At 41.6% G+C, this 144,179-nt stretch overlaps 1 protein-coding gene across 3 annotated transcripts; it reads left to right on the forward strand.

Moving 5' to 3' along the window:
* Positions 1–19,521: 19,521 nt before the first annotated feature.
* DGKQ (diacylglycerol kinase theta) lies at positions 19,522–120,980 on the forward strand. Of its 3 annotated transcripts, XR_012635499.1 has the most exons (24): positions 19,522–19,733; positions 42,455–42,534; positions 55,047–55,146; positions 59,987–60,072; positions 60,430–60,555; positions 61,983–62,136; positions 66,696–66,764; positions 77,555–77,655; positions 79,125–79,348; positions 80,174–80,264; positions 85,469–85,523; positions 86,665–86,726; positions 86,985–87,135; positions 87,956–87,994; positions 89,633–89,748; positions 96,567–96,718; positions 98,096–98,244; positions 98,779–98,960; positions 100,431–100,531; positions 105,588–105,734; positions 107,319–107,430; positions 112,393–112,545; positions 113,192–113,404; positions 113,712–113,804. XR_012635499.1 is itself a non-coding variant. In XM_074931689.1 (23 exons), exons 1-23 carry the CDS (start codon positions 19,532–19,534, stop codon positions 113,808–113,810), a joined length of 2,751 nt encoding a protein of 916 aa, XP_074787790.1. In that variant the 5' UTR covers positions 19,522–19,531; the 3' UTR covers positions 113,811–120,980. The 3 variants fall into 3 exon arrangements, 1 of the variants encoding a protein (XP_074787790.1); XM_074931689.1 differs by lacking the exon at positions 113,192–113,404 and having other exon boundaries at positions 113,712–120,980; XR_012635500.1 differs by lacking the exons at positions 113,192–113,404; positions 113,712–113,804 and having other exon boundaries at positions 107,082–107,430; positions 112,393–112,421.
* The last annotated feature ends 23,199 nt before the right edge of the window (positions 120,981–144,179 follow it).

Below are 144,179 nucleotides of genomic sequence, written 5' to 3' on the forward strand. Positions count from 1 at the left end.
TTATGTCAGACAATCAAAGTGCTTTTAGAACTCAAGAAGAGTATTCAGCTACGAACAAAACGTTATTTTATCATGCACATTCGTAGTCATACTACCTTACCAGGGTTTTATACGGAAGGTAACGCCAGAGCGGATGCTCTTGTTTCTGCTATGGCCCTGAGTACTGTTCCTAACATGAAGCAACAAGCTGTACTATTGCATCAATTTTTTCATCAAAGTTTCTGAGCTTTACCACACCAGTTTAGCTTGTCCCATACTGAAACTCACTCTAATGTAGCTGCTTGCCCTGATTATCAAGGAACTCACACTCCAGTGTATTTTAGTACTAATCCCAGAGGTATGCAGGCCTTACAGATCTGGCAAACTGATGTTACTCATATGTGTTAGTTTGAAAACAAACTAGTGGGAGACACCAAGTCAGAATAACAATTTAATAGGGAAATATAAAGAGGGGGGTGGGGGGTAGGGAGTGGAAATATATATATATATATATATATATATAGGCAGATAACACTGGGTTAAACCGACAGAGTCAGGATACAACCTGACACCCTGTTAATCAGGGTGGTGGTAGCAGTCTGGTAGAAGCGGTGATCCTGTAGAAAGAAGGTCTGCTCTTCCTCAGAAAAGTCCAGTGGTGGCTAAGTAGCCCCTGTCCTCGGGAAATCGAGTGGAAAAGAGAGCATCTCTGGTATTCTGAATCTCAGGTTATATCCAGGATGGAATGCTTGGTTCCTCCCTCTGGGTGGAGCATCTCACAATGGGATAATGAGTCATGAGGCCAAATGTTGATTAAGATCATTAACAGAAGATGGTCCAGAGGGAGTTATCTCCGAGTTATGCTGCATGGCATTGATGGGCCATTAACAGAAAGATAGTCTGGGGGGAGGAGGCAAGGAAACACTGCCCCACCTGATTTCAACAGCTCATGAGGATGGTAATAGAATACACTGAAACCCAGGACACTCATATAAATAAGTTTGGTTGTCAGAAATATGTTCATGTTCCTATTGATACTTATTCTCATGCTTTGGTAACAACAGCACATAATGGAAAAGCAAGAAAAGATGTGATTTGACATTTGCAGAAGGCTTTTACTATGCCTGGGGTACCACACCAAATTAAAACAGACAATGGCCCAGCATATGTTTCAAAGAAAGATCAAACATTTTTTAATCTGTGGGGTATTACTCATGTTACAGGTATTCCTCATTCCCCAACAGGACAAGCAGTTGTTGAGCGTGCACATGGTACGTTGAAGCAACAGCTGCAAAAACAAAAAGGGGGAATGATTGGGGAACTACCACAGACATCTTTAGACAAAGCAGTTTATGTTCTTAACTTTCTTCATTATGGGGATACTTCTTCTTTGCCACTGCTTTTTTAACACTTTTCTTCTCTTTTTTCAAAACAGAATTTGCAAAAGGGCATCAAAGTACATGTTAAAGATTTAGTTACTGGCCAGTGTAGTGGACTGTGTGAGTTATTAACCTGGGGAAGAGGTTATGCTTGTGTTTCCACAGGTCACGGTCCCTGGTGGTTACCAGCAGGGTGTGTGCGACCATACCTGAGGCATGAGAGGCAGCTTTTGTTGGACACTCAGGAGCTGGCTGTGGGTGCTGTGGATGCCGCTGTGCCGACAGCTTGCGGTCTTTTTAACTGATCATTTAAGCAGAATGTCTGGGTAACGCTTGCTACTGCAATAGGAAAAAATAGACTCTCTCTGTTCTTAATCACACTATGGTTGCCAACTCTTTTAATAGAAAATGCTAACAGTAATTGCCACTCCTTAATGGTAGTTATTAATAAGGGTGAAATACTATAAGAATGTGCATATTCAACTTACTTTGTTTAGCAATTTCAAGAATTAAGAACTCAAGAGTTTAACCTTATTAGAAACTCCCTTGGTTTTCCCTCTTGAGTGGTGGCCAGTCTCTGGGTGGAACCCAACAGGAGAATGAAATCAGATGTTTCTTTGCAAAGAAAATTGCCAGTTATTTTGGCCTGTTGATTTAGAGGCTGGACCTGCTTACAGCGATGTTGGAAGCCTCACCTACGGATGGACGCATCGCGTAGGATTTCCAACTTACAAGGAAAGGTACTCTAAATCCTTGCTGCAACCAGGTTTCCCCAGCAACTGCAGATCATTCTGAATCGATCCATAAGAGCATACAACAGTTAGAAGATGGTGTTAAGCGTTTAACAGAAGAAGATGGCTTAGATTGGCTGACAAGGATGTTTAAAGGTTGAGGGCTGTCTGGATGGTTGATATCTCTGGTCAAAACTGTAGGGGTAGTTTTCCTGATCATAATAACTGTGCTTTTAATGTTGCCATGTCTCATCAGTCTCCTGCAAAGGGCCCTGCAGAAGACTGCCAATGCAATATTCTTAGCACAAATACAAAAAGGGGGAATTGTTGGGGGAGGCAGCGGGCCTGCCGAATGCCTGACAGAGAGAAAACAGTTTGACCTTGACCAGCTTGTTGTGTACCCCTGAGCAGCTGGAAAAGTCCTGGAGGAGTGCTGTGTCAGCCTGAGAAAGGAACTGGAGATAAGGAGAAAGAAGAAAAATGCTGTGTTTGTCAGATACCCGAACAGTGGGGGATTTTAAGAAAAGTAGCCAATAAAGTAGTAGACAAACAGCCATGTAACCAATAAGAATGATGTTGTAACTAATTTGCTAAGTTAAGCAAGGCGGGTACGATAGGTTTGAATGATCTGTAAATGTTAAACCATACTATCCTGCTGTCTAAAGTATTGTAAAAATAGAATATGGTACCCTGTGTGGGTTTTGAAATAATTTGCAGTTACTATAACCTATATTACAATGAATGTTTGAATATATATGGATAAAATATAAAGTATGCCATTTGGTTGGAAAAATGTAACTACTTCTTGGAAACCCCATCACCTAGAGGTGATAGGTAAACCGCTTCTCAGAAACCTCATCACCTAGAGCTGATAGGTAAACCACTTCTCGGAAACCCCATCACCTAGAGCTGACAGGTAAACTGCTTCTCAGAAACCCCATCACCTAGAGATAACATGTAACTGCTGCTTGAAGAAAAGCCTGCCAAAAGATGTGATCATGAGACTTTCAAAGGATCCAGTGGAGAAAGAGCAGGACAATCATCTGACAAGAGAGGATTGGTTATGACGGTGGTACAGGAGTATAAAAGACGCTGCTTTTTAGAACTCAGTGTGTGTCTTGTGGAGCGGAGACCAGCACACCCAGCGCTGCTTTGTCTATTGTTTCTCACCCTAAATCAATTGAACACAATAAAAAATATATTTATATTTAAAACTGGCTCATTTGATTATAACAATTTGGTGACCTCGACGTGATCTCGGTGTGCTTTCCTGGATTGTGGCTTCTCGAGGGGCGCCCCACAGATTGTGGCTCGAGAGTAGCAATCTGGGTCAGTTTCCAGAGATCAACGGACAAAAGAGAAGCAATAGCCAAAGGAATTGGAGCTCCAAAGGAAAGACTGCAGTATTAAATACCCATAATTCTGGAGCACACAGACCCGAACAAGGACGACAGAGTTGTGAGTATAAGCGATACCATTCAGTTGGGTCAGACTCAGTTGCTTGTGTGTGAGAGTGTGGTTGAGACGGAACCTCATTCTGGAAATGAAAGTAGTTTCGGAGCCAGGATTTGAGTTCCAAATCGAGTGTGGAGGTCTTCTAACCGCGGTTCCAAACTCCCACAAGGGATTTGGCCGGTGAAGGAACGAAGTGGATCCTATAGGACTCGTGGATGGGAGCACGGGTTCTAGGGGTACGTGGGTGGGTAGAGGGTTCAGCCCCCCACAAGACACTCTTACTGGTAACCAAGGGCAAGAGGAATTGCCATAGAAAATTCCCAAGGGACACGTAGGTGGGTAAGAGATTCAACTCCCTGGATCCAACCCCCTACAAGGGTTGTAGGAGTTGCCACAGTTAAACTTCCAGATGGGTCAAAAGGAATCAAAAATCTGGGACCAGAAAAAAAGGAGTAAATTACCAGATATATCACCAGATAGTCCACTAGGCTATCTATCTATAATGATTAGAAATTGGAATGAAAGAGGTCCTAGAAGAGGAAAAAGTAAATTAAAATTAGTCCAGTATTGCATGGTTAAATGGCCGAAGGAACCTTTGAAACCACATGTCTTCTGGCCTACTTTTGGATCTTTTGAAGACTGGATTTGCCAGGCTTTAAATACATATGTTAATTCAAAGAGCCCTCTTAGTCAAGAGGAAAGCGATTATGCTAAATTGTGGATCAGGACTTCATGTCCTTATCCAGCTTCAGTTCTTACACTAAAAAAGGAGGAAAAATACAAAGAAAAAAAAAAAGGATGAGAACGGGGAGGGGATAGGGAAAGATGATGAATGGGAACCACTAGATAACTTGCCGCCTCCATACTTTAATTATCCAACTCCGACAGCCCCAGCGGCTTTAACAGCCCCGGTGGCTCCCCTCCCGCCTCCAGCTGCATGTACAAGAAGTAAAACTGCCGTAACTGAGGGAGCTTCTTTATATCCCTTACGGGAGGTACCCCTTGGAGGTAATCAAGGAGACATCAGATTTGTGGCAGTCGTGTTAAACACCTCCAATGTACGAGGTTTTAAAAAAGAGATGGGGACTCTATTAGATGATCCTCTTGGAGTAGCTGAAAGGTTAGATCAATTTTTAGGTCCCAATACTTACACTTGGGAAGAAGTACAGTCCATTTTAAGCATTTTATTTACTGCTGAAGAAAGAGGTATGATCAGGCAGGCTGGAATGAGAATTTGGGAGAGACAAAATCAGGCAGGACCCCCAGGGGATCACAAATGGCCAAACGTGGACCCCCACTGGGATCACCAACAACCCCAGGGGAGACAAAATATGAGAGGTCTAAGAACGCTAATTATTCAAGGGATAAGGGAAGTGGTTCCCCGAGGACACAACATTAATAAAGAATTTAATGAACAACAGGGAAAAGATGAACCTCCAACGGAATGGTTGGAAAGGTTAAGAAAAAGCTTACAGATGTATCCTGGCATTGATCCGAATACAGTAGCGGGAACAGCACTTCTCAGAACACAATTTGTGGCAAAATCTTGAGGTGATATAAGAAAGAAATCAGAAAAATTAGAAAATTGGCAAGAAAGGGGATTGGAAGAATTACTTGGAGAAGCTCAAAAAGTTTATGTTAGGAGAGATGAAGAAAAACAGAAAACAAAGGTGAAGATCTTTGTAGCGGCCGTAAGGGAAAGCCAGAGAAATGAAACTCCTTCTGGAGAAAAGAAGGAGAAGAAATTAGAGCGGCCAACCCGAGAAAGACCTTACCAAGAAAGGCCTGCTGTCCCTATTTGTTACTACTGCAATAAGAAGGGACATATCAAAAGGGATTGCCAAAACCGGAGGCAAGATGAGAGAATGTTTCAAGAATAGGGGTGTCAGGGGCTATATCTCCTGGGGACTTCAACATCGACAGAGCCCTTGATAAAACTATTAATTGGTCTCCACAAAGAAGAAGTTTTATTTTTAGTTGATACGGGGGGTGAAAAATCAACCATTTAGAAACTACCAAAAGGAATAGAAAAAGGGAAAAGTTATATGTCAGTAATAGGAGCGAAAGGGGAATGCTTTCAGGTGCCTATTTTAAAGGATGTAGAAATAGAAGCAGAAGAAAAAATCTGTCTTAATGATTTACTTCTGCTCCTTGAAGCAGAATATAACCTATTGGGAAGAGATTTAATTCTAAAACTTAACTTAACCATCTGGAGCCAGGGGAATAAATTGCAAATCAAAATATATAATCTAACACAAGAAGACAAAGAAGCTATTAATCCCTTGGTGTGGTATAAAGAGGGGGAATCAGGAAAAATAGAAATGGCTCCTATAAGTATCCAAATAATGGACCCATGTCGTCCGATTAGAATAAAACAATATCCTATACCAATGGAGGGTCGAAAGGGATTAAAGCCAGTAGTTGATAGGCTTTTGGAGAAGGGAATCTTGGAGCCATGTATGTCACCTCACAACACACCCATCCTCCCTGTAAAGAAACAGGACGGATCATATAGAATGGTACAAGATTTGAGAGCTGTAAATCAGCGAATGATCATTAAGTTCCCTGTGGTGGCAAATCCTTATACTTTATTAAGCCATATCTCCCCTAAGTATACTTGGTATAGTGTAATAGATTTAAAGGACGCCTTCTGGGCTTGTCCTCTGGAAGAAGGGTCTAGAGATTACTTTGCCTTTGAATGGGAAGACCCTGAAACAAGATGGAAACAACAATTAAGGTGGACTGTATTCCCACAAGGATTTACGGAGTCACCAAATCTATTTGGACAGACTCTAGAGAAAATATTACAAGAGTTTGTGCTTCCTAAAAGGGTGAAATTACTACAATATGTGGATGATTTATTAGTAGCTGCAGAAACTGAAAAGGAAGCCAAAAAAGCCACCATTAAATTGCTCAATTTCCTAGGAGGGAAAGGATTGAAAGTGTCCTGATCGAAATTACAGTTTGTACAACAAGAAGTGAAATATTTAGGACATTGGCTAAGTCAAGGGAAAAAGAAGTTAGATCCTGACAGAGTGTCTGGAATTTTATCCTTAAGACCTCCATGAACAAAGAAAGAGATTTGGCAAGTATTAGGACTGTTGGGGTACTGTAGTCCATGGATTGAAAGCTACAGTGAAAAGGTGAAATTTTTATATGAGAAATTAACAAATAATCAACTTAAGTGGCTTATAAAAGACGATCAGAAATTTGAGGAGATAAAGGGAGCGTTAATACAAGCACCTGCATTAAGTTTACCAGATATGGAAAAACCTTTTTTCTTTTTGTGAATATATCGAATCAGACAGCATATGGAGTTCTTACTCAGGAGTGGGCAGGAGTTAAGAAACCTGTAGGATATTATTCTAAGTTACCTGATCCAGTAAGCAGAGGATGTCCTGCTTGCCTCCAAGCTTTGGTTGCCACAGCTTTATTAATAGAAGAGGTAAGGAAAATTACCTTTGGTGCTCCTTTAAAGGTATATACTCCACATAATGTCAGAAGTGTTTTACAACAAAAAGCAGAAAAATGGTTAACAGATAGCTGAATTTTAAAGTATGAAAAAATACTAATTGACTCCCCTGATTTAGAATTAAGGGTGACCTCTGCTCAAAGTCCAGCCCAATTTTTATTTGGAGAACCATCAGAGTTATTACAACATAATTGTTTAGAAGTAATTGAGACCCAAACAAAAATCAGACCGGACTTAAGTGATATTGAATTAGAAAAAGGAGAAATACTATTTATCGACAGCTCCTCCCGAATAATAGAAGGGAAAAGAAAATGAGGATATGCAATAATTAATAAAAACTTAGAGCTTATAGAATCGGGACTTCTAGGTCCATCATGGTCAGCTCAGGCTTGTGAGCTGTATGCCTTATACAGAGCCTTGGAATTATTAAAACGAAAAAGCAGGACTGTGTTCACGGATTCCAAATATGCATATGGGGTAGTCCACACTTTCGGAAAAATTTGGGAAGAAAGGGGTTTAATTAACACCCAGGGAAAAGGTCTTATACACCAAGAACTTGTAGTAAAAGTTTTAAAGGCATTGAGACAACCAAAAGAAATAGCAGTAGTACATGTGAGGGGACATCAAAAAGGATTAGATTATCGAACTAGGGGAAATAATTTGGCAGATAAGGAGGACCAGAAGGCAAGGCTCAAGTCATCAAAATCAATGCAATACAAAGGAGAACATTAGTGAAGGGGAACAGGAGGAAGGAGAAAATAAGTTCACTCCTGAAGAAAAACCAAAGTTAGAGAAAATAGGGGCTAAATCGGAACAGGGAAAATGGATACTGACCGATGGACGAGAAATGTTACCAAAAGCTTATGCCAGGCAAATAATAGAACGCTTACATACACAAACACATTGGGGCACAAAAGCATTAAGTGATTATTTTCTTAAACAATTTGGTTGTATTGGAATTTTCGAAGTAACAGAGCAAATTACACAAGGCTGCTTAACTTGTCAAAAGATAAATAAGAAGGTGTTTCGACAAGTAGCAATGGGAGGAAGAAAAATGGCTTATAGGCCTTTCAAGAGGGTACAAATTGATTTTACCAAATTACCTAAAGTGGAAAGAATAAGATATTTATTGGTAATAGTGGATCATTTGACGCAATGGGTAGAAGCCTATCCTGTAGCACAAGCCACAGCCCACACAGTAGTGAAAACCTTATTAGAACACTTGATTCCCAGATATGGAATAGTCCAATATATTGATTCTGATCAAGGCACACACTTTACTTCTAAGATAATAAAATTATTGAGTCAATCATTAGGTATTCGGTGGGAATACCATACTCCATGGCATCCACAGAGTTCAGGAAAAGTAGAAAGGATGAATCAAACAATAAAACAACAGTTAGCCAAACTAATGGTAGAGACGCAGATGCCTTGGATGAAATGCTTACCTTTGGCACTTTTAAATATGAGAACAAAACCATATAGTGAGACTGGGCTATCCCCATATGAAATGCTATATGGTATACCTTATTTTCAGGGAATGCCCCTGGAAAATAATGTCATTGAAGATTATAATATTCAGAAATATATAATTGCCATTGGGAAAAGATAAAAAGAATTAAGATAAATTGGGATAATAGCTCAAACCCCACCTCTAGGATTCCCAATTTATCAAATACAATCAGGTGACTGGGTATTAATTAAAAGTTGGAAAGAAGATAGCTTATCCCCTCGATGGGAGGGACCATTTCTTGTTCTTCTAACTACAGAGACTGCGGTACGGACAGCTGAAAGGGGCTGGACGCACGCCGCTCAGGTTAAAGGACCAGTGAAGCAGCCTTCAATGGAATGGACTGTGGTATCTAAACCAGGAAGTCTCCAAATGACTCCAAGGAAAAACCAGAAGATGACTGAATGAACCACTCTAGAAGGTAAGTAAGAAATAGTCTATACCAGTGGCTCCAGATAGCCCCTGGGGATACTTTACGAAAAGTATATTTTGCACCTTGGAGGAGAGAAAGAATACCTTACCAAACTGGGGGGGCGGGTTTATGTAAGTTAACAGGAACTCTGCAGGTCCACCCTTTCTGTTGTGAAACAGAAACTGATATACCTGAACTGCCCACAACAGAAGATCTATTGGAAATTTGATGCATAAAACATCCTACCTCTGGACACTCATGTTGGGTTACTTGTCAATGTTCAAATTGTAATAGAAAATGGTCTTGTATTTCATTTAAAAGGCAACTTTATTGTATGCAATGCCGAGATAATATAATAGTTAGTAGAGAACGACTTGCTCGAATAGAGATCTGTACTTTATTTTGTGGATGGGAGTTGCTAATACCTACAACCTGGGAAGTATATGAGACAGAGTGTCATAAAGTCTTGAGACAGTGTGCCACAAAATTTGCCTGGAAGCGGGCACAACAACAAAATAGGTGGAAATATCAACAAATTTAGACTTTGAAATTTGATTGGCAATTATAAATCTAGAATAAAACTCAAAATAGACTGTGTGTCTTCAGGTAATTAGGTTTATGACTGAAAAGAATAGCTCCTGAAGAATACCACTGCTGTCAAGAAGAATTCATACCTCATTGCTCCAAGCAAAGGAGTAGGCAAAGGGGACAGAGGGGTGTAACGGTGGAGATAAAATCTGGATAAAATACATCCACTAGTAAGCCTACAACTGAAGACAATGCACAGAAATATGAGTGGTATTCTAGTGTTGTTATACCTAATCTATATTGAAAGTGTAACAAATGATTGGATACACCAACCTTTTGAATGGATTTTAGCCCATTATGAGGATTCAACAATAATTAGAAAAGTGATTACCTCCAGAGCTCCCATGTTCAATGTCACCAATTGTGACATATTGAGCCCTACTTTGGGGTCTCATTGTAACTTTGAACATCAATGTTGCTGGGGAGCAACTAACCTAAAGGCCACTTATTGGTGTCCAAGTTCGAATCCAGGAAGAAGTTATTGCAATTCACCAGGTTATTTTTATTGTGCCTATTGGGATTGTGAAACTATAGCTACTGCTTGGGATGTATTAGAGAAGGACAAAAATCTAAAAGTCAGGTGGAGCCCTGAACATTGTAAAGCTTCAACCTATGACCATTCCAGGGGTGTACTCAACGCTGGAAATTGTAAAAATTTAACCCTGACAATACAGAAACCTGAAGAACCAGGATGGGTCGTAGGAAGAACTTGGGGCATAATGCTGAGGGCACCTGGAACTGATAGGGGAGGATTAATCCTGATCCAAAAAAGATCTGTCCTACTGACATCTGAACCGAAACCCGTGGTCCCGAATAAAGTAATAACAAATGAAATTAGCCAGAATAAGACAGTAGTAGATAAAATTGGAACTAACATCATGAATGCCCAGGAAAATCTTACTGTTCTGAGATGCACAAGAAATACCCAGGAGAATATTACTGCTTTGAGACGCATAGAATCTAACCCCTTATGGCGACTGGTACAAACTGCGTACCAAGCCCTTAACAGTACCAATCCTAACGTTACTCTTGGATGTTGGTTGCGTTATGATGTAAGACCACCTTTATATGAAGGGATAGGACTTAAGGTTACATACTGCCTAAGTAATGAAGCTAGCCCAGAGCAATGTAAATAGAATAAAAAGAAAATCGGGCTTACTATGCAACAAGTTAGAGGGCAAGGGACATGCATAGGAAAAGTGCCTAGAAACCAAAAGAATTTGTGTGGAAGTAAGATACGACGAATAAACAAAGCTGGTAATAAATGGGCTATACCGAAAAAAGGGGGATGGTGGATTTGTTCAGAGACAGGACTAACTCCCTGTTTGTCCCTAACTATGTTTAATGAAATCAAAGAATTTTGTATACAAATAGCAGTCATGCCTTGGATTTTATATCATCCAAAAGAGTCGGTCTTTGAATATTGGAATAATAATAACCTCAGGATAAGGAAAAGAGAACCACTCACTGCCCTGACAATTGCGACCCTCATAGGTCTAGGAACTGCAGGGGCAGCAACTGGAATTACTTCTCTAGTACAACAACAAAAAGGGTTATCATCCTTAAGGGCTGCAGTTGGTGAAGATTTAGAACGAATTGAAAAATCAATATCACTCATTAGAAAAGTCCCTTACTTCCCTTTTGGAGGTCCTTTTACAGAGTAGAAGGGGGTTGGACTTATTATTTTTACAGCAAGGAGGGCTCTGTGTAGCTCTAGGGGAAGAGTGCTGCTTTTATGCAGACCACTCTGGGGTGGTTCGGGAATCCATGACCAAGCTGCGTGAGGGCATTATACAAAGAAAGAAGGAAAGGGAAGCTCAACAAAACTGGTTTGAATCACGGTTTAATCAATCCCCTCGGTTGACCACCCTAATAACAACCTTAATTGGACCCCTGATTATTCTGTTATTAATTCTCACTTTTGGACCTTGTATCTTGAACAAATTAATTAACCTTGTTAAGAACAGGATTGAAACTGTCCAACTCATGATATTAAGGCAACAATATACTGACTTAACCCAACAAGAAGAACACCGATTAGAGACTGAATTAGAAGAGGCCAACTTTTTAGGGGCTGCTAGGGAAGCTACTTTTAAGCTTAACCAGCAAATTAATGTATAAAAAGAAAAAGGGGGGACTGTAATTAACTGTTGTAACTAATTTGCTAAGTTAAGCAAGGTGGGTACGATAGGTTTGAATGATCTGTAAATGTTAAACCATACTATCCTGCTGTCTAAAGTATTGTAAAAATAGAATATGGTACCCTGTGTGGGTTTTGAAATAATTTGCAGTTACTATAACCTATATTACAATGAATGTTTGAATATATATGGATAAAATATAAAGTATGCCATTTGGTTGGAAAAATGTAACTACTTCTTGGAAACCCCATCACCTAGAGCTGATAGGTAAACCGCTTCTTGGAAACCTCATCACCTAGAGCTGACAGGTAAACCGCTTCTTGGAAACCCCATCACCTAGAGATAACATGTAACTGCTGCTTGAAGAAAAGCCTGCCAAAAGATGTGATCATGAGACTTTCAAAGGATCCAATGGAGAAAGAGCAGGACAATCATCTGACAAGAGAGGATTGGTTAAGACGGTGGTACAGGAGTATAAAAGACGCTGCTTTTTAGAACTCGGTGTGTGTCTTGGTGGAGCGGAGACTCCCGGCACACCCAGCGCTGCTTTGTCTATTGTTTCTCACCCTAAATCAATTGAACCTAATTAAAAATATATTTATATTTAAAACAGGCTCGTTTGATTATAACATATGGATAAAAGAATAAAGTATATAAGAGATGGGGGAACAATAAAGATGGCTATTCTGCTGCAAAAAAGTTGTCGTGTCCGTCTCTACCACGACAGTAAAGCTTGCTCGATTTACAGAATGCACCTCTACGAAGCCAGGAAACCTGTGAAATGAGGATTTTCCTGTATTGCCAGCCCTAGAGTTGTATTACTTGAGTTTAATGAGGTTATAGCATACCAAGTACTGCAGAATATTTATCCGAGTATAAAACTAATGAAATTATCTTTTCAGAGGCATTACATTTTGACCCTTTTTACTAACCTTGTCAAAACACAGAAAATGGATGCTTTTAGAATTTTGCCAGTTTTCATCTGTGTGCCACTTCTTTATTAGAAGTATATCTAAGAAGTGTTAATTTGTTGCTGTTTGTTTCACCTTTCAGTTACCAGTCCGTAGAGCAATAATTCCTGCATGAACAAAAACCTCCTCATATTTACTGCAGCTTGGAGGTTTATGCAGATCTTTTGAAACAGTCCACTGAGACATGATCTCATCATTTTATATATACTTTTATATATATACAAAGACTGGAAAAGCTGTCAAGCATTATTTAACAAAGGCAATCCTTTGATCTCTGTCAGCTCTAGATTTTACAATTAAAGCATAAAGCTATAAATTACTTTTTCACCTATTCATGGCTATCTGTAGTCTGTGCTAGAGTATGTGGGAATGTTGTTTCTGAATTAAAGGCTTGCTGGAATTCCACAAAATTTTCTAAACAGGAAGTGCTCCAGGATATCTATCCATGAGAATATAGGATTTTTTACTGTTAACCAAGATACTGAAGGTCAGATTGGACAGGGATCTGAGCAGCCTGATCTAGTTAAAGATGTCCCTGCTCATTGCAGGATGAGTTGGACTAGATGACCTTTAAATGTCCCTTCCAACCCAAACTGTTCTGTTTTTTCCTCATACTGTGCTTTGACTGTGGATGACATTAGGTTATCTGAAAAGACTTCCAAAGCAGATCTGCATATAAAGTTGACTATTAACTACAGTTTCTGGAGGATGACCCCCCTCAGATAGCCTGATGCAGACAACCCAGTACAGCTTTACAAAAGTAAGCTGCCAGCCAAGAACACACTGCTGCCTAAAATGGGTGATAAATCTGTCTCAGCAGAGCTGTCAGAGACAAACAGTACTTGCCTGACTTAAGTACGTTCCAGCTTCACATCACTAGGACTGTGACTATAACTGTGACACTGACCAGTAGCAGCCCTTTTGCATGCTTTGCTATGATCCAGCCACCTCATCTTTCTTTAGTCTGGCTGGTTTTCTGGTTTGACACTTCTAAAGCAGGTAGCTGCATTTATTCTTTTTAGCTGCACAGGTTCCTGCCATTTTGAGAGTGCAGACAGTTACACTTGTTGCATGTAGCTCTATCCTCTTTGACTCACGCAAACCGTTGTTTCTTCTTCAAAAAGACTTTATCACTTTTTTATAAAGATCAGTATATGCCCTTAAAAGAACACCCTGACAGCTAACCACCCAACCTCAAAAAAGGTACAAAATAAAAAAGATGTCTGAAATCGCTTCCAAAAGCTGGAAATGCTTCCAGCTATCATAATTCTTCTGGTTTTGGATGAGTATTCTGAGTGCAGAGATATAGGCAGTAGAAACCTTGCAGTTAAGATGACCAGCTCTGTGTCAGGAACTGATATCAAATCCCTCTAGTGGACTGTCACATTTATGAATGTGACAGCTCTGGTAATAATTCTTTACCTCAGTGGTTCTCAGTCTGTGGTCTGCGGACCTCTAGGGGGTGTGATGTTGTCACAGGGTGTCTGCGAAGGCTTAAAGCAGGGGTGCAGAACGTCCAGCCCGGAAACATTGGTCTGGCCTACAGCAAGCACTGCACCTCCTTTTCCCCCAGCCCCCCGCTCCATGCTTCTCTCATACTCAAGCACCAACCCCCCCCCGCCCCCCCCCTGCCCTGACACACAGGGATATTTGGTGCTAGAATGGTTGGTGGGACCCATTTTAACTAGGTGTTTTATCTCTTACAGACATTTTCTTAACCCAATGACCCTCTTTAGGGCCACAAAGGGGCTGAAATCTGTTCCTACAAGTGGTGGCCCTGGACCTGTAAACAAAAAACAGTTCCTGACGCAACTGGTGAGTAACCGACCAGAGAAGGTGCCCTGTTGGATCTCCTCTTTGTGAACAGAGAAGGACTGGTGGATGATGTGGAGGCTGGAGGCCAACTAGGGCACAGCGATCATGAAATAATAGAGTTCTCTATTCTTAGAGAGGTCAGGAGGGGGCTAAGCAGGACTGACATCCTGGACTTCAGAAGGGCTGAGTTTGTCTTGTTTAGGCACCTGCTTGAAAGGATCCCCTGGGAGACTATCTGAAGGGTACAGGGGCCCAGGAAGGCTGGGTGCTCTTTAAGAAGGAAGTGTTAATGGCTCAGGAGCAGGCGGTCCCCAGGTGCTGTAAGAGAAGCCGACGCCAGAGAAGACCACCCTGGCTGAACAGGGAGCTTTGGCTGCAACTCAGGGGGAGAAGGAGAGTTTACAGCCTTTGGAAGAAGGGGCTAGAGACTCACAGTGATTACAGAGAGGCTGTGAGGCTATGCAGGGTAGAAATCAGAAGGGCTAAAGCCCAACTGGAAATTATTTGGCCTCTGCAATCAAGGATAACAAGAAAAGTTTCTATGTCAGTAGCAAAAGAAAGTCCAGGGAGAGTCTCCATCCCCTGCTAGATGCAGGAGGAAATGTGGGAACAAGTGATGAGGAGAAGGCTGAGGTGCTTAATGCCTTCTTTGCCTCAGTCTTTAATAACAAGATTAGTTGTACTGATGAAATCCAGCCTCCACAGCCAGAATACAAAGACTGGGAGAACGACCCCCCTGCAATCCAGGAGACAGTCAGTGACCTGCTGCATCATATAGACACACACAAGTCCATGGGACCAGATGGGATACACCCAAGGGTGCTGAAGGAGCTGGCTGGGGTGCTCGCCAGGCCACTTTCTATCATTTACCAGCAGTCCTGGCTGACAGGGGAGGTCCCAACTGTTTGGAAATTGGCCCGTGTGACGCCCATCTATAAGAGGTGTCGGAAGGATGATCCGGGAAATTACAGGCCTGTCAGCTTGACTTTGGTACCTGGGAAGCTGATGGAGCAGCTCATCCTAAATACCATCACACAACACATGAGGGACAACCATATGCTCAGGCCCAGTCAGCATGGGTTTGTGAAAGGCAGGTCCTGCTTGACAAACCTGGTCTCCTTCTATGACAGAGCGACCTGGTTATTGGATGAGGGAAAGGCTGTGGATGTTGTCTACCTTGACTTTAGCAAGGCTTTTGACACCATTTCCCACATCATTCTCCTGGCAAAAATGGCTGTTCGAAGTTTGGACAATCAAACGCTTCGCTGGGTAAAAACCTGTCAGGATGGCCGGGCCCAGAGAGTTGTGGTGAACGGAGTTAAATCCAGCTGGTGGCCAGTCATGAGTGGTGTCCCCCAGGGCTGGGTTTTGGGGCCACTCCTGTTTAACCCCTTTATTGATGATCCGGACGAGGGGATCGAGTGCACCCTCATTCAGTTTGCAGATGATCCCAAGTTGGGTGGGAGTGTTGATCTGCTCGAGGGTAGGGAGGCTCTGCAGAGAGACCTGGACAGGCTGGAGCCATGGGCTGAGCCCAACTGGGGGAGTTTCACTGAGGGCAAATGCCGGGGGCTGCCCTTGGGCCACAACAACCCCCAGCAGCGCTACAGGCTTGGGGAGGAGTGGCTGGAGAGCTGCCAGTCAGAGAGGGACTGGGGGTGTTGATTGACAGCCGGCTGAACAGGAGCCAGCAGTGTGCCCAGGGGGCCAAGAAGGCCAATGGCATCCTGGCTTGTGTCAGCAATAGCGTGGCCAGCAGGGGCAGGGAAGGGATCTCACCCCTGTACTGGCACTGGTGAGGCCGCACCTCGATGACTGGGTTCAGTTTTGGGCCCCTCACTCCAAAAAGGACATTGAATGACTCGAGTGTGTCCAGAGAAGGGCAACGAAGCTGGTGCAGGGTCTGGAGCACAGGTCGTACGAGGAGCGGCTGAGGGAACTGGGGGTGTTTAGTCTGGAGAAGAGGAGGCTGAGGGGAGACCTCATTGCCCTCTACAGCTCCCTGAAAGGAAGCTGCAAAGAGCTGGGCTTGAGCCTCTTTAGCCTAGTAGAAAGTGACAGGACAAGACGGAATGGCCTCAAATTGCACCAGGCAAAGTTCAGGCTAGATATTAGGAAGCATTTTTTTACAGAACGGGTTGTTAGGTGTTGGAATGGGCTGCCCAGGCAGGTGGTGGAGTCCACATCCCTGGAGGTGTTCAAGAGTAGGCTCGATTTAGAGCTTAAGGATATGCTGTAGGTGGGAACTGTGCTAGGTGAACGGTTGGACTAGATGATCTCCAGGATCCTTTCCAACCTAGATGATTCTATGATTCTACGATGATTCTATGAAAAATGTATGGGGACTGAACACAAACAAACAAGGGGGGAGGTGAGAAGAATTATAAAAACTTTTAATCCAATTTTAATGTAAAAATGACATCAATTTAGAATTAGCATGTTAAAATACCATAAAATGGGCCATTTGAACACAAAGAGTATTGATGCTATTATTTTAAATTAATACGGAATCATTGCAATAGATATTATAATAGAAATGTGTGCATTAACAGATTGACTTATTTCCCCTCCTCTCCAAATTTGAAGACCCTTCATGAAAAAATTGACATAAATATTTGATGCAGTCCAGTACTTTAAATCTTGAATTAAGTCTTGGTGGTCCATGGCCCCAAAAGGTATTTAAAGGGGGTTGGTGGTGAAGGAAAGATTGAGAACCCCTGCTGTACCTCACTCTTTTCCACTGTCTAGGACTCCATCCCTGCTACACACGTGAAATGCAAAGGATGGCTAGTCTTCAACTGCTGCCATATCCCATAGCTCCTGGCAGAGTTGGTGGCAGATTGGCTGAAGACAATCATCAAATGATTAAGGTTGTTTTGACTGGTTAGACTGGTCGCTCAGTGATAAGAAGGGAAGTTAAAGCACAAGTATAGGTCACACATGCCTATGTGTTACAGCATATAAATATGTATCTGGGGAATCAGATATTAAAAAATAGACAAAATCTCACATGTTAATTTATACCTTAACAATAAAATTTATCATTCCATAGGTAACTTCTAGCAAGGAAACCCTGTGACTACCCTGCACTGGCAGATGATGTAGTAATGTATCTGAATTACTTGTTAATTGAATGAATTTTCATATTTCTATAAAAGGAGGTACTGATTACTTCCTTAGGCTTTTGAAACAGTGCCAAATTTTGATGTCCTTATAAGGCAGTTCAGTATATTTCCTTGATCTTAGGAAAGATCTTTTCACCTGAGCTTCAGCTTTCCACCTCTCTGGCCTCTGTCTCTTGAGAGGCGAAGGACTATTAGGTCCATACAAAAGAAAGACAGTCTAAGAGGACAGTCTATATTGAAAAGAAAGGCAGGACAGGTCAATGGAACAGGTGAGGCAAGATGCTTTGTAGACAAGTTTTTGAAGAAAAGCGAGAGATCTGGATAGCTCAGTGAGAATGTCCATGACAACATGGACTAAGCACACAGGGAAAGAGCTTCCTCTCCTGAAGAAGGATGAATGTCCCAGACAAATCCAGCAAACAGCACTGAACTCTGTCTACAAAACCACTGTCACTTCTGTCATGCTATAGTCAATCTCAGCTTGTTGCAAAGCACTGAAATAGACTACATGGTAGTTGAGGCAAGCAGACAGCATGGCAAACAGTCCTTTTTTTCTTAGTGTCAGTTTCCTTTTTTCCATGTTCAACAGGAATTTAAACGTACCTGTAGTTCCTCTGAATTCGGGTGTCCTCTGTGCATGTCTGCACTTTCGCCTGGTGCACATGAAGATAAAACACAAGGAACTATGTCAGCTTGTACCAGCTGAAAACATAGCCAGATCTCTAAGACAATTTGTGTGTGTGTTGAGGTCCATTCACATCTGAAATGGCTGAGTGTAACATTTTGAGTGATAGGATCATGGGATAAATCAGAGTCAGGGATGAAAATATACACTACTCTTTTCTTGTCTCTTATGACTTAGGAAAAGTACCTGAACATTGTTTCAGACAGCTCAGTGGAGATTCTCAATACAAAGCTGAGATCTAGGACCCAACCAGACAAGTGGAAATGTTGACAGCATACATCTCTAAACACAAAATCCAAAGGCATAGCCTCCTTTCTTGTCCCAGCCTATTCCAGCCACAATACTATGCCTAATATAATATCAGTTAAAGAAACAGAGGCATTTCAGAGGGAGAGGAGGAGACCAGCAGCATGGAAACAGGCCAGTGTGTAAATGTTTTCAAAATTAGCAATAGGGAGGTGAAGTGAACATAAAGGAAAAAAAAAAAAAAAGTGTTATATAGGAGAGACTGCTAGGCAGAACCCTTATCTTTTCTCACAAAGGCAGAGATGTTAAGAGTTGAAGCAAAATCTATGGCAATTCTTCTCCCAGTGCATCATTCTCGACATGGAGCTTTGTGTGCTCCAAAATAGTGCAAGGCTAGAGTAGCGAAACTATCCGGTTTAGCGGCATGGCAAGAAACTGGAGGTCTTTTCAAGCTTCACTGTTTTAAGTTGCAAACATCCACCGTCCGTTTGTGATGAGACCTTCTGACAAGCTGGTCTTTCTTCCCTGCCTCCACGTTTCTTCCGCGGCTTTGCCGTGGATTGCAGCGCACAGGCAGCCGTGGCGGGACGCTGAAGTGCGACCATCTCTCAAACGCACGTCTGCCGCCTACACCGCTCAGAGATCCTGCTCTCTTCTCAACACCCGCGCCCCTACTTCTGCAGCGCCCACCTGAACCTACGCGCCCCGTGGCATCTCGCACCCGGCAGGAGCGGGGACGCCTCGGGACAAGCTGAGGCCCGCCCAGAATCGCCTGCGAAGGGGCGGAATGCGGCGGCCCTAAGGGCGGGCCGCGGCCGTGAGGGCACCCGCCGGCCGGCCCCGGCGTCCCCTCAGCGCGGGCGGCGCGGGGCCGCGGCGCGGCCGGCAGGCGGCAGCGCGGCGCCGCCCGGCGAGGCCCTGACGGGGCACCGCCCCCCCCGCCCCAACCCCGCCGCCGCCGCCGCCGCCTCGGGCGGAAGCGAGGGCGAGCGGCCGCCGGTGCCGCGCCGCGAGGAGCGGGCATGGCGGACGGGACGCGCTCGCTGCGCGGCGGCAGCCCGGCCTCCAGCCCGGTGCTGGGCGGGCGCGGCCGCGCCGCCGCGGTGGCGGTGGCGGGGAGCAGCCCGCCGGGCCACGGCTTCCGCAGGGTGACCCTCACCAAGCCCACCTTCTGCCACTACTGCACCGACTTCATCTGGGGGCTGGCCGGCTACCAGTGCGAGGGTAAGCGGGGCGGGGGCGGCCGGGCCTGCGGGACCTGCTGGGAACCACCGCCGCGTCCTGGGCCAGGTGGGCGGGGGAAGGACAAACAAACATTTCTGGAAATAGTACTGATAGAAATGATCTAAACATTGTCATAGTAATAAATTCCAATTATAGAGGTAACACATTCTACTGAAAAAATCTAAGAATGGTAATAATAAAGATTACAGTAATAATAGCAAAGTCTAACAATAAAGTCTAACGACAACAATAATGCTAAAAATCCTAATAATAAATGCTTAGAAAAGTCTAAAAACAATAATCCTAACAATTCTACTATTAATTATAATAATAACTTCTAACAACATTAATGCTAAAAATCGAGCACTAATAACAGTAATAAATGTAATAATTCCAACAGCAATAATTCGAATAAAAATCCTAATAATAACGTCTATCAATAATAATAATAGTAATTATTCTGGTAATAATAATAAAAATTCTAACTATAATAGTAAAGAATCGCAGGTGCGGCAGTGCCCAGTCCCGTGTGGTGACACGGGTGTTTGCCGTGGTCCAGCGCTGCTCCTCTCCACGCTGGGACGGACCCTCTGCGAGCCACCAGCCACCCTGGCGGGTGCCCACCGGGCTGGTCGGTGGCTCTCAGCACAGCCATCGCGGGGGTGCCCTTATGCTTGGTGGTGTGGAGGAGCTGCAACCTGCCTGGAGTTTGGACCTTTTAAACCTGGGCTGGTGCCAGGGATGGAAAGAGGGAGTCCGTAGGTCTGCTTACCAGCAAGCTGAGGTTTCTGGAGGCAATGAAGTTATGGCTTGTTCTGATGCAGCAAAATCAAGCAGTGTTGTAGGGACATGGGGGGTTCTCAGTGCGCTGCTTTAAAAAAAGAAACCACCCCAAAAACCAACACCTTGATGTCTTCTTGAGCTTGTGCAGCCCAGGCAGCTTGGGTTGCATCTCCAGAGCAGTCGGGTTGTACAAGAGAGCCTCACTGTTCAGGTGGTATTGAACAAGGCCGTGGGTGTCAAGCCAGTACCCTGCAGTGCTTGAAATAGCTCCTGCCTTTTGTCACCGCTGTGGGTGAAGAGGGTGTGGGATTAAGTTGGGTGAAAGTCATGTTCCTGTGTGGTGCTGGAACAGTTTTGTATTTACTTAAAACTTTGCTGAGAGATGTGTCATTCTGTCTGCATAGCAGAAAGTCACTGCCTGCCTTAACTGCAGAAAACCTGAGTGAAAATTTCTTATGTTGTGAAGTGCGCAAAGCTAGTCTTTAATGGTTTTTTGTTTTATCACTGACTTAAATAAGGGCATATTATTGGAGTCCCTAAAGTGGGCATTTAGGTGCCAGGTTTTTTTACTGGAAGAGCTGAGTGACTTTGGTATGTTAACAGGTAAGAAAATGTGAAAGGCTTTTGTCCAGGATGTCTCACTTTTTTTTTTTTTTTTTCTATTCACATACTGTATACCTAAAGGTGGTGCATAGCTGTAACTGGAATTTAGGGTCTTTTCCTAGTTTGAAAACTGCACTGAAAGTTTGTGGTGTGGAATTGTTTTTTCTCTTTGGTTTTTCAGGCTGAATTCTATGTAAGGGATCGTTAGCACCACTATCTAATGACTGTGTGCTACCTAATGAGGCGCTTGCAAGCTGTACTGTTATCTCTCTTAAACCTGCGTCTGAAACCTCCACCCCAAACAACTCGTGTGTGAGGGGTATTGAGAGAGGTAAAGATACTCTTGGTCTTTAGTAGCTGTAATATTCCCTGGTCAGAGTGTGGAGGAAAATCTTGGTCATGTCACCTGGCACATCAGTGTCTCCTCCTTTGGGTGACAAACCGATTTTTTTGTTGTTGTTCACTTGTTTTCAACCAGCTATGCTCAGTGTCATGTTTGTCTTTTCCAACGACTTAACTGCTAAACAACAAATTTCAAAAATACCTGATGGGTCATTTGCTGACGGTGGCTGCTTTTGACAGCCATGTGTACACCCTTGTACCCTGTTGAATAGCTTGACAACTCATTCTTTCAGTTATTTAATGAATGTTAATATGATTTCTTGAATGATATTTTAAGTCAATTCCATTTAATAATTACCTCCTTGGCACATTTGCTTTAATTAGTGGAGTTTGATCATTGTTCTTTAGGAAGTAGTAAAATGGTGACCTCTAGGAGTGCCAGGCTGATTAAAAATAAAAAATTAACCCATCAGCTTTTAGCGAAGAAAATGTTTGCAGTAAACTGGGAAGACTTGGTAGATAATCGCTATCTACTTTTTCTTTTCCCCAGAGAGAGGCTTGCTGTTGTAATTGCAGCTGAGCGTATGTCGTCATTTGGACTCCTTTTGATAAACCACCTACAGGCTTCAAAATGAAGCTGTCAAGTGGCAGTTTTCTAGGTGAATTTACAATGGTTGCTGTTTCAAATCTGTGAGCTCAAGTGTTCAGCCTCCTGATGGTGTTTGTGCTGACATTCCCTTAAGTTGGTCTTGAACAAAAGAGAAAGTTTCCAAACCTTGAAGGTAACTGAGTATGCTGATGGTAAGACTCCCATCAGTTAATGAAAGCAGGGAACAACAACAACAAAAAAGCTCCTGCCTATCAGCCTATCATTATTTTGAGTACTTCTGTGGCCTAAGTGACCTGGATTTGAGTTTTAATTCTGATCACACCTTTGACACTTGTAAAATGGCATCTTCTGTATGTGAATGATCAGGTCTATGGAGGTTTTCAGTAAATTTTTCAACTGCTCAGCAGACTGGCACATGCCCATGTGGCTTACATGGCTGTGTCATAAAAATACAAGAAAGTATAATGAATTCTTAACACATTTATGGCAGTGCTTAACGCATCTATGCCAAGATAAGTGGTCCTTCCCTTTACTTCTTGTGGACTCTGAAAAACACATAGAGATGCTCGGATACTCTCCATACAAGGCACAAAAGTATCCTGGATCTAATCTCTCTGTTTTAAAGTAAGATTCTGCTTCCCTTTCCAGTTGAGGCCAGTATTGCCATTGCCAGCACTGTAAAGGACAGGAGGTACTCCTGGGGAGAATGGCAGCTCTCTTGCTAGACTGGCAAGGTATTTTTGTAAGTGAAAGTTTACAAGGAAGGCAGTAGTCTTCCTATGTGGATTTGGTGTCCAGTTGGGTCTGAAGTTGTCACTGTATTAGGATTTTGTGCACATATTTATTGTAATCTCAGTCACCCAGGCTTGCAGCTCAGCTGTGCTTTCTTTTTTTTTTTTTTGTTTTCCCCTGCAAATTTGTTTTCCATAAACCCTTTGTAAATGACTCTTTATTTTTTCTTACAACTTTACTCTTTGTAGCTGTCACTTCCTTTGATAAGTGTGTGTGTGTGTGTGTGTGTGTGAAAGAATAAATGATGTTTGGATTGTAACATGAACAATTGCTCTCTTATATTGCTATTGCTTTCCAAAGCCTGGTTATTTCAGTTTTGTGTGGGTTTAAATTTCTTCAGGCCTGGCATGGAAGAGGCAGTATAAGTGGCTGGGTGTCTGTGCATGTGTGTCTGCATCTTAAAAATGAAAAGTATTAAACGTATGAAGTCTGTATAAGAAATAACAAGAGTTGAGTTCTCATTGGTGGTGTGTGGAGGAACTGTTTCATACACTAAAAAAATAGCTAGCAGCTATTTTGATTTGGAGTTTGGATTCATTTTAGCCACCAATAAATACATCTCTTTTTACAGTGCTTGTTCTTTTTCCATAAAAGACTTATAAAAGGTAGGAAGAATTGTGAATCTGTAGATAATTGGGGACTACAAATATTTCCAGAGCTATAAATCTTTCTAATGTGAACTCGGTTTGGTTTATTTTAGCCAAAGGTAAAATGTAGGGAATTTAGGTAATAAGCAAGTTGGTTATCAAATTTAGCAGAATTGTTTAGCCAATTTTAGGTTCTGTATTTATATATCTACCTGTTTCTCTTCTTCATTAGAGCATTTATTGGAAGCTACTGTCAGGACCTTTTGGTATGTTTTGTGTCTGTTTCTGTTAAGGAAATGTCATTTGAGCAGTTAGGGTATTTGTGGTATGAAGGCACTAAGTCAAATAATCCTTTGGGTAATAGAATCCTTGTTTTCTGTTTTGGTTTTTTTTGGAGGGTTTTGGGTTTTCAGGCTTTCCATTCTAAGCAGAACCTATAAACTTATTCCAAGATGCAGAAATCCTTGTTTCTCCTAATCAGGTTTAGATGTTGGCTGACAACACTGCAGTTTTTCCAGAATAAAATGTAAATGGGTTAATTGGAGTTATGTTTATGCCATGAATCTCTGGCTTAGCAAGACAGCCATAAAGCTGCTGTAATTCATGCAGGCATGTCCCAAACATGGGCAAGCCATGTTGTGCTTCATTGGTGTAGGAGATGTTCAGCTAGCATCTCTGCAGCAGTCTGGGAATGCATATTCTGGACATGTTCTGAATGGAGTCTACTCCATTTAAGGGGTGTTCTAAATAGTTGAAGTCAGATAGGAAAGGTGTGTTTCACTTTAAAGCTGGGAATTACACCAACAGGGAGCTTGTGTCTGTAGGATTATGGAAATAGTAGCAGGGAATGAGGAGGAGTACCCTTGAACTCGCATTCTTTCTAGTTCTGGTTTTGGGACAGGCAGCTGGAACATCCTTGGCCCTGCTGATTTTGTTCAACTCAGTTTTGAAGGAAGTGAATGATGTATGAGATTCCCCAGAAAGTCCTAATGCTTGCAGTCCAAAAGGAAAACAAGTTCTTCCTTCTGACAAGCTTGGCTTGCTTTTAGTGCTTTTTGAATTAAAAATAAAAGCTGCAAGAAGGTAAAACCACAGTAAAATCATGCTTCTATCCCGCAATCAGCTTGAATACTTGCTGGCTTTACTCTTGAGTGGGTTCCTTGACAGTGGTGGGGCCTTCCCATGCAACAATCAGGTGTTTGATGTCACGATGCAATGTGAGTTTGTGGTTGAGATGTTGTGGAGTGGATGTGACTTTGCTGCATTTAAAACTTAGATTGGGCCATGTGACTCTGCATCCATCTTGGGACACGAAGACTGACAAAAAAGAAAAAAACACACCGAAAGACACACACTGAAAGAAATCCTGACACAGAAATTTAGCTGGGTTCTGGTCAAGCTGAAACGTATGTTGCGAAAAATGTTTGGAGTGTTGACTGACACACTGGGAGATGCAATTTACTGGTCTGGATTTGAAGGGTAATCCATTCTGTACTGAATTGAATTTATGCTTTTCCCTGCCTGCCTCTGACATTGGAGGAAAATATCATTGTCACCATCACTGATGCAGAGGAAAGCGCAGGGAGCTTTGTGAGAATGCACACAGCTTTGTAGCTGGAAGCTATATTTTGTGTTCATGGTGTTATCCCAGATTTCAGTCCAGAAACTCAATTAGGTAGTAAATAACTTACCGCAGAAAGTGCTAAAGCCAGTAATCCAATATTAGGCTTTGCACAGCACTTTCATATATCGTCTGAGTTACTGCCTCAGTCTGACTCGGTGATAAATGACGAAAGCAATAAAAGTGCTCATCAATCCATCATGATGTGGAGTGGCTGCAGCTGGTACTCTGCAGGTTTCCTTTCTAGATGATCTTTGATGTAATATTGCTTAGGCCTAATATGTTCATGTGTTCCTTGGCTATCTTCTAGGCTAATACCCTCCTGTTCTTTTCATCTTGCACAAAATTTTCAGTCTTCCTGTAGAAAGTTTCCCACGGACTGTCGTTCTTCCAGTGCTGTGCTAAAAATCTAAAAAGCCTTTTATTCTTTCTTGCAGTTGTGTGGGAGGTAAATGCCTGACTAATTATTTCTTTCTGATAAACAAAGGACATTGAACTCAAAGGCTTTCCCCATAAAACATTTTCTAAGCACTGTACTGAGCCATTTAATGATATTTTCTTTAAAATTTGTCTAGCTTTTAAATCAGAAGTGACCTCAGTACTTCATGGGTGGACAAGCACTTGCCTGTTACTGTTTTCTGTGATGTTTGCATACAGTAGCTGTGTGTTTCCCTTTCCCCCTGGTTCAGGTTTGGTTTCTTTTTGGGAACCAGTACATTTTGGTAACACCTCCCCTTTCTCTAGACAGTGTGCATTCCTTCTTTATAGATGTAGAAGTTTCTATTAAAATGGGATGTAGTGCATCTTACTCAGCAGTGCACATCTTTGTGTGATTACTGTCCTTCAGTTTTAGTCATCAGCAATTTTTTTTAGTAGTGATGCTAATTTTATTTCAGTGTTTTTCCTGATAATGTTAGACAGTATCCTGGGGTTTTCCATGTGAAACAACCCCATTAAGCAATCACTTTGCATTGACAATTGCTTTGTAACAAGGGATGTGTTATGTACAACGGCCAGTTATTACCCAAGCGTAGATGCTGATCTTGAGGTGAGGTTTCCTGCTTATGGTGCCATGGGGGATGACATGCAAGTTTTTGTTTTCATTCTCCTCTTGGCAGTTTGTAAAGAATGTTTCTGTTGATCCCCCACTCTCCTGGGGTCCCTGGATGACCTTTGCTTTTTTGGTTATGTCACTGGTTTCTTTCAGAGTTGTTTCTAACACTGCATTTCGTGAGCTCAAACTGTCTTCTTCCTAGGCTACTTGCTGCACACTAGGTCCATCCTAACCTGTCTCAGGAAAATCCCTTTGGTGGAACTGCTTTTGCAACATTGGGTTACATCTCAATACTAGGAAATTACTGAAAACAGGTGACTAAGTTATATTCATGTGTTTAATTTGACTGTGAAGAAAGAGCAGGATGTATGTACAGCATACAGACCTTTCTAAAGGATAAAATAGTATGTGCTGATCACTTTCTGGTTGTGGTTTGTTTGGTTGGTTTTTGTTTTGAGCACCTTTCAGTTTTGAGAGAAGCCTGTTAGGAAAGGCTCCTCAACAGAAAGCAAAAACTAACATTTTTATATCATGATATGATAAGGTACTCAGTGGAAGTGTATTTCTTTTTTTCTAGATGTGCCACCACAGTATTCTTCCTTTTAAACTGTGTTGTTGCCTGCTTTTTTCTCACTTGTGGGAGTTTATTTGCTAGAGTACAGTCAACTCTCAATTTCACTTCCTGTTTTTATTTAAATAATTTTATTTGCTTGGCTCTGGAAGAATATGGGTGTGTGCATGTGTGTGTATAAATATTCATATGTATCTATTCGCTTACATACGTACACGTAAAGAACACATGTATTTGTATTTTTATATATGTTTGCTTTTTCCCTGTTTAAAATTGAATACAAGTGATTTATTCAGAATTATGTTTAGGATTATGAATGGAATCTGCTTATATCACTCACCTGCTTGGCTTCTTTTTAAACACCACTTGTATGATATAAGTGTCATGCCATTTGCTATGTAAAAATAACGTTAAGATCTAAAGCAACTAATAGTGAGAATAAAAATCACTGTATTTGACCACAATTTAACCTGTCCCTGGGGGTTTTACATACAGAAGACTGCTAGAGCCATTCTGAATACGTTGCTAAACAGATGTGCTTGGGAGAAACTGAATTGTTTCGATATCAGGTGTTAAAATACGAGCAGTGTGCTCTTCTGCAGGGTGGTATTAGGTTACAGTGGCTAGGAAATAGCGCTTCCAGTTTTAAGTGGAAGAATATGTAGGCAAAAAAAAAAATCTCTGTTCCTCATTGCATTTCTTTCTTCTCGGCAGAATGTGAAACATTTAAGTGTTTTGGTTTGTTATGATGTAATTCAGGAAATGAGTCTGTCCTTTTTCTGCAGTACTTTCTCTACAGCCTGTTGAGTTAAGAACTGGTACACCTTGTTAACCAGTGAGCGTAGGAGTACTCTGCTAACCAGTTCCTTAAGTGTTTCAAACAAAAATACTTCCTCAGTGCTGAAATCATTGCATGGTTGGGAGCTTCAAAAGAAGGCAGAAGAATACTAGGAAATTGCTAAGATTCCTCTGAGCATGGAGATGGCATGAGGGAAGGATCTGAACATAAAGTGAAAAGGCTAGTCCTGTTTGAAGCTGTGAATGCGCTCTTTCAGAATAAAAAATGCCTTTTGTGAGATGAAAGATTTTCATCAGAATCTAGTTAAGATGCCCTAGTAAGTGTAAATCATCACACATACAATTTTGCATGGGAAACTGATTAGGACTAGCAATCCTAGAATGTATCTGCTATAGAAAGAAGCCCTTAGACTTGAAACAAAGGTGTGGGCTGGGTAGCATGACCTAGGGAAAACTGCTTTTTCACATTAAACCTCTTCTCAAAACAATGTTGGTGTGGAGGACTGGAAAACCTGATTTCAAACTTCTTGGATATTCACAAATATTTAGATAATTTTAAACTCTCAAGACACTTTTGCAAGTTGTACAAATTTTGGGCGGCTGCAGATGCCCGTTGGGTATACTGGTGGTGTAGTACTACCCTGGGACTGTGCATGTCTGCTGTGAGCAGTGTGTCTGTGCTCACTGCTGAAGACTTGTCCTTGGTGGTAATCGCAGCCCTTCTAGAAAGTAATCACAACTCTTTTATCCTAGAAGGGGTTGGAACTTAAGGAAAATGGTGCTCGAAGTCATGTTTGATGGTCCAGCCCTTTGTCTAGATGCTGGGGAGACTTAACTCTGCAAATATGAGATGCTGAGTGAAAAACAAAGCCATGTGACTCAAAATCCGGAAGTGTGAGAGAAGTGAAGTGGTCTTAAAAACAAATGAAAAGATTCCTGTTTTGATTTCTGCATTATTGAGTTACATGCCTGTAGTTTCTCTTGTGGATAAGAGAAGTTACCTGGTGCCTCATATTCCCAACAGCAGCTGTGACTATCAGACATCCCCAGCCGAATCCTTTTTCAGAAATAGGCCAAAGTAGGAGGTAAAAATACCATAATGTTAAAAATACCCTTCAAAATAGTTAAGTATCATCGTGTTCATTCTGGTGTTGACCTCTCTTACTTTGTTCCTATTATGTTCTCTTTGCTTCAGAATAGCTCGTGTCTGGCAAGTGCCTTGAGATTTCTTGAAGCAATTTTATTTTTCGTTCAAGCACTTTTTCTTCAGGAGAAGCAAATAGATTATTTAAAAAATAAATCATCCTCCCTTTCCCCACGTCTGGAAACGTAATGGAGATATATTATACTTATTAGTACTTTTGCTTAGTGTAACTTTTTTCCTAAATACAGTCTCATGGGAAGCCTTAAGAACCTTTCAACGTATGTTGGTAATTCACATGTATAAATTAATATCTGATTATGTTTCATAATAAATTAAGAGCAAGTGCTGCAAGTGTTAAAAGAACTTGCCCTGTCAGCCTGATCAATTAAAAAACCTGCACTGAACACCAACAAACAAAAATAAACAAAACTTTGGAACAGTTTATAGATTCTCGGGGTAGATTTTGAGTTTTGTTGTTTTGTGAACAGAGCTGTGCACCTCAGAAGTTCTGGTGCACTCATAGGTGGTGTATATAACTTGACACTGCAGACTTCTGTTCTCCAGATAGATGTAAATGCTTGGCTTCTGTGTATTATATATGATCCTCCTCATGTGAAAGAGACTTCTTTAAATTCAAGGTAAGTATAGTTCCTAAGGTAAGTATAGTCCTGAGTGTCATCAGTCACTCAGTGGTGGAATTGAAATACTCTTTCTTAACAGGAATCTTTCTAAAATGCTTGAAATTCATAATAAAGAATGGTGATTTTTTTTTTTAAAGTAGCACATAGACTAGTTAGTACCTTCAGTTTGCTGGTCTTTCTGGAAATAGTGCCATATGAGTGTTTTATTTTCCTCTGATTCACCACTCTATGAATCATTTGCCTTTAGTTTCCTGACCATGTCAATATCCTCGTAGCAACCACGTTTTAAAAAATACTGAATGTACTCACCCTGCTGGCACAGGACCCTGTTTCTTTGCTTGCCCCCCCGCCCCCCTTCTTTCAGGCTCTATTTTTCACTCAAGTCCTATAGTTTTGAACACTTGTGTCTGTGGTGCAACTTGGAAATGAAGCCTTGTAGGAATGAGAGGTACAGGTTGCCATGGCAACCCGGGGGTTGGTGGCGTTTTTTTTCCTTTCACTTGTTTTGTTTTGTTGTGATAGGAAGTGTTGAGATGCCATACATAATGCTGAGACTACCCAAGTTAAAAGAGGAAGAACACTTATCTTGGGGTTACATATAGTCATAATTTGGCCTAAATTTTAATCGTAATCTGTTTCTTTTAAAATTGTAACTCTGCTGTGGAGATAATTAGGTAATACTGTAGATAATATTAGCAATGGCTTTTAGTACCCTCAGGATTTTTAATTTTTCTGTTCTATGTTCAGTTTTCAGAGGCAAGGTGGAAGCGAGTGCACCTCCTAGGGATTTTAGCCCTCCTGCTTACTGGTTGTATCAGCGAGTGAAAGACAGTGGTTTTATGTAAAATGCTGCCTGTCTCTCTTCCTTTGATCCACTCAAAGGCTTTAATGTGTTCTGGAGGGAATTCTTGCGTGTTCCACATCCCCACACCACCACCCTCCCACCCCCACTCCTCCCAAGAGCACTGAGCAGACTCATTGAGGCTCTGTGTGTACAGGGTGCCTGTGCAGTGTACATTGTGCGCACTTGGTGATACACCCCATAGGTGCGGGACTACATTACGGCTGCTCTGAATGGTGTAGTGTTGAGAATGTCTCTAAATCTTTGAGTATTGTGAGGGATTTCAGGTAACTGTGTTAACATCACAGTTTTCTGCCAAAATGCCATCATGGCTTATGAAGTTATACCATGCGTTAAACTCTGCTGTGATCTGTTCTGTTTATTTAAGTGTAACTCAAATTCTTTTTCAAAGCTGAAGGTGTGCTACTGTTACTTCCCTTTTATAAGTGGGGAGGCATTTTGGCTTGAATATGTCTAAAATTGCAGAAGTGTTAACAGGAGTGATTTTTGTAGGAGACATCTGTGTTGTCCACGTGGGTTTTCAGAAACTGTTGAAGTACGACATTAACACTGCGATGTGAAGTTATATGCACTGTACTAGGCAACCAGTGATAGTGATGCAGGAGGCCATTTATGTGAGGGCTGGAAACCTCCAAGGTTTATGTAGGTTGCCTAAGCGTTACAAAGTTTTAGCTATAAGGATGCTTGCATTAAATGACAAATTGTTTTAGTAACTTTTCCTTAAAATTGAAGGCTGGATCAGGCTGCCTTTTGTTTTTTGTTGTGTTATTCGGTTCCGAATACTGTAAGCTATAGCTCTGTGTTTTGACCAGTAGCTGTGAGTCAGCTGGAGAGTACTGATAAAACAATTGACAAAGTTTCTCTTTGTGAAGTGTCACTCTGAAAGCAGTGAATTGGAGAAGAGGCTGTTGCAGACAGCAGCTGCAGGGTGTTAAGTACCATGACATTAGCATTCATGACACTGGTGTGCCCGTCCTACAGTAGGTGGTTCTGTGGTCCAGCAGAGTTTTCCTCGTTACTCTTCTCTGCACCTGCTGTCCTGTTTTGCTTAGATGTGCTGCAAAGCTGGCACCTCTATATTCTAGCCACTAGTTTTTGTCTATGGTTTAGTTGATTGCATGGGCAATCTGCAGCAGAAGACAAACGAGGCTCCAGTTTAAGACAGTCAGACAAAAAAGACCAATATTTAAGTGGTCTTCAAGAGGCTTGTCTATAGTGGTATCTGGTACTTGGTTTTCTTCTTTACCCCTATGGCATCTTCCTGAAATTTTGAGTTTGGTTTCCCTTCAAGGGTGTTAGGAGCTATAGCTTTTCACTACAGGTGTGGTGAGAGCGGTGAGAGGTTTTTCTTTCAGACTTCGAGCTGTCTTGACCCTTTCTAGCTGTGTAAAGGCTGCAGTCTGGAAGACATGGCTTTTTGCCATGTGTTACATGGTTTGGCGGCTGGTTTGTATGGGCAACCTTCGTCCTTTAGCCTCTTCAAAAAAGCTACTGGAATGCTTAATGGTTTGCCCTCAGATAGACAGATTTCTGTGGTTCAGAGACATTTTCAGGATCCATTTTCAGCATCACTGAGTACCACTGTTAGCCCCCTAAGATGGGAAGCTTTTGATTTTCTGGAAGGAGAGTCACAGCTGTCCCAATGGTCTCTGGCTGTTGCATGGTGGGTGTGACTTCCCAGTAGTGTGTTACCATGCTGGAACCATGCAGTGGAAAGACAAATTTAGCTGACAGAGGGCAAAAAACTCTGTCCTGTCAGGCTCCCTGTGCAACTCCCAAGTTGTGAGTGTGATGCCTCTTCCACTGAAGGATCTTTTTTGGGGAACTGTCTGGAGATGAGTTGCTGAGTTCACTCCTGATGTTGTCCCCTTGTCTCCCTCTTGGAGATTTCTGATTTTTCATCAGTGAACCAGTGCCTTGTCCCAGGTCACTGTCTTGTCTTTGGCCTAATCCTTCAGAAAAGAGAAGGTGTTAGTGCTTTCTGAATCTGAATGCAAGTTTGGCACTAGCTATCTTCCACCTCTCTGAAGAAGAAAAAGCTCTTAATGTCAGGGATCTCTTCTGTGCTAAAATCACACACCTTTGAAATTCTGTGCCCACCTTCATTTCACAGGTGGGAAGTCTGAGCCAGCTGTCTTTCAAGAGGAAAGAAAGTAAAGTCTAAAGTAAAGGTAGAACTTGGCTTTCTCACAGAATTTAATAGAATAGAATCATAGAATGGTTGGGGTTGGAAGGGACCTTTAAAAGTTATCTATTTCAGCTCCTTTTCCTCACACACCCCCACACCCCCCCTGCATTGAGGGACATCTTCAGCTAGATCAGGTTGCTCAGAGCCCCATCCAGCCTGACCTTTAGTGTAACTACCACCTCTGTGGGCAACCTCTTCCAGTGTTTCACCACCCTCATTGTGAAAAATGTCTTCCTTGCATCTAGTCTGAATCTGTCCTCCTTTAGTTTAAAACTATTATCCCTGTCCTGTGGCAATAGGTCCTACTAAAAAGTTTGTCCCCATCTTCCTTATAAGTCCCCTTTGAAAGGCCGCAGTAAGGTCTCCACAGAGCCTTCTCTTCTCCAGGCTGAATAACCCCAGCTCCCTCACCCTTTCTTCATAGAAAGGGTGTTCCATCCCTCTGATCATTTTTGTGGCCTCTGGACCCGCTCCAACAGGTCCATGTCTTTGCTGTGCTGAGGACCCAAGAGCTGGACGCAGTACTCAGATGGGATCTCACCAGAGTAGAGTAGAGGGACAGAATCACCACCCTTGACTTGCTGGCCGTGCTTCTTTTGATTCAGCACAGGATAATGGTTAACTTTCTGGGCTGTGAGTGCACATTGCCGGCTCGTGTCCAATTTTTCAGCCACCGATACCTCTAAGCCCTTCTCTCAGGGTTGCTCTCAACCCCTTCATCCCCCAGCCTATATTGATACCAGGGGGTGTCCTTACCCATGTGCAGGACCTTGCACTTGGCCCTGTTGAACCTCTTGAATTCAGATGGGCCCACTTCCTGAGCTTGTCCAGTTCCCTCTGAATGGCATCCCGTCCCGTCCCTCTGAATGGTATCCCGTCCCTCAGGCATATCAACTGCCCCACTCAGCTTGGGTCTGTAAACTTGCTGAGGGTTGATCCCACTGTCTATGTCATTGACTAAGATATTATAAACAGTACTGGTCCCAGTACTGACCCCCAAGGGAGACCACTCATCGCTGATCTCCATCCAGATGTTGTGCTGTTGACCACTGCCCTGTGGATGCAATCATTCAGCCAATTCACTTCATTGAAGCCTGTATTCAGCCAGGCCATATCATCACTGGCCATACTGTACGTCATGGAAGGAAAGTGGACTGCAGCATGTTAAGTGGAGACGGTGGACCCCTCTTCTTTGTGTAAGTGCAGCTGGTAGGGTGTCTAGGTTTTCTGTTGGCTATAGTTATGACCTAGAAAAGCTGCTTGACCAAATGGAGACGCTGGTTTTGCTACTGTGTGGTGTAGCCTGCTTGTGCAGTTGTTATTTGCTACTTGGACTGTGAAGCCCTGATGGAACTGAGCACACAGGGTAGGTGCCTTTGTTTTCTCTCCAGCTGTAGGTGCTTTAGCTTCATGTGCATAGCAGGACTTAAGAGACCTGCTCCAGGTGAAGTCAGGGGATGAGAGGATGGGGATGGTGCTTTTCTGACGGGTAAAGTTCTGTTCATTTGTCAGTACTGGGCTTACTGTACCAGGAAAGATGGAGAAGCAAGGTAGAGTTTGTTGTCAGACTTCAGAATATTTATATTCTTACTGATGAGAGAATGAGAGGTCCTTAGGGTAGCCAAGGGGTTTTGTAAGGCTACCACCATTCAAGCAAACCAACTGTGACCAAATTAGTGCTTGTATGTTTGACAGATCAAGTATATCACTGAACTCATTTGACTGTTTCATTATTCAGTAGCTTGTCTCATTTTCACTTGAGTTGTTGCTATGTTATTTCCTAACAGCATATCTGAAATACAAATGAATAGGAATTCAGATGTGCTGCCCTGAAATTACAGAACTCAGACGTTGGAAAAACATTTCTTTTGGGTATCTGTATCTATAATAGAGCTTGCTCTCATGCGGACAGTTCTGGAAATAAGAAGAGTACAGCACAATCCACGTTGTGCAGGGGGAAACTCCATTTTCATCAGAAAGGGTGGATGCTGGTATCTCCATTTAAAACAGAGCCAGGTATGGCTGGTTAGTTGGCAAGACTGGAGAGTCCTGAAGAGAGAAAGGACATGGCAAGTACAAGTGATCTATAAGGATGCTCAGTGAACATTTAGAAAACCTTAGCAGGTTTCTGATTTATTCTGGATTTTCAGAGGAAAAATCTGAAAGATTTTCCCTGTTATCAATACAGGCTGGGGGATGAGAGAGAGCAGTCCTGCTGAGAAGGGCTTGGAGGTATTGTGGATGAAGAATTGGATATGAGCTGGCAATGCGCACTCGCAGCCCAGAAAGTCAATTGGTATCCTGGGCTGAATCAGAAGATCCACAGTGTGGTCTCACTGAACTGTAAGACAAGCAGAGGCCCAAAGTTTCTCACTGCAGTGAGGAGTATGTTCGTAATGCCTGACTTCTAAAAGGTTTCAGAATTTTTTCCATTCCTGTTTTGCTGTTGTGTGAATGCTCTGGGAAGACAAAAGCTTCTAGTAACAGCTTTCCTGGTGACATTTAGCATGCATTACACAACAGGCTTCTAAACTTAAACTAGGTTGTGTTTTTGTCTGAGAGAGCACACCGATATTGCATACAGGTCTTTGCATGTTTCTGCTGAATTGGGAAATAAGCTGGCAAGGTCCATGTACTGCAGCCAGCATTCCTTTCAGTGAATAGTCACAGTATTCAGGCTAGCCTGTGGTCACAGTCCTAAACAAAAAAGCTAAATGTGTCTGTGTTGGCAAGCTACTGCAATGGAAAAGGAGCTCAAAGCTGTGTAAAAAATATAAAAGTTAAGTCCCGTGAACTTCTAGTGAAAAGAGAGTGTTGATTTTAGGTTACTCATGAAAATAGCATCTCCACCATCAGCTTGAATGGTCCTGTATGCATAAGCAGTCTTATAACAGTGTGTTTTATATAATCATTTTAAACCATTGAGATTTGGAAAAAAAAAAAAAAAATTCTCCAATTTATGACTACTTAGCCTGTGGGCGTTTCCTCAAAGCTGTTGTCTTCTAATTGTCATATGGATCTCTTCACTGAATGCAAAGATGGTCCTGCTGAACAAACTAGCTTGATTGCTTGCAGGATAAAGGACTACTTCAGAAGTGACTGAAAAAGACCCTAAAAGGCAGAGCCACCATAAGATTAAGCCTTTATTTTGGCCTCTGTCATGTCAGGCACATGCTATGGAAGAACAGTAGGAGAGGGGGAAATAACCTACTTTGACCAAAATAAAACTTGGCCTCATTTGTCTTGGTCCTGATGTGCCCTTTTAGGTCTCACTGATTCATTGTTTGGAAAGTAGAGACTGTTACTGCTGTCTTGCGTAACAGCTTTGAAGCTTTTTTTACTCCCTGGCTTTGCTAGGTTTCTTGTTTGTTTTGCTCTGTCCATCTACAGGCAGTTGTTCTTCCTCCTGTCATAAGTATGCTGCAGTAACTATGCCTCCCGCACTGGGCATCCTTGCTGTTGTGTGCATGGGTGTACTTCTATGAAACGAATTTGAACACGCTAATTCCTCCATGTTCAGCTCTTTGTACGTGTCTTCCTTCCTCAAGTGCTTGTAACCAGCCTCTTTATAAACCAGTGCTATTGTTTTGTGACTCCAAGCCCTGGCAGAACCGAGGTGGAAGCTAAGACATCTCTGAGTGCTGGGAAACAAAATGGGCATTTTGGAAGCCTTTCCAGATCCTGGACCAGAGCAGTTTGGTTTGGTGATCCACAGAAGGCAGAGGGCCCTGCTGTGTTTCAGGGTAACCCTGGGGTAAGTGCCTGGACTGAACAAGTGTTTACATCCCCTTCTGTAGTCTTGTTTTTCTGAGCACCTTAGTGGAAGACGGGTATAACCAAGGATGCTGCTCATGGAAGGTGCCCTCCGAAACGGAAAGCTGGCATTCACAATGTGTGAAATGCTAAAATAAAACTACACTAACTGCAGGCCTGAGTTTGGGTGGAAGACAAAAGCGTTAGAAGGGAAGTAATGAACTTGAACAAGGGCACAGGTGGGTTCATGGCAGCAATGTCTTAGTAGGGCTTATGCTACTCAAGTCATTAACAGCTGAGGATTGCATAAGAATCTTTTAATCTACCATTTTATTGCCTGGGGTCAATGAATGTAAAGTGATGTGCATGAAATGAGGAAAAATGCTCTTAAATGTGCATGAAGTGAGGAAAAATGAGCCTTGAGTCAGCTTTTACAGATCAGGCAACAAATGAAGTTAGGGTTGTAATGGTGCATCTAGGGAAATATGTGCCCAGTGTGTAATTGTCAAAAAGACAGAATGAATGCTAGACATTATTAGGAAAGGAATGGGGAGGAGTGGCACAAAAGCCACCTCTGTGCCATGATATAAATTCATGCGCATGGACTGTCTGTGCAGTGGCTGAGCTGATGGTGAGTCCATAGGAGTTTCATGCAGCATTAGATTGTCAAGAAGGCATTTTCTTTTTTTTTTTTTTTTTAATCCACTTTGTAATTCTTTCATGTAGTCCATGTAAATTTATAGGGTTTTTTGTAGAGGATTGTAGAGAGTTTTCATTTATGTAATACTCCTACATATATCAGGCCATCAGTCCAGTAAGCTTTCCTAGATAGGGACTCCTTCCAAGTCTTACATTTAACAAGATTCCCCTGGGAATTACTGCTTTTCATTTAGTTTTATTTATATTCATATTAATGAGCTGAGTATGTTCTTTAATGCATTGCACTTAAATTTTTCCAGAAATGAAAAATTTATTGTGCACTCCTAGCGGGGAAAACAATTCTGAGTCACTAGGCCATTACTGGTTGAGCTAATGGTTTGGTCTAAAAACAAGAATAAGCCCTTTAGTCAACTATGTCATTCAATAATCTGTAACCTTTGTTAAAAGATTAGAAGAAACTTTGGCAGACAGTTGCTGGGAGTTAAAATTTGTACAGGTGAGCAAAATGGGAGTGAGTGAGTTACGGCACTCACTGATAACACCGAACAAAATCAGATTATTATTTGCCAAGTCATCCAGACAATATTGAGGAATTGTGGTGTTGTCACTCCACGTCAGGGTATGAAATCTTCCCAGTGCTGGCTGTGTGACAGGCAGTTGGCTGAAACATGGTGGTGTTTCTTGGGTGTTACTGAAGTTTGCTTTGGGTATGCCATGTGCCAGTGCTCTGCTTGGCCGCAGGAACTTGCCTCTGTCTTTGGGTGCAGGAGCTCTCTCTTTTTGAGAGTCCTCAGTGTGACCTCAGTGTGGCAACGAGAAGGGCTCCTGTGTTAGTATCAGACCATGTCCTGCAAAGCCCATGGGTTGTGGCACCCACCCTGCAGTGAAGACAACAGGACGGAATTGTTGGAAGAAGGAGGGTGTGTTACTGCTGCTTGTGGTACTTGTGCAAGTTAACTGAGATGTAAAAACCAGAGGCTGAGGGGCAGGGGTCAACTGGCAGGACAACAAATCCAGACAACAGAGAGTTGGAGGAGGAACCACCATTTACATTGCAGGTCCTTTTGTTATGCTCAAAATTAGTGCTCACTGAAATAAGAGAAGTTCTCTTGGATTAAGAACACCCATATGAATGGGAGCACAGTGAGTCTTTTAAACAGGTTATACTTCCAGGAGAGGATCAAATCCACTTCGGTCTTTGTGTTGACATCCTTGGTTCTCCTTGGAGAGCAATTTGGTAGCTCTACTTTTAAAAGTGTTTGCAAATGTAAAATTAGATTTATAAATACAGTTGTTAAAGTTAAAATAGAAAGTAAAGACTAACATGTTAAAATACAAATAAATTCATGTTTACTGAAAAAGAGTAAAACTGAATCATGGTTTCTTCTCAAAAAAGGAAACAAAAGTAATTTTCAACACCTTTTAGGATTTTGCTAAGGACTGTGTTGTCTTTTTTAAAGTGGAAGAAGATTTTTTTTGTTAAATTTGATATTTCATAAGCAATTCTCACCCAGCCATTGTTTGCATGGGACACTGATACATTGCTAGAGTCTGTACAGGGTATAGTCCACCTTTCTCTTCCTTCTACTTTTGGGTTCTGCTTTGAAGTCTGCCTTGTGGGCAGAGAGAAAAATGGTTATAGGGAAAGAAGTGTGGCGTATTGGAGGGTGTGAATACCCCTTGCTTTGCTAGCAAGTGCTATACAGCTCATGAGTTGTAGTAATACACAGCTTTTATCTCCTGCCTTCCTAGGGAGGGCAGGGGAGAGATGTCTTCTGTTACCTTTTAAGTGTATGTTTGGAGAGCTACTGGCTGTATGTTCTCTGGGTGTTGTCATACACACGCCTTGCCTTTTCCTTTATTAAATCACCAAGTCAGGCAAAATGTGATAAGGAAAGTGCCCCTGGGAAGGTTTATGAGCAGAACTGCTGTAAAGACATGTCTCGTGCTTGACGTGGACAGGGAGCAGTCCTGTGGTGCCTGATGGCCACCTGGCTTCTTGCTGTGCATCGGGAGTATCTGATTTTTCATATGAATGAAGTCACTGATTATTGAGTAGAGGAGGGCAGCAAGGGAAAGTTGTCAAATGTAGTTGCTGCTGTAGCCTGACTGTACAGTTAGGTGCCCAGAGAGACCACATGAAGTCCCCCAAACCTGCAAGTAAATGATCTTGTGGATTCTCTCAAGGTCTCTTGAAATTGTGTCCATTCATCTTCCCTCAGTGTTGTATAGCTTCATGCAGCTCAAGCATGGATATAGATGCCTTGTGTTCAAAGTTCAGTTTGAAAGTTGCAGGCACTGTTTTCTTCAAATATACCTGAAGTGTTTGTCTCTTCCTTCATCCATGCTGTTAGGTACTTTTGGTAGTGCTTAAAACGCTTAGCTGAAGGATGTACTGAGTGCTCCAGCCTCTCAAGCCTGTCTAAAACCATCAGTTTTGTATACAGTATCAGAAAGATGCAGTTGAAATTGCTTTGCTTTGACTTAGGCAATCCATAGATGTGTCTGCTCATAGCACATCACGGAGTTCCTATGTATGAAAAAAATTGCCTTCTTATAAATAAAGCGCCTGTCCTTATCCTTTGCCTTTAAATGCTTTTTCCTCAAAATTTTCCATTTCATCTCCTGAACCTTCATACAACGTCTTCTGGCTTCTCACCCCTTAAAAAAACACCAAACCCCTCCTGGCTGTCAGAACTTCAGACTTGTGTTGCCCCTCTGGAACTACTGATACAAATTTAGGATTCCCACTCCCTCTCCCTTCTCCCCTCCAAAATGTTGTTCATGCTTCAGTTTGGCTTGCTGCCATTTTGTTTTTCCTTTCTTTAGGGAATGTGGAAAACAAAAACAAAATGGTGACTTGTAAGAGTTAGCTCACCCCCTGAGGAATTTTGTGGGACAGGAAAAAGACACATAGCCAGAACGCATTCTCCCTGCTGAATTTGAGGCATCTGACAAGCAGAGGAGAGGGGTGTGTGAGTACCTCCTGAAAAATATGTGAAAATCTTTCATGGAGAATGTTACTATCTCTGTTTTGGACACTGCTGATCTCCTGCTATTTGTCTCCTGACATTCCTTAATTTGATTCTTTGCAAATACTTCAAAGTTTCCCTTGAAATTTTAGGAAATTCATTATTTTGCATGTTATCTTTTTCTGTATGCACTCAGTCAGAAAAAACCTTTATGCACCTTCCTATTTTACTCCATGTCTGAAACCTTCATTCACCTTTTGATTTTACTGCTTGTATGAAGTTGCTGGCTTGAATTCTTCTTTCGTATATTTTTCTGTGCTGTGAGATGTTTCCTCAGCTGAAGCATGAGGTACTGTCTTTATGCTTGTCACTGAAAAGAGAAAATTGAGTGGTATTGTGTAGTGACTTGAGTTGTCTGAATAAATGGAGAACATTGCTCAAGGTACTTGCGCGTGGAAGGAGCCTTACTTCTATCATCTGGTTTGGAGACACATTTTCTGAGTTCTCTGAGTTGTTTGTGTAGGTCTCGGTTAACTTGTGTATTGGGTTATTGTGTGTGCACTTAAAATAAAGCTAGTAACCACTTGGAGATACCAGTCTTGCAGACCTCAGTTGCCTGCTGCTTCTTGCAGATCATAAAATTTTTGAGAGCAATCTGCAGCACCTTACTCTTTTCTTTCTTTTGTAGTCTGCCTGCTTCTGAATGAGAGAAACAGGAAAAACAGTGCCATTTCACTGAATTGCATTAGTCACTGATGCTTTCTCCTTGACAAGCTCTCACCCCTTTACAAAGTCCTCGGCAGCTGCCTATTTATATTTGAAGCTTCATATTGTCACCTTTTTTGAGTTGACTCTGTGGGAACCTTTGTCACCATGCTTCTGACCACAGAGGTCAGTCCCCCTCACCTAGCCGGGTTCAGCTGAGCTTCGAGCACCACCTGTGAGACAGTGAAGAGGCTGCATGTCTGGGGCAAATGTCTTCCCACTGTGGCAGGGCATATGTGGTAAATTTCAGAATAGCTGGTAGCTTTTCGCCTGCAGCCTCTGCAGATCTGCTCTCGTAGCAATCAGTTGACCCTCCTAAAAGTTTCAGTAGAAATGGTGCAGAGACCTGAGGAGAGAGTTACTTCCATCTACATCCATGTTGTGGTAACATACATAAAATTTATAAGATTTCACCAGTTCTCTGTGTGGTTGTACCTGTTTTCTAGAGCAGGACATACATATTTAATCTGCCCTGATAATTACTTTTTTCTCTTTGGTCTCCTCTGTGCTGATGGGCTGTGTGCTCCTTCCACTATAGTAACCACCTCCAAATGTGCTGGGCATCTGCATTTTCAGTTGTGAGAATCTGCTTTATCATCCCTTCATTGACTTGTTCCCACCCCTTATCTGTCCCACTTAGTCAGGAACGCTATCAACTTTAAAGATGCACATAACACTTCATAGCACCCAGCAGAAGGTTTGGATCTGCCCTCTCTCCACATTCTTTCATCAGTGCAGTAATCACTCTGTGTTCAACCATGGGTGATGAGTAAGGTGTTCTTACGCAGTAGGGACTTGCTGCTTCTCTTTCTGACTTGCAGACAAATGAAAAACAAATGTTTGGCTACTGCTTATGTTAAGATGAGTACCTATGTGAAAAGGGTCATCCTTCTTTTTGTGCCAGCAAAAGGAAAGGTTATGTTGCATGGACTGGCAGTAGACTATGTAGAGAAGTGGACCCGAGCAGTGTTGTGAAATCAGAAATCTGTGAGCTAGAGAAAGGGTAGGAGAGGAAAATTGTTTGCTTTTGATGACACTAGCACATACAGTCAGTAATGACAGTGGGCTGCAGATGGGAAACTTGAAGCACATGGGAGTTTTTTCAGTTACTGGTGAACTTTAGGAAGTGGTGCAGCATGCTTCTTCAAAGGAGGGTATGTGCAAAAACCTTCTGTGTAAAGCTTCACACTTGAACTGGTAGAGAGTAATTCTGAGAGGAGGACTCTAAAGCCATAGCTGCATGACTTACTAGTTCCTAAATAATGTGAGGTGGTATGAATGAAATAAAGAATCCCTTGTTTTCTTTGCTTAGCTTAATGTCATGTAAATCCATGGTAAGCTGTGGAAAATATCACCTCTATGAGAAATTATTTTTTCAAATGCCGTCTTGCTTGAAAGCATGCTTTGTGAAACTTGTGTGAAATTCTAAACTTGTTGCTTCCACAGTAAAAGAAATAATTAGTTGCTCTTGTCTGTCAAAGCTGCATGCAACTGGTGATCTTTAATCTTTTTCATCTGTTATGCTCAGTGTGTAACAATATAATACTGAATTTTCTCCTGTCACATGCACTAGCTTGTAGAATAATTAAATTTCAAACATGTCCATCTGCTGTGGCTACATCAGAGAGCTAGTTTGGACTTTAGACTGTTTAAAATCTCTTTTGAAATATAAGAGGTAATTTTGGTGCTTATGGACAGAGAGCGTGGGAGGGCATGACTTGCTGCAGGCCTGTAATGCATTGGGATAAACTCTCCTTCCTTTTCCATTGCCACTATCTTAGTAACAAAACGAGCTGGAATTCACACACTGCAAGAATTCTGACAGTCGTGTATGTTCTCAAACCTAGGTGAGAGCAAATGTGATTAAAAAGATGTGTTCCTAATTGTATTTGACTACATAATATTTTTTTTTTTGTTTTTCAAAAAGTCCCTTTTTTGTAAAGACTTGTTCATGGTTCTTATTTTATTTCCACAGTTTGCAACTTCATGTCTCATGAAAAGTGCCTCAAGCATGTCAAGATACCATGCTCATGTATTGCTCCCAGCCTTGTAAGGGTGAGTAAGCACACTTTGCCTTGTCTCTTTCTTGAGATAATAGCACAACTGTATCACTAATGAACATGGTGTAGTACAGTGGTGGCTTGTTAATATCGTAATGCTTATATGAATAGTGTTAGTCATCACTGAAGCTTTTATAGCTGCTCAAAGGCAAAGTTACATTTCCTTTGAAAAGTCCCTGCTATGGGCAGCTGTGGATTATCTGTCTTTGAAGCATATTTATTTGCATTCTTCAAATATTACTAGATGTTCTTACATGTATGTCATTACCTGGAAGCCTCACAGTAATGGAGTGGGGTGACTGGTTCATATTGGTGCACTCAGAAAACCGTACCATGTGTCATACTAAAGAAGAACTCTGTACACCACCAATTTTTTTAAATTGCATGTTACTGGGAAAATGCTGAAGCTTCTCTGCCTAGTGAAAGGTCTGTTTGGCTTCTATTCATTGCTGCATCTTAAGGATTTGCGTGTTTACTGTGTCCAGAGAGTAGAGTCATTGTGTCAGAAGCATGACATTTCAAAGTAGAAAAATCAGAAGGTAGAACTTCAGTTGATGGTAATAATTCAAATTTATTTATTTTGATAATTAATAAAGTACTTGCTTTCAAATGCCCTGTAACTTTTTCTCCCACAAGACTTTATGCTTAAAAGGTTGCTTTTAAAGTTTGTGAAAGATGAATCAACTTCAAAGATTATAATAGGCTGCAACTAAGGTATTAAGAAGCTAAATTGAGGTGAAAACAAAATATATTATCCATTTGGGAAAGGAAGCCAGGAATGGGAAAAAAAGGGGAGAAGGAGATGAGAACTTACTAGAGAAGTAGTAAGCACTACAAAAGCCTTAAGGAGCCATATGTAAAACTCAAATGAGACATGGCTGTAAAATGAGAATCATGTGCATTACAGACCTTGCTGACTAAAATTCCCTTTAAGGGAATGCATTGTGTAGACCCAGGAACCCATGACAGGGAGCTGATTTCTGTCTTTGTATCCTAAAAAGCTTTACAAGTTCCTTTATGTTGTGGAAACCTATGTAGGCAGTAAGATGGGAAAGTTTAAAACAATATGTAACCTCAGTTACGGGAATTGGATAGAGAAAAGCTAACTACTCATTTTTCTTAAATTTGTTTTGTCTAGATTATAGTGCTGTTAGGCTTTGCTACATGCTTCCTCTTCCCCACATACTTTTAATCTTGAGTGACACTTAGGTGGCAAAAAGTTATCTGATACATAGAAATTTGCCAGTGAAATAGTGAGAAATAATGTGCTAAGTCTTAGAACCAATGGTAGAGGGACATGTAGAGAGTGAGAAATGCTGTTACTGAGAATTGCCATCATACTGTCAATTCAGTATGCTGGTGCTCAGTCATTGTAGCATGGGAAAAGTAATGATCAGTCAGATGATAGAGGTATCTTTGCAAGGGCCTCGCAGGGGATGGTACAAATCCAACTGGGAAACATTCATTTGATTCATAGTGTCAGAGCTGTAAACATTCGTGACTGCTTCTTTTGTGAATTTGCTTTGAATTTAAGTCATTGTTCAAAATAGTATTTGTTCCTTTGCTTTTGCATGGTAAAAATCCTGCATTTAAACTTAATAATGGTTCCACTTGCATCAGTCATGAATGTCAGTGTAGTCTTTTTGTTCTTTCCTCACTCTCTACCTGCCCCAACACATGAATTTTGTCTAGTTGTTTACTGTTTACACATAAAATCTAATTATCCTTCGTGTGCAGTAGAATTTGTTTTATCTGAGCATTGTTGTCAGCCTACAAAGCTGTTTGCAATTCGGTGTTGCAATATTTAGCTGGAAAGAATCTTCTGCTTTATCTGTATTGAGCTATAGTGATTATGTTTTGAAAATACTGGATTGTGCTACTCTTTATGGACAGTCTTGTCCTCCTTGATGTGGTCATCCAAGTTACACTAATCGTGGTCTGATGTGCAAGTGAAGTCTGTCATATGGGAGATGTTGTTTTGTGTGCAGACTCCAGCAAAGTAAATATTGAACTTGGCATTTGCTTAAAAACCAGAGCAAACCCCAGATTATAATAATTTGTAAAATGTGTGCAAAGTTTATTTTCTTAATCTCTCTTCTCACCTTTCACATTATTTATTTATTATTAAAAGATCTGACATAGGAGGGAACACTGGTGGGATTTTTTTTTCTGATGGTTCCTTCTAGTATATCAATATTCAGTGTATTACAGAAATGAGAAATTTTTTTTAATCTCCTGGATTTCATCCAGAGAAAATGACAATTCTTAAATCTCATCGGAATGTGGGTCATTTGATACCAAGTCAAACTATCAGAGAGTAATTTTTCAGCAGATGTTTCATGGAAACTTTTATTCCTGAGAGTAGGGTTTCCTTCCCAGGGTCAAGTAAAGGCCCACAGAGTCACAAGCATGCTATGGCTGCATCCAGCCTCAGATCATTCTTGATCAGTTCACTCTTAAAGGTGCCCTAAGCATTTTTTTGCACTATTGTTAATCATTATTGCCTGCATTTAGTGTTCCACACTGGATCCAGGTCATGACGTTTCAAAACAAAACATCATGGGTCAGTCCTCTGAAGAAGTTTATGTCTTTAGGATTTGCAGGGAATATGGTTTGTTTCACCAGTAAGGTCTCAGCAACTTTTCCAAATTCAAACCCTCTCTCCCCTACATTCACATCCATAAGTATTTGCCTACTCTGAGGTATGTGGTAAAAAAAAAAAAAAAAAAACCAAACCAAACAGCACCCCCACCAAAACTCAACCAAAAAGAAAAAAAACCCCACCACCCCCCGCCAAAAACACCGAACAAAACCCAATATAACAGTGAAAACAAAACCTCTGTGGGTGTGGAATGTGAAGTTGAAGTTCTGTTTTCTCTTGTTAGATTGTAATTGAGGATGTATTACAAGTTTTTTACCCCATAGATTTGCCATAGGAGTGTGTGTGTTCTCTGTATAACTGTTCTTTGAAAACTAAATAGAAACACAAGTATAGTAAAAGTGGGTTTAGTGAAGTTAGGCATTTGCTATGCTCCTTTTTCCTCATTGTATTGGTGTATTGCTGTAATGGTTTCTAAACGTTTCCAGTTCAAGAAGGGTTGATAGGCTGTTCTTGAAACTTTCTTATGTGCTTTTGTTCTGAAAGCCAGGTTGTCTAGAATGGAAAAAAGCTGGTTTGGGTCATCAGCTTCTCCTGAAGCTTTCTATGCTAAAAATAAAACTTGGCTTTGTAGTTCAGAACGTAACTGCTGCATTCATGGGTTGTGATAGTGAATGGGAAGGTTGTGGTGCTTACAGATGTCTATACGTAGGCAAGTGAGTGTTAACCTTGCTTGCTGACCTGAGTCTCTCCCTCTGACCGCTGGATTCATTAGTGGTGGTTGTTTGGGTCAGTTCCTCATGAACTGAAAGTAAAAGAGAAGGGAAAAAAAACTTAAGTTGGGGTTAAGTCTCCCCAACCTCCCTTCTAATAACCTGTTATGTACTGGACATTTCATATTTTGTATACACAACAGCAGCATCTCATTTTTTTTTTTCAGCTGAAGGACTTCTCTACTTGGACACAGCCTCTTTTTTGTTTACTTTCTCTTCCTACCTGTTCCCTTCCCAAGAAGCAATGGGAAGCTTCAACAAAGTACAAGAAAAATACTTCCAAGGTTTGGTTACTGCTTCACTTGCCTTGGAATAATAAATCACCCAGTCTCATTGAGTTGTCAGAAATATCTGATGGGTTTTGTGTGACTGCCTCAGAGAATTAGCTTTTTAAGGAATTTTGTTGCAGTTGGCTCATAGACATTTTAACAAGTGGGAGAGAGCTTGGCAAGCTGCGAAGGAGAATTTGATGGGGTTGGATTAGGTGGGAGTTCTGGAGAGTATAGGGGATTAAAAATCAGAATCCAATTTTGGAAAGTCATTCCTTGGTGGTCATGGCAGGTGTTGGAGGTTTTATATCAACATGGGCTAAAAAACGCTGCAGTGAATGCTTGCTGAACTTCTACTTCTCCCAGCTGTTGTGGTTTGACCTCAGAGGGCTTAGTACCACACAGCTGCTCACTCCCTCCTTCCCCCCCCCCCCCCCCCCCCACGCTGGGAAGGAGAAAGTAAAGCAGAAGGCTCAGGAATCAAGATAAGGACAGGGAGGGATGATTCATCCACTACAGTCACGGGCAAAAACCAAACTCATTGGGGGAAGAAAAAAAAGAACATAAATTTAATACAGACACTAACAACAACAGCACTTAATAGACACAGAGTCAGACCATGAGAAGCATTTCTGCATCTTGAAAACACCTTCCCCCATCTCTCCCTTCTTTCCATGCTCAGCTTTGCTCCTGATATCTCTATTTCCTTGCCCTCCATGACACAGGGAGCAAGGAATGAGGGGTGCGGTCAGTCCTACCCTTCTTACACCTCAGGGGGATGGAAGGGGAACTTCTGGCATTCCTCCCATTCCAGCACAGTCTGCCTCTCGCAGGAAACAGTCCTCCACAGACTCTTTCCAACATGAGTGACTCCCGCAGGCATGTGGGTCACCTCCCCACATTGCAGTCCTCCCAGTGCCAAACTACAACAGCAGGGCCTTCTTCCATGGGGTCCTGGCCTTCTTCGAGTTCAGTCACCTGGCATGGTGTGAGTGCCCCCACAGGCTGCAAATTGTCTTCTGCTCCACTGATGACCTCCACAGGTGGCAGGGAGGTGACCCTGCCATCTCACCACGGGATACAGGGGGTCTGTGCGCAGCACACCTCCGCCCTTCTCCTCCTTTCTTCTACTGACTTTGGTGTTCACACAGATGTTCTCCTCACAACTCCTCTTACAATTCCACCTCCTCCTTTCAGGTTCCCCTTAAATACGTTATCGTAGAGGTGCAGCTAATTGGCTCAGCCTTGGTGCAAAGGTGCCTCCAACTTGCAGCTGGGGGAGCTTTAAAAAGCTTCTCATAGGGGGCCCCACTGTAGCCCCCTCCCCTGCTACCAAAAACGCCCACCACTCCCTCAAACCCAGAACACAACAGACTGCCGTAGAAGACAGGCTGAAATGCAGGCTGAAATGCGGTGTTTGTGAACAAGCTGCCAGGCATATTAGTTGATGAGTTAGATCTCATCTTCAGATTACTGTGTATTTAGCATGCGTCAGTCAAGGGACTCTTTGTCCTGCCCCTTTGTTGTATCTTTTTGATGGTGATGGTGGAGTTAAATCTGTAACATGAACGCAACTTAACAAATACATGCTTAATATTTTTCCTCTTTTATATTATACATTATAAAAAGAAGTTTCTTTATTTTGTCTCTTCTTCCCCTTTTAGTTGTATATGATAAAGAGGCTTTTCACAGGGTGTCTTAACAATGGTTGGACCCCAAGCTGATCTTTTTAGCAGGGCCTATTGTGATAGGACAAGGGGGTAATGGTTTTTAACTAAAGAGGGTAGATTCAGACTAAATGTAAGAAATAAATTTTTTCCAGTAAGGATGGTGAAATACTTTGCCCAGAGAGGTGGTAGACGCCTCATCCCAGGAAACATTCAAGGTCAGATTGGATGAGGCTCTGAGCAACTTGATCTAGTTGAAGATGTCCCTGCTTAAGCAGGGTGGTTGGCCTAGATGGCCTTTGAAGGTCCCTTCCAACCCAGACTACTCTATGATTTTACCTGAGTGGTTGCTGGATAGTCTTGAGCACCTTCACCAAGAAGGTCCGTCTCTGGTTCTTCAACACTTGACCCATACCTGCGTTGTTTCAGCAAGGCAGTTTCTTGGCATGTAGCAGCATAATTTAGAAGTCAAATGAGGTGTAGAACTGCTTACTGATAATTTTGGCACTGCACCAAGGTTTCCTGCTTTCCCTTACCAAAGGGATAGTCCTTTAACTGCAGTTAAAGGGAAGGGATGGCACCCCCTAGTTCATAAACTCAAGAGAGTTGAAACATGATGTAAGCTGCCTGGTAGCCTGCGATCTTCCAGATAAGAACTGTAGCTATATTGATTCTTCGGGTTCAGAAGTGGAATGGAATGTCACTGTGTTTGTTTCTTTTAACTCTCTATCTTGATAAAAGGAGATGGACTTTGATTTCCTCTGTAGCAGTAAAAGCAAGGAGTGACTATCATTTGCATATCATTTTCTCTTTCCAGTACAAAAAATGTTAGTCCAAGCAATTCTTATTGCAGTGGCAATACAAGTCTCATTTTCTAATAGAAGTATCATATGTTCCTGATTTGAAATGTCATGGAATTTACTGTATAGTTCCCATCACAAAGGGTCCTTGAGACCTTGTGGATAAGGCCTGATGTCCTGTTACAGAGATCTGTAGGATGGAGAAAAAAAGTTCCTGGATATGGTGAGGCTGCATATGGATGTGTGCATTATTCTGATGTATTAGCCCCAATTAAAAGGTTGATAAGTATTTGATTTTCTCATCTCTCCTGTTCTGTGGTACATTGAGACACCATTTAACTTGTATTCTTACCTGATTTTAGAACTTCCACATGTAATATGTACTTAAAGTTGCTTTTTAACACCTACTGATATATCAGGAGCTCAGAGGAAGGGTGTCAGTTTGGACACAACTGATGAGTGATTGACAGGCATCATCCCTAAAAGGAAAAATTAGAAACAGTGTATTCAGGTGCATGCAGTGTATTTAAATTGCAGGATTTTTTTGCTGCTAAAGCAGAGATGTTTCAGGCAAATTAAAGCACTATGTGTAATTGCTGAGTAATAAGTAATTGTAAAGGTGTCAATACCGGGAAAAGTTAAAGCACAAAGAGAGGGTGTAGTCTAGACAATTAACCTGGACAGAATAATCATGGTGTTACTGTAAATTTGGTCTCAAAAGAACCCTCTAAGACTTAGTTTGAAGTTCTAAAAGGCAGGCATTCTTTATTGCAGCACTAGATGCATGGATGCATGCCAAAACACAAAGGCACACTTATTATATACAATAGAAGAAATAAATATTACACACCTATTTCAGAGAATCTAATGCATATGTTAATACATTGCATAAGCTACTAAAATTTGAGGAAGGGTCTCTGAGGGGCTTCCGGGGGGGTTTCGCTGGTCTGTGCTGGTCCCTAATGGTTGTTGAAGAGGTGTCTCTTAGTGTCCTTTCCACGAACTCTGGAGTCTTTCTTTCATTTAAGGTCTTGTCTTGTCATCACTCTGTAAAGTTTCTCAGGTTCATGATCTGGTTTCCACAGGTGTCAGCTCATTTATCTGCTGTCCCCAGGATGTACCCATGACAGTTGCAAAAATTATGTCCTTGGGCTCATTCTTGTCTGAGGCCCTTAGAGCAATTAGCACCAACTGCTTGCAGGCATCAGTGGGGTGTACTCAGATGTGATCACCGTATCTACCTCTCTAGAGCAAAGGTTTTTGGTGTCAGAGTGAACCTTAGGAGCATTAGATAAGGTAGTACTTTTGCACTGGAAACATCAGAATACGTAGAAGATATTCTTGTTTCAGAAACACCATTTAAATTTGTATCAGCAATTTTTTTTGACCATATGCTGAGAGCAGTCTTTTTGAAAGACCCTGTCAGACCCCTGTGGGCATTTAATGAAAATGGTTGCTTCCGAGTTGGTTGTGCTTATCCTTAAAATGCCACAGTGTTTTTGAACAAAAAACTAGTGACCTTAAGTTAAATTCCTTTTGCTCAACCTTTAGAGGCTATTGTGTGTTTGTATCCTTATTTATGTGTACCCTTTCCTGCTTGAAAGCTGATTAGCCCTACACTACTGTAGGTCCTGCAGTCCTGCTTTCTTAGTCTCTCCAGTAGGTTTTACAAAGTCCTGCCAAGTGCGAGTCTCTCTGATGTGACAGAGAAGGAGATGAATGGGCAAAATAATATTTAGACACAGGCCTAGGAAAAGTTTTCAGTGGGTTGTTCTTTTTTAAGACTGCCTGAGGCAGCCGTTGTCACTTTGGCATTTGGTATATTTATATTTCTCTCGTTTCCTTTTCAGCCTTGGAAGTTTTTGGTTCAGGATTCAAGCTAAAAACTTTCTTCTGCCTGAGCTGGTAGAAAAGCAGCTGCAGCTGGGTGAAGAATAGGCCTTCATGGAGCTGTATTTTTCCCTAATGAGCTATCCAAAAGGTTGCAGAGTAGTAAGACTTGGCCTGACGTGACTCTGTCCATGAATCGGAGGGTTTGGCTGTAGCTGGGCTGCTGTAGTGATTCCATTTCAGTGAAAGAGCACTTAAATTCACAGTCTATCATGATGCTTGATGCCCAGTAGCATTTCAGGATGAGGAACAATTGTAAAAGGCACAACCAAAAGAAAACAATTCTATTCCTTCTTTTTCTTCCAAAGTTTGAATGTTCAAGTTGGCTTGTTGCTGTTCTTTCTGTATGATGCAGAATTCATGTGCACATGCACAGATTGCACTGAAGGGGTTAAAATCTAAGTTTTAGGTTTCTGTGGAATCAAATTTTATTACAGGCTGATATAAACTTTTACATTTTTTAACAGATGGCAAGAAACAAAAGAGGAGCTAGGAGTATCTTAACCATGAGTGCAAAGTCATTCTGGAGCTTATGCTGTGTTACTACTACACTTTCTTTCACTGGGCTTCTGACCAATACTCTCAGGGCACTTAGATGTTGTTTAATGGTATTACTAGCAGCAATTTTCTATATATTTCTGCAGAAATCAATTTTAGTGTTTTGCCTAAAGTAATTTAAGTAGTTGTATTGGAAAAACAGTTTTAAATTCTCATCAATTATTAACTTTCTGTAGGCCACCTTATGTGTATGTACTTTGCTGTACTTATACAGGTGGATATAAATAAAAGAATAATATGTAACATTTCATGTTCTGACATGCTGAGTTTTGATTTTTTTAATGTATTGGGTGATTAGAACTTGTTCAGCAACAAATGAAATGTAGGTAGCTGCAGAGAGGAACATGAGTTTGTTATGTTGTACTTGCTCTTCATCTTTCCTCTTTCTCCATCTTATTCCTATCTCATTTCCCACTGGGCTCTGCAGTGGTTTTATGCCTATCACTTCTAAAGCAAGTTAGAAAGACCACTCATAACAAAATTTCTTTGGCTTATTCCAGAAAGAAAGAAGTTGAAGGAACAGATTTTTTTTTTTCCTTTTTTTTTTTTTTTTTCCATGCAACATTACAATCATCAAGTTCTTCCCTTCTTTTTGGCGGTGACTTGAGACTTAAGAGGATTGTCATGAGGGTCTGAACAACTGCAGAGTTTAGTCTTGGTGTCCTTCCTGTGAGTCAGTCCCTGTATAAGTTTGACTCCTGTCAAAGTCCTTTCTCACAGTCTTTCCCCAAATAAATACTGTTTTTCACAAAACTACTTTTATCTTTTGATCTATGGAGGATCCTTTTTCTGCAGCAGAACCTTTCTGTGACAATAATGAAAAGCACTCATTTCTGGGCCAGGGAAAGAAAATTTATCTGTGTTTCTGTGGTGGTTTAGGCCCTGCCGGGACCAGAGACCACATTACCATTGTCCCTCCCCCACCCTCAGACACAAGTAGGGCACAAACCCCGGGTTAAAATAAGGAGAAATTTAATAAACAGTGTGATAAACAATCTGAACAACAGTAGCAATGATAACAACAATAAACAGCAATAACAGTAAACAAGACAAAAGTTATACAGAGAAATACTGCAGTGAACACAGCCAGTCCACTGTGTGCTCCCCTGACCAAAGCCGCAAAGGAAAAAGCTTCCCGCACTGCCGCGCTGGACCCGACGTCAGCATGGTATGAATAACCCGGCTGGAGATCCCTTCCGCCTCTCTGCTGGGGAAACTTAACCCTATCCCAGCTGAACCAGGACAGTTTCAAACACAGGTTGCTGAGGGGATGAGATGATTATGCTAGTGTCCCAAGCAGGTTATTCACCACTCCAGAGCTAAAGAAGGTCTCCTCTCTGTGTGAACTCAAGGGGAATACTGCTGCCTTGGAGATGGGTGGCTCTGTTGTGCCTGGGGCTCTGGTGAGAGTAGGGCAGGCAGAGGACTTAAAGGTGACATTTCAAACCTGAAGACAGGTTGGGATGTGCAGTAAAGCTTTACTGAAAAAATCCCACCATGGCTTTTCAGTAGCCCTCACAGTTGCTGTATCTGGTTGGGATTGTGCTCACATAGCCATGCTCGTTATCTCTTTCTGCACTTGAACTCATTGTGTAGGTTGGATTTTGGGCAAGTGGCTTTCTCCCACTAAAATGGGATTAGGTTTTTCTTTTCTTTTTGGCACAGCTAGAGTGAGAAAACAGCTCTGGCACTTTACATCCAGAATAGCCGAGCCAGGTAACTTGTGTGTTACGTTTTTTCATTTCCTTTGAAGAAGTAGCAGGAAATTGCAAGAAAAGTGGGCAGAAATTATAAACCTTAAACTTAATCTGAGATAGTTTGATGAAAGTTCCCCCGGCTCTCTAGGATTTTTTTTTCCCCCTCAAGGATATGTTTTTTTATATATAAATATGCATTATATGATTCGGGTATCCTGATTTTTAAAAAAATAGAATAATGCAAGCCAACCATGAACTTTGTGTCAGAGCTGGAGGGCTGCAAAGAATGAAATTTCTGTTTGTGTTGATGGGAGACAGACCCTAAAGCATGGTGGTTTGTCTGTATTTTTAAATCCTGAACTTGTATGTAAAGTGAAAATTTGAAGCTTTTTTGGAGGCAAGAATATTTTGTGATATATCATCTTGAAGATACTGATATGAAATCCTTTTGGCAGGCTGTCTGGCAGCCCCAGCATAGTGGGGAGCCTGGGATCTGGACAGGCAGTTTCCTGGTCAGTCAGGGACCAAGGATTCCTCCAGACAATGCAGTCTGCTGGGGCAGTGAACTGATGATTCTGCTTGATCAATCAACTGCTGTGCATGATCTTGTCATGTCTGATAACACAGGCATATTTGGTACCTCTCTTCATCCTCCTTTACTCTCGAAGATTAATTCTGCGGAGGACTGGAGGAACCACATGCTTTGCAGTTTGGGAGTTAGTGATTTTTCTTAATTAAACTTCCAGCAGTGTTCCTTTTTCTGTGTGTTATATCTGGCAAAACTTTATCTCACTTCTTTCGTTGTGCATGCTCAAAATACAGGATTGTTTAGTATAACTGTCCCCATGCTTTTAGAGGCAGAAACACTGGTGGGAATTAGACCTTTATAACTGGGAGCGACTTTCTGGGTCATCAAATTCTGTGTTCCCAGTATGTGTCAGATTTGCTCCTAGTCATTCCCAGGAAAATCCTAACATACAAAGAGAAAAATTCAAATCCTGCTCAATAACTTTGGAGGATTGTTTACCAGTACATCCAGGAGGAAAATAAGATATCTGTGACTATATCTTAAGTCATAATTTCCAACTTTTTACTGGGAATGATTAATTTCATTTCACACCTAAATAACCATTTATCAGCCTTTACTAGGAATACCTATTTTTTGTGATGCAAGAAATAGAAGATAAGTCTGGTATGTTTGTTGTATCAGGAAGGACATGTGAGATGCATAATACTAAATACCTAAGTCATGGCAAACTGTCATGGCAAACTTTTATGGAAGTCGCTTAGATTCTAGAATTTTAAATATGCAGTTATGCTTCTTTCTTCTAATATGAATGTCAATTTAACAAAGGTGGGCATCTTGTAGGAAGAGTGGTCTCTAGAACAAGTATAAAGCTCAAGTATGTTTCTTATTCTTCATTTTTCATCTTTTCTTCTGCTGTTTGTTTTGGTACTGTCACTTCCTGTTTTCATTGTTAGTCACCAAACAAGAATAAAACTCTACCTTTTTAGGATAAGTGAATAGTATACTAGAAATACATTTGCTAAAACTGTTGGTATAGCTCTTGGCAAGAGGGTATTGAAATGTGTCATCTTCCACCTACAGTCGGCAGGAACCTGAGTATAGATGTACTTCAAGAGCTGGATCTCTGTACCTTTCAGGGTTTGAAGCTTGCGGGTGGGTGAGGGGGTTGATGGGGGTGTACCACACACACACGACCAGTGCCTTTATCCTGATCAGCCAGTTGGCTGGGCTGTTTTCACAGAATAGGTGAAAGGCATGTGGAATCACTGAGCCTTTAAAAATTGTCTTTAGTGTGTCTTCAGGGTATTTATGTATACATATCAACTATTACTCTTTAATCGTCCTGAGTTCAATTAAGAATACTTAGGAGAGGAACTGTTACTCCAGGTAAGTTGCACAGCACTGCACCCAAAGAAACCTTTGGATTCATGGCACTGCAAATCATCGAGAAACTGACTGGCACTTAAAAATACATGCATTATATATTAAAACCCAAGAATTTAAGAAAGATTTTTTTTAAAAAATAATTATTTTAAGTATTTCAAATATATTTTTTAATATGATTTTTTTAAAAAAACATGATTTGCCTTTATATTTGTTCTCAGGCTTAGTTAAATTTACGCTGTATATACTGTCCTGTCTGGCATGATAAAGCTGTTTCTGTGAATTGTAATGGGCGCTTTGAAAGTTGTGGTTGATGATGTCTTGTACGTTCTTCATTGGCAGGTTCCAGTTGCACACTGTTTTGGGCCTCCAGGACATTACAAAAGAAAGTTTTGCACTGTGTGCAGAAAGTCACTGGAGTCACTTGCCTTTCGATGTGAAGGTAACTTAAAAAATCCTACTTGTATAGCCATCTGTGTGTTATCCAGTAGCATACACTTTGCTTACATTGCATACACTGAAGGTATGTTTATACATACATACATACATATTCACTGACTATGTTTGAGAGATTTTTGGGTTGTTTATCATCCACTCATTGATTATGGAAATGTGTACTTCAGATTAAGGAATAATAAATCAATAATTTTCAATAAACCACATAATTTGTTAAATGTGTATACTCTTTCATATTTCCTACAATTTGCTTTTGAGCAAGTTGTGCTGATGGTATGCAATGAATCCATGCCTGAGACATTCAAAGAACAAGAAGCTATTATGTCAAAAGAGACTTCTCCTGTTAAGGTGATTTGTTTCTGTTTCCAGTGGAAGCTTTTGATAAAGGGAATCATCAGGTATTCATGTTTCTAAAAACTCCCCCTTTCTTCAAAAGAATGGAATATAACTTTTTTGAATTACAGGTTTCAGAGATCTGTTGCTTGTAATGGGGATGAGGTGCCTTCAATGGAAAGATATTTGAAAATATTATCTGTGAAAATAGTACTTCTCTGAGTGTTCTGACATGGATTCTCTGTAAAAACAGTAATTAAAGAAATCACCCAAACACCAGAATTATTATTTGAAATACATGAGTACTTGACTGATTTTGCCATATTCTCCCTTGTCACCCCTGTCTTGAATGTATAGTAGTTGTTGTTCAGTTGATGTTGTGAGGTTGAATAGAATTAGTATTTTAAAGGAATATTACCTGTGAACTGTCTAAAAAAAAAAAGATGGGCTATTGAGAGAAGAACCAATTCTGTAAGGGTTTGAGATGCTTTCAAAATTACTGTTATGCTGAAAATAACTTATTTACTATGGTTGCCTCTGTGTATGTGTAGGAGAAACATTTCTCTTTGATCAGGGCTTAGACTTACAATGGTGCAGTGCTTTTGTTTCTGCTTTTCTCTGGTGAGTTGCATAACAAATCTCAACTATGTTTTTCTGACTAGGGGGAATCTGTCAATATAGTTACCATGCAAGTTGGATGGTTTGGTGGGATGGTCAAAGAGCTACAGATACCACAGAGTCTTTTCTGATGATCTGTCTTAATAAGCCTCAGAACTTGTGTGGTAGGAGGTAAACATAGAGAATTTGAAAAGAAAATTTTTGCTAGCTATGTCCTCTTGACTCTGGAAAATAGCTTTAGTTTAGTGATGTATTTTAGTTAAAGCTTTCTAAATTTTGCTTTCATATTCTTACTCTTAATTCAACTGTATTAGCATTTTACCCATTGCAAGAGAATATTAATTTTTTCAAATGTTTCCATTTAAGTGTTCTTAAACAAGAAATGCATGAAATTGTATGTTATATTTAGGCATTACAAATGCACGGACATTTTTTTTCTGGTTCAGTGAAGGTTCTGAATTGTGTTCCTCACATGGATTTAACAGTTTTCTTATTTTGCATGGTGTGACTTGTTTGCTGTCCTGTTTTCTGAATACCAGTAAGTCTTCAACTTGTTTCTCTATGCCTTTCCAAAATGTAGCTTAGAAAGGGCAGTTGAGGTTCACAAAATGCACAAGATTCTTCCCTTACTCTTGAAAGAAATACTTTCAGAATTTGTTTTAGAAGTCAGCTGTTTTAAGCTGTAGAGCTTTTAAATCCAGATGGAGATGTTGAACATTCTTTCTTTTTTTGCGTACTTCTAATGACTTAGCTTAATAGTACAAGTCTATTGTTGGTTATGATGTTCTCTTAATATTGAAATGTAAAGAACTTTTCCTGGAATCTGCCATAATTAAGATAGAAAAAAGGGTTAAGGTGAACTTATTTATTCTAAGCAAATGATTGACATCATTAGATGTACTTCTAAAATAATTGAAGTAAGTTGGACTCTTCATCCCTTACAATAAAATAAATTTTCTTGAAAGGAACTGAAAATTTTCAGACAAGTACTAAATGCTGTGGGTGCACGGAGGGGCATCTGTTCTAAGAAATGAGCATGCATGTATATTAACCCCCTGGTGAGATAAATACACACACTTCATTGGCAAAAATGTCAATATTTGCACTCAAAATTCTGCTAACAATTGCTAATTACTTTGGATAGCTATTTTTGCTGTAGGATTCACTGGTAACTGTTGAACTTGGACTCTTGATGTTGAGAGTTGCTCTCCCTTTTCTTTCCAAGAAGGACTGGAAAGAAAAAAAGAGGGAGTCACCCAAACATTTTTAGAGTTGGATCTTTTACAGAAGTTTCTTATTAAGCATCAACTGGGAGTAGCAAATTTTCTGAGGAGGGAGGCAGTTGTCAGAAAAACCTTTAAAATGTTAAGTTTATGTATCTGAAATTACCCAGCTTGTTTTTTTGGCAATTATAAAGAAATTCACAGCACTTTCATGACTAGCTTGAACAAAAAAACTGTCCTTCTGTTATGAGTTAAAGAATTGTGTAGATTATGGAAGGGATGATAAAGATGAAAACTTCTTTTTGTAGGCCATCTGATTTGACTTGATCTTTGCATACTAAAAACTTGGTCTTTACTACCAGCAGTATATCAATCTTAAGGTTTTAACTCTTGTGACACTCCCACCCTTCCCATGCACACATTTTCATATTAATTCTGAGTTGGGGTGGATGTTAGAAGCAGCAGATGTGAATTAAACAAAAGGAAGAAAAAACCCACTGTGTCCTTAGGAAGTGTAACAAAGGGCAGTGTGTGCCTGTGTTAGCAGAATTAACTATAAAAACTCCAACTGTTTCGTTAATTCCTTGAAGCCACAATTTGGTCTACAGAAACTTTTACCATTAGTGAGGGTATGACTCAAAAGCATCTAGCTTTCCCAGTAGCTGGATTTGCAAAACCATAATATGTTCCTGTGATATCTGTGAATATGGAGAAATGTGAGGTGGAAGAGGGACTGTGTCACACCTCATACAAAACTTTCTTGAGGTCAGCGAAGACACACAGTATAGGGAAGCTGTATGTGAAAGCTTGTGGTTGACTTAGTAAGCCCTGTTAAAAAGGGCTTTGCTTTGGTGTGGTGGTAGATCATGGTCTTCTGTGGGCTTAGAATAAGATAGTGTTAGTGCTCATCGCCTTTCTTCAGGATAACATATTATTCACTATGTAACTTAAAACTGTTTTCAAGAAACTTTCAGATAATGTGGCTAATGTGCAGTTGCCACCTTCTAGGTCAGTCTTCAGATTTTTGCGATGTGCTTGGAGCAATAACCTGTTTGAGCAGAACAGAAAAAAATATTTGAAGAATTTGATGCTTTCCTCTCTTTCATTTATTCAACAAAATATTGGATGCCTTCACAGCGTACTTGTATACGCAAGTCTTCAAAAAATAGCTAGAGGAGGATCTCTTTCATCCATCTCTGTCTGTGAGGTCCATAGAGAACTTTTCATAACTCTTGCAGTAATGAAGCTAGGTACTGAGATCTTCTAGTTGTTTGGGTTTTTTTGTTGGTTTTTTTTGTTGTGTTGTGTTTTGGTTTGGTTTTTTTTTAATGATTGATTCTTTGTAGCCTAGCATTTTAACTGGGTGGGTTTGGTTTTTTTTTTGGTAGATTCTCTGTTCTTTCACATCTCATGCTTCAAGTCAGCTTTTAAATAATGAAGGTACTTTATCCAAAACAAAGCTTGCCTAAAACTTTATCGGCCTTTCTAAAATTTCTTTCAGCTACAGTATCTAACAAGTATTTTGGAAGACAATGTTAAGCTTACTTAAGAGAGTGTGCTGAAAAAATTACTGTTTTCCTTTTCCTGACATTGAAATGATGATTTACCAGATGCAGACATAGTATGGACAAGTCTTCTCCCTGATTAACATGCCAGTTTATTCTGATTAGGTTTAAAATTAAGTCCATTGAAAGTCATCTGGCAATATAAAGGATTTATTTCCTCAGTAAAACATGCTTTCTGGCTGTTGCAGTCTCCCTGAGAATGATGTTCTCCAGTCATTTTGCATGTTCTGATGTCAGCGTGTGTCATATCACTTTGCAAACATAAGCAAGTCCATGCCAGTGCAGACGTGCTATGTGGTTTGATGACTGATCCAGCCTCTGCCACGTCTCCCGTGGGATCCTGAGCAGGACAGGGCTCCTGGCTGCTTGCAGGAAGGATGTGCTGCTGTCTTGCTGCTCTTTTGGTGGCAGTACCCCCTTCTTTGCTGGGGCTGGGGAATCAAATGCATCTCTTCTCTTGTTTTCTTGTGCTTCTGACAGCTCCAGAGCTGGAGAGAGGGGCCGTCCGGCAGAAAAGCACCTGCTGTTTCGAACCCTCTCATGAAATGCCTGCTTGCTTTGCAGTAGGGTTTGTAAAGGGAATGGAGTATTGCTTCAGGAACACATTTACTTTACACTCAAGACCTGTGGTATTTGGATGCAGAAGGACAACTTTCTTTCTGTTAATGCTTCTAACATTCTGGTTTTTTGGATTTGATTAAATCAAAGTAGGCTTCAGGCACATTGTATTGGAGTAGGCAGCGGTTCCTGTGAAACTGAGACAAAGCTGTAATACACCAAACAGTTGTTACAAATTTAACTTGCTGTACTGGAGGAAATATGGCAAGTGCTTATGAACAAAATTAGCTCAGCCTTCCCATATATTTGCTGCATCAGTTTCACACAAAGGAAATAGAGCAACACACAGGACAGTGCTGATAAACTTCTTTTATTGCCTGTCTTATGCATGGAAAAGAGCATAAAGGAAAGGAAGCATGGTGCAAAAAGGTAGTGGAGGAGTATTGGAGGGGTGGAGAAGAGCGGAAGGAACTGAAAAAAATGTGGGGTTTCCAGCTTAAAGAAGTTTTTTTTGTTTTCATGCTTTTAGTTTGTGAGCTACATGTGCACACAGACTGTATCCTGTTTGCTTGCAGTGACTGCCGTCAGTGTCACCAGGATGGGCACCAGGAGCATGTAAGTGTGGATGCCTCTGCAGCAGAATGTGGTCATACATTTTCAGTGTGAAAACATGGGCCAGAGGAGGGGGAGGAGTCTTGGCCTTATATTTCACGTGCTGCTAATTTTTTTGAGAATATTGGTTTTGGTGGACTGTGAAGAAAAATCATTATGTGATGGGTTTTTTGATAGTTGGATAAACTTATTTCAGGGAAATGTAAGTTGTTCAGGGTTCATATTTATAGTGAGAAAACATTTAATGTCCTAGTCTGTGTTGCTGTTTCCTCAGAGTTGTTTGAACTGCTGATTTTAAAGTTAGGTTGAAGAGGCTTCTGTATGTTTTGTGTAACACTAAGTCATGACATGTTCCCCCAGGATACTTATCACCACCACTGGAGGGAGGGAAACCTTTCTTCAAGTGCTCGTTGCGAAGTTTGCAAAAAAACCTGTGGCTCTTCTGAGGTGCTCTCTGGCATGAGATGTGAATGGTGTGGCATCCTGGTATGTTGTGCTGTTGCATATATTTGTGGAAACCCTATGTATATATGCACATGCTTATTTAAACACTTTTACACACATATACTTTATTTGTATACTTTATAAATACACTTCATTTATACACTTATATAAATAAATACATACTTACGTGTTAGATGTAAAATCTGATTTTTTTAAATCCCCCCCCCCCATTAGTCATTAAAATGAGCAATTCTCACAATCACAGTTAAATTTTACATAAATCCAATGGAATTAAAATTTAACAGGGACTAATCTATACATCTCTGCTTAGAAGCCTGAAGTTACTTTTTCTGTGTGAGATCAGAATTTCTTTCAGATCACGTGAATTCTGCAAGGTCAAAGACTTACCACTGTAATATGCTTATTCCTCCTTCACTGTGGAATAGTTCTTAACCTGCGTCATTGAGGGTTTTTTAAGCTGTCAATACTGATTTCTATGTTTTCATGTGATGCATGTTTAATTCCTGTGCAGCACGATACGGTACCTGTCAATAATCTTCATGAAAGCCACAGCTTTTCACGTACTGATACTCAGACTACTGTGTAGATAACAATTGATCAGTACACTTTAATGCTACTTCTTATTGAAATATGATGAAAGTGCAAAGTAGCAAAAGTAACAAAGTAACAAAGATGGAATGGGAACTGAAAAGTATATGTAAGAAATTATTAATTTGCCACTTAATGCAGGATGAGGTACTCTTTGTATTAATAATTTTAAATGAAACTGAGGTTATTCAGATTTCAGGTATGATTTGAATAATTTTAATTTAAAAAAAAATACTATGGGTTTTGTATTTTTATTCTGATTCATAATTTCTGAGGTGGGAGGGGCTATCTTTGAGAACACTCTAACACATATAATGTATATGGCCACACATACAAAGGTATACATATTCAGTAATGGCAGATGATCTCGAGTATGAAGGTGGAAACTAGCCCGTCACATTTTGGAATTAAACACTAATTAAATAGTGTTCTCTCTGACTCCGCAAGTGGGTACAGCTGTGTAATAGGCTATTGCTATTTTCAAGCTATTCAGTATAATCTGCCTACCTTTCCCACCTTCCCCAGTAAATAATCTGTATAGAATGGAAGCTGCAGGGTTTGAGACCAAAACTTTAGATTTCTCCACAGTGCTGCACAAAAACCTTTAGTTTTTTAATAGAGCTGGTTTGTAGTTCTTGGTGTTTCTTCATGTTAAGACTTCCCATTGTTGGTTATGTAAAAACTGAACTAAACAAATTAAAATCTAGGGTGAAAAATGTTGCTTGTTTCATGAAAATGCGTTACAAAAGGTCTGTATGTGTCATAACCTGAGTTTTGCAATCGCATTGCATATTTTGTTACAAACAAATTTGCTTTCTTTGTGTCTCCTTAAGGTCTTAATTGATGCTTCTATTTTGTAGGCTCATGCTGCTTGCTACATAATTGTCACACCAGAATGTACTTTTGGAAGATTAAGGAATATGATTCTTCCTCCAAACTGTGTGCAATTATTTTCTCGCAACTTCAGCAAACTGCATTGTTTTCGAATATCAGAAAATTTACAAACAGAATCAGGTAACAACTGTCAAAGTTTAATGCAACTAATTGAAGAGCATGTTGAACCTAGTGGTGTAATTCACTGAAGCATACGATTGTTAATTTTCACTGGCTTTTGTGGCAATACTATAACTTCCTGCTACTTGAGACAGGATAGAAATTTTTTAATACAGACTCTGTGTGAAATGCTGAAACTTCTGTTTACTGGTGTAGGGAAAATTGAAAACTGTTCTTTAAATACTAAGCACACAGAAAGTGAAAACATAAAATCCAAAAACTTGCTTGACAGATTAGTGTTATCATTGCTACAAACACTTGCTGATATACATGTTGGTTTTTATTTGTCATATCATGTATACAGATACTTTGATTTGCCTCTGATTAAGCATCTGCCCTTTTAAGATTTCTGTGCTGAAAGGAAATCATGTATTGAGCAGGGTGATGTTCTGCTGCCATCTAGAGTGTATGTTTTTTAACAGGTCTTTAGGAAAAAGCGTTTTTTAGGCTGCTGAAGTATTTTCTAATTTATATTTTGATTATTATGTTCTTGTAAAGCCTTTCTTTTGGTGCTTGAAAACAATAGGAAGACAAATAAAAGGAGGGCAAAATATAGGTCATGAAGGTTAAATATTTGCTAGTGCACTTTTCTCAACCTGACAGGTTGTTCTTGAACTTTCTGCTTTGAACATGCAGGTTTGGTTTTGGTGAAGGCAGTTAGTCACTAGCAGGAGCTATGCGTTACCATGTGCAGAAGCTATAGCAGGAGTCCTGCTGCTGCGTAAACTGGATGACCCTAAGTCTGTATAACCTTGATACACTGAAGTGACCTCTAAAAGCGTGAAGGGCAAGGGTTTTGTTGGCTGGCATGTTTTTTTCAGAGAGTTATTTTTCTTTTTAATGAGTTTGCTTTTTCATGGGGAAAGGTGAAGTACAACACATACTTGAAAATCATGGAGTTCTTAATGCTTCCAATATAAGAAGTACCAGAAATAAACAATCTGGATGAGCTTGATTTTGCTGGAAGACTCATTATGAACCTCGATTCAGGTCTGTTAGGTATTCTACAAGTGTCCCAAAGGCTTAGGTGAAGATAAAGTTATATTATTATTAACAGAAGTTAATCACAAACCTTTCAAATAACCTCTTCAGGTGTGACTTTTCTGATGTTGAAACTAAGTTTGTCTTTTAAACAGTGGTGTGTTCTCTTAATATGTCACACTTAAACTTTTTCCTCCTTTAATTTTTAAATCACCTCTAAGAAAAAATTGAACATGGACCACCTTAAGTGAAAGAATCCAAGGTTATAGCTGCCCCTTCTAGTCTCTTCCTTCATTATTCTACATGGTGGAAGAGAAAGTTTTCATTTCAGGATTTAGGCTATGTTTTAAGTGTACGAGTTCATGTTACACATATTCAAGTTTTTTCAAAGTAATAATGTTTTTGCATTCCTTTAATTAAAATATATGTTTTTTTACTTTGAATTGAGAGAATGCAGTGCAGATCAGTCATTATCTGGTGGTCAGAAACAGATGCATGGGAAAGGAGAAATACTCAGTAACCTAATTTAGAAAATTTCCAGTGCTTTATTGCAACATGAAAAAAAAAAGAATAAGAAAATCCACCACATTTGGAAAGCCAGAATGTGTTTCTATAGCACTCAGTCTGCATATACCCAGATAAAATATAGCAACTCCCTGAAAAATTTCTAACAACAGATCTCTTATCTGCTGGTCTGTGAGAATTTCCGCTCCTTGGGCTCAGCTCGCTGCTGTACAGTGCGCTGTGGCTTCCTAGGGTGGAGGGGCTGCTGACCCCAGGGGTGCAGGGGCCAAGCCATGGGGATACTCCCCTTTCCTCCTGCTGCTGGTCCCAGATGTAGCTCTGAACTTGATGGCTGCCCTAGCACTTGACATCTTCCTTGTTTCACAGCTCACAAAGGGCATTGCTATCACGTCTCACTCAAACGAGGGGAATGAGTGACTTAGATTCGTAAATCCCCAACAGAGTGGACAATGGTGAAACAAGTCTCAAAGTCCAAACGTTTATTATTAATTTCCCACAGTGTATTGATTGGATACCCAATAATTGACTAAGTATATAATGAATTATAGCAAGTGTGTTACCTAATGATAATAAGGAAAAAGAAAAAAAAATGAAAGAAGAGAGGTAGAGGTAAAAATAGAAATCACTGGTCTGGGTTCATGCGTCAGTCCTGCTGAGGGTTCAAGGATGCATTGTTTTCTTTCACTCCTCTCCATTCCTCTCCATTCCTCTCCACTCCACTCCTTCTTTCTGTATCTCACTCCTCACCCCCTCAATTTATACACACGTTCCTTGGGTCCGTCCCCTAGGTCAACCCACATACCTACATATCCCATGTATGGGGAGGGGTAAGGTGCTTCATGGGATGATGTCATTAGCATGATCTTGTTAATCTCCATTAGCATATGCAGGGGTGTCAACTTTAATATGCACTTTGCGGATAATGAAGCAAAGGTCATTCACCGGACAGATGGCCCTTGAAACTTTACAAGATGCACCAGAGTGGAACCATCCTGCCTTCACAGGGCTCCCTCCTCCAGCCGCATCCTGTGCTATCCAGGCCGCCTTATCAGCTCCAAACTGCACACTGTCCACCTGTGACTATAGTTTCATTACTTGTGAAGTGAGACATTCGTTGGCTCAGAGGGCTTTTGCTTGCCTCCCATCCCTTTTCTCCTTCTCTGGCTGTTTTGCTCAGTCTCTGTTTTTCACAGGCCTGTTTCTCTCAAGCGCTGTTTCAGAGAGTTACAAGTTGTTTCTCACAATCACTCAGAGGAGATCTGTGGTAGTCACCTGGATTAGTTAACTGCTGTAGGCACAGGTCTTCCCAAGCTGATGGTTGGGAAGTGCCAGATGACTTGTCCTAGGCAGAGAATAAGCACGTCATCATTGACCTACTGGGGGCCATTTTTCTGGATTAGCTTTTGCCACTGAGTAAATGGTAAGCTTCATGGCCAACATTCAGTGAACATTTCTGTGCTGAAAGTGGCTTTTCAAAACTCCTGGGCTACTAGCGGGAAGCAATGATAGGCCAGTTCTCTCCTCTTCCTCCAACAGACCCCTGTCTTAGTGTATTTCAAAAGGAGTTATTCTTTAGAATAGTATCAAGATGCTGTTAGTGTATGTTTCCCTACTGTCCAGACTGAGGGAGAAAGAGTAATAAAAGATGTCAGCTTTTTCTCATCTAAACTTAGAAAAAGGGGAGGTTTGGGAGCAGTCAGGAATTCTTTCATTTCTTGTTGTATTTACTTACTCTTTTTTTCATTTGATTTTATCTGAAGTGAAATTCAAAAAGGAATTCAGCTTCCATTTATTTCAGGGTGTGTCTCAAGATCATATTGTATAGATTTCTCTCCAATCTGAATCTCTTTGTCTGACAACTATAACAGAGAAGGTATTTCAGCCTTTCGATTAGATTGTAAAAATCCCAACCCAGAAACATTATATTGGTCTGTCTTGTAGTCAGTTGAAGCAGTACCCAAATACTTAGTAAATTATCTGCTCTCCAGTTCAGGACTCTGCTAAGTACCCTTGTTAACATGCTGCAATTCTGCTTCTTGGGAGCTTTTTCTGCAGTAGGTTTCTGACTTCCCTAGTACCTGCTTTGCTCTGAAGAGCTGTCTTTACCGATTTTTTTTTTTCTCTTTTGGTTGTGCTTTGATTTCCTGTTTTCTTGCTCAACTTCAAGGCATAGTTTTTTATAAAGCTGTTGCCTGGCTTATAGCTTTTGGGACCTTTGCATCCCATTGAAGACTGCCTGGGAGTTTCAGTGGGTGGGAGTATGAATAAAGTTATATGATCAGCGCACTGGATTGGCTCATGTTGCACACCACTACTAACCGTAATGAAGAAAAAATGTCAGTCTTCCTGCATGGACCTGAGTGTCAGGAATGAGAATGCAGTCAGAATGTTATCTTCACAGAAGCAAATGCAAATATTAATAGCTTTTATTTTAATATTTTCTAAGTATTTTATCTGTGATTTTACAGGCTGTGTTATTATCTGACAAGTTAGCTCCTAGCTTTTAGTGAGAGCAGTGAGCTGCTGTCAAAGTTGTCTTCTGGAGTGCAGTAACTTCTTTCTTTCTCTTTGGGTGTCAACAAATCTGTTTTTCAGTTATGGAAATTATTTATATAATAGCTACATACTGGACTAGAAAGCTGTTACTGCAATTCCTGGACAGATTTGGTATTTTAAAACTTAATGGAAAGCATATATACTTTAATCCCAGGCAAGCATTGCAGCTTGAGAAAGGGATGAAATGCAGTAGTTGCAGTATTAAAACTAATAATGGAATGACTTCAGGTATGCCTTCACTGTAGTTATATGACAACGCAAGGGTTTTTTTTTTAATGGTGTTTTTATAGTATGGATTATTATCATAAAAGAGACAGAAGAAGGAACAGTGCTTTTCTGACTGGATTCTTTTGTGTTAGCTTCTTTGATGGAAACCATCCTTAAATGATAAACACTTTTTTTTCCCCTCTAGTTCAAATTAACAAGATTCCTTTCTTAAAGTGTTTTTGTTTTCACAGATGAAGATGATGATGTTGATGGGTCAACACAGGGATCAGCAAAAGATGTCCAAATTTCAACAGATTCAAGTAAGCAGAATTTAGTAAGTGGTGAATAGTCATCCATTACATCTTTATTCATATAATCATAACTTGCTTTGCCTTACGAAAACCTATTAAATGGCTGGTTTTCTAATGCTAGGTATCAATTTGAGGTCCTGAGTTTTGGTCCAACACATTTATCCAGAGTCTTACAAGTATCATCACTATTTTCCACTGATAGATTGGCATAAGTGACAATCTATTCATTACCCTGACAAATAGATCATTTCTCTCAACTTGGTAATCAAAGAAAAAGTATGGTGTTAATCTGTCAATCCATAGATAAGTAACCAATTTAAAGGTCAGACAGTTTGTCTTTTGAAAGCCTTTTTCTTTTAAGGTAGCGGGATCCAAATCATACTGAAGACACCAGGTGATTTTTTTTTTTTTCCCCCTTGGGCATATTTCAGTAAAAGTGTATGTACTCTTGTGCATCAGGATTGAGCCAGACCGGTTGCTGCTTATGCAGTTAAATTCTTAGACATAAGGAGTTTTCTGGGGTTGGTATTAGCCAAACTCTTTACTTTTCAGAAGATTAAGCCAAGAACAATTTAAGGGCATCCCACCCACTGTATCCATATTAGTAACTAAAAAAACATGGCACTTGCGACCTAATGTGGCTGCATGGATTGTTGTAAAAACTGAAATTTCCAATCAGTAAATAGGACTTCTTTTCCTTTTTTAGCCTAAAATTCTTAGCATATTAATAGGATAATTATACAATGCTGTTTGGATTCTTAAAGAAATCCAGCTTAGTAAATAATTAACTCAGTGATGGAAGTGATATCAAGCATGCTCTTACTTCATGTCGTAAAATTTGAAGCTGGTGTGTCTTAATGACTCTAAGTTATGATCCACCACTTTGCTCCCTTATTATGGGACCAGGCTCTGACTAACTGCTGTTTACCTAAGAAACTTTGGCTTTTTCCAGTGTTGTAAGTGACATAAGTGTTTGAATGTCAGGACTTTTATACTTTGCCAGCTAAGGCTATTTCCCTTACTCATGACTGTCAGAGTAAATTATGTATCGAGATATTTCAGCTAGATTGATTGAAAGTACAGGACAGGTCAGCTTTAGACAGCATTCCCAAAAGAAGCAAAAAAGATACGAAAATTGGAACAGGATACAAATGTTAGTGTGGGTTTTGTTCATATACAGTGTCCCTCTGTGGACCGGAGAAAGCAGCAGCAGATGGTACATTTTCAAGGCTTATGTAAAGAATCATTATAGTGTCATTAAAACAAATTGCTTCCTCTTTAACACATTTTCATGAAACAGAAGTCAGTGTAGAGTCCAGCAGCATCCTGTCCCTTCTGTGGCTGAGCACAATGAAGGTCTGTTAGTGGGAAAGTGTGTGTGTGTGTATACATATCTGTATTCTGATACATATATATGTATATATGTACATGTGTGTGTGGCTGTGTGCATGTATGTGTGCATACATCTATGCACACAGACCCCCTCCCCTCCTAGGTCTTTTGGTGGACCCCCAGCCTGTACAGTCTGCCCAGCAGTCATCCTGGACCTTTTGGTCTCTCCAGTAGTCATCTCCATGAGATGCCTCACTTGGACATGGATGCACACATGGCTCCCAGTCCACTTACCTTGCGTGTCAGTGAATCCAACCTAATGTTTGCTGGCGCTCACACTACAACTGTCACTGTGGTTGCTGGCACTGTGGACACATGGGTCCTGCAGTCCTGCTTCAGCTGCTACATTCAGGAACCTGTATGCACACATGCATGCAAAAGAGTTGAAACTACACCCACAAAAAGAGTGGGAAACAATGTTTAATGAGAAGAAAGGACAGACTGTGCTGCTCAGGTGCAGGGCATGGGCTGGCAGGCACACCAACTAGCAACCTCTTTACATGTTGCCAGTTTCTTTTATCTCCTTATCCCTCTATTTTTCCATACTTATTCCTCCACAACCCCCGTGGATCCCTTCTTTCCCCTGCCTGCGGTTTCTCCCCTAAACATCCCCAACAACTCTTGTACAATCCCAGAATGCTCTTCCCATGCATTTCATAGAGCCCCACATCCTGAGCAACCTCATCAGTTGGTGAGGTGACCCGCAGAGCTTCTGCACACCCACTTGGTGGGTGCCAGCCCCAGCCCATGGTGCTGATGCCCTTGCAACCAGGCAGGGCATGGCTTCTCTGATAACTTCTCTGACAAAGTTATTGGGGTTCACCTGCCAGCCATTGTGCTTGTGTAGTCATACCCTATCTAACATGACAGAGGCACGGCTGTAGTGCCTACACATGTCTCTAGTAATACCATTTGTGTAATACGGGTCAAGAGTGTGCTGGTGATTAGCTTCTGTGTGTTGACTGAGTACATCTGCCACATCTTTTGGAATGTTGCCATGCTCTCCCTCAGGAGTGTCAGAACTGTATTATATACCAGAATAGAGTCGCTTTTCTTAATTCTGGCTCTCCATGATTTACAGACACAAATTTTTAAAAACAGTGAAAATAAGTCAGAACAAATTGAATAATACTGACTTGTAAAGACTTGCTGTTCCATAGGAAGAAAGCCAGTAAAAAAGGATGCAAAGTCTGTAGATTAATACTGGAAGAAAATTTGGATTAGTCCCTTTTGTTCCTTTGCTGTTGTAGTAGGCTTGTTGAGTGAAAAGTTAGAAGATACAAGTCTTAATTTTGGGAGCTTAAATATGTTAAATCATCCATGAATCTTACCCTACCAAGATACTGAAGCCAAAAGCACAAACACAACCCTACACTTTCTGAGGTCATAGATCTAACAGGCTCACAGAGCAGGTTTGGAAAAGAAATATAAATCCTTGTGTCTGAGACCATGAGCCAGCTTCCAAGCACTTGTCTACACAGTGAACAATTAACTTGAGGAGGACTGAAGGTTACAGGGATAACAGGATAAACATAACATGGATGCCCTCATTAGTGTAGTTAGTTGTATTGCCTGGGGCAAGAGTTGAGCCCCAAAGTCCATTTTTATACTAAAATAATTCTTGATCATTCTGGGAATATATAACTGATAAAGCTGCTCTGTATTGACAGATGCCAGGTAGCTGGATGTGGAGGTGGAGAAGGGGATTAAAAGTGCTTCTTAGAGGTGCCTTTCAGGAGTGTGAGTTGTCTGTCCTTTCGGAGATGGGATGTTGAAATAGATTTCAAACACAGATTATTCTTATTTTCCTGGAGACACAATTCATTGGTCTCAGCTAAGATGCAACCACAGATGTAAGCTGCCAAGCTTGAAAAGTCGAAGGCAAACTTTTGAAAATCATTCCTATTATTTCATGGTAATAGGAAGATTTAGTGGAGGGGGGGAAAGAAGAAAAAGTTGGTTTGTTGTATATATGCAACAGACGAATCCGAGAGGAGCTATCTCAGTAATTCCTGAAATACAAAATGAGTGAATAAGAGCTATTAACTTGTGCAATAATCTGCAGAGATCATGAAAACACATTAGATTCTGCCCTCATTGCTTGCCAGGAATCAATAAAAACTGAGGATACTTGACTACTGTATAGCAAGGCCTAGGCAGCTTTTATTTATTTTAAAACTTACTCATCATAGACAGTGTCTGAGAGATGTTGCTTCTCCACATCCTTAACTTCTTTCCTCACCAAGACTTCTGTTCAGGGGCACTTCAAGAGATACTCATTTACAAGTTGAATTGCTGTACCTGGTGTCTTGCTGAAAATGTTTTTACCCTAAGACAGTTTGCTACACCTGCAATTGAAGGTATTTTGAAAAAGAGGATTATGCTCAACCGTGTTGAATGAATTAGTGCTTCAAGTGCTGGAAGAGGTTGTATATTTTCTTTCCTTGGCTGAATTGCCTGTAACTACTGGGAAAAGAAAAATTAGTGTTCTGAAAAATCACACATTACTTTTCTTTTGCTTCACTTTCCCCACTGTGCGTATCTTCCTTTCCACTCCTTCTGTCAACCCCTTTCATCTGCCTTTTCTGACACTTGATATTGCACACTGTTGTTTTCACTTCTCGCCAAGTTGTGTTTTGTGCTCTTCTCTAACTTGTCTCTCCCAGTTGTCCTCCTTCCCCAAGCACAACATTTACTCCCCAGTGTTGCTGCCCCTTTGGCTTGGTTCCCTTTCAGTCTGCCTGTCCCTCTCAAGTTTCCTGAGTCCCTTCTCCCTTGTCCTTGATGTCTCATACCAGTTGGTAGTGAAAACACTAGCTGCTCTAGATGTCTATTTCCGGAAAGGCTAGTGCCTCTTCTTAACTACTTCCTGAAAATGTGAAGAAATTTTATGGAAAATCTCTTCAAGAAGAAAAGTTGAAAAAATCCTCCTGTAGTTCTATAGCATCATTACCAGAAGACTATGGAGAAAGATTCACAAATATAACTAACTAGTGTTAATTTATTCCCTGCCTTACTGGTCCTTATGATGTCTTGTCAGATCAGAAATTTAACCATAAATACTTAAGTATGACATAGAGATCCATGCTTTTGTTTTTTTTTTTTTTTTCTGTGATTATGTGTTCTCTTTGCTTTAACATTCTGCTAGTCTTGATGCTTGTGTACAGTTCCTCCATAGCAGCCCATTGAAAATTTGCACTGACACATTTCAAGAGGTATATTGAGGGTTCAATGGACTTCCTGGCTGTGTGTATGAGTGCAATCCATTTGTCAGAGGCATGTGAAGAGTGAAGGTCATGGTCCTGTCTCAGCACTCATTGGTTGCATGTGAACTGTTTGCTTCAACGTGTGCTTATCTTCCATAGGACAAAATGCAGCCATCAGGAGAAAACCCTCTCTTAAGGAAGTTTTAGAGGAGTCTTAAGAGAGAAATGAGGGCTGTGGTGCTGTCAGCAAACATACTTTTCACAGCATGTCCTTCCACAACCCTTCTTTTGTCAGGCAGTGCTCTGCTCAGGTAGCTGTTGACCTGCTGAGTAAGGGAGGTAAAATATTCTTTAGATAGACCAAAGTCACTGGCATAGGGCTTGCTTGTGTCTTGTCCCAAACTTGCTGACAGTGTGAAGGAGACATTCACTGTAATTCTGCAAGCAGGAACAAACTGTTTTCAGGAAGAAGCAAAGACAGCATGTGTGGATATGAGGGATTTTTCCTCTAAAGATACTTCTGAAAATGTTCAGGCTTCATGAAAAAGGTGATTGTACTCTGCTCAAACTACTTACAGCTAACTAAGCATGTCACATGTTCCTGTGAAACATGATTTAAATGGATTTGGAGCCCTAAAGTTAGAGGAAGAAGCAGGTTAAATCAGATCAAGTAGCAATACATATGGTAAATGCTCGGAGAAGTTCTAAAGACCGTGCTGCAGAAGAATGGTGAAGAGATGGCTACCAGTGTCGGATGATGGCTATTAACACAGCTTGGTGCTTCAAAACTGACTTGGAACTAGAGGGGTTTGAGCTGCTCACAAAAACAATTCAGGGAAGTGACACACCTGCAAATGGCTCTCCTGGAAGAGGAACAGCTGGAGAAAGGAACAGTTTGGGATTCTGAAAGACTCTGTAACACCAGTAAAAGAAGTAATATACAGTTCTTACCTGCTCTATTGCTGCCTTGTAAGTTGTGAATAGTAATACTGAAATAACCCAAATTTGGCAGTCCACACTGTTGTAATTTGAAGTAGCAGTCACTAGAGAAGGAGAGCAGAAAGTGCATGGACAGCACAAGTTTTGTTGGGTAGAATGGTTCTTAGTAAGTGGTTGCTAAAATTTAGTATTTTGAGAGTAAATGCCACCAACATGTTTGATGTAGGCCTCTAGCTTTCTTCAGTGGCAGAAACATTCAGGACTACATCATTTTCCTGTCTGAGCCACAAGCCATACATCAGTCTTTTCATAAGCTATGTCCTGTCTGTGGGGATTTGGAAGTCAAAATTCATGAGCTTTGGACTCATCAAATGCTGTTTATCCTTTTCCCAAGAAAACTTGATATCTTAGCCTCCGAACTAAGAATCCATCGTTTGTAAATTATGCCTGGAGCTGACCTTTTTGTAGTTCTTTTCCCTTGAAAAGCATAAACATGAAGAACAGGGTTTTTTCAACTCAGTATCCCATGATAAGAAAAAAAGTAATGTGTTTTTTTCAGGAAAAAGTCCTGGTACTGTGTAGTCTGATCCAACAGGAAAAGATAAAATATGTTTGACAGTGAAGTGTCAATATTATTAAACAGGTTGTAATTTCCTTAAATACCAAAATTTGTTATGTGCATCTCTTGCATATTAGCAAGGTTTTTTTATACTAAGTAGTGGTATGTAGACTTCACTTCTATAACTGGAACATTTTCTAATATTTAAAAATTGGAACAGGAGAGAGAAAGAGCTTTAACTAACTTTGAAAGTGATTGTAGCTGTGCTTCTTTCCAAAACTAGCTAGACAAATAAAACTGGCATAAGACACCACTTAACTTTCAGGTTGTGAATGTACACTTGAATGCATTGGGGTTTTCTGGATGACTAGTTGTGGTCAAATAAGTACCTGTTTGTTCTTTTGTTAATGTGTTGCCAGAAGTTCATGTATAAGAAAGCTATCTTTCATCAGGTTGCAGTGAAAGTGTCCCCTGTGAGGATCAGCGACAAAGTTAAACATGATTTTTTACTGATAAATTGAGCTTGTTTTGTACAATGGATTATCTTGAGGAAATAGGGACTGAACATACTGTGTATTTAGCTAAGGAATGTACTTGAGCCTACTTACTACCGGTCTGTAGATCTAAACTCTTCGCAAAACGGTTTATTTTAAGAGTCAAGCCAACTTTTTGCAACATTTGGCTGGTCTTAAGAAGTAGAGCACTCATTAAAAAAAACCTGCAGTTAAAATTGCGAGGGATTCTCTCAGGCCAGCTAGTATCTAACAAGAACAGACTACAAAGGCAGTTCAAATGAAATCAAATTCTAAAACTTGGATGAATGTTTTTATTCTCAGATGGTTGTCTACTCTCTGCCTTGCTAGAGAAAACGGTAGAGATTTTGATAATGTTGTGAAAGTTCAGACTCAGAACATTGGCTGTGCTGTCACTAACCAGCATTTGCTGTGTTTTCTCAAGTTGTGTTAGCCCTGAAGGATGTCACCCAGGACACAGTGTGAGTTTTGATTAAAATTTGTCTATGCTAAAGTCACCATGGAGATTACTTTGAGAGAAATCTGCTTCTAAAAGAATTTTACTTTTTCTGACATAAATCCAGAAGGAGTGGCTTTCTGGCATGTGCTGTAGTCTCAGTGCAAAGACAGCAGAGTTTCAAGGATACTTTAGAAGTGAGAGTTGATCATATTTAAATGTTCCTCATATTGTAACTAAAAAAAATTTGGCAACGACTAAGTTGATTAATTGGAAAACTGAAAAGCCAAATCCACCAATACTTTTCATATTTAGAAAAAAAAACTTGTAAAGTCCTGATGTATTGTATTATACATCCCAACCACTCTTCTCCAGTAGAATAATTCACTCTCCCTTGCTGTAAAGAGTGTACATCGTATGTGGAAATTGTGATTATTTGTCTTAAACAGATGTTGTAAAAGGTTTCAGCTAACTACACTCAAAAGAGTACTTGAGGCATAGTCATGCAGGGAAGAAGAAATCAGAGCTGCACTTCCAGAGTTCATTCTTCTTGACAGGAGCCAGAAGTAAACCTGCAAAACCAGAAGCCCAAAGATCTGTCGAGTGTAGATACTGTTTAGAAAGGCAGTAATTTTTGATTCTTCAATTTGACTTTCACAGAGGATTTCGGTTCTTTTGCTTCCTGCTTATCCCTTTGTTCTTTCACATCAATGCCTTAAGTGAAAACAAGTGAAATGGTGTCCTCAAAGGTCCGTACTGGGACCAGTGCTGTAATATTTATTATCTTCATCAATGACAGATAGTGGGATTGAGTTTTTCCCTGAGTGTTGGGATGAACAGTTCTTGAGATTAGAGGAGGCAATCCTTGAAAATCCACTACCTCTTCTTGTCACTGAAATTGGGAATAAACCTCTTAACACCAATGTAACATTGAAAAGCAGGCATTCTCTTTATTGCACCACTGGATGCATGGGGGCTCCACCTAATGTGCATGCCAAAAGGCAAAGGCACGCTCAATTTATACAGTAAAACAAATGAATACTTGTGCAGTTTCCCAGAAGTACCTGCTCATTTCCAGAAAATCTAATGCATATGTTAATATATAGCACAAGTGTACTAAAATTTGGGGAAGGGTCTCTGAGGGCCTTCATTTGGGGGTTTCGGTGGTCTGTGCTGGTCCCTAATGGTTGCTGAAGAGGTGTCACTTAGTGTCCTTTCCATGAACCTTTGAGTCTTTCTTTCATATGAGGTCTTGTCTTGTCTTACCACTCTGTAAAGTTTCTCAGGTTCATGATCTGGTTTCCACAGGTGTCAGCTCATTTATCTGCCCTCCCCAGGATGTACCCATGACAGTTGCAAAAATTATGTCCTTGGGTGCATTCTTGTCTGTGGCCCCTTACAGCAATTTTGACCTTGGGTGCATTCTTGCCTGAGGCCCTTTACAACATTCTCTTCAGGACTGTATGGGAGTCTTCCAAGCAGATTCCTGAGCAGGTCAAAGTCTGCTCTCCTGAAGTCCTGGCTTGTTGATACTGCTATTTGCTTAATTGTCCTCCCTTCACAGAATGGTTTGGGTTGGAAGGGACCTTAAAGATCATCTAGTTCCAATCCCCCTGCCACGGGCAGGGACACCTTCCACCAGACCAGGTTGCTCAGAGCCTCGTCCAACCTGGCCTTGAACCCTTCCAGGGAGGGGGCAGCCACAGCCTCTCTGGGCAGCCTGTTCCAGTGCCTCTCCACCCTCACACAAAGAATTTCTTCCTTAGATCTAATCTACCGTCTTTCAGTTTAAAACTGTTAACCACTCATCCTATCCCTACACTCCCTGATAAGGAGTCCCTCCCCATCTTTCCTATAGTCGCTTTAAGTACTGGAATGTGTCACTTTAAGGTCTCCCCAGAGCCTTCTCTTCTCCAGGCTGAACAACCCCAACTCTCACAGCCTGTCCTCACAGGGGAGGTGCTCCAGCCCCTTGATCATCTTCATGGCCTCCTCTGTACCCGCTCCAACAGGTCCATGTCCTTCTTATGTTGGGAGGCCCAAAGCTGGACACAGCACTGCAGGTGGGGTCTCACAGGAGCAGAGTAGAGGGGAAGAATCACCTCCTTTGAGGTCAGACACAGTGTACCTGAGTTTCAGGTGTCTCTAGAAGGCTAGCAGAACATTACTGAAGTGTCCTTGCAAAGCAGTTACTTGCTGCAGCCTTTCCTCATAATATGTCAGTGCAGCATTGAGATACCCAATGATGCACATTTCTGCCTGGGATTCTAGTTTGAATTTTTCAGCCGTCAGTTAGGGGTGGTTTGGTTTTTTGCTTCTCCAATTCCAGCTCTCCTTTTTGATTCTTCTTTGTCAAATGGTAGTTTGCTAATGTGGTTATTTGAACCTAAATGCCAATATTATTTGAGAGCAAAATGCTTTCAGTACTTTCTGCCATTCTACAATGTATTTCCAAGCCGTAAGAGAAAGATGAAAGTAGACTCCAGCATGTGATGCATCTCTCCTTTATGTCTTAACACACTGCATGATTAACCAATTGTGTGGACATTACAGCTGATGTATGTGGCTTTCAGTTAATATTTCTAACATTTCACGTCTGCAAGTGATAGCTTCTAGTGATTTTATTACTTTATGATGAATGCAGTTATACAGATTTGTTAGGAGATCAGTCTGTACCCTGTGCTGTAACAGTTCAATCCAACACTGCAATAAAAAGGACAAGCTCTGTCTGTGAAGAATAGTCACGTCTGTTGTAAAATACGACTGGGGATTACATGAGAGAACCTGTGAAACTGAACAGCTCATCAGGTGTCTTCATAAAGATGTGATCAGGAGAGGACACAATATCTGTCTTGTTGGAATCTCCTTTTTGATTTGAATTGATTAACTTGATTCCTTTTTATAGGCTGTAAGGACACACATATTGGATCGACAATGTTCATTTGTTCTTAAAAGTTCTCCAAAACTGCCTGTTCTATGAGAATTTGGTTATACTTTGCTATTGCTCTTAAAATAGTCACTTAAATAAGAGAGAAACTTGGTCATACAGTGGACCACACCAGACTGAGTCTTAACTCATCTTTGTGAAGAGTTACCCCGAAATCCTTAACACTTCACCCTTTCAGAGATGTCTGTGCAACAACATGCGATCCATGATCTGACCATGGATTTGATAAGACTTTAGTGAAATGAAACACAGCAAAGGGTCATAGTTCTTCATTTGCTGTACCTTCTTTCTTCTAGTTTTTCTGTTGTTCCTGTATTTTCTCCTGTTGTCTGTACAGTTAACCAGGTACTTTAAGGACTTTCTTCAGAAGGAGGAGCTCAGAACTGGCAGTGCTTTGGGAGCTGTTCTGAAGGTGATGACACTCTGTCTTGGTTTTCATGTTGTTGGACTAGTCAATAATAAATGCAGTCTTGAATGCTGAGGATGAAGAAGTGACACTAAGAAGAAGGATGAAGAAGATATACTAAGCAGTATAGTTATATGTAAACGGTTCTATCAAAAACCAGGATTAAACTATGGTTATTTGAAATAGTCTTTCCACTTTCTTCTGCAAATGTACCCCTGTTTTAAATGAAGAGTAACAAACCAAAAATGAAAAGATTCAGCCTCAGAGCTTGTGATGTGGGTTAAAAGTAGGTTTTTAATAGTTTCATTATATGTTTCCTATTCAGGTAGCTTTATGATTTGAGGGGTGTGTTACTGAAATACAGTAATTGTTTTCATTCAGGTAAACAAACGTTAAAGATATTTGATGGGAATGATGCAGTGAAACGCAATCAATTTCGACTGATTTCAGTTCCAAGGATTGCAAAAAATGAAGAAGTTGTGGTAAGATACATGGTGAAGGTCAATATTCTAGTGTGATAAAGGGACCTGTGATTGTGTATTACAAAAGTCAACTCAACAACAACAAGATCTGTAAATGGGCTATAATATTACAATGTAATTTGACTTCTTCATGTAGTGCTCTTATTTTAGAGCATCTGAAGAAGTGATTGCTTACATATCTGTAGCATAATGGGGACCACACCACATCACATGTTAAGCAGTCATTCTCCTTCCCTGTGTGACACTGATTGATTTTACTGATGTGAGCAATACTGGATAATCAGCTCCTTAGATCTTTCTCCTCTTCTGTAGTATTTAGTGGTTTGACATTTATCCTGGACAGTCACCACTATTGTACTTCAGTTAATCATCTTTGAAGACTGAAGCATGCCATAGTTTCCTCTACTCCTTGGCTGTGAAAGTAATGAATTATTGGTCGCATGGTGGCCACTCCCTAGGCTTTCCAGTGGTCCATCTGGGGTGAAAACATGACTTGATACTAAATGAAATGTTCTGTACAGATCTTAATTTATTGGGCTGGGCAGAGACCCCATACTGTACAGAAATGAAGTCCAGAGAGGGTATGGGGTGGTGCGCAGTAGAATTGAGCATGGTGAGGACTCAAATTCATAAAGGGCTTGGCACAGGAGTCTGGAGAATTTATTACATCAGAATTTTTACAATTTAAACCTACAGTTCATTAAGATTTTTATCTTGATATGTGCTCAAAATCAACACGAGTTTTGAAAATCGTTTGTAGTGTTCTGCATGTCAAAGATTTTCAAGGAAAATTATGTATAGTGCTGAAAACACTTATTTAGGACTGCTACTTGCCTTTCAAGCACATTTTCTCAGGCTACTGCTTCTAATAACAGGGCAGATTAATAACAGTTCTTGTAAGTGACTTACTGGGTTGTATTCACTGCAGTGTCTGTGTTAGCAGAGGTGCTTCAGGCACCAGCCAGTAATGGATGTAAAATTCCTGTGACAGCTTCTGTCTTCCAAGGACAGCCCTTACATTTCCTGTTCACAGGGGTGTGGGTTCTGGGCAGTCTTGTGTCTGAGAAGCTCACTGATTTTCAGCATCCCCTTAGTGCAAAAAGAATGAATATGCACAGCTGGGCACAGTCAACTGTAATTTACCTTTTTCCTCATGGAGCAAATTTTGCATGCAGTGAGTGTAGTTTTATTAGTTCTGAATTTTTACATTTGATCTATGGAGATAAAATGACTGTACTGTTGGCTGTGGTCAAACGTATTGATATCTCAAGTTTTCTTAATTTCTACTGAAATTTGTTTTCAAAACTTCGCTCATTTTGTTTTTTGCCGTTGCTATTTATGCACTGTTCTGTGCTAAAACATGTGTTAAAGATTGATTCCATAAGTAAGGTATTTATGAATGTTTGTGGCTATCCAGGTATTAACAGTGTCTTTTCAAGAAAGTTTTAATTTATCTTGCTGGGTTGTAGGAGGCTGCTTTGAGGGCATACTACATAAATGATGACCAGCAGGAGTATGAGCTTCAGACCTTTACGCAGCAGGCGCTGCTGTCTGATGATGTTATCAACAGGAACGATGCTGTAGAGGACAGCAACTTGGGCTCAGTATTCCGCGAATCGGTTCCTGAAGCTTGGATCATCAGAGCCAAACCAAAGGATGAGGAAGTGATCAGAATTTATGCTGCCTGGCTGAAGTGAGTGTTTTCCTCCTTTATACCAAGGTTACCCTGCTTTGCTACATTTGTTATCTGTAGTTTAGCCTGGTGTGTTTCAGTTATTGAAGCTGCAGAAGTAGAACAGAGAATGTAGTTTCTTCTGTATTTCAGGATTCTTCTGTTTATTTTTCTGAATAAGTAATATACATATCATTAATTTCTGTGCCTGGAAATGTGCTCGTGGGTTTCTTTATGTGCCTGGGATATACTGTGTAACTTGTGCAGTTCTAGTATCATGCATTTGACCAAGAAAATGCAACTTTACATTAACTGAGTCTGTAAACAAATGATAACATACACATGTCACTTAAAAGCTTGATAGTTTTTTGGAAGAAGTATTAAATAGGAAGAATTCAGTGTAACTTCTGATGTGACAATAGGAGTTAAAAAAAAAAAATCTGTTCCATTTACAACTGAGAAAATACACATTTTAAGCATATTTAGCAGTGGAAACAAGACTGGCTGGTGACTATTCATTTCTTAAGAGCAATGAGGATAAATTTAAACACTTATTCATTTTACTAATACAACTACATTGCCAAATTTTGTGAAAGACTTGCAGGTAGTTCTGTGTATAGGAAGAAACTAACTTACGGTGCTACGATTGTAATGACCAGTTTCTTGAGATGAAAGTCTTTGTCTGTGGGGCTAATACTGCATCTGCCTTGAGCCTCAGTGAATAACTAACTTCAACTACTACAAATTTCTGACTATCCCCATAGAAAATTTGCCACTTAGGTAAAAAAGGTACACACAGGATAGGTCAACTGATTGTCTTAAAATAAATATTTCTTTTCTCTTTAGGGTGGGAATGGCATATGTTTCTCTACGAGTAAATAAGGATAGCACTACACAGACTGTGATCAAAGAAGTGCTTCCATTACTTGGAAGGCAGGTAAACAAAAGATCATAAATATGTCCATATATCACTTGAGTGACCCTGGAGCAAGGTGTGTGTTTTTCTCTTTGGAAAAATTATAATCAGTCCATTTGCAGTTCATATTAATGTTGTTAATGTTTGGTAGATTATCTCTTGTGACTGGTATAATGCTCAAAACTTTCTACAGTCTTGATGATAGACCTGGTTGCTCTGTACTATAAGTTACCATCTGTCTTTCTGGGTCAAGCAGATTTACTTGTATGAACACAATGATTCTTGTCATGCAGTATATTTTTCCTGTTTGTTTATCTCTTATTTAAAATACACTTGTATGTAACTACATTGCTAATCTTACCTTCTTGGGAAACTGGCAATCACTGTTAGGATGATTATGCTTGTCTTCTACTTCTTTGCGCTGCTCTGCAAAGGAAATCATAGAATATCTCAAGTTGGAAGGGACCCAAAAGGATCATTGGGTCCAAGATCCTGCTCCTCACAGGACTGCCTAAAACTAAACCATATGACTGAGAGCATCACTCGGACTCTTCTTGAACTCTTTGGGAGGCTCAGTGCTGTGACCACTTCCGTGGGGAGCCTGTTCCAGTGACTGACCACCCTCTCAGTGAAAAGCATTTTCCTAGTGTCCAATCTGAACTTCCCTGATGCAGCTTCATTCCATTTCCTTGTGTCCTATCACTGGTCACCAGAGAGAGATCAGCACCCACCCCTCTGCTGCCCCTCTTAAGTTGTAGACCGTGATGAGCTCACCCCTCATCCTTCCCTTCTCCAAGCTGAACAAACCAAGTGACCTCAGCCACTCCTCATAAGCCTTCCCTTGAGGCCTTTCACCATCTTGTTTGCCTTCCTCTGAACACATTCAATTAGTTTGACATTCTTCTTATATTGAGGCACCCAAAACTGCACACATTACTTGAGGTGGGGCCACACCAGTGCAGTGTAGGGTGGGACAGTCCCCTCCCTCAGACAGCTATCTGTGCTGTGCTTGCTGCACCCCCAGACATGATTGGCTCTTTTGGGTGCCAGGGTGCACTGTTGACTCTCATTCAACCTGACATCAACCCAGACTCCCAGATCTCTTTCCATGGGGCTGTTCTCCAGCCTCTTGTACCCCAAATTGTATTTATAAACAAGATTACCCTGTCCCAGGTGGAGAGTCTGGCACTTATCTTGTTAAATTTCATATGGTTAGTGATTGCCCAGCTCTCTAGCCTATCCAGATCTCTTTGTAAGGCCTGTTTACCCTTGAGGGAGTCCACAGCTCCTCCTGGTTTAGTATCATCAGCAAACCTACTTAATGTGCATTCTGTTCCTGCATCCAGATCATTTATAAAAACATTAAAGAGCACTGGCCCTAAAATCAAGCTCTAGGAAACCCCACTGGTGACTTGTAACCCCATTTACTGTAACCCTTTGAGCTCAACCTGTCAGCCAGTTGATCACCCAGTGTATTACGGACTTGTCTAGCTGTGTACTGGACAGGCTATCCAGAAGGATATACTGTAAGAGACAGTTTCAAAAGCTTTGCTAAAATCCAGAAACACCATATCCACTGGTTTCTCTTGATCAACTAGATGGGTGACCTTGTTATAAAAACAAATTAAGTTGGTTAAGCAGGACTTTGTGAACCTGTGCTGGCTATGGCCAGTGACTGTGTTGTCTCTCAAATGTTTTTCAGTAATAACCTTCAGAATAACCTTCACCACAATATTACCAGGCACTGAAGTGAGACTGACAGTCCTGTAATTACTAGGGTCTTCCTTTTTACCCTTCTTGAAAACTGGGACAACGTTTGCCAGCTTTCAGTTGACTGGGATCTTTCCAGCCTTCCAAAACCATTGAAAAATAATGGAGACAGGTCCCATGATGACACTGAGCAGCTCTTTCAATACCCTGGCACGAATCCCATTGGGCAGCATAGATGTATGTGCATCCAGCTGGAGCATCAGATCTTGAACGAGTTCAGGGTCGGCTCAGGTTTGTCATTCCCCCAGCCACAGTCTTCCAACACAGGGCTCTGGGGGTGCCAGGGCCCATCATCGGTGTTGAAGGCAGAGGCAAAGGCATTAAACATTTCCACTTCGTCTACATCCCTGTTTGTGAGGTGACCAACCTCATCAAGTAATGGACCAATGTTATCTCTGATTCTCCTTTTGCTATGAACATATTTTAAAAAGCCCTTTTTGTTGTCCTTCACAGTGCTGGCCAGCTTGAACATACAACTTTGGCCATACAAATTTTCTCCATTCAGTGATGACAGCATCTCTGTAGTCCTCAAGGACTACAAGGAAGGACTCAAGGCAGAATGGCATTTATATTCTTTATCATCTGGATTCCTTTCCACCTCATTGGAAATCATTAGATAAATCTTGTAATCTTGTAGATGCCCATGTTTTCCTTGGAAGATGATTTCTTTTCAGTTTGCCTGTCTTTCTTACAGTTGGTGCCAAGATAGCATGACTTTTAGGAAACATGTTAGCAGAACTTGCAAGTGTGCCAAGACACTGGCAGGCTCAGTCACATAGATATGGAGGCATGAGCTGTAGTGTACACATTTCATTCAGCAAGCAGTTGGGGATTGTGAGCACACCACCAGCTGGTTTTATGTTGTAAGAGACTTAATTCCTTGGCTCAATTGCAATTTCTCTGATATTAATAGCTTTTTAAGGATTTTCTCCTTTTTCTGCATGAAGATGCACATACAGGAAATCTTTTTGGAATCCAGAATTTGCCTGTACTGAAGATCCTCTCCAAGTCGTTCTCATCAAATTTCAGGCAAAGCAAATGTAGGCCACTGAGGCTTTTAATACATGTAAAGCAAGACTCATTTATTCTCTGAGTTTCAAGGCCAAAATTAAGAGAATTACTCAGTCCTGAGTGTCACGTTTCCAGGGTTGTGATAATCCTAATAAATGGTTCAAATCTTTTCTGTGCCAGCTTATCTGTCTGCAAGGGACATAGGTGGTCCGTGGCAGTATAGTTTGGAGAAAGGACTGTGGCGAATGTGAAGAGGATTTCATTCCATCAGTGCCAGTGGAGTGCCCTAGGAGATGGGGACTGGTCAGCCTGCTTTTGCCAAGCCTGGTTCATCTCAGAGAGTGGGTTCATTCCCCAGGCCTCTGCACTTTCTCTGAAAGGGCAGTCTGGAAGTATCCTAGTTGAGCTGCTGGTCATTCCAGTATGATGGGATGGTAGAGTTAACCGTACTTCACAGGTGCCCCTTCATCCTGGGGCTGTGATGATGCTAACTTAGTTAAGGACGCAGGAGCCTGATGCCATGTGTTGGCAGACTGAGTGTGTACAACGAAAATTGTTCCTGGTTCAGGAGGAGTTGGTTAGGGGAAGTATGTTGTGGTTGATTTAAAAATGTTTAATTTTCCATGTTCTGTGTGCAGGGTACAACATAATGAAACATGGTAACAAGTGATGAGGAGAAGGCTGAGGTGCTTAATGTCTTCTTTGCCTCAGTCTTTAATAACAAGATTAGTTGTATTGAGGGAATCCAGCCCCCACAGCCAGAATACAGAGACTGGGAGAACGACCCCCCTGCAATCCAGGAGACAGTCAGTGACCTGCTGCATCACACAGACACACACCAGTCTATGGGACCAGACGGGATACACCCGAGGGTGCTGAAGGAGCTGGCTGGGGTGCTCGCCAGGCCACTTTCCATCATTTACCAGCAGTCCTGGCTGACCAGGGAGGTCCCAATAGATTGGGAATTGGCCAGTGTGATGCCCGTCTATAAGAAGTGTCGGAAGGATGATCTGGGAAATTACAGGCCTGTCAGCTTGACTTAGGTACCTGGGAAGCTGATGGAGCAGCTTATCCTGAGTACCATCACACAACACATGCGGGACACCCAGATCATCAGGCCCAGTCAGCATGGGTTTATGTAAGGCAGGTCCTGCTTGACAAACCTGATCTCTTTCTACAACAGGGCGACCTGCTTATTGGATGAGGGAAAGGCTGTGGATGTAATTTACCTTGACTTTAGCAAGGCTTTTGACACCATTTCCCACAGCATTCTCCTGACAAAACTGGCTGCTTAAGGCTTGGACAATCAAACGCTTCGCTGGGTAAAAAACTGGCTGGATGAACAGGTCCAGAGAGTTGTGGTGAACGGAGTTAAATTCAGTTGGTGGCTGGTCACGAGTGGTGTCCCCCAGGGCTGGGTTTTGGGGCCCCTCCTGTTTAACATCATTATTGATGATCTGGACGAGAGGATCGAGTGCACCCTCAGTCAGTTTGCAGATGACACCCAGTTGGGTGGGAGTGTTGATCTGCTCGAGGGCAGGGAGGCTCTGCAGAGAGACCTGGACAGGCTGGAGCCATGGGCTGAGCCCAACTGGGGGAGTTTCACTAAGGGCAAATGCCGGGGGCTGCCCTTGGGCCACAACAACCCCCAGCAGCGCTACAGGCTTGGGGAGGAGTGGCTGGAGAGCTGCCAGTCAGAGAGGGGCCTGGGGGTGCTGATTGACAGCCGGCTGAACAGGAGCCAGCAGTGTGCCCAGGGGGCCAAGAAGGCCAATGGCATCCTGGCTTGTGTCAGCAATAGCGTGGCCAGCAGGGGCAGGTAAGGGATCTCACCCCTGTACTGGCACTGGTGAGGCCGCACCTCGATGACTGGGTTCAGTTTTGGGCCCCTCACTCCAAAAAGGACATTGAATGACTCGAGCGTGTCCAGAGAAGGGCAACGGAGCTGGTGCAGGGTCTGGAGCACAGGTCGTACGAGGAGCAGCTGAGGGAACTGGGGGTGTTTAGTCTGGAGAAGAGGAGGCTGAGGGGAGACCTCATCGCCCTCTACAGCTACCTGAAAGGAGGGTGCAGAGAGCTGGGGATGAGTCTCTTTAACCAAGTAGTGAGCATCAGGACAAGAGGGAATGGCCTCAGGTTGCGCCAGGGGAAGTTTAGACTAGATGTCAGGAAGCATTTCTTTCCAGAAGGGGTTGTTGGGCATTGGAATGGGCTGCCCAGGGAGGTTGTGGAATCCCCATCCCTGGAGGTGTTTAAGAGTAGGGTCAACTTAGCACTTAAGAATCTGGTGTAGTTGGGAACTGTCAGTGCGAGGTGAACGGTTGGACAGGATGGTCTTCAAGGTCTTTTCCAACCTAGATGATTCTGTGATAATGTTAACGTAAACATCTGGCAAAATTGTTTTTAATTCAGAAACAATATTTACATGTTGCATCTTCTGGCAGATGGAGTGCCTCAAGAATTTCAAATTGGTGGAAGTGCTTATGAGCAGTAAGCAAGGTAAGTGAAGGAGTATTGGCCAAAGGCACATCTGTAACTTCTAGGGTTTTTTTTTCCTTTTAACACAGTCACAGTTAATTTTTTACAATAAATGCCTTTACAAATGAAACTTCACCATCATGTTAAAATACTTAATCAGGATAATGGTCCTTTACAGTCTTGTGTTCCTGTGGGAATATGGTTCTCTTCTCTTTCTTCATCATCACATAAAGGTTTATTAGTGGTTTCTGGTGGGTATTGACACTTTGGCAAAGAGCCCTGTTTTCGGAGCTGCCTTTAACTGACATAATTTTCTTAACTGACATAATTTTCTTAACTGCCTTAAGTCACTTAGTAACAACTAATTGTGAAGTTCAGTTGGCTCCCCTTCCCCTCTCCTAAACAAGAACAAATTTGAGTCCTGAGATAATACACACACATACTCTGTACACTACAAAATATGGAAATACACAGTTCTAGCATTGCTCAAGAGGTTTCTGATCCTGCAGGGGCTGAGCTGGTGTTCTCCAAGTTCACATCCCTTTTTTGCTTCATTATTTGTGAGGCTGCATGTTGAGATAACTGAATCCACTGAAGAGTCTGATGATGCCCTGGCCACACCCATATAAATATTTTTGTAGTTGACATACTGGTCTGACACTTTGCTTTCTTTGTGACCATTATCAGTAAGTTGTTTTATAAGGTTATTGTAGCCTTGTGAATGTCTTACCTTACTGGTTGGTTTTGGGTACTCTCTTGTAAAGCATCATTAACAACCTTGCTGTAGCTGAAGTTGTTAAATAGTTTTAATACTTTAATAAAATTCAGAATTCCCTGTAGTTGTCAGGGAATGCAGTTTTAAAGTCTTGTCACCCAGCTTGTTACCAAAGTACTGCTTGCATTTTGAGTGGCTTCAAACTGTTTCTGGCTTTTTTTTAAAGGAGGGTGATATTTAAGAACTATAAACAGTATCAGAGTGTTCAAAGCACCTGTATGTTTTTTCTGTTGAATAATGAGTAGTTCAGCTCTGCTTGGTCCTTTATGTTAATGATAGTTGTACACAGAGCTGTGAATTTTCCCTATTTTTTTGTATAGTTTTTAATTGAGCCTGATAATAACTTACAATGTTTTCAAATACGATTAATGTTCTTTCTCTCTGTAGTTCAGCGCATGGTCTTGGACAATCAGGAACTGATTCTTAACAGACTCAAGGACATAAGAAAGGTAAATCTGAAAAAGAAACTTGATTCTTCTTTATATCAAGCAGGGAGTCTCATTTCTTACAGAAAAAGTAATCAATCAGTTGCCCTCCCAGCTGGCTCATCTGTAGAGAAGCTAAGTGCTTGAACTGAAGGTTGCTTCTGTTTGTGATATTCTTTAGGCATAGAGAACTTGATTGCTAAGTTTAGAACTATTTGAGATTTTGTTTCACAGTATCTTTTTGCCAGGTGTCACATCATTTACTTTTCTTTATTTTGGTAGACTTCAATACGTCAGATGAATCAAACAAGATTTTACATTGTGGAAAACAGTAAATCCATTGTACGAGTAAATTTATTTGTTGGTGGCCTTCCACCTCAGCTTTCCCCTGAAGAATACACAAATATTCTCAAGGATGAATTAGCTATCAAAAGTAAGTAAACAGGTGCATTTTAAGATATATTCACTCATACGGATTAAAATGTAGTAGCATCTATTGCTCCTTTTTATTTTTTCTTAATGTTTTCTGACCTTATTTGAAAAATCAGTCTGCCTTGTACTCTCTCAGGGGGCTTTTTTATTCACCATGTTCATGGTTGCATGAGAGGTGTGACAACTCATTATGCACAGAGTTATTACATTACTTGAGTTATATGTAAGCACATAATTTTTTTTAGTGAAAAAGCATCACTTTTTGAAAGTGAACCGTACATACCTTAAACCATTCAAATTATGGCAGTGTAGTGTAATTCCCTGTGCATGAATGTTCCTTGGCTTTATTAACCTCTGACATTTTTTGCATGGGCTGTCTGTGTAGTTCATGAGCTCTGTGCCTGGTCACAGAGAAGTATGAGTAGTGTGTGCACACACATATGGACAAGCACTCAGTGAGAAGAATTTACTTTTCTTTTTCAAAGATGTATAATTGATTTTTCATAATACTCTTTCAACCAACTTGTTCTATAAACAGTGTCAGGAATGTGTCGTGCTTTTTGTTTCAGGAAAACTTCAAGAGGAATTAAACTTTAAATGCCAGAAAGAATTCATAAGTCACCTTCTATAAAAATCACTTTAGCTTTTCTAACTTGCAAAGTAAACTTAGGAGAGGGAAAGTGTTAGCTGGAGGTTCTCCCTATATTTGTATAACTTTTAATATTTATTTATATTATGTTTATGTAACTTTTAAAAATATTTTAAATATTTACTCAAAATGTACCCAAGGTTTTATGTGTTTATATTTTTACCCTTTGCAGCAAATGTAGTGTCTGTGAGTCATGTTTATCAAGCACAAGGTAAGCATTAAGATTTTTAGTCTTGCAAATGATGTCTGTTTTCAAAATTACAGCCTAATACTGGAGGCTCTAAGCTCATAGTCTTATTACAGAAGCAAAAGCCCTTCCGATAAAATGTTACACATTGTGTTTATGAAGAGCAATGGATTAGTGTTACCATATTAAAAAAAATTAAAAGGTTGACTTCATGCTTTGTGTACCAGAAAGTGCTAATATTTCACCATAAAAATGAGTTTTGAAGTTGTACATCAACTGAGTAGTCCACCACAGAACTGTTAAAAACCCTTCAAGTGCTCCCTCTTTATTTTGACTTCTAAAATACTAAAATTTGGTACTGGTTTTGAACTTGATGGAATTGTTTCACAGTCACTGTCATCTACCACAGTGTTAAGTGGGAGTTTAGTGGCTGAAGTCTGAAGAAAATCAGTACACTTGTCTCTGCATTCATCCTTTGAGCTGTTGCTTTGCTTCTGCTATACAAAATTTATTTCAGCAAAGCCTGAGAACTGGAGCAACTGTGGCTCTGTGCAGCTGTAGTTCAGTGGTCAGGTGGAGAACTGCATTTAGTAAAACTTAAAAGTGTGGAATTTATCTTTAGTACATTTAGGTGTCCATATCTGAGATGTTTCACATCCTTTGTCAGGCTTAACTTTATATCACTGCTAAATGAATCTTCATAGTGTCCTTTTGAGGACTGATGTGTGCTTCTTTTGTGTATTTGCTGTATCCACATGGCTAGTTAATACTGACTTTTCATAAGGAAAATGATAAAGCTTTCAGATGTGCCTTCTCCTTTTTTCATATTTGTCAGTGGAGACTAGTTGTTTTTGTGATACTCTTCTCTTGTCACGCCTTCATTTAACCTAGTTTACCTGCATGTGTTTTTTAGATATTTCTGCTTCCGTGTGGTTTTTGTGGTTTTTTACTTTCTGAGCATCTTTATGTTTCTGTTAACTTTCTGACTCTCACTTTTGATTGCAGCCAGGTTGTGTTGCCAGATGCATCTCATATGCTGCCCATTACATGCTTTGATCTTGTCTTGCCCAGTTTGCCTCCTCACTAAGTATCTTAAATACTGACAAGTTAGTTTAAAGTTTACTTTCTTTTTTTTTTCATTTTGTCTTCCCTTCCTCCCCACTTCGCCATACAGGATCTAAGTCAACATAAAGATCATCAATTGATTCTCAAACTAAATTTTTGCTCATAATAATTCTTACTGAGATACTGTCAATGAATGGAACTACTGGATTTTTAACAGTGAGATACAAAATGAAACCTGATACCTTTGTCACTTTTACATGATGAGAACAGCCTCCTAGTTTTGATAAAAAGTATGGAAATAGGCCATACTTCTGAAGCCAAAAGGAAGCTTTTAAATATGCATCAGTTCTGTGCTGCAGTTCTTCTTGTCCTTAAACTGCTTTGCTTTAACAAAAATCTGGGATGTGTTTGGGAGTATGAAGGAAGGCTTAAAAACCAAAACAGCCTAATTCACTGATAGCCAACAACCACAGTTGTTGCAGGGCAGCCTTTACCTAATAATGTCATGAATAAACTCAGTAAACTTTTCCATAATATGATGATACTGATTTCCTAATAATAGAAAATATAAAACATAGTTCTGATGCCTCTTTACAGGTGCTGTTGTACTTGAAATTTCATGCTTTTCTGAAGCTGAAAGAATATATATGCTAGTTAAAGATACAACTGTCAATGACAAGCCTCTGAATGCTGTGGTGATTCCTGAAGTTAGGGTAAGAAATGGGTTTGATTTTAAAATATGTCTTTAAAAGAAAAACAACTACCTTAGGACTCTTTCTGCTGGAAGTCCTATGAAAATGGACATTTCCTAAATGAAAATACATTTTACTTAAAGGAGCCATACAATGAGTTTCTGTAAGTAGTATGATTTTAAAAAAGTATTTGAGAGTCTGTACTTCGTGTATATGTTATACTTCCGTGAGTGAAGTCACTTGTCCTGTTGAGTTGTCAGGAATAACAACTATACACTGCGTAACTATATAACTATAAAAGGGGAGAAAAACATTTTTTTTCCTTTTATTTCTTTCAGTGATCAGAAACTTATGTGGGGTTTTAATTTTAGCTGGCACATCTTAAAAAGCTTACAACAACTATTTTGGGGGGACCAAATGTGTTTCCTCACTAACCATGAGATAAAATACTACGCTAGTCTTCATATTTATAGCATCTTCATTTCCTCCATTCTGTAGCAGAGGGTGTTTGACCTTGTTTAAATGCTGCATTGTAGACTGCAGAGGAAAATGAATTTTTGAAAGATTTAGCATGAGTCCTTTCACAAATTCAGGCTTGATTGTGGTTTATTAGTTTTTATGGTTACAAATTACTTTCATATGAATCAGTTGGTTTAATAATAAGTTTTGTGTTAAAGCTTCCTGAGCAAAGTGATTTTTAACCAGGATGATGTAGGTTCTGTCCAAAAGAGCATGTAGACATGGTTACCTTCTGCTGAGCTGTTATGTATCTTGCAGTTACTGTCTTTCTGGAGTTGCATTATGGCAAGTGAAGTGAAGGTCTTGGTTTGACTTCTTAGAACTTCACACAAGGTTGAAAACTTAAAAAAATACCTAATTAGTGGGAACTGTAAAAATCTTTAGATGGGAGGGTCTCAAGTTCAGTAGCCATAGTTGCATACTTACATGTCTGCTTTCACCATTTAAAGAGTCCTATGCTTGTCAAAGTTTTCTGAAGGCAAAATTATTTTTTTATATATGAGCAAATACTAGTGGCAGTGCTTACATGAAACTGTCAAGATTAAAAACTATCCCCCCTCCATAAAAAAAGAGTCTGTTGTTCTTATGCATGCATCAGCATTATGTTTTTGTGAAATCATTAGAAACAAAGGTCCCCCCTTGTCCAAACTAGGTTTCAGAGTTTCTGTTATCAGAAAGAGAACTCAGCATGAAGATGTGACTACTTTTGGATGCTTTTTTTTGAAAGTTTTTAGGCAAATGCATTATGAGCCCTGATTTGTTGCATGATGTGTGAAGTTGGACATACTCCACTCTGTTGATTCTGTGTGTGTAACTGGTTTTCTGACACTAATATGTTTGAAGTGAACTTGGTGCCCAGAAAATACAGATAATGCTTTCTGTTACCCAATGCAAGATGTTTTCTAGAAACTTCAGGGGACTTTTTTGGATGGATTTCTACTATGTAAGGAGGAGAGAGGCGCTGTGCATATGCACATACATTTTGTTTCCATTTCCATATGTATTGTTTATATTTGGTCATCTCAGTGAAATAAGCCAAGAGTTAATCTAAATAATAGGGTAAACGAATGAGTGATTGTTGACTCTTTTTTGGGTAGCAGTTGGGACTAAATGACTTCTTGAGGTACTTTACAACATCGATTATCCTTTTATCATACAATACTATTAGCCTTTGTTTATACTTTGTATATGTGACCATTTAAATACAGCACCAGGAAATACTTATACAGGAACTGAGCACAACATTAAATTCATGCTCTGTGTGACATTCCTCTTGTGGGTGAAATACAAAGAAATTGAAAATGAAGGGCTAGTGTATAGTCTCAGAAGAATAGGTGATAAAGGCCACAGAGTTTTGGTTAATGAACGATTTTTCCAAATTGCAACTTAAATAAAACAACCCTGCTTAAAAGTCAGTAAAAGCACAGATGTAAATTGGTGTTTAGCAGGTTTCTAGTCCTTCGTTTTTCTGAGGTGAGATTTGCTTACTTTGTGTCTGATATACCTTCTAAGGAGGAGGCCCAGTTCTTGTCTGGCATCGTCAAGTCTGCCAGCAATTCATCCTCTTACTATCATTACTAAAATTTTGAATGAAGAATCAGTTTTCATTGACTGTTTATTAGAAAGTCAAGCAATTAGTATGATCAGATATGATAATCTGTTCTGCAGTTTCATGATCTCAGGTCTTCAGGAATTTAATCAAATTTTCATTTCACAATATTCAAATAAATTAAAATACTCTCTTCTTTGTAGTGTGAAAAAAAATATGGTCTTTTACAAAGCTGTTTAGCTGCTGTCTGTAAGGACCTGCAGGGGCAGGTTGGTATCACTCTTTGTTTTTTGTCAAGGTGAAAGACACTGCAGGCCTGAATCTTTGAATAGAAGTTAATTTACCAGAACTACTTTTGCACTATGGATAAGAGTGAAATAAGCAGAGCTGTTTGAGGCCAGTATCAGCAAAAACGTGGCAAGTTTTTGTGGCTTTATCAATAATGCCACTTAGCAGTGGAGTACCTTGTGACAAACTGTATTTAGGTTATGTACTTAGGAGTAGTAGAAAAAGATGTGGGAGTTTCCCAAATGGGTGAAACTTTCAATTTCATTCATTCCACTAATTCCTCACACAGACGTGTCCAGTTTAAAAGGATGATAGTTTAATAACCCTTTTAGCCAAAACACCATGAAAGGTTACTTTTCACCCTTCTTCCACTGCTGCAGTTCTCCAAAAAGTAAAGAAAATCTTGAGCTCGTGTATTGCTGACCCAGCTGCTGCTCTGGTTGTGTTGAGACACCTTACACACCATTTCTGATCAGATGCAGTGGGTTTTTTTCTGGCCAGTGTGAAAGAAGTTTGTACTTGGGGCATCATGAATCCTTGCACATGGTAGATGCTGCAGACAGCCTGCTTTCAAATCTTGAGTTTTACCTGTCACTTATTGATATTTACAGTTCCTGGAGACAGCCCACCACCCTAGGAGATGTACCATGGTTGTCATGCTGGCAGGCCTGTGGCACAGAACGCCTTGTTCTGCTTTGTTGTGAGATGTGATTGCACAGTACACTCAACAGAAAGGGGATTAGCGTGGATAATAAATATTTTGTCCCAGCCTGAACCCACATTGTGCTAATCCTGACAAATTAAGCAATTCACAGTGACTGTCAGAGTGTCTAAATCACACAACCTACTTCAGCTGTGTCTGAGAAACAAGCAATAAATTCCTTCCTGAACGCCAGCCAACACAAAACCCCTCTGCAGATTTCACTCCTCAGGCAGAGCACTGAAGCCAGGGCTAAAGGGGGAAGGGAGTCCTCAGGCTGTGAGTCACACATCCTCTTCTGCTCAGTAACAAACTCATTTGTACATTCCCACTGGGACTTTATTAAGGTATTAAAAAAAATTCTGCAGCGTAAGAGTGCTACCCTTGTGGCCATCTGTAATTGTAACGGAGCATGTACTTTTCAGAAGGCAATGCAGTGGGCCTGCTCTGCTGTACAAGCTGTCATAGAGTTTTTAACCCCGACTGAAAAATAATAGTTTTCTTAGAAGCTGGCCTTTATCTAGGGGTTAGCTGTGTTTCTCACTCCTTTAGGTTTACTGAAGAGTGAGTGCGGGAAACAAGTTAACTAAGCCCTTTCTAGAATACTTCTGTTTATTCTACATAGGTTCGTTTAGTCCTTAACAGGTATAGTTAGGGATTTACATTAGAAGATATTTGAACAAAGGTGGTTTTGAGGGATAGGACTGCTCAGTTTACACTACATACAGATATTTTTTTAGCTCTAGTCATTCTCCACAATGGCTTGTGAGTCCTAGTAGCATGCAGGGTGTTTCACTTTTTTTTTTGTACGATATTGACAGTCAGAAAGTTTAGGTGGCAGTTTTGTAAATACATATTTATGTTTATATACTTAGTACCTATTTGTAAAACTGTAAATACACATTTGCAACACTATATATTTACTTGGGTAAGATTTCAGAGGACTTTCCAAAACACAGCTGTGCTTTTAAATGCCTTGGAGCTTACCATGTCTCAAAAATCCTTGCAATTCCCTGAAGTTCCTTGTGAATTACTTTAGTTACTTGATTTTAAACCCAGTGCATTAGAACTTCCCTGTAGAAGCAAGTAATATAAAACATGTGTTCAACATGTCACTTCTAAATGTCCAAAACTAGTATTTCTAGAAACTGATTTCCTGAAGAAGAGAAGGTAATCAGATGTTCTTATCCACATTCAAGTAAGGGTTGACTTGAATGTTAGACTGGTTTCTTTCCTCACATTATTTTTTGAAAAAGTTTTTGTTTACTTTGAGCTTCAGAACTGAATATTTTTTGTTTCTATTTTCCCTTTACCCACCCTTTTTAAAACCCCACAAGTTTCTGGGCATTGAACCAAGCCTGAGGTTTCAGATAGCCTGTATTCAGAAAGTTGAAATGACTGGAGATGAAATCTAGGTAGTAAAAAAGCTTTGAAGAGGAAAAAATGGGAGAAGTGGTCAGGTGGGAAGGTAGGGCAGAGTAGAAGCTGGAACCAGCAGTTTAGGAAGGGAACAGTTTGCTCTGTTACCCCATGGGATGTAGCATTTCCCTTCAGGGCTGCTTTGCCTTTCATTGCTTGTGGGATTTTTCGAAGGACCATTCATAATGGAATATGGCAGATAATGGTGTGGAAACTGATGGAGTAATGAGAAGGGCTTTACTTCTGGAAAAGCCAGAGCTCTGTTTACTATTTTATTAATGCCTATGATGGCTCAAGGGGAGGAAATCCACTTCTCTCATTGGGATGTGTGGATCCTTGAGCTGTTGACCTTACAACTCAAGAAATCCTTCCTTTTTGTGACAATGGCATGCATTGTTTTCCTTAGACTTCCTAGCTGTCTACACATATCCTTTCCATGTGCTTAACAGAAATAAATGTATTACCCTTGGGTGCTGGGAATGCTTTGAATGAAGCCTGAATGCGGAGGTGAGAGGTGTTTTGACCTAGGAGTCATCACAGTATAGCATGAAGGTGGTTCCTCTGGAGAAAGCTGTGTGGACAGCTTTGCAGCCTCTGTCTCACCAACCCAGTAGTTTTACCAGCACTGAAGCCTTTCTAGTGAAACAAAATTGTGAGTCTCTTCTGGCACTTTGTCAGCCAAAATAGCTTTCGTTTGGCTAATTTTTTGAAACAAATGTCTGTGGTAGAATCTAAAGGATGAGGAAGGAAGGGGCAAGAGGAGAAGTGTGTGCCTCTCCACTAACCTTACCTGCTTAGTGTTCCTCTTCCTGGTGTGTTTTCTGTTTGTGTCTGCAAGTCACACTGGATGGCAGAGGGAATTTCTCATGCAGGCAATGCACAGAGGAGCAGCATTTTTATGTGTTTGCAGGTATCTTGACATATCTGGCAGGGTGTGACTTGCAGAGGACTAGCACCCAACTCTTTTAGGAAAGCAAAATTTGAGCAAATCTCAAATAATGGGAAGCCTCAAACGTTCCTTTGTTCTTAAGCAGCCCAATCAGCTCACAGGTGGTCTAGGGTATCTCAACATCAGACTCCAGTTTGCTTCCCCACAGAGTTACTCATTAATTTATACTGATTTCTCCATTTTTCACCTTAGTTCATGCTCTCTGGTGGTTGGTCGCTTATAGTCAGCAGCCAGCAGATGCTCTGGGTGCTGTCTCCTCTTCTCTGTAGCTGTTGGTATCCCTCTGCGTGTTTGCATGCTGCAGTCATGCTGCTGCCTGACCGCCCCTTGAATCATTCTTGTCTAAATTGACTTATATTTAGCACTGTTGTTCTGTTCCCTGAATCCATCCTGTCAGCTGCGTGACAAACTGCTGTTCCCTGAATGCTGTCCAATTTGTAAATACAAATTACCACAATTTAGGGACTGTAGCAAACGTTTCTGTTTTGAAACACACTTGTTGAAATGCCCAACAGACTTTTCTGACACATACCTGCCCCACAGCTCTGTGGCTGGACAGATGAAGGGTGTGCTGGCATTTTTCCCATCTTTCTATAACTGTTTTCAAATTGTTTTACAGAATGATTTATGGGCTGGCTGGCTGAAAACCAGTCCCAAGTGGGTACTTCTCATAGCTGGAAGTTTTGACCTCTGGTGAGGCTGCAGGTACTGTTCAGTGCAGTCCATGGAGTATCCCAGAAAATCCCTCTGCCGTGTGCAGTGGCTTCCTTTGGAGTGGTTTCTGGATGTGGTATACTGAGTTCCCCCCACAGCATGGCCATGCTTTGAGAGCCCTTTCAGCAACAGCTTCAGTAGGTGTAAGGATCATAAGGATCATAAAATACTGGCACCAAATGCTTCTGGTAAAAAATTTTAAATACTTATTTTAAAAAGACACTTTCAGCCTCTTATTTCATGGGACAAAACATTTCAAAAAGAGGGGATGGAACACCCCCTCAAGTTTTGTCCTTGTATATCAACACATATTCTAGATGACCACAAAACTTAAGACAGATGTTTCAGTTGTTTCTGGGAGAAGTTCTCTCTTTGCAAAGAAAGATGATTCTGGAAAGTACCTTATCCTTCACGCTATTCTTTGACATAGACTCTTTACTGAAAATGTGTAGGAAGGACTACTTACAGTGCCTTTGTTTTTAACGTTAGACTCAACTCTGTAGTTGGAATAGGTTAAGGAAACTTAAGTTACCAGAAAAACAAGATCAGCAGCTTGTCTGGACATCTGAATCTTTTTATTTATCTAATCTGGATTTTTCTACTAAGCATCAAGGAAGCATCAGGAAATACTTCTGAGATGCAGTAGTAATTTTCCTGCCTATTCATGGTTTTGGCTAATCCTTTTTCTTATCTTCTTTCAGGATTCCAAGATACCTCAGAACTGCTGCCCACTTCTTGTATTTGTGAATCCAAAAAGTGGTGGTCTAAAAGGGCGGGATCTGCTGTACAGTTTTAGAAAGCTCCTAAACCCACATCAGGTCTTTGAACTTACCAATGGTGGTCCACTGCCTGGGTAAGTCATCATATTTTAACATTTTTTTATTTATGTTGTTTTGTTATTTTTTGAAAGGATGAGGCAGATTCAGTTGTTATGAAGATCTAAATTGCTTCTGTTCTGTGCTTGAAGACCAGAGCAGTGGATCATTCTTTCTGACTGGTTCTCTCTGAAGACAGATTGAAACTTTGAGGTTTTCTAAAGAAAAGAGAATAGAGTAGTTCCTGTTATATATCCTTGTGTCAAGTCTAATAGAGTCCAGTCCTGGAACAGTCATATGCACTTTACAATAACACAGATTTAATAATTATTAAAAATAAAAAGATTTTATAATTGAATGGGAGTGGAAAGAGAAGTGTCACATTTCCCGATGAGGCTTGGTTTTACTTTTATTTCCTCTGATGTTTCATGGGAACTAACAGGAAAGTGTAATAAAATCTTCTATCTTGACTCTTGAAACTTGGCTACAATTGCAGAATTAACAGGGCCTGCCTGATCACAGCTGCAGCATTTCTAAATACAAGGAACAGAACATAATGTGCTTGTAGGGAGGCAGGAACTGATTACTTGATTTAATCAACACTACTTAGTTACCAGCTTCATAAAATTGAAAGTGTTGTTTGTAGCGACTCAGAGTAGTCTCATTCCTTCAGCACTGCTCTAACAAAGAACAGTCCTGACAAGCTCTTCAAAACAGATGCTTTCATGGGAGAAATGCAGCTTATGCGGGAGGCAGGAGAAACAAGCTGCACAAACTTAAAGTTTTTTGTCAGAACTGTATGATTCTGTTGTCTTTCTAATGCAGTTCAAGCTGAAAGTTCAGTAACTCATTCTTTTTGTTTTGCCCATGGAATCCTTCTGTGGCTTTATGGCAAAATGCTTCCACTTGTTCATTGCTTCTTGTGCAATACCTTTGCAAGTTATCTTGGTATGTAGAATGAAAGCCACAAAAGGTAAGAGCAACCAGGAAGATAGTACTGTGAAGAAGAAAATATACCATGAGTCCTATGACTAAGGAAAAAAAAAACCAAAACACACCGCTAATCAACATCCCCACTAGGATTTAGAGAGTTGTAGATGTTCCCATTGAAATGATGGCTAGCGGTCTTTGGTGAAAATAGGTCTTTGGTGAAAAAGGAAGTGTTTAACAATTTAACTCTAGATGTGAAGGATCTTAGAAGAATGTGGTTTTCACTCCTTTTAAACAGCATTATCTAAGAGTTCCTATTTTCCCATTCACGTTGAAGTTGAAGTTGACCCTGAAACTGACGGTAAAGAGGCAGGAGGAGGAATCCAGTACTAATATGTTATTTTAAATAGCATATTAAGAGGCTTTGCTTTTCCTCTGCTACATTGTAATATTTCTTTTCTCATTTGCTTTGTTTCTCAATTGAGGTTTCACACATTCTCCAAAGTTCCCTCCTTCCGAGTGCTAGTGTGCGGAGGGGATGGCACCGTCGGCTGGGTCCTTGGTGCTCTGGAGGAGATCAGGCACAAGCTGGTGTGTTCAGAGCCCTCCGTTGCCATCTTACCTTTAGGAACAGGTGAGAATCACAGCAAACACCATTCTTCTGAGGGTAGAAGTCCTCCAGAAGGTTTTTCTTTATCTTTAAGTGTTGGAGAGCAGATGCAGTATCAGCTTTTCAATGAAATACTAGTCATGCTTTCTGAAGGAAAAGCGGTGTGGTGTTGGTATGGGTGTTTCAGTGGACAGGAGTTGAAGAGAGTAAAATATTCACCCCTTGACAGGCACAGGTGCCTTAGCCATTGCTGTAAACCAGTGAACTCAGCTGTTCCCTGACTTCTCAACTCTGTAAAAGGTTTTTCCATCATTCTTTGTGAAAACTCTTCAGATGAGACAGCATATGTGTATGTGATACTAAGCACATATGCGGCCACAACAACACTTAGGTATTTTTTTTTACTTGTTAACTTTTCAGTCTAACATGATTACTTAAGTGACTTGTTTGGAGCACCTTAATGCAATTTGATTTGTGAAACAGGGCTGGTGCACTATTGATGCTTTTAATTAACTTACGAAATGCAGTGATAGTTTGGGGTTCTTCACTGTTGCCCAGGTAATGACTTAGGGAGGGTCTTGCGCTGGGGAGCTGGCTACAGTGGGGAAGACCCCTACTCGATTTTGGTTTCTGTGGATGAGGCAGACGACGTTCTGATGGATCGCTGGACTATCCTTTTGGATGCAGAAGAACCAGCTGAAGGTGCAGAGAATGGCGTTGCGGAACCTGAGCCTCCGAAGGTGAGCTGAGCACTGTTTGGGTTTGATTCTTAGGAACTGTTGTTCTAGTAAAAATCACAAAGAAAATAGACGTTAATGTAATTTAGTCTTTTAGTGCTCGCCTGTCTTTCAGCTTGGGCCTGACTGAGTTATTCCTTAGTGAACACAGCATACATCTGTATCTAATTCTTCAGTTTTGGTAGTACTGGTTGGCTGCAGAACACACTTCATAGCTGTTTGGCAAAAAGTATCTTATAGAGGATCAGTGAAAAGATTCAAGTGACAACGGCATACCTATGTGCTTCAGTGGGCAAGAAATTTATTTCTCAAATAAGAAAAGTTTTTTAAAGGAACACCAAACAATTCCCAGAACACTAGTGAAACAGGAGTGTCGACCAAAACCAACACCCCCCCACAAAGTACTCTCATCTTACCTTAAACAGTTTAAAAAATTACTGAGTTGGTAGCATATACAGGAAGTGAATCCTCCCGTCATCTTACTGCCATTGCATGTTTGTATATGTGGCATCTGTTTTATTTTGGCATCAGTTTTGTTTTTTTAGTGTGAAAGTCCTGGTCCCTTGGTTCATATTAATTGTTTCTGTTTAGGAAAATAAAAATACTTGTTGTAGATGGTGATTTCTGAGCTTTGTGTGAATCCTGGTTCTTTATCTTCAGACAAAAGAAAGAAACTGAACAAGGGGGTGGCAAAAAGAAAGTAGGATATTGTAATAATAGTAGCAGTTCTCTAAGATTTTCATCCAGTCACTGGAAAATCCTAGGCATTATGTGTCAATTGGAGGATTTAGGTTGCTCAGGTTCCTACTGTTTTTCATGCCATGGAGACAAGGGTTGTTTTTCCCTGAGTGCCTAATCTTCTTATTATGGGTGAAGCGTGGGAGAGTTAAGGACTAGGATAGAAAAGCTATGGAATGAACTGACATGCAAAGTAAGAATTAATTGCAGAAATGGATGAGATCTGTAGAAACTTGAGATTGGCATATAGGGAAACTATTTAAAATTCAGCTGAGTAGGTGAAGTCAAGTTCTTCACTGATCTGGCCTAAATCAGTCACCTTCTAAAGTAAGGAATAGCATCTTTCCAGTGATGTCATGATAACTCCATGACTGATGCCAAAAATAATTGTGGCGTTTAATGTTCAGTAACTTGTGTCGCTACCACACAGAATCACTTTGAGAAGCTGGGTTGGTTCTATTTCTGCATTTGTTTTTATTTCTGTCTTATTATGCTTGTTATTTGCAATTACAATTACATTTTGAAGTTTCTGATACTTTGGAAATAATGACTACATATGTCAACAATTGTCTGTGCAGCTTTATTTTTAGTGCAGTGTTTTGGAAAATGTTTTCCAGAATCTGTCAAGATGCAAGTGACTTGGAAGGATAATCTGCAAAGCTTTCTTTTCTTGAAAAACTTCGTAACATCTTCATTTATAAACATGAGGAAATAATACAATATTTTTTTTGTCAGATTGTACAGATGAACAATTACTGTGGTCTTGGCATTGATGCAGAGTTGAGCTTGGACTTTCATCATGCTAGAGAAGAAGAACCAGGGAAATTTAATAGCAGGTAAGCCTGGGGAAACCAGGGTTAAAGGATGAACTGTGGTATTGAATAACTTGCAACTTACACTATGGCTGATAATCTTGAAATGCTACAGGTATCCACAAACAATATTGCTTGAGGCAGAGCTGGCACAGGGAGAAATTAAGTTAGTCAGGAACTCGTAAGACACAGAATTTAGGGTGGTTTAGGGGGTTTTTTTCTGCTTTTTTAACCAAGAGAGAGCACCAAAGCAAGTTTCAGAAGCCCTGGCATTATTATTCAGCATAGTTATTTGCCAATAACTGCAATGTTGAATTCAGTGAAATTTTGGGGTAGTAGAAATATCTCTTATTCAAAGCCTTTAGCAAGGGGGAGGGCAGTGCTGCTACATGAGGAATAAACACGCTGTTCAGAACTTACTTGTACCTTTCCCACCCTTGCTTAGTGCTGTGGTCGTGCCTGCAGTCTGGTAATGAGGACAAAAAAAAAGATCTCTCTCTCAAGTGATTAAAAAGGTGTGAAGAGAGACCTTCCTCCTTTCTGGCATGCAGATCAATCAATAATAGTAATTCTTATTCTTCCCGTAATCACTGAAATTGATAAGAAAAAGAAATCATATTTGTGTAATTAATCAGTAATTCCTTGTAGAAACTGGTTTTATCTGCTTTCCCCAATGTGAGTAAATGTACTCTAAATTGTCTCTTGGTTGTCAGAGAGAGTTACAGCAGGTTACAACTACGCAGTATTCAAATCTGGACTATTAAAAATATTCTCTGACCTGTTATGAGTGTAAGAAAGTGTAATCCCACCTATCTTGCAGTGTTCTGTCTATCATTTCAGGCTTTGCTCATGGTTTTTTCTTAAAATCAGAGTAGGACAGGATATTATTTGTGGTACATAACTTAATATTAGGCACTGGTTTGCATTTTCAGTCCACTGGATTAAAAACAATTTAGGTAGTAAAATCGGGCAATAAGTTTGGTTATAGCGGTTCTAGATATAACACATTAATTGTACAATTATGTTCATTCTGCCTTTAAAATATACTAGCTCGACTTTGCAAAGTTGCAGCACTTTAAACGGTGTGTCCTTTTCTTATTGCCACTGTATTTAAGGATTATACTTAGACTTCTATTGCCCTGTGTGCTTTTCATCCCTTAAATCTGTATCTCAGTTCACAGTGTGCAGCACCTGCAGTGCGATGGGTAAGGACTTGGTACCATTCTTGCAGACCTTTTACATTCGTATTTGGACAGCATGCAAGCAAGATGTCTTGAAGGACATGTGGGAAGGAAGACTGGTGGGGTGGTTTGATAAATCTGAAGGGTTGTATATTTCTGTGATTTAAGATCTGGAAAAGAAACATGAAATACTGAATTGATACCGTGGTATGGTTTTGCAGAAGACAAACAGCTTGTGCAGGCTAACAGTGCTGACACATGATTATTACTTTTCACTGCCTCTGATAATGATTGTTAAAATTTATAGCTCTACCCTTTCCCATTACATGCAAGGACACACTCTTACCAGCAAGATTAGCATTTTTTAAAAATTATTTTCAGTAAATTGGCTAGGAAGGGTGGCTACTTAATGCTAGATGCAACTGATGCTGCCATGTGAACTGCCTGCTCTTGAGAGCAGAACAGGAAGTTTCAGGTTGTGACAACAGAAATTTCAGGTAACCTTGGAAGAGAAATGGGCTTGAGTGCTCTTCTGAATCAAAACCTTAAGCTGATAAATGTTCTAAAGCTGTGTGCTCTCTGACCTCAAGCTGTAGAGTTTCTTTACATGCTCAGGACTCCTTACCTTTGGCTGACAGTTCACAGTGCAGTGATGACTTCAGGGAATTTAGTGCTAAATTTGCATTGCAGGGCAGATAGAAGTAATGTATGTTGTGGCAGTGATGGGTTTTACGTTGTTGAGTGCCAAGCTATGTGAGTGTTTTTCACAGCGTGAAAGTTAAAAGGATCAGGGCATCTGCCTTCATTCCCCCATTCCCATGGGATCCTGGAGCAGTCTTTAGGGTTGCCTATTACAGAAGAGACCACATCTTGTTTGTGCTGTCCAAAATTGGCAGGAGACTGCTGTGGCAGGCAGTTTTCGGGATGTAAGGTAAGGCAAAGAGAGTGTTCTGCACGATTTAATGCAAGTTTAGAATTGTTTTACAAAGCTGTTCTCTCTCTTGGTGGACAGAAGGTTTGAAACTATTGATTGGTTGATTTGTCGGTTCTGGGTTTTAAAATGTTACAACTGCTCCTGTCTAAACTCATTTTTTTCCATCTTGGGACCTCTTTATGTGAACCTGGTAAAGTTTTTTCCCAGTCGGTAAGATCACCCTAATAAAAGTGCCAAAACAGATACTAATTATAGGTCAGAGCTCTTACCTTGTGTGGTGGTGGTTTCCCACCCAGTGGTGGGCTTGTTGAATTGCAGGACTAGATAAAAGGCAGTCATTTTGTTTTGCTCGATAGCTTTCCGTACTGTGTGCTGCAGTTCTAAGACGTCTCCTCCTGAGAGATGTTACTTAGCTGTTTATTAGCGCTCATGGGAAGTTGCATTTCATTTAAAAGAGCCTGGCACACAGATCTCTTATCCATCACCTTTCCGAAGGAGTTCCTCAAACCTGCCCTTCTGGGTGTGCTGCAGTTGGCAAGAGTTCTGAGAATTCTGGCTTTCTGCATGAGCTCATTTTTTTCTTCATGACTTTTGAAGACTGGCTTCTTTATTTTGTTTTCATGAAAGCTTGGAAAGCAGTAACTGGTGGTCTTGCTTCCTCTGGCCACCAGGGTTGATTGCTGCATCTACAGCCACAGAGATGATTAAACTGACAGTGTAAATTGATGCTACAGTGTCTCCCTGAGTCATGAGACTTAAAAGAGTAAAGGGTGTTTTTCAATTTGCTCTATGAAAGATACATACAGTATTGCAGTACTTAAATACTTGTTTAATACTTCATGAAACTGGTCATATGTAGGATCACCTTTTAACTTTATCTATTATGAGATACTCAATTAGCTAAACTGAAGAATCAGTCCACTCTTCTGCATGTCCCTCAGGAAGGGTCTATGTAGCTTTGTAAGTGTAGCCTGTGGGACATCGGGTAGTATGTGAATGTTTGCTGTAACTGTAGTGTATCTTCTGTAGAAAAATAAACCAAAGGGTGATTCCTGAGCTGTATAGATCAAATCCCCAAACTCATTGGAGCGGTAGGATGTTGCTTTCATGTCTGTTCTCTAGAGAGCATACAGAATAGTTCTAGGATGGCATAATGATGCAAGTGTTGCAGCTGAGCTGATGCAGGACATGGGGATGGATGAGTTCCATGTAACACCCTGCCCTATCAGTGTCATTTACAGCAGTGACTGCAATGTGGCTCTCACCTAATACAAACCTTGATTTCCTTCAGCACAAATAAGGTGTTGGAGACACCTTATATTGCTCCTGCCTTGCTAATTAACTGGTGAAACTACTGTCTCCAAAATGTATCTAACCAAGAGTTTGCTTTAGGAGAAGCATATTCTTTCTACCCAAGTGAGCAAGCTAGTATGTTATTTGCTACTGCTAGCGGTAGACTGACAACTTCCACGGACACTTTCTCTCCAGCTCATGTTCCACATGTAGACGTGCAAAGAGGGGTGGTGATTCTCTCTAGTGGTGGATGTGCCAAGACCAGCCTTCCAAGCTTGGCTGGCTATACTAATCATAAAATCTTTCAGTCACCTTCAAAACCATTGGGTAGGAATTGGCATGGTATCAGAGAAATCAGTTTGTTCATTGTTATTTGGTCTTACTGTCCTAATAAGATACATAAATGAAATTGAATAAATACACAAGAATGGAGCGATAGATTTAATCTCTGACAGATTTACCCTTTGCTGTGCGTCACGGGGTGCTGTATCCAATTTCTCTGGATCCTGTGGATGTCAGTGGTCAATAAGTGTTTCTTAGAAGTCATGTAGTTCAGAACTGTCTGCAGTTATGATACTGTGTCATATTCTTTTTTTCCTTCTTCATGCCACTAAAACTAATACTTCTTGGAGATATTTAAAGTATTGTGCTTCCTGCTGATATTCTGTCTTGTTTGATTTGTATCCAAATGAGACAAAACCTGTCTTAGCATAGGTATGTCTTATTGTCTTTTCTAGAGTAGAAGCGTATGTTAAATGGTGTTATGTCAGGTACCTTTAATTCAGTGCTGTTAAAACTGTTGATGTGTAGGACTAATCATTCCCAGTGTAATAATTTAAAAGAACTGAACAGCCTCTGTCTGAATTGACTATAACCCACATGCTAAACTGGCTGTCTTCCCCACTTGAATGTCTACAATATTTACACATAATGCTAGAGAGATTTTGCAGAGTTGGATTCAAATGACACCCATGTGCTAGTAGGGTCAAGTAATGGAAATGTATGGTTTTTATTTTAAGGGTGCCCTGAAGGCCATGTATCCAAAGATATCCATTATAGAAGAAAATACTGTGCATGTTTAACTAACATTTGTTTACGTTATTCTTAAAATATGTTGACATTTCTAGGGATGGCATAAAGTCTTCCTCATCTTTTTTTACTCTAAAATTAGAGATGTTAGAGCTCTGTCACAGGTTAACATTACTAAGCATGTTTAAAGTTTCTACAGCTGAGTATATTTCAAATGAATTAGCGATATGTAAAGCAAAGACTTGCAAAGGATTTTGTGCCTTAATTATTCTAGCATTGCATGACAAAACATTTTAAAATGTTTCTTGAAGACCTCTAGGTCTTAATTTTCTAGCCCAGAAGCTTACATTTCAAAGAGGCATTGCATTCAGGCAATGCTTTAAGAAGAGATGATTTTTCTGTAATAAAATTTCACAGATCTCCACGTGCTTCAACAGCACAAATCATCACTTAAGTAAAGGGTGTATAAAGTAGCAGTTTGTGGCCTATGCTTTGTTTCTGCAGCAAAGCTACAAGAACTTGGAGAGAGTTTTAACTGTAAAACTTTCAACATACCTGATGGAGGACAGTACTGTTAGATGTTAAAGGAAGAGTGCTATGTAGGACCTTGCCTTATAGTTACATAATGCTTATCTGCTCCTAGGTTTCACAACAAAGGAGTTTACGTGAAAGTTGGGCTGCAGAAGATAAGTCATACCAGAAATCTTCACAAAGACATAAAGCTTCAAGTGGACCAGCACGAGGTGGAGTTACCAAGTATAGAAGGACTAATTTTTATTAATATACCCAGGTAAAAAGGAGAGGAAGGATCCTGTGTGGCTGTATGTTTGGAAGTGCTGCTTGGTATTTAAGCATCAAATGTCAAATGGTTAGATAAAATGTTAAATGGTCTGGATTAATAGATGGTTGTTACTGGGTATATTTGATTATTGCCTGACTTGCTAGCTTTGCAACTGTGCCTAGTTAATACCATTTTGACATTGTTTTTCTGTTTCCTGGAAACTCACAATCTCACTTCTCATAAAGGTGGTACTATCTTATTTTCCCAGTGCAAACCCCCTTACATTTGCTAGTTCTTCTGTGTCCTAATAGTAATTTGGAGTTATTTCCTCACCAAAGGTCTTCAGACTTTGTTGGAGCAGTTTTTTAGTAAAACATTACTTTCTAGGCATGGTTATAGGTCTGTAGCTTCTGTCCACTACCATTTTCCTTCTCCCCCAAACTGTTTGAATGGTCTGCCAGAATTCACCACGACTTGCAGAAGGATCAGAGATTATCAACTTGCACACACTTTCTGGCATGCCAGAGACCAGGTACCTAAGCAGTTACTGCAGTGAAGGCCAGCCAGGATTCAGCTGTCAAACAGTGTCCAGGTCCTACAGCCAGCTGGTCAGTATATGAGGAGTTGATGATGCTAATCTGGTAGCTGTGGAAAACCCATAGTTCAGGTACCTTTTGCAAGGTTTTGGGGACTGCCCTCACATCTGCAGGGAACTAGAGTTACTGCTGTGGAAGAAAGGAGGGCAGATCTGCAGGAAATCTGGCTAACTTACCTGTGCTGTTGGTAGAGGCAAGTTTTTTGATCGCACAAAACCAGCAGGTAATAAGTGCTGCCATCCTATTTTTTTCAAGTACACTTTTATCTTAAACTATCTGTATTTATTTCTGTTTTAGTCTGAAAATGTTTCAACTTTTTATTCTTGTATATTTACATGTACACACATGTATGTGCACATGCATATACATAAGTATACATTGCACATAAGAACTGTGGAGAAGAAAAGATCATGATTAGTAATGAGCAGTCAGTGCACTAAAGCAATAAGCAAGTGATTTGAGTAAGGAGGGTCAATACTGCACAAAAGGCAACATACCATTAAATTGTCAGAAGCGTTTCAGAGGATTGAAATACAAGAATATCTGCTTAACTGCAAGTGAGTTTGGCCAGGTACAAGAATAAAATCTTGATACTTGTTTTAGCTTTAGTTTCTCTTCAGTAGCTTCCATGAATATTTTCGAGACCAGTTAAGTTAAGTCTTGGAAGTTAGGGATTGGTGTAGCTGTAATCTGTATTTCCCAGCAAACTAAAACTCTTTGGAGTTACTTTCTCTTACCTACTCTTTTTTTTTTTTTTCAGATAGAAACTACTTACTTCACTCCTTCTTTCACTCCTAAAAGATCTGGTCAGAAGTCTTCCAAATTTTAGGAAAACACTTCCTGCTTTTATGGCACGGGAAATCTGTGTTGTCCTCCAGCTTGGAGTGTCTAGCTTTTGAAGTATGGTGAACCAGCCACCTCTCTCAGATCACTGGGCAGGTGCTCTGTGACAGATGGCAGGTCCATGGACAGTAACTGTGGTGTGCTCTCTATGCAGCTGGGGGTCTGGAGCTGATCTCTGGGGGTCTGAGAGTGATAACCGCTTTGAGAAACCACGCATTGATGACGGCCTGCTGGAAGTTGTTGGTGTGACGGGTGTCGTTCACATGGTAAGTTAGCATCCCAGTAAGAACAGACTTCTCAGACTGGTTTATTTTTGTAACAGTGTCCTAAGAATCACAGAATCAACTAGGTTGGAAAGGACCTTGAAGACCATCTAGTCCAACTGTTAACCTAGCACTGACAGTTCCCAACTACACCAGATCCCTCAGCACTATGTCAGCCCGACTCCTAAACACCTCCAGGGATGGGGACTCCACCACCTCCCTGGACAGTCCATTCCAACACCTAACAACCCCTTCTGGAAAGAAATGCTTCCAGACATCTAGTCTAAACCTTCCCAGGTGCAACTTGAGACCATTACCTCTTGTTCTGTCGCTTACTACTTGGTTAAACAGGCTTATCCCCAGCTCTCTGCACCCTCCTTTCAGGTAGCTGTAGAGGGTGATAAGGTCTCCCCTCAGCCTCCTCTTCTCCAGACTAAACACCCCCAGTTCCCTCAGCTGCTCCTCGTACGACCTGTGCTCCAGACCCTGCACCAGCTCCGTTGCCCTTCTCTGGACACGCTCGAGTCATTCAATGTCCTTTTTGGAGTGAGGGGCCCAAAACTGAACCCAGTCATCAAGGGGCGGCCTCACCAGTGCCAGTACAGGGGTGAGATCCCTTCCCTGCCCCTGCTGGCCACGCTATTGCTGACACAAGCCAGGATGCCATTGGCCTTCTTGGCCCCCTGGGCACACTGCTGGCTCCTGTTCAGCCGGCTGTCAATCAGCACCCCCAGGTCCCTCTCTGACTGGCAGCTCTCCAGCCACTCCTACCCAAGCCTGTAGCGCTGCTGGGGGTTGTTGTGGCCCAAGGGCAGCCCTCGGAATTTGCCCTTATTGAAACTCCTCCCGTTGGGCTCAGCCCATGGCTCCAGCCTGTCCAGGTCTCTCTGCAGAGCCTCCCTACCCTCGAGCAGATCAACACTCCCACCCAACTGGGTGTCACCTGCAAACTGACTGAGGGTGCACTCGATCCCCTTGTCCAGATCATCAATAAAGATGTTAAAAAGGAGGGGCCCCAAAACTGAGCCCTGGGGAAGACCACTCATGACCGGCTGCCGACTGGAATTAATTCTATTTACCACAACTGTCTGGACCTGTTCATCCAGCCAGTTTTTTACCCAGCGAAGCATTTGATTGTCCAAGCCTTGAGCAGCCATTTTTGCCAGAAGAATGCTGTGGGAGATGGTGTCAAAGGCCTTGCTAAAGTCAAGGTAAATTACATCCACAGCCTTTCCCTCACCCAATAAGCAGGTCTCCCTGTTGTAGAAGGAGACCAGGTTTGTCAAGCAGCTTCCTGGGCACCAAAGTCAAGTTGACAGGCCTGTAATTTCCCGGATCATCCTTCCGACACTTCTTATAGATGGGCGTCACACGGGCCAATTTCCAATCAGTCAGGACCTCCCTGCTCAGCCAGGACTGCTGGTAAATGATGGAAAGTGGCTTGGCGAGCACCCCAGCCAGCTCCTTCAGCACCCTCGGGTGTATCCCATCTGGTCCCATAGACTTGTGTGTGTCTGTGTGATGCAGCAGGTCACTGACTGTCTCCTGGATTGCAGGGGGGTCGTTCTCCCAGTCTCTGTATTCTGGCTGTGGGGGCTGGATTTCCTCAATACAACTAATCTTGTTATTAAAGACTGAGGCAAAGAAGACATTAAGCACCTCAGCCTCCTCATCACTTGTTCCCACATGTTCTCCTGCATCTAGCAGGGGATGGAGACTCTCCCTGGTCTTTCTTTAGCTACGGACATACTTATAGAAACTTTTCTTGTTGTCCTTGATTGCTGAGGCCAGATTAATTTCCAGTTGGGCTTTAGCCCTCCTGATTTCCACCCTGCATAGCCTCACAGCCTCTTTGGAATCACTGTGATTGGCTAGCCCCTTCTTCCAGAAGCTGTAAACTTTCCTTTTTTCCCTGAGTTGCAGCCAAAGTCCCCCGTTCAGCCAGGGTGGTCTTCTCTGTCGCCAGCTTCTCTTAGAGCACCTGGGGACCGCCTGCTCCTGAGCCATTAACACTTCCTTCTTAAAGAGCGCCCAGCCTTCCTGGGCCCCTGTACCCTTCAGGATAGTCTCCCAGGGGATCCTTTCAAGCATGTGCCTAAACAAGACAAACTCAGCCCTTCTGAAGTCCAGGATGTCAGTCCTGCTTAGCCCCCTCCTGACCTCTCTAAGAATAGAGAACACTATTATTTCGTGATCGCTGTGCCCTAGTCAGCCTCCAACCACCACATCATCCACCAGTCCTTCTCTGTTCACAAAGATGAGATCCAGCAGGGCACCTTCTCTGGTCAGTTCACTCACCAGCTGTGTCAGGACGTTATCTGCCACACACTCCAGGAATCTGCAGGACTGGTCTCGCTCTCTGAGTTGTATTTCCAGCAGATGTCTGGGAACTTAAGTCACCCACAAGAACAAGGGCAAGCGATCATGAGATTTCACCTAAATGCCTATAAAATATCTCATCCACCTCTCTTTCCTGGGTAAGTGGCCTATAGTAGACTCCTACTACAACATCTGCCCTGTTGGCCTTCCCCCTGATTCTAACGCAAAGACACTCCACCCTGTCTTCACTATATTGTACTCTGTATGTTTAGGACTTGTACTTGTCCTTAACATAGAGAGCCACCCCACCACCTCTTCTTCCTTGTCTGTCCGTCCTAAAGAGCTTGTACCCATCTGTTGGCGCACTCCACTCATGGAGGACACTCCACCATGTTTCTGTAATAGCAACAACATCGTAATTTTCCTGTTTCATCATGGATTCAAGCTCCTCCTGTTTGTTACCCATGCTGTGTGCATTGGTATACATGCACTTCAGATGGGCTGATGTTTTTCCCCCTTCCCCCTTCAAATCTAGTTTAAAGCTCTCTCAATGAGCCCAGCTAACTCCTGCCCCAAGATCTCTTCCACCTCAGGGACAGGTTCATTCCATCTGATTACAAAAGGTCAGGTGCCCTTTATATCAACCCATGATTGAAAAATCCAAAGCCCTGATGGTAACACCAGTCTTGGAGCCACTCGTTCATCTGCTGAATTCTCCTATAATCTTCCTCATCCATCCCCCCAACCGAAGGGATGGAGGAGAACACAATTTGTGCCCATGACCCCTTAAGCAGTTTTCCCAAGGACCTGAAATCTCTCTTCATTGCTTTAGGCCTTCTCCTCATGATGTCATCACTACCTACCTGAAAAAACAGGAGAGGGTAGTAGTCCTTGGGTCTCACTAGGGGGGGGAGTTTTGCTGTGAGGTCCTTGACACAGGCCCCAGGGAGGCAGCAGACTTCCCTGTGAAGCGAGTCTATGAAGAAATACACATCTGTGTTAAGGTTATACCATTATTTATTCAGGTACTTGCTGTGTCACACAGAACTGGTTATAGACCATAAACAGAATTCATTGGCAGCATCAGCGCTCCGTCCACAAAGTGTGTGGATGTTAGGAGTTCAGCTGCAGCTGGTGTTGCCTGTTCATGGACTGAAGTGCCTTCTCATCACCTCTTCATTGGCCTGGCCTGAAGATCCATATTTAGGTGCCAGACTATGAAAGATGGAATAGAAACTGAAAAAAGATGGAATAGAAACTGAAGAAACCTGTGATTGGATATGAAGAAGTAATAGGAGTGTGAAGAACTTGTTAAAAGTGCAGAGAGAAGTGCTTCATGGCTTCAGTAGGCTTTGAACCGAGGCCAGAAACATATATGTAAACATATATGTGAAATGCAAATATATATATATAAGTATTATGCAATGCACTAGCATTCTCATAACAGATATCATGGTGTCAAAACCAAACAGTTCATGGCATTAAAATAAGATTTTATTTTAATATTTCAGAAACACCCACTCTTCACTTAGATAGTGTATTTGTGAAAAATCTTGTCATACCTTATCAAAATGAGGGCAGACAGGTGGCTTTATATTTATCTGCCACAGGCTTCCTAACACCTGTCTCTGAGAATCTGATGCTACCTGCTCTTGATCCAAGTGCTATGTGAAGCAGATGGTATGCCAGTTCTGCAAAGAATATTGTGACTCAATTTGTGTAACTTTAATTCTTCCATGTATTAGATATTTTTACAATGGCCTGCTATTAGCAATGCAGTCCTGTAAGATAGTGGGTTATTTTTGTCTTTATATTTCACTGTCTTATGAAATCTGCTGCTGAAAAAGTATTAGTGGTCAGGTAACTGTGACAATCCATACAACCACGAAGGAAAGGGGGGTGCTTGAAATTGTTTGTGCAGCTCAACCTTTGGTGTTGGCCAACTTTACTGTTTTGTAATTTAGATCTTTTAAGGAAGACAAATACAAAACATTCCATTGAAAGAAGTGGTTTGGTAGAGATCCTTAAAATTTTTGTGATGTGAGAAGCAACAAGGATTTACCTGTTGATTTGGAATATAAATGCTAACAAACTTGTGCTTCTGTTAAGGTTTTTACCTCCATGTTTGGTGTCTGTACACTTTGCACAAGAGAACATGTAGCTGCAAAATTCACTTTGCTTCACTTTTTAGCTGTAGTTGAATATATGTAGTTGAGTTTGGCAAAATTCTCTCTCCCTGTTTGATAAAGTGCTTTTAGACTTTTGAGTTTCACGTGTGTCTGTTGCATAGTTAGGTGTTTTGAAAATGTGTTTACTATATTATGGAGGGGGAAGGTAGAAACAAACAAAACCTTTGTGAGTGCATGCTATTTGGCCAGCCTGAGTGTACAAATTACTTAACTGTGTAAGTTATTTTGGCTCTGGCAGCCTGCAAGGGTGTCTGAGTTCTTCTTTATGCACTAACTTAAATAATTAATGCTGCATCAGTAAAGGCATCCTATGCAGATTTTGCCTAAGAAGTTCTTTTACTTGAAACTTAAAATGCTAGGTGAGAATAAAATTCTATCCACCCACTTTAAATGTAGCTAATATTTGTGCTGCTTCTTTATGGGGGTGATTGATATCCTGGCTTTTACTTCCTAACAGGGTCAAGTCCAAGGTGGTTTTCGATCAGGAATCCGCATAGCCCAAGGCTCATATTTTCGTGTAACCCTCCTAAAGCCAATTCCAGTTCAAGTTGATGGAGAGCCCTGGATACAGGCCCCTGGCCAGATTATTATTTCTGCTGCAGGACCAAAGGTACTGGCTGTAGGTTTGTCTTAGCAAGTTGTCTTTGTTTATCCAGTGGGTATTACCATATTATATTGCTTGTCTGTTGTGTTCTAATGTTTAACTTTAAAGGAGCTAGTTAGCATGGTGTGATAACTGTTGGATAAACACATAGCCGTTTCTACAGAGGATGGTTTGAGGGCCTTTTCCACGGGCTCGGATGAGGCTTGTGTTTAAAAACGTAGTCCCTGAGCTTCAGCCTAGTGATAAATTTTTTCCCCTGTATTGAGATCTCCAGACAGTGTTGCTTGCCCTGAAGCAGATCACAGTTATGAGGGTGATGGTAGTACTGCAGTGTGCAAGGTAGGAAGCAATCTGCTGACAGTGCTGGAGGAGGGAAGGTCTGTCAGAGAGCAGCAAAGGAGAAAACTGAATAATGGAGGAGGAGGGTCTGAGCAAAAGAGACGTTGGAGTAATCAGTGTGTGTTTTTCATTGATATCTCAATGTGTATGTAGGAGGAAAAGAGCATCAGCTGCCTAAGAATTTAACTTCTTTATTGACATTGAAACTGTGAAATAAACATTTTGCAGTACTTGACTGTCATGCACACCAGTCTACACATTTGTCTGCTACCTTAAGTATCCCTTTTTAACTCACAGAAATTTGTTGCTACAGGCAATCTCGGAGAATATGTAGCTCTACCGGAAGGGCTACCAGAACAATGGCCCCTGCAGAGGAAAAATGGGTGAAAAAGAGGGTGATACCTCAGATGTTTTGGAATATGTTAAACTTTGTTCTTTTCCTGAGAGAAAGGGGGAAAAAGAGAAAGAGAGAGAGAACAAACCTAACTTGTCCTTCCAGTGAGAAATATTTCTATCTTTCTATCAGGTTAGTGACCAATAGTGTCATCTGTATATATGTGTATGTATATGTGTGTACATGAATATATATGCACACACATACCTATCCTTATACATCTATATACATATACATACATGTGTATATATGTTTATGTAAAAAAAGCTGTTAATCCTGTAGCTTTATAAGGATAGGTGCTTCAGATAGTTGTGTATTTAAATGTTTTTCTGTTGCAGTTCCAACATTTTACTTGTTTAGTAGTTAGTTGCCTTAGGTCTGCTTACAGGTGACTACAGATATTTTAATACTCACTTTCTTTTAAAACTTTCTGGTTTAGGTCCATATGTTGAAAAAATCCAAGCAGAAACAGAAAAAAACTGGAAGCCTGAGAGAGATGAGAGTGGATAGCATTTCAGTTTCTGAAGGAGGACGCTAAGTGGAGAGCTGTGCTCAGAAGTGCTGCAGCGTACCTACTGTAGATACCAAGATGGTTCAGTAAAAACTGAGTGCAGACAACTGGTGAAGAGGGTTGCTGATGAGCGTGCCTTTCATTATGTTTTGATAGTACTGGGTTCTACTTCGTCTTTCAAAGACAGTGCCTCATTATGACAAATAGCTATTATGTACTACTTGTCTCATCTGAAATGTTTACTTTGGGTTGCTTTTCCATAAGCCATTTCCTGGTTTTTCATGTATATAGAAACTGAGGCCAAACAGAGATTCCAAAATGGTGAGATTTCTGTATCTTCACAAAGACTCTTCCCCTCCTCCCAGCTTTTTCTTAAAGAAAATCATTCCATAGATAAACTTCGGTGCATTATTCCATAAATTAAAATGTGTTCCTTTAAAATAATGCTCACAGTAGCCTCCCAACAAAAAAACCCACAAAGACATGAGCTGCTGAGAACTCAGATCAGTCCAAATAGCACAGCTGAAACAGCATTACCATTAAGAGAAGAATACAAAACACAGGAGAAATAATTTCTATAAAAGGAGCCCTGCGCACTAGGAAGAGAGAAAGTACAAGAACAGTTGAGTCAAAATATTTCAGAGAGTTTACTTCAACAGTATTTGGACAGTATAAATGGAGGGGAAACAGCTTGTAGGGCAAGTTATTAAGTGCAGCTTAGTTTCTCCTATTTATTCAGCCAAAGCCTGTTTTAAAAGGCGCTTGAATTTCAGCAACTACCCATCTAATGTAAAAAAAAGAACGAGAATACCCAAGGCAGTATTACACTGTATTTTTTTTCTGGCATTGGAACTATTATCTTTGACACCAGACTTTTTGTCTTGTCTTTACTTGTGCTGTTTCATTTTCATTAATTTGTCACAGCTGGACTGTTATTTAACAGCAAGCTCGAAGACTAAAAGAATCACCACTATATGTGTTCATATAAGTAGATTAGCACAGTCTTATTTAGAGCTGAACTGAAGTACAGTGTAGTTTCACTGAGGAGCCTTAGGAGGTGTTGAAGCCTGTAGTGTGCATGTAACATGCTGTAGGCTTCAGGTAGCTGGGAATGGGATAGCTGTCACGAAAACTCACTTAGCTGGTCAGCCTTCTCAAGTCCTTGGTGGCTGTTGTTACCAGGCTCAGGCCCAAGGACAGAAGTGACTTTCTTTCTCACTTAGATGAGTGTGTGATCTTCAGAGACTGTTCCTCTGTCATCTCCCATGAGACCAAGATCATCTCTCTGTGCTTACCCATCTGCTGAAGATATGGGGATCCAGTACTTCTTTTACAGCTTCCTGCTAGAGACTGGTGCTAGAGCATACATGCTGGTCCAGTCATACACTACATATATCTGCTGTCTGTAGCTGTAGTTGAGTTGGTCTTCACTCACATCTCTGCTGGTCTCATCTGACCATGGTTCTCTGGTGACTGAACCTTCCACTTCAGATCAGTGTCATACACAAGGGGCCCTCTGAGCCAGCTGTGGTGCAGGGGACCTGCATGGTTTTGCCACTTGTACACATCTGCTGCTTGGAGCTACTTAAGCCATGTTGGCCAGAGCCCATTTAGCTAGCCAGTGGGCTTACTTGTCCCTTATTGCATGGTAATAACTAATTTGACTATGGATGACATGTGCCACTTGAGTGATGAATTCATTTAGGAGCGTTCCTCTTGCCACCGTGTCTAGAAAAATATCTGCAGCTGCTTCAGGGGACTTCAGTGTAACTGAAATATACAAAAGCCATTTTGTGTTGGAGCCAGCTACATGCTGAGGCAGTTCTTGCTGGGTCTTTTTGATCAGTTTGTACTCTGAGCATTGTGCCAGCTTCAGCAACATCTGAGCATTACCTGCACTTTCTACTTCCCAGTCATGGTGCAGATGAGGGTGTGAATGTGGATGCTGCAAGACAGTCATCTATAGCAACAGAATGATACAGCTAAAGCTATAAACAGAGGCAAAACAGCTGTGCAAAAGTGGCAGCCGCCTGTAGCCTCTCCTTCCTGTCCAGTGATTCCTTCTGTTCTTAGTGATCTGACACTAAAACTTGACTTTTCGTTATAGAAGACATGCATAAGCTTTAAGCTTGCTGGTACTGACCATCTTCTGCAGCCCAAATAAATATGCCTGTCTTACTATTCTTCCAGATACAGATAATTCTGCAGCATGCAGCTGACAGTGTTTCATGTTCTTGGCTCATTAAGGGCCTGGCTGGTTCTCCCTGTTTCTTAGCATCTGTTACCTGAAATAACATGAAACTGTGGGGTCACAGTATTTTAGTGAGAGGGCCCTTTACTGGGGCATATCCTTCCATGGGGATTTTCCATCCCTGGAACACTGTATGAGCCAAGTATGTCTCAGGGATAGCATCGTGGTAGCAGTGTGGCACAGAAGTACAAATGTGTTCTCACAACTGACAGAGGGGATCCTGGTGGAGGACAGGAGAGCTTTGAGTTTTCTTTTTTCATTCCCTTTTTTTTTTTTTCCAGAAACCAACTCCAACATGTAGTTTGAGCAGATGAGTGGCACACTGAAATGAAAACGTATCTTAAGAAAAACACATTTGGCATTTAAAGTCTTTGTGCGTCATAAAATAATGCTTAGAAGACAAAACAGATTTCTGGGCAGTTGAGATAGGAAGGCTCCAGTCAAGCTTTTAAAAGGAGAAACTCACTATTTAACCCCTCTATTAAGATGTGTCAGTTTCAGGTACTGTAAAGGCCAGTACATCAAGATTTATTTTTTTTTTTTGACATTTGCATCACACACAGTATGTGAGAAGTATTTTTTTCCATAGTATATAACACTTCCCTGAAGAGGAGATAACTCTGTAGTTAATATGAAACATTTTGACTTAGCCTTTCCTTTGAACAAAACAATGCAGTATAATTTACATGATAGTGAGCAGATAAATTATTCTCGGCACTGAGTGTTCAAGTAACATTGTGTGAGAACCTTGTGGTCATATGGCCAAGTGCTTTAAATAATGCAGTAACAAAAATGTTGGGGAAGAGGCTTGGTTCTGTCAAAACAGGTGTTAATCAACATCAGGGATGCAGAACCAGGAACCATAATTTATAGACAGGGAAGAAATGCAGGCTCATTGCTATGCTGAGCACATTCCTTCATCCTCTCTCCACTGCCCTGACTTTCTACCTTGCCTGTAAGCCATGGCAGGCACAGATAGCACAGATGGCATCTCTCCTGCTGGGTTACACATTCCTGACCTTTTACTAGTGTCCTACTAGACTTTGCCAGCATGGGAGTGAGAAAGGTCCTGAACATTATGGTGCATTTCAGATGCCCCACTACTGCAGACCAGAGAAGGTGATCAGTTGGTTAAAATCTGTTTTGATGGGTAAACACATTACCTCTGTCTTGAATTAGGAGAACCAAAATTCAGAAACTCATCACTGAGATACAGGTGCTACTTCAGAAACTTTGCTGCTTTTTCCCCATGGCTTTTACACTTGATGTGTATAGTTTAAACTTCTCATGTTTTTAATGCATTGATTTTTAAATTAAACTGTTATTTTGCCAAAAAATTTTGTTTATTTATATATGTGTGTGTGTGTACATATATGTGTATACATACATATGTACACACCCTTTAAAAATAGGCTTTATTGTATTTCCTTTCTCAGTGCCTACTTCTACAGTTTTTGCTGCATTACAGTGTTCTGATAGCACTTGCTTCTGGATCTTTCTGCCACCAGTTTTGGACAGGAGGTAGAGTGTACTTTCCTACTGGTTCCACATGTTTCTAAGGGACGTGTGCCAACGAGACAATGGCAATATAGCAAAAGCACAACTGTGTTTAGTGTATAGTCTCTGCATGTGTATAGTTTGAGGTCCTCTTGCTCTTTCTAGATATTAATCAAGTCTCTGTGTGTCTAAATCAATGGCAATGGCTATTGCAGCATTTTAAAAACTACAAGAAGCTGTAGTTTTTAAAACTGTAGCTGTAGAAGACGTAAATAAGGAACTGTTATAGCCAGTTGTTCATTAATCTTCTTACCTCTTACAAGTGTTGTACAGATTGCATTTCTTTAAAGAGCAAATAATGTACTTGTTTCAAATATCAGCTCTTTGGAATCGATAAGCATTCACACGTGCACATTACTCTGCAGCAGTCTTTTGGCATATAAATGTATCGTTATTAAATGAAGCTTCATTTTGGGAAGAGAAGGTAAGAGAGCTGTTGTGACACGTAAAAAGGATTTATGTTGAAGACACAACAGATTCAGCTGCATGGGTGTTTTATAACACACTGACTGTGTGAGCAGGTGTGGCCTGTGTTACGTACTGCTGCCAGTCCATGCTTCAGCACTGAAACCGGGGGTGCATTGCAGTGGGAACTGAGAGACCTGGCAGTAGATACTCTGTTTCAGCCTGCACCTCAACACCTCTTCCTTGGAGCCTTCATAGTAACTGTGCATTTTCCTCTTCTGCTAGGTTGCTTTTCTTGCCCTTTGGGCCCAGCCTTTATACTGAGACTGGTAACAGAAGCACCAGTATGTGGTGATGAATGTGTGTGGAGAGCAGGGGAATGGAGATCCTGCTATAAAACAGAGCTTTGGCTATTGGGCTTAAACTGTTCATTAGTTTCTACTTCAGCTATTTAACAGCTGTGGAGCAAAGACTCAGCAACTATTGAACTACCTTGGATTCATGGTGATAACATTGCCTCATTTTCAGGCTTTTATCCTATAGTCCCTTAAATCCTATAGTGAATCCTTTTATCCACCAGTGCATGTATCACTTCATACACTTTTTGCACGTAACAGAAAATGCAAGTTAGATGGGCTTAGGGTGTGGCAAAATTGCAATGTTTGTACTTTTTTGTACGTATGGGGATGATTCTACAGATGCAAAGATGCACTTTCAGGTAATGATGAAAACAAGTTTGTAGAATGCAACTGTTTCAGAGTTTCTCTTACTGCAGCATCCCTTGGTCCCCATCCATCTCTAATACTGTGTTCTCCTTGAAAGCCTGCTTGGGAGTGAGAAGTTATATCTTCTTCCCATCACAGTATGTATTTATAGCTGGCTGACTGAAAGTTCATATATATTTTTAAACAATTACAAATTGGCTGCTATTTTAAGATTTATGTTTCATAGACTGCTTTTATAATGCATAAAAGTAATGTTAGTTTTATTTATAATGTAAACATTTACTGGTTTGACACTTGGCTTGTAGGAGAGATCCAGCTCAAAGCCTTTGTTCCTTTTGCTATTTAATGTAATTTTTTTTAACAGTGTAGTCATTGTATGTGTGGAACGCAGTGAAATGAATGCAAATTACTAATCTTAACCTGCAGTTAGACCAGCAGTCTCAATGTTTACAGGACAGCGACTATTGATTGTAAACCCATGCATGTTGGTTGAAACAGTGCACTCTTTCTGTGTTTCTGCATTGTTTCTGCTTCCCGTGACAATTAAGGAAATAGTTGCCTTCTGGATTAGATTCCTGGTGATGTCCCTTCAGTGAGATTTAAATGCAGATGATGGCCTTTCTGCCATGGACAGAATTTCTACTGATACAAATGTTGTATTGAACATGTTTTCTGAAAGATTGACTTTATTTTTTGTGAAGATAATTTATGAGAATGTTTTATAAGCAGAGCAGTGTTGTTGAAAAAGTTGGTGGGAAGCCCTGAAATAACTGTGTGTAGATGTTAAAGATGTATCCCGAAAGAAAGTATTTTTAAGAGGACACTAGCAACACACCCATTTAACATGTCAATGCACAGCTCAAGCGTGTTATTTAGGAGACAATTTCAGAAGATGTGGCTTCATATATATTGTGCATATCCTTTGTTACACCTCTGTCAGCAACTCCTGATATAAACATCAGCTGTAAAAAGTGGAACTTTTCCCCCGTGCAAATCACTGCAGGTTAAAGTGCAAAGAGCCCAGCCTTATGCTTGACTGCAAGCAATGTTATGAGCCTGGTGACTGTTTGGCACTTCTAGTCCTCTCACTCTCTGCAGGGTGTGCCACACATTAGTCCTTTTGCTTGTTGAAGGAAGGAAGGTACAAATCGACATGTGCCTGTGTCACACAGTTAGCAGCATGCCTTGCCATGGCATCCATTACTTTGTGCTGCTGATCTTGCCAAATCGGGTAGCAAGAGGTGCTTGAAGAATTGCTATTTATTGTGTAATTTTAGGTGCTTACAAAGCCTTCACTAACTACTATTTTAAAGCAAAATTCTGGGGATCTGTAGCATAGCAATAGCTGTTTTAACTCTAGCTCTCTGTACATGCCAAAAGCAAGTTATCCTTGGGATAGTTTAATTAGCAATTGTGTAGATAGTAGCAATCAATACCTTGAAGCTGCGAGTTCTGGTTATTGGCAGGGAGCATCTCTGCTTTGAGTGCAACGCATCACAGAGTTTGTAATTTGCTATAGATTTGTGTCCCTCCTACTTATGAACCACCCATGACATCTTAACTCTTCTCCAACTATGGCTTGACTATTGCTTAAATAACTGTATCTCAGCTCTGGTTATTTAAATCATCCAACTTCAAACAGCTATATGAATGCTATTTTAATATGAAGATACTCTTAAGATGTCTTATAGCATTTCTTGTGAATGTTCTAATACATTGGTAGTAAATCATCTTGGCCCCACAAGCTAAGGTAAATTGACCATTGAACAGTTCAGTTAGTCTAGTGCTTATTCTTTGTGCGTCTGCTTAATAATTCTCAGAAAGAAAAAAAGCCTAAGTATAAGCATTGAAGTGGTTGAAAACTGTTTCCACCTTGTGTGTCTCAAACCAGTAATGCATTATCACACTTTCACTTGTGGATTGGTCTCAGAAACATGCTTTTAACGATGTAACTTGTTTCTCAGTGTCTGCCTTGCAAATCACTATGCTGTGGCAACTTGTCAGCAAATAACATACCTAGTGTACTAATTGGTTTTAAAATAGTAATTTATAAAAGATGGACTTTTCTCTTATATTTGAACATATGTTTGTCCTTGGGTAATGTTGTTATAACAATTCTGTATATATATCGCAATATGTGTTTTGTGTTTAATTTGATTGTACATTTTGCACTGACTGGAAATTCTGTATTCTTACAAGTTCTAGAGATCTGTAACTAAAATTTGTCTGTGAAAAATACAACATCTCTTATATCCTGGATATTTTTGGAGTAGTCATGCTTTAAAAATAGTAAATATACTCTGCAGACAGAAACATGCTTTGTTTCAGCTGGGCACTACTTCCATACCGTGGCCTTGCCTGTCTGAGATTGGGTTGTGCTCAGTTAGAGGGTGGATGTGTTGTAGCAGTGGTACTTTGTAGGTTTTAGTTTCTCACATGACACCTGCACACTAAGTTTGACCCCTGCAACATTCAAGCACTTCTAGAACCCTTATTTTTGTGGGTAGTACTTTGTAACTGGTAAAATCTTTCTGTGATAGCACCACAGTGTGTTAAGCACTTTTGTTTTGTGAGTTGCTTTAATGATGATCCAGATTTTCCAAAGTAGTTTTGTACCATGCTTGCCCTGTTTGCACTCCTGTAGAAACACATGACCAGGTGTTTTCAGGCTGTGGGGAACAGGCCCGTGCGCAGCCCCGCTGGGCTTGGCTCAGGTGAACAGTGGTGGGCTTGGCCTGCACAACCCAGGGACCAGACCCCATGGACCTTGGCTTAGAGAGGGGGTCAGCTGGGGCAAGAGGAAGGGCTGTCCAGGGAGCAGAGCCCAGATGGAAACTCCTCCTCACTGTGAGTGGACAGCCCACATCTCCCTGGAGGTCAAGAGCCATCAGCTCCTGGGCTGTCTCATTGCTGATGGAGGTCCACTGGCTTGACACCTCCTCTTAGGATGTCCCTGCTGTAGTAACCCTTCTTGTGGTATGGAGCAATTGTTTCTCCCCAGGCTGTTCAACAGTCGGTCACAGAGCAGGGGAGAGCTTGTCTTTGCCCTAGAATCTCAGAGTAAACCTCGTTGTTCCTTGCTGGCTGCAAATCAAGAAGCTCTGAAGCAGTTACAACTACATTTAAAAAAACATATATATATAAAAACTCAGTTTAGGACTACTGTTCTGGGAAGAGAGGGGAAGCAAACACAATATTGACCTTCAAAACCACAAAACACCCAAACCTGAAGTCTTCATGATTTAACCAAGCTTTATGCTTACTAGCTTGCATTAAAAATGGAAGAAAAATTGATCTTTCTCTGTTAACTGGGGAAAGCAAAGTAGCATTTTCCACTTGTTCTTCAGGTCCTAGTGGGGTTGTGGCATACTGAAACATGCTGCTCTTCACATTGTATGCACTTCTTTTCTACTACACATTGTAACACAGCACCTATTTCAAATATGCAATTACAGGATCCAGACAAGCTATCCAGTGGGTAAAACTCACGTACCTGGAGAACCTGGGAAATCTCTGTGGGTGCTAAATGTGGTGAAGAGCTTCCAAATGCTGCAGGTAGGCTTGTAGTACACCTTTGTGAGACAACAGCATGGCAGTGAGCTTGGTGACCTTTGTTTTTCAGGATATAGGGGAAAAAAATTCATCCTTGTCCAGAGCCCAGGAAAAGTATGATCTAATCCTCCAGTAACTGGGAAGAACAGGCAGGGATAAAACTGATCCTCCTTAGAAGAACACTGCTAGAGGCTCTGGCATCACATCTGACAGACATCTCCTTGAAGCTGTGGGCATGACACCCAACCTGCCCATGGGACGCAGCCAGCAGATGTACACTGTGGTGCATCTGCCGTGTGATGCTTCTTGTAAAGTTGCTTAATGAGGGTAAAGGCACATCCTCAGTCCTCCCCATGTGCAGAGAGACCTCACAATCTTTACCCAAGCCTCAGTGAGAGTTCTCTCACTGCCAAAGGGCAAGAGGAAAACAAGGAAAGAAGTGTGAGTGGAGGAGCTCCCTAGCTGGGGTTACAGATAACCCAGAAATTCACTGTTGGAGGGATTTGGGGGACAAGGGGCTGTTTGGGTACCCAGAGGGTTGCACCCCATGTTTAAGTGCATGTCTGAAGTGGCCTGTCAAAGTACCAGGTCAAGTTATCTGCCATTTCAGGGTAAGGCACCATAAGCTTCAGTGGAGGATTAGTATTCACACACAATACACATCCAGGAACTCCAGTGCCTCGAAGATGCCATGATGTTGTACCTATATCAATGTTGATCTACCAGTGAATTCCACACCTGCCCTCCTCTGAGTTGAGAGAACAGCAAGGATCTGGTTTGCAGGCAGAATGGACAATTTCCAGTAGTCCCTCCCTTCCTGCTCATGTAGGATTGTGCCTTACAATCTGGCTGTGCCACATTCCCATGAAGGGGGACTGGTGTCTGAGAATGGGAAAGATGCTTTGGCCATGATAAATTCCTGTTTGAATTCCAAGTGGATTTAGTCACTGGTTGGACAAATACACTTTGAAGTACAGCTAAGCAAAAAACTTTCAGACAAATAATTAAGTCACAAACAAATTAAATTGAAGGGCAGCTGGAAGCCATTTTTTACATCAAATTGATCATCAGATGACAACTTTGACCCCCTGAAATAGATGCTTTCTTGTTTTGGACAACTGGGGGACTGTAGCACACAGGGGATTCCTCTCAGTGGGAGGAAATGCTGGAATGCATGGTGACAGTGGTTGAATTTCCTCATTCCCAGGACCAGCACGTTGCAAACAGATCAACGCAGGCATAGAGCAATGTCTTTGCAGACACCCATATATAGGGCAAACAGTAATGATGTGAATAGTACAAATGGGCCAACCCTGTGTCTTCTCATCAACTAACTGGTCTCAAAGTTCACTGCTGAACAGTCTGTCTCAATTTTCCCAGGCCACTCTTGCAGCTGGCACCATGTTCTTGTTCTGTCCAGAACCTGGCTCTCACACCTCTTAACCAAGAAATCCATCTTAAAAGTCTGCTACAGCATCACAGAGAGAGGAAAAAGAGCAGCAACAGAACAGTTATAGGAAGTGTTTACTAAGGAGGTAGAACAGCCTGCGAGGATGAGGCACGGAGTCTGGCCAGACTAGTGCTCTGACCAGGAGCCTGCTGACTTATCATGGGGACCTTGTAATAAGAGGGGGTGTTAGCAGAGGCATCAGAAAACACACCTAGAAAAACTGCACACAGACAGTGCATCACCCCAGACTGGGTAATGAGGTAGGGACAAGCTCTGTCACTTTGATGGCTTCTGTCAGCCAACCTGTGCTGTGAATCAAAGTGATTGTTTACCACAAGCAGCCACTCTCAAGGGCAAGTGCTGGCACCACTGCTGGAACAGTGTCCCTGAGTCTGTGCTGGCTACCTATGAGGGTGGTGTGATCCCGGGATTTCTGGGGACAATGCTCATTTGTACACGGTTTTGAGGTCAGGATGCCCTGGCTCAAAGGGGCTTTCCCTCCCACAATTCCTCAAGCACAAGCAACCACAGCAGCTCTGGGGGCACAAAACATCCCCAGCAGCAGGGACATCAGCCATGGATCCAGCCAGTTCTGCTTCAGACTGGCCAATCTGAAACAAAATAATCCAGTCATATGGGTCACTACACAACATTGTGTAGTGACCATCAAAGGAACTATTCCCATATCTCTCTGTCACAGCAGGATGGCTTGGTGTTCTCTCCTCTGCTGCAGCAGCCTCTTCTACAAAAGACGGAGCAGAGCTGGTAGTAAGTCTCTTACAACTCTGTCTCATAAGCCACAGTCCACACAGCTGCACCCTGACCTCTCCTATCTGAACAAAACTTCTGGACGCTGAGGGAGCTGTCTGACAGAGTCTCAGCACATCTGTAACAAAGGTGCGGAAACAGACCTCAGCTAGTTGATGCCAGAACTGAAGAGCTTCCATCAGTCCTGTTACAGGAGAGGAGACTGCTTCACTTGGCTGGGCAATATGTTTTTTCTCTGCATTCTTCCACCTCAGCTTTCCAACCTTTGGTTCTTCCTGGCACCTCCACCCTCCCCCTAACTCCTCATCAGCCATTCCCTTCCCAGGACTCATTGTCACTCCTATGTCACTGCTCTGTACAATGACTTGCCATATTTGCTCTCCTCTAGAAACATGTAACTGTTTTTTTCAGGCTTCTTTGTGTTACAAGTGAACATTGTGTGCATTTTTTTTTCAATTGCTTTAAATTTGTAAATGTGGTGTGTCAGCAGCTCTGGTCATACACTTTAAACTGCAGCCTGCTAAAACATGTCCAAAGTCTCAGTTATATCTGCCTATTAGAGGGAGCTGCTTTCGTTTCTGTTAATTACAAATATCCTCCCAGGTGTCTGCCAAGGTTTATCCTAAGCGTTGGCACAAAATGAAGCAGTATCATTGAAGTACCATGGTGCTAAAACAGGAACCTTAGTTCTGGCAATTCTTTTTAATATACAAACAAGGCCATTTGCTGTTGGGCATGGCTTTATGGTTCTGCTATATAGTTAACTGTACTCACTGTTAAACTGGCAGTTACTGCCCTCTTGCTTTCTGACTGAAGATAGCAAAACCCTCTGACTGGATTAGGAAACGCTTTCAGAAACCTATTGCTGTGGATTAAAAAATATTGTGAAAGAAATTATGTGGTGTGGTTATGCAAAGATGCTTATGTTTAACTGTTTGGGTAATGAATAAAAAAAACTTGTTCAATTTTTTAAAGTCATCCTCCTCTGAAATTATCATCAGTTTGGGGAGGAAAAAAAGGCAGTAAGGTGGGGTGCTGAGGGCACAGGTCTCTAAGGCTGCTCTTCCAGTGTCTCCAGAGCTTCCTTTGATGGCCCCTCACACTGTCGTCTCCATGGTGCTTGTCTCCATCCCCGCCATGGGGCACCTCCCTACACTAGGACATGTTGAACCCTTGACCGAAGCTGGGAACAGCGGTGGTGCTGTAGTGTCATGCCATGTTGCAGTGTGGAGAGCATGGGCTGTCCAGTTTCTTCCCAAGAAGAAAGCAGGTGCTAGGGCTGCACCTTGAGGCAGAGAGAAAGCTGAGCCTTCTCCTGCAGGAGTGTCCTCAGAGACTCCTGCTTTGTCCTGCCCCTTGCCAAGGACTGTTGCTGCTGAGGAGTGCATCACCAGCAAGTCTTGCTGGGTCTCGAAGGGCAGTGAGGTGGTCCAGCCCCTGGAGCGGCATGCAGCACTGTAGGGAGGAGTGGCAGAAAGGTGTGGGGTGCTTCTCTGCAGGTGCCATTCTGCTCTGGAGTGGGGCATGCATGCTGGGGAAGTATTGCCAAGCCAGTGGCTCCACAGAGGAAGGGCACAAGGGACCTGGTCCCCTGTAAGGGAAAATGTGGCACTAGTAGTTTGGCTCTCTGAAAGCTGCCTGCAAAGGGATGCAGGGCAACCCAAGGTACTGCCCAGTGGCCAGGCCCCATGGTGCTGTGCTTGGGTAACAATGTCTTGCACAGCCAGTCGGGGCCAGGCCTTGCAGTAGCACAGGGAGGTCATGGTGTTTAACAGCATGAGAGCCAAGCCCCAGCACTCAGCAGTGGGAAACAAAGCCTGGCACTGCTTCAGGGCCAGCTCCCAGAGTGCTGAGAGTGGGGGCAGCCTTGGTGACAGAGGTCTGCCTGCCTTCAAGAATAGGACTTGTAGCTCTCCTGTTCAAGTAGGAGTCTGAAATTCATGGCCAGCATGCCTAACACTACATCCCATGGCACTCTGCACAGGGGCACAGTTCTGTCGGACAGTGATGGCACAACCCCAAGCCAGACACCGTGGGTGTTGGTTTGGAGGGATATGGGGCTCAAAGGCATGAACAGCTCAAGGGCCAGGATGCCTCCCCCTCCCTGGGTCACCTGCCCACTCCACCAGCACGCCGGGGAACTACCCAAAAAGCACAACCAGCAGAGCACTGTCATCACAAAGGGCCCCTTACAGAGCAGCAGGAAGGTTACGGGTCAGTGCTGTCAGCCGCCAGTACAACACTACGATCTCAAGCACAAAAGCTGAAGCGGCTGCTGCTCTCATGAGTGCTCCGAGTGCATCCACGTCTCCCTCTCTGGCACCCAGAGCCCTGACGCACACAGGCGACCGGGGCAGGACGCGCCTGCTTTCTGTGAGCCTTCCAGAAAGAGCAGGCGCCGCGGCAGGATTAAGCTGTCACTCTGCTCCGTGCCACTTCATGGCGACGCCGCTGCGGAAGCGGCACACTGCTGCCATTTCCAGTCAATGCGAGGCTGACTTCTAACCCAGGCCGGTGACCTGCAGGGGATTACCACCACAATCACAGCTCCAGCGGACTTAGCGCAGCCACAATGAGGGAGCAGCAAACACTTTCTCGCCACCATCAGCTGATGGCCCAGGGCAGCCAAAAACAACACAGAAAGAGAAATGATGGGGCAGCAGCTGGGTAAGCCACCAGGATTAGTGTCGCTCAAAGCGGGCTGAAAACCCGCCTGTACTGCTAACCCAGCAAAACTGCAGCTCCAGCCCCCGGCTCGGCTCACCCAAGCACCGTCGGGCAGCTGCTGGGTCTGAGCACACCAACCAAGGGCACGAACACTAACGCTGCCACACAGAAGTCAGGCAAGGGGTAAAGGGCAGACAACCAGGAGGCTCAATGCGCAGCATCGCCTGACACCCACACACAAACCTCCGTCTGCTTTCATCGTGCCCGCCACAGCAGCTCCCTCCCTCCTGGGCCTGGGAAACAGCGACACCCCCACGCATCTCTGGAGTGACACCTTTGGCCAGATTCTTCCCCAGAAGACGTGGGAGCAGGCCAAGAGCACAGCGTAGCTATGGCAAAGGGTCATCCCATCTCCCTCCTGGGTACCAGCCCACATCAAACTTCACCTTCTGCAAGGGAAGGAGCCTGCATTCCCACGTCCCAAAAGCCACCACTGGCATGGCAGCATCCAAGGGCCACCGCACTTCACCCCGCTCGTTCACACACGGGTGCACACACTGACCTGTTTACCACAGTGACGTGCCTCTGCATGGGAATTTCTTTAGAGGGTCCACTCCCAGCGGCTGGTGGCAAGGCAGACCGGGCACTCTCCATGGTGGGTTTCACCACTCCACACGCCACTCCCCTGCCTCGTGGAGGGCGAGGAACAGGCCTCTTGCTGCCTTCTTCTGGCATGCTCAGAGGCCTGGGCTGTCGCAAAGTTCCTTTGGGCTTTCCTAAAGAGTTTGCAGATGTAGCTGTGAGTACTGCTCTCCTCAACCCAACCCAGAGAGACTTCAAGCACTGCAGTAACTCCTCCAGGGAGCCCATACTTTTCCAAAAGACAGTTAAGAACGATGCTCTCGGCCACTGTTGTGAGTCTCTGCTACAGCATCACGGCTCGCACCCGAGAACTCACAAACCACAGTCTCCACCTCTGTGCTGCAGCAGGGAAAGAGACACGAGACCCATCTCCCCTTACCCTCTCGGAAAAGCCAGGTACCTGGGAGGTGCCACAACAGGTCACGTCGCAGGTGCAGCCCACGGTCAGGCTGCCCTTTACCACCCAATAGCAGCAGCAGCTCCCAGAGGTGTGGCACGTGCCGCCTAATTCCAACCCCTCGCTCACCTCCTGCGCCACAGCCCAAAGGTTTCTTCTCTACCCTGGCTCGCAAGCACCCTCCTCCCAAACACCCCCCACACAGCAGAGGTTACCAAACAACACCTGAAGAGGAACATGCCGCGCTGGCCTTCAGGCCACACTGGCATAAACAAACCCTGCGCCACTTCGCTCTTTACTTGCTGGTTGTACCACACCAGTTTTGGCGGGCTCAAACACTTCCAAGGGGTATCGCCGAGCAAGACAGTGAACCAACGTGTGTTTACAATCACTGTCCTTTAACTGACACATGAGTCACCAGTTCAGCTTCCCAGCTAGAGGGTAGACTTCTTGCAGCAGAGCAAGAAGCAGCAAAGCCTTTGTTACAGACGACAACAGGGGAATACAAACAAACTCCAAGACCCACGGTTGCTCCAAGCTGCCAGCTCGCAAGCAGATGGGTCTTGCCTGGGCCTGATCCTGGGAAACCCCACTGACAGCAGCACAATGACAGCACAGCAGTGAGGGAAAACTGACCCACAGGCTCTGGGAAAACACTGATGCCGCAGCTTAGGAGAAAAGGCCCAGAAGTACAAAGAGCGGCCCCTAGGCATCAGCAATGGCAATCACCGCACTTGCTGCAGCAACAGGAGCTGCTGAAACAGGCACAGATAATGCTGCAGGGGCTCCTTCTTACTGTGAGAGCTTAGCTCATCCCTGACACTGCACAATGGGCCAAGCTTGGCCTGCATCTCAACCACGTTTCTCACAGAAGCATGGACAGGTTGAAGCGAAGCCAGGCTTCCTCCATGAACTTTTTCAAGATCATTCGTGTCTCACATATCCACTCAAGAAGGGCTTCCTCACTGACTATGGCTTGCAAGCGCAAGCACCCTTGCCAACAACTCTCCCTGCTCCCAGGAACTCTGCACTGGGACCGCACAACTCATGGCCATGGCTTTTGCTCCAGCAGCTGCACAGTTCTTTCACAAAGACAGACCCTCCACAGCTGCCTGTGGCTTACCTGCCAAAGTGACTGGAGATGTGTTCTTTAGCCTCATCTGGCAGTTCACTTGCCGTCCCATTTTCCGCTTGGAACTTCTCTGCCGGGCCACCAGCTGAGCAATTGGCACAGTCTCGCTGCAAGAAACAGCATGGCAAACAACCTGGTTGGAACAGGAAAGGGACAGGGGGAAAAACAGTCAGTCAGGCTCAAGCTCATCCACAGCCCTCAGAAGTACTTGTGACCATGTCCATGCCTGTAACTGCCGGGTCATGTGGGCCTGCAGGCAGTTCAGGAAAGGCTTCAGCAGCAGACACAGAACTTGGAGACCTCCCTTTCCTTTTGCAGTGCACCTCCAGTCAGCAAAGCAGACAGCTGGAGCCTCTCTATCACCTTCCTACATTAGGTTGGGCACCACCAGGAAACAGCCTGGTTTCGCACACCCATCCTACAGGACTGCTATCTCACTTTACAACACTGGGAAGCCACGGGCTTCAATTTCCTCTGCGTTCTCCTGCCAAGGCTCACCTGAGGCTCTGGCACCACTCTGACCCTGCTGAGCTGGGCTGCGTCTGCCCCGCTTACTAAAGACACATCATGGACATCCTGGCTGCACAGATCACCCTGCGGGCACTGGGCTGGCCCCCAACAACAGCCCAGCCTTGGGCAAGGCCACTGCCACCTCCCCAGCCTCTTGAATGGCCTCTTGCCTTGACCTCCCATTGTCTTATCTCAGCAATGCTGCCACAGGCCACCACTTGAACAGATGCAGGAACCCTGCTTTGGCAATCCCCCAAACCACGTGCCTAGCATGCACTTTGCCTCACAAAGGAGATGCAAGCCCAGATTTTGGGGCCATTCAACTGCTAACATCCTGCAAAGGCAGCCGGATGAGTACTCTGTCAGAGCTCCACAAGGAGACAGGCAGCCACCCAAAAACTCTCAAGTGAAAAATGCGAGTCTGTGGTCTCGGGGCCTCTCTCCATGGGTCTCAGCCATGCTCTGTGGTGGTGGTTGATACAGAGAAATGATTGCTTGTTTTGAGATTTACTTACTGATTTACTTATAGAAAACTGCTTAGCACCCAGACTGTTCTGTGGAATTTTACCAAGCACTACTGTTCATCAAAACAAAGCAGTTCACTGTGAAAATCTACCAAGGATTACGATGCTCAGCAAAATATTATACTTTTGTCCTTGAGTAACTGGTGGCTCTAACTAGTTGCAATTTTGCTAATGAGTGAAGATAGCCATATACCAATGGTAGAATTTCTATTGGTTCTCTTAGATGAGATAGAAAGTAAACCGTCTGAAAACCACTCTTGTTATTCAAGAAATTGGCCAAGGGAATCTGCACATGCTCCGGGGAAAAAAACAAAGTGAGAAAGACTGTGAGCCTTCCTCCCAAAGACCCCCGAAGACGACCACCAGGAGGCAATGGGCAGGTGCAAAGATGACATAAACTGCTGACCCCAGCCTCTAGAACTAACCCAGCCTCACTCATGCATATGTGTGTTTGTGTTACGTAATCCAGTGAATATGGATATCCACACTCCATGAGTTTTTGGTAAAATGTGCAGTGGGGGTGCAAGCTTTGTGGAGAGATCCCCTTGCACCCCAGCACCAGAGTAAACATACCTGCTTTATTACTCTATTTGAGTTGTAGGGTTTTTTCCACAAAGCATGGTACAGGGTGAAAAAGGGGCCCTCACGCACAGCACCACTACCCTCATAACCATGGCCCCCAATAAGCACAAGCGTTGACAGTTCAGCACAGGAGAAACTCAGGGACTTGACCAGCTCCTCTGAAATTTAGCAAACAGCAGCTCCAGACAGGAACTTTTCTCACAAGCTAGGCAGGGCAACCAAAGCAGGAAAAAAACAAGTGCCAAGACATAAAGCAAGGCATTGCTAAGCAGCAACAACTTGCTCAAGAGTTCTCCTCAGTCTCTCAGGCTGACCCAAATAGCCCAGGGAAATATGGGCAACGGATGACAACACTAGGAACAAGGCAACACTCATGGTGTCCAGCAGTGCACTCCAGCTTGTCCTTCTCCTCCTCCTCTGCACACCCAGCATCTGCACTGGGCTGGCTCAACCTACAGCCACTGGAGGGGGGGGCCTCTCCTTCTGAGGGACAGCTCCCTTCCGAGGAGCTCCTGCTTAGAAATTGGATGGTCCACCCGCTGTGCAGTCAACATCTATGAAAAAGTATAGCAGTGGTGTCAGAGCTTGGATGGACAGCCCTGTTTGTGCTTAAATGCAAACAGGCACACAGCACATATTCACCATGACCTGGGGGGCAAAGAATCCCCTCTTCTGCCTCTCCTCATGCTTCAGGAAGGTTCACAAAACATGCAGAAGCAGTCTCAGGCTGTGACCAGCCCATGCCCAGTGCACAACTGTACTCACCAGCCCTTCTCCATGTCTGCCCAGGACATACTCCTTCAGCCTGTCTTTCACAGATAAATGGGAACAGACCATGGGATGTATGAGACTGTTGTTTGCTAAAATACCCTCAGATAGGATGATGATGTGCGCATGAACATGTAACACATCCTCAGATGAAGCAATGCAGCTTGGCATGATCCTCCTGTGAACAGACCATACTGGTCTGCCATGCAGCCCTTTTGCCCTGCTCAGCAGTTCTGCATCTGTCAAATCTCCCAGGGCCATAAGCACTGTGAGACTCACAACAAAATACAGAGTATCTTCTCTGTTACTCAAAACTAAACCCCCCAACAGACCTTTTATCACCACCATCATCATTGGGACTCTTTTGGGCCCCAAAATAATCATGGTCTGAGCTGAAAAACTCTGCAACACTGCTGCTGCTGATTAATTTGTTCTTCTGCAGTAACTCTGGTCCCTAAGGGCACAGGGCTCCAGTCTGTGCCCTGAAGCCTTGCAGAATGTTGTCGTCTAACAGGACAGTCTTGTTTGCATGCTTGATCTTCTGGCTTTTATGTACAGCTTTGACCTAAGGATAAGGAAGCACACGTGGTCTTTTGGGGTATCACCTTAAGGTATTCTCCTTGTCCCCATGCACATGTTCTTCTGACACTGGAATTTTGTTCTGGCCTTCTGTTTTTGCAGACTGTATTGCCCATGTCTAGCAGGGCCATGCAATGCCTGCGCCAGTGATACTGCATTACCATCCCACTGGGCTCTGTCTGGGCATGGGACCCTCCCAGTCTGACTCACAGGACAGCTGTCTTCTTGGCACATGACAGGGTTTGTGCTGAGGCCTGCTTGGTGGCCATTTCTGAGAGCTTCGTGGCCCTCATGCACATTCCAGTTTCTCCATGCCACCTTCACAGGTCAATTGTAATAAACTATGGTAACTAATTTGCTAAGTTAAGCAAGGGGGTGCTGTAATAAACTATTGTAACTAATTTGCTAGGCTGGGCAAGGTGGGTAGGTACACCTGAATGATCTGTAAATGTTAAACAATTAAATGTAAAGTGGGCCATTCAGATTGAAACAATGTACCAGTGTCTCAGAAACCCACCCAGAGCTGACATGTAACTGATGCTTGAAGAAAAGCCCGCCAAAAGGATGAGATCATGAGGCTTTTAAAAGATCCAATAGGAGAAAAGCGTGCCAGGAGATCAAGGCTTTGAGACTTTCGAAAGACCCAGTAGGAGGAGGACATGCACCCCAGCAACCCAAATGACCAATGGAAAAGAGCAGGACAACTATCTGATGGGAGGGGATTGGTTAGAAACGATGGCACAAGAGTATAAAAAACGCTGCTTTTTGGAACTCGGGGTGCGTGTGGCAGAGCTGCGGCTCTCCATGCACCCAGCGCTGCTTTGCCTATTGCTTCCCACCCTAAATCGATTGAACCCAAATAAAGTTATATATTTTTATAAAAATTGGCTTTGTCTGATTATAACAAATTATTCTTCTGCAGCCATGCAAAGTGGAGGGCCCAAAGCTGCCTTTACATTTGTTTAATAACCTTTATTCACATTTGATGATTAATACCATTAGCTCTTAATAACGACTGGTTTATCCACTTTATACATATGCTTTTACAGTTATAAACATTTCATTTATATACCTCTATAAATATATATAAAATCAATAAATTGATGTATAAATTAAAATATTAATACCCTCCTTTATACATACATTTCTAACCCTGTACATATTGTATGCATTGATATAAATGTATATATTTGATATAAATGTATATATTCTTATATCAGAACACTTTCCAGTACAAAGCAAGCAGGGGTTGCAACACTGAACAATATGGCAACTCCCTGTGGTGGTGCAATTCTCACCCCTCCTCGCCCCTCCTTGTTGGGCTGCTTGTTGCTAGGTGTGATTCCACCCACATCTCCCCAAGCTATACACCAGTCTGTGGAGATAAAGACTGCTAAAGTCAAGGGCACCCTTAAGGAGCCTGACTCCTGCCCCTCAGATTGCTCGGAAATGGTTATAACAGCCCACCATCTCCTAAGGGCCTGGCACACCTGTGCCTGGGATGGGGTCAAATGGGAACAATAACAGAGTTGCACATTCGTCAGGTTCATGTGCAACTGCTGTAAAGCACCAGAAGGTATCTGACAGAAGTCGGTTATCTTGGACCCTATAAACTGCGCCCACAAGGGAGGCCCTTTGAGCTCTCCTGGATCGCAGCGGCCTGTGACCAGCATCTCCCCTGAGCTGGGACGCCTCTCAGGTACCAAAACCCTTACGGTGCCATCTGCTGCCAGAGCTGACGGAAGGCCAGGGCGAAGTCAACCCAATCAGGTCTCAGTTATCGCCCGTTGAGGACTGCCACGGCATTTGCTCTAAACTTGAGAAGAGGGAAATTTTCTTTGAGCTAGCTTCTCTTTCACCTGTTCTTTCTCTGTTTATTGGTGTGTCTACTGGATCCAAATACTTTTGTTTCTGTGTGTGTGTTTGTATGTTTTGTGTAGGTGCATGTATATAAGTATAAACTAAGGTACTGTTAAGTAAGTTAGTGTGAATCTTGTAATTTTAGAGTCTGTAAATAAGTTGCTTTTCTTTCAACATTTCTGAATTATTTTGTAATGATAAATTGCTGTAGTTCTTAATAAATCTATATCCCTTACTAAATCGTTACCGTGTCAATACTTTCATCTGTGACAAATTGGCGTAGTCAACAGGATGACAAACAAAATTGCTGAATACTTACAAAAACATGGTATCCAACCAAATTCCACCTTCGCAGAGGATTGGGTTTATAATAGTTGGCATAACTGGGAAGAGGTAGAATAACAGTTAACTGATGCTAGAGATTCAACTACATTTGGAAGAAAAAAAAAAAGTATAATTTGTAAAATGTTGGAGGTGTGCCTGGAAACTAGCTGCCATGAAGAACAGAAAGTTAATCGTAAAATACAAAATTTACAAGATGAGATTGCAGGGCACAAATCCACCAATCTACTGTTATCGATTAAAACAGAGCAGCTACAATAACAGTTTAAGGTATCCCAACTAAAATAACAATAACTGGGGGAATATGTTGAAATGATGCTAATGTCATCAAAACCCAGGATAAAAACGTATAGACACCAATGTGATGTAGATAAGCAGACACTCCTTTATTAACGGCCGGGTGCACAGGGGAGTCGTCTCACCAACAACGCACAGCAGGCACCAAAATTATACATCTTATATACAACTTGCTCATACATATTCATTAAGTATTCATACATAGACATATAATTTTGTGTAAATCATCAACATACTCTCCTCCTATTTCCATTTATGCACAGTGAAAGCTAGAAATGTCTAGAAATGGGTCTGGGGTGTAATACGAGTAGGTGGTCCATGAGTCAGTGGTCACAATCTCCCCCTGCCGGAATTACCTTCTGCTTAAGTTCACGGTTTCTTGGTAGGTACTTGCAAGCTGCTACAGTTGGTTTTCCTCAGTTCCCATCAATCCTAGACCTTGACAGCTACATGCATTCTTCTAGTTCTATGTACGCCTCATAAATCAGTTTATAAATCAAATTGTGTTTGTTACCTAGGTTCCAAATGCTCCTACTAGTTAATCTTGACCAATCCCTTTGGCCTTGGTACGGGGCTATATGGGGATTTTAGAGTAGTGTGAAGAATATGGTGGTGATTCATGTTAAAAATATAATGACTTTAATATGAGGAGCATGGGTGCTGCTGATGTTTTGCTATGTACATAAGTTGAAAGAGATTTACTGTAGTTTAATTGTTAAAACGGTTTGGAGGTTTTTATCAAGAAAATACAGACTCATATGGACAGTTATTGCAAATGTGGAAAAGTACTGGAAAAACCCCTGTCAGAAGGACTCTCATTTTAGCGAAAAAAGGAGTGGAAAAACAACAAAAAAAACCCCGAACAATGCCAGAAAAGCTGAGAAGATTTGAGAAACTCCACTGCGCTTGCGTGGACTAAAACACACCCATCTTATGAATATGTATTACAAAGACTATACAGAGTGGTGAGTTTGTTTATGCTTTGTCGTTGTTGCACATCCATCCATGCAGCGTTCTCGGGCCGTCGGTGCGGAGTGGAACACCCTACCCCCCACCCCACCCCCCGTTCTTCCATGGCATACTGAACCGAATCTTTTTTTGTTTTGCTTGTTCTCATTTCAATAAATTCATAGAAGTTATTTTCTGGTTCTGCCTCTGCATTTATAACAATTTGGTGACCCTGACGTGATACTGCAGAACCTGTAGGGTATTGGTGTTGCATAGCTTTTAGGTGGCTCCCAGATTCCTTTACTCTCTCGGACTGGCAGTATCGCGAACAAAAGGCAGTAAGAACAAGCAAAAGAAAAACTAAATCCCAGAAGAAGCTCCCGGAGATTTCCCCGCAAAGGATCCAAGCGAAGACCTCGGACTGTGAGCACTGCTTGGTGCGGGAGGGTTTCTGCCTGAGTGAGTGTGGTGTGAGTGAGCCGCGGCAGCATCACAAAGCCAGTGCAGAGCCCTTCTAGCCTGGGTTTCAGAGTTCCGCGAGGGGCCTGGCTGGCGAAGGAGCGAAGCAAAAGGAAAAGTTTGAAACGGACTCAGGCAGAGGAATTGGGATAGGTTTTATCCCAGGGTCGGCATGGGATTAGTTTATCCCAGGGTTGCTGGCAAGAGATTTGGGATAGGTTTGTCCCAGGACTGATACGGGACTAGGATTGTCCCAGGACTGATAAGGAACTAGGGTGACTACTACGGGCCAGAAAGGGAGTAAATCCCACGGCTTGGGGAACCCACGGAAAGGTTCCAAGAAAGGGAGCGACTTACCCAACATTCCCCAGGATAGTCCCCTGAGCTGTATGTTAAAAAAAATTGGTCTAACTGGCCTGAAACAAAAGGAAAAAATAAAAAAATTATTCAATACTGCATGGTTGAATGGACCAAAGAACCTATCAAATCTGATCAGTTATTTTGGCTGGAATTTGAAACTACTGACAATTATGTAAATAATAAAAACCCTACAATCAAGAAGAATGTGACTATGCACATATGTGGAAAGGTTCCCGGACAATATCAAAAGTTCTATTGTTGAAAAATAAAAATGCAGATAAACAAACTTTAAAAGACGAAAAATGGGAACGTTTAGAAAATCTTCCTCCTCCTTATGAGGGAAGCTGAGAGGATGAGGAACCGAAACCTAGCACTCCTTCCCCTCCACCAGCTAGTCGAACCCGTAACCGGGAAAAGCAGAAACAACTAGAAGAAAATGGAGCAGAGGTTTGGGGAGGCAATCTGTACCCCTTACGGGAAGTGCCTATGAGAGGAAGCGGAGGGGGAATAGGTTGTAAGTGTCCCCATTAACACTGGAGACATGAGAGCATTCAAGAAAGAAATGAGAAAACTTTTAGAAGACCCATTAAGGGTATCTGAAAGGCTCGATCAGTTCCTGGGACCTAACATCTATACCTGGAATAAAATGCAGTCAATTATGGGTGTCCTCCTTACAACCGAGGAAAGGCAATGATTAGATAAGCCAGAATGCATTTGTGGGAACTGCAAAATCAAGCAGGGCCGCCGGCAGATCAGAAATGGCCCAGTGTCCGCCCTAACTGGGATCATCAACAAGAACAGGGTTGACAGAATATGAGGGACCTTAGAAATTTAACAGTGGCTGGCATTAGAGAAGCCGTTCCTCGAGGGAAAAATATTAATAAAGCCTTTTAGCGAACATCAAGGGAGAGATGAATCACCCACTGATTGGCTAGAAAGATTAAGACAGAATTTACAGATATATTCGGGGGTAGACCCGACACGCCCAGTGGGAGAGGCTTTATTGAAAACTCAATTCGTAGCCAATTCGTGAGGTGCTATCAGAAAAAAATCAGAAAAAGTAAACGATTGGCAAGACTGGAGTCTCCAGAAGCTATTAAGAGAAGCACAGAAAGTGTATGTTAGGAGAGACGAAGAAAAGCAGAAAGCAAAGGCGAAAATACTTTTTGCGGCAGTCAGAGAAACTCAGTGGAAAGAGGAGAAACCTCAGAGATCCCGTTCTAATGGATTTACCAGGAGCTTTGGGTGGTGAAAAGAGAGGGGCAGTAATTAGAGAAAACAAATTGGCATGCTATTATTGTGGAAAGAAGGGACATTTACAGCAGAATTGTAGAAATCAGGAGCAGGACAAAAGGATGTTTAAAGAAGAATAGGGGAGTTGGGAGCTCTATTTTTTGGGGACAAAGACGTCAAAGGAGCGCTTGATAAAATTAAGTCCCCAAAGAGAACAGTTGGAATTTTTAGTAAATACGGGTGCAGAAAACTGTAAGAAATATTCCGATGGGATGTAAAGTAAAAACCAAAAAAACCCCACCAAAACTGCTCTAGTAACAGAAACTAAAGAACCATTTAAAGTACCAATTGTCGGGAATGTTAAGATAGAATCCCAACGTTGTATAGTATAAGGAATTTATTATTGCTACCAAAAGCTGAAAATAACCTTTTAGGAAGAGATTTGATTACGAAGCTGAAATTAAAAATAATAGTACAAGAAAAATAAAAATTTATACATTAATGGAAAAATATGAGCAACAGATAAATCCTAAAGTCTGATATACAAAAGGAGAGATTGGAAAACTTAAAATAACGCCTATTAAAATTGATATAGTTGATCCGGAGACACCAATTCAGATAAAACAATACCCCATTCCCCTAAAGGGTCGGGAGGGGCTGAAACCAGACGAATTATTGAGTAAAGGCACATTGGAACCTTATATGTCTCCACATAATACACCTATTCTACCCGTTTAAAAATCAGACGAATCTTATAGATTGATGAAGATTTAAGGGCTGTGAATCAGCAAACTGTGGCTCATTTCCCTGTGGTAGCAAACCCCTATATGCTGTTTAACCAACTACCCCTAACTATATTTGGTACAGTGTAATTGACTTAAAGGATGCATTTTGGGCCTGCCCCCTGGAGGAGGGGAACAGAGACTTATTTTGTATTTGAATGGGAAGATCCATCTAATAATAGAAAACAACAACTCAGATGGACAGTGCTTCCCCAAGGGTTTAAAGAATCGCCTAACCTTTTGGGGCAGGCATTAAAAAAGTTACTGCAGACATTCAAGCCATCCTCAAAAATAAAGCTTTTACAATATGTAGATAATTTATTAATAGCTGGACAAACTGAGAATGATGTCAGGATGGGGACTATAGAACTGCTGAACTTTGTAAGAGAAAAAGGATTAAAGGTTTCAAAATCTAAATTACCATTTGTGGAAAATGAAGTACTTAGGACACTGGCTCAGTAAAGGTAAAAGTAAGTTAGATCCTAAAAGGGTTATCAGGAATACTGTCTTTATCAGCACCCAAAACAAAAAGATAAATTCGTCAGGTATTAGGATTATTAGTGTACTGGGTCTGGCTGAGCCGGAATTGGATTTCCCCTATAGCAGCCCTCACGGTGCTGTGTTTTATGCCGGGAGCTGGCAGGGTGTTGGCAGCACCCTGGTGTTGTGGCTGCTGCTGAGCAGTGCTTACACAGCACCAAGGCTCTTTCTGACATTTTTCCTCCCCCAGTGGGATGGGGTGGGCAAGATCTTGGGAGGGGACACAGCCAGGACAGCTGACCCCAACTGACCAAGGGGATATTCCAGACCGTGTGACGTCTGCTCAGTATAAAGCTGGGAGAAAGGAGGAAGGGGGTGGGGTCACCCTTGGTCCTCCCAGGCAACCACTCCGCGTATGGGAGCCCTGCTCCTGAGAAGGCCCCACAGCGCCTGTCCATGGGAAGTAGAGAGTAAACCTGTTGGCTTTTGCTTCCACACGCGGACCTTTGCTTCATTTTGCTTATATTAAAACTGCTTTTGTTTCACCCACAAGGGTTAGTTTATCTTCTTTCCCCTCTTTGCCCTGTTGAGAAAACAAGGGGAAAGGGGGCGGGGGGGGGGGGAAGTAATAGAGTGACTTGGTGGATACCTGATATTTAGCCAGAGTCAAACCATCACAATTAGGCTACTGCCGACAATGGATAGAGGGATAAAGTGAAAAGGTAAAATTCTTATGAGAAGCTAGTGTCTGACAGGTTGAAATGGACTGAGAAGGATGAGAATAGATTTCAGAAACTGAAAGAAACGTTGGCTGAGCCTCCAGTGTTAAGTTTACCAGATGTTAAAAGGCCTTTTCAGTTGTTTATAACCACCAGAGCGACAGCTCAATCAGTAGCTAAAATATTACTGGAACAAATTATACCACAATTTGGAATTGTAAAAGCATTTGATTCAGATCAAGGTACTCATTTCACATTTAAAATCATAAAGTTGGTTACAGAAGCTCAGGGCATTACTTTGGAATATCACACTCGGTGGCATCCACAAAGTTCTGGGCGGGTAGAGCGAATGAATCAGACCTTGAAACAACAGCTATCTAAATTAATGACAGAAACTAAACTCTGACGGACTAAATGCTTACCCTTAGCCTTACTCCATATTAGAACAATGCCAAATTCAGAGACAGGGGTCTCACCTTATGAGACACCATATTCCCAAGGTATGCTTTTAGAGCATCCATTAATAGAAGACATGACAATTCAACAATACATTAAAATCACTAGAAAAAACCTGAATGAATTAAGAATGAAAAGAATATTAGTACAGACAACTCCTTTAGGATTTACAGTACACAAAATATAATACTATACTCATATTAAAATCAAACATAACTTAATTTCAGTTGATAGCAAAATCAGTAACATAGAGACGATATTCTAATTGGAGGACCCTCTCCTAACAAGGTGGGAGAAATGGCAGCAGCAGTTTGGCAAACATGGCATGAAGCAAAAATTGAAGCACCACCGAAAAATGTCAGGGACCAAGTAAAGAAGTGAAATTTATGGTCACTTAGTGGATTGCTGAAAGTGCAGCAATTCCACCAGATACTCTAAATAAAATGGAGCAATCAGAAATGCCCCAATCTAGAAAAAAAAATTACAACAGCTAATGGCTACTTTAGGATATTGGAGAAAACATGTACCTGGATTCTCCATCATTGCCTGTCCACTGCATTCACTTTTACAAAAAGGAAAATCGTGGAGATGGGATTCAGAACACGAAGAAGCAATTAAAACTCTGATACTGGAATTAAAAACATACCAATCCCTAGGACCTGTCCATCCTCGTAGCCCTATTATAGCAGAACGGGGTTTTGCAGAACATGGCACTTACTGTAATTTATTTCAATTTGGTCCTGACAGACCAAAGAGACCTTTACTGTTTAGCTCAACTGCATTTAAAGAGACAAAACAAAGATATTCAGAGTGAGGAAAGGGTCTTTTTTCTTTAGTCCGTGCAACTAAACAAGTTAAGAAAACGAGTAAACAACAAGCTGTCCAGACTAGAGGTCCCTTTAATTAGACACAATACTAAAGGGGACTGCTCCCTGAAGTGCTAAGGCTTGGACAACTGGCCCAAGCCAGAGTTGACCTATAGATGAATCCTGTACATTTTATAACTGATAACCACACTGTGCTAATAGGTATTATACTGAGTTATAACAAACCACCTATTCTGATGGAAAAGGTGGAAGTGTTGAAGCCTGAGCAACAGGCCCTGAACCGAAACTGCCAACTTGGTGTGTAATCATTAGTGTAATATGTATGGAAGATGTAGCTATCTTGAATGTATCTTTTATCTTTCTCTGTGTGTGGATAAAATAACAGGGTCATGGAGGCAGTTGTCCGGCACTGTGACCTTATGTGTCACCTTGCGCATAATCCAATTAGATAAGCAGGGAAACTCCCTTTGCTTCTCCCTTGAGCCCTGGTCAGGCTCTGGGGGAATCTAATGTGAGACTGAAACCAGATATTTTTGCTCAAAGCAAAGGTGCCAGCTGTTCTGCCCTGTCGATCTCTGGTCTATAGTCTGGGCCCCTTTGCCGTGACTCTGGCAGCCTCACCTACGGGTGGAGGCACCGCGTAGGATTTCCCCCTTGCCGGGACAGGCTCTGCAAACCCTCGCTGTGACCGGGGCTGCCCAGCCACTGCGGGGTGGATGGTGGTGATGTGCAAGTGGTGATGGATCTTTCTTAATCACTCTTCTCTTTCTCTGGTAGTAATGATTTGATGCATTACCCTGTATTTTCCTGTTTGTTTGCTTCAAGTGCAATATTCTGTCTCTTATTGTATGTTTTCTATATTATTCTGTTACTACTCTTTTCACTCTGGTGACTGAATTTAATTGGTATCCTTAATCAGCAAAACACTCTCCCAGAGGGAATTGCACAAAACCCTACAATTAGGAAATGGTTTACCTATCTAGTGGGTGTGACAGATGAAATGTGATTGGCTGAAGGATACACAAAAGTTTCTAAATTACCAATGCCTATTAATACTCAACCTACTAGCGTTATAACAACCATTTAAACCTTCACCAATTTTAGATGTCCCCCCCCCCTTTTTCTAGCATGGGATGCTATTCAGAATAACGGAGTAAAATATAAAATCAGTAATAGATGGATTTATCCTGCAACCTAAGGGGATTCAGCCCCCCCCCCCCCCCAAGACAGTTCTCTTTTCTTTCCTTTTCAGAAATGACCAACTCCACCAATGACATTGTGGGAACACCACATCCAGCAAGCCCACCAGTAGCACTGTAAAACAATCCCCAATCTTTAATATGAGAATCTTTGCAGAATTGTGCCTACTCTTTAAAATCTGACAAAAGACTCTTATCACAGTCTAGCATGATATAAAAGAAATACATCAAGTGCTAACGAAAGTCAAAAGGATGGAGAACATCCATGGTGGGAAAGCTTATATGGATGGTCACCAACAGCAACAAGACTGTTTAATTCCTTGTTTCACTCAGTCTAATTTTCCTAATTCTAATTTTAATATGTTTACTGCTTATAATAGTATTGTATATTAAGATTTAGAGGATGTTAGGACGGATTACTCAGTTACAAAAGTATCCCTGTGTGTATACTTCCCTATTTTTTTTTTAATATAAGCTAATCAAATACAAAATTTCCTTCAATTGCAATTGGATTATGGTATTCTCTGTTTATAGACATAGAGGCAAGAGGCAACCACACTGCCACTCTATGGACAAGATAAATTGAATTTAGTCATGAGGTGGATTGTGGTGGTGCAATTCTCACCCCTCCCCGCCCCTCCTTGTTGGGCTGCTTGTTGCTAGGTGTGATTCCACCCACATCTCCCCAAGCTATACACCAGTCTGTGGAGATAAAGACTGCTAAAGTCAAGGGCACCCTTAAGGAGCCTGACTCCTGCCCCTCAGATTGCTCGGAAATGGTTATAACAGCCCACCATCTCCTAAGGGCCTGGCACACCTGTGCCTGGGATGGGGTCAAATGGGAACAATAACAGAGTTGCACATTCGTCAGGTTCATGTGCAACTGCTGTAAAGCACCAGAAGGTATCTGACAGAAGTCGGTTATCTTGGACCCTATAAACTGCGCCCACAAGGGAGGCCCTTTGAGCTCTCCTGGATTGCAGCGGCCTGTGACCAGCATCTCCCCTGAGCTGGGACGCCTCTCAGGTACCAAAACCCTTACGGTGCCATCTGCTGCCAGAGCTGACGGAAGGCCAGGGCGAAGTCAACCCAATCAGGTCTCAGTTATCGCCCGTTGAGGACTGCCACGGCATTTGCTCTAAACTTGAGAAGAGGGAAATTTTCTTTGAGCTAGCTTCTCTTTCACCTGTTCTTTCTCTGTTTATTGGTGTGTCTACTGGATCCAAATACTTTTGTTTCTGTGTGTGTGTTTGTATGTTTTGTGTAGGTGCATGTATATAAGTATAAACTAAGGTACTGTTAAGTAAGTTAGTGTGAATCTTGTAATTTTAGAGTCTGTAAATAAGTTGCTTTTCTTTCAACATTTCTGAATTATTTTGTAATGATAAATTGCTGTAGTTATTAATAAATCTATATCCCTTACTAAATCACTACTGGTCAATACTTTCATCCATGACACTCCCTCCCACAAAATGGTGGCAGAAACCTGCCAGCAAGTGTTCCTGCCTGGGAAGGCTGGGCAGTGCAAGAGCTGGTTTCAAAACGGGTGCCGGAGCTACTCGAAGCCCTCCCACCCCCCTCAGCTCACAGGAGTTCAGTAGCCACACTGGATATTTGGATCCTTCCCTTGTCCTTTTAGAGACTTAGCAGGTGGTGAACAGAGCTTCAAAGAGTGAGAGGAGGTGGCAGTCACCTGCTAGAAGGACAGACTCAGGAAATCCATATTTCTTAGACCCACTTGTGGCAACATCATGTGTTGGATGAATGCGTAAGTCTCAACTTGGCATTAAAGCTTCAATGGTACAAAGCATTTAAAGTCCTCTTCTGCATCTGCCTGCCATTTGCCCCATGCTGAGATATTCAAGAGGATCTCATAAACACTGCAGCATTAAGGGAAATGACATACCTAGCACTGCACTGTCACT

Source organism: Athene noctua, chromosome Z (genome assembly GCF_965140245.1).
Source record: "Athene noctua chromosome Z, bAthNoc1.hap1.1, whole genome shotgun sequence".
In the NCBI taxonomy this organism is placed as follows: Eukaryota; Metazoa; Chordata; class Aves; order Strigiformes; family Strigidae; genus Athene; species Athene noctua.

Bases quoted from the DNA above. Each gene is read 5' to 3' on its own strand.
- DGKQ (XM_074931689.1), top strand. From the start codon at position 19,532: ATGGCGGACGGGACGCGCTCGCTGCGCGGCGGCAGCCCGGCCTCCAGC. The intron at 60,556-61,982 runs GTATGTTGTGCT...TCTATTTTGTAG, and splicing joins GTGAATGGTGTGGCATCCTG to GCTCATGCTGCTTGCTACAT. The intron at 66,765-77,554 runs GTAAGCAGAATT...GTTTTCATTCAG, and splicing joins CCAAATTTCAACAGATTCAA to GTAAACAAACGTTAAAGATA.